The sequence below is a fragment of the Heteronotia binoei genome, chromosome 2 (genome assembly GCF_032191835.1).
Source record: "Heteronotia binoei isolate CCM8104 ecotype False Entrance Well chromosome 2, APGP_CSIRO_Hbin_v1, whole genome shotgun sequence".
Taxonomy (NCBI): Eukaryota; Metazoa; Chordata; class Lepidosauria; order Squamata; family Gekkonidae; genus Heteronotia; species Heteronotia binoei.
In genome coordinates, this window is record NC_083224.1 from 196,897,621 (window position 1) to 197,040,162 (window position 142,542).

The window sequence follows — 142,542 nt, forward strand, 5'->3', positions numbered from 1 at the left end:
GATTAAAAGAATCACAAATAGGGATCTGTGTTTCTTAGCGTTAGGACAAAGCAGGGCTGAAAAAACACTGGAGGGTGATAAAAAGCAGACTGCTGTTGTGGGTGCGAAGTGCCATAAATCTCGGTAACGTTCTGGCTTTGTTAGTTTAAAATAGAGGACATGGTTTCTCAAGAGGTTATAACATCCGTTATTTTTTGCCATTAGAAAAAAAGGAAGACATTAAAATACAGCGGAGGATGGATTGGTTTATGCAATAAGACAAACATCGGAGATATTGGCTGCTTGTCTTATTGCATATGCCAACTCATCCTTCACTGTGTTCTAATGTCTTCCTTTTTTCTAATGGCAAACCATAACGGATGTTATAATCTCTTGAGAAACCATGCCCTCTATTTAAACCTAAGATTGCCTGGCAGCCAGAAGTTCTAGCTCTTTTTTAGCCTTAGGCACCATTAGGTGGCGAGCTAGACTTGCTTGTTTTCCTTAGATCAGAGGTGTCAAACTTGCGGCCTGGGGGCCAAATCAGGCCCCTGGAGGGCTCCTATCAGCCCCCCGAGCAACTGCCTCTTGTCTGCTTCCTTCTCCCTCTCTCTTGCTTCCTTCTGCAACACAACTTGCTTTGCAAGGCTTTCTCAATTGCATAGGAGCTACAGAGCAAAACCTCTATTTTCTCCATTGGCTGAGGCTCATTCCCCTCCTGGTCCCCTGGGGAAGGAAGGAAAGAGCCAGAGCTTCCTTTGCCCAGTTCCCTGGATCCCATGGGAGAAATACAAAGAAAGCATCTTTACGACCAATGAGCGCTAATGTTTTAAGCATGTTTTATTTTAAGTTTTTAAAAAATCTGTGTAGACTCCACCCCCCCCCCTCTCTCCAAAAAGGTTCACTTTCAACTCACTTCCCCCTGTATTGGAGCTTGTCCCAGAATGTAATATTGATAAGACGTCATGTCCGTTTTGAAGATTCTGTACAAAGAATGTTAAATGTTGAAGGAGGAAGAGTGTGAGGTTACCTTCCAGTGGAATGTTGTAAATCTTATGGGAGTTGTATAACCCCATTGTGGAATGAATGTAGAGCGCACCTTTGCTGGAAGAAAACTTCGAAGCAGGATAATTAGTCGGCCTCCTGTACATTGGAACCCTACTGATTATGTATTATGAATTATGTATTTTTGTAATATGGCAGCAGACAACTTCAACAGGAGCCAATTTTTAGGAACCGTCAGTGGCTCCTCTTCAGCTTTTACAATCGGTTAATTTATCCCTGCCGGGCCCCGAGAATTGCACTGTGTAGGCGCCATGCGCTTTCACGTTTCCTGGGTTTGTAACAGACCCGGGGAATGCAAAACTGGCTGGGCAGCGTCTGCGCTCCATGAAGCCCGCTTTCCATTGGGGGAGGCAGGCTCCGAGGAGCACACATGCTGTGCATGGGGTGGGGCGCCCCCCCCCCAGGCCTTGTGGCGCTCTAGGAAGCCACCTACTTGACCCATTCCCACACACCAGCCACGACCGTGGGACGGATCGAGCGAGGGACCTCTCAAGGAGGTCTGGCGGAGCAAAGAGGACTGTAGGATTTATGGATGAAGTGGGTGGCAGAGAAAACCCTTTTGGCCCCCTTTGCCGTCTTCTCTGATTGCTTCTTTCCCTGCCTTCCGGGCTGCCCTTGCCCGCTTGTCATCTGCGATGCTTTTTGATCTCCCGGCTTCTCATTAGCGCGGCAGCAAACAGGGGAGCTGAGCGGAATACCAATCGCTGCCACCCCCGGTGCCGGCTGTGTCGCCTGCCAATTTTGATACTAGAAAGGGGAGAGCTTGGCGACGCACGGGGAGAGAATGACAAGTCGGAGAATCCCATAGTCTGCCCACACAGGCCCAGCTGCAGATGGCAGCGGGGGTGGGGGGGAGATTTAGGAGGGTAAATGTTGAAAGAGCACCTGGGATTTCTTACCTATTTAACAGTTTGCATTAAATTTTTAGAAAGGTGAGCACAAGAACATCGCCTGCTGGATCAAATCAAAGCTTACAGTGGCAACGCAATGCAGGGGTGGGATTCTAACAGGAGCTGCTTTGCATATTAGGCCACACCCCTTGATGTAGCCAGTCCTCCTAGAGCTTTCAGAAAAGAGCCACTTTGGTGTAGTAGTGAAGTGTGTGGACTCTTATCTGGGAGAACCGGGTTTGATTCCCCACTTCTCCACTTGCACCTACTGGAATGGCCTTGGGTCAGCCATAGCTCTCATAGGAGTTGTCCTTGCAAGGGCAGCTGGTGTGAGAGCCCTCTCAGTCCCACTCACCTCACAGGCTGTCTGTTGTGGGGGAGGAAGGTAAAGGAGATTGTGAGCCGCTCTGAGGCTCTGAAATTCGGAGTGGAGGGCGGGATATAATCCAATATCATCATCTTCTTCTCTTGGAGCAGGTGTGTCAAACATGCAGCCCGGGGGGCCCCTGGAGGGCTCCTATCAGGCCCCCGAGCAGTTGGCTGTCATCTGCTTCCTTCTCCCTCTCTGCTTCCTTCTCCCTCTCTCCTGCTTCCTTCTCCCTCTCTCTTGCTTCCTTCTGCATCTCAGCTTGCTTTGCAAGGCTTGCTCAATCACACAGGAGCTACAGAGCAAAGCCTCTGTTTTCTCCATTGGCTGAGGCTCCTCCCCCTCCTGGTCTCCTGGGGAGGGAGGGAAAGAGCCAGAGCTTCCTTTGCCCAGTTCCCTGGATCCCCTGGGAGAAATACAAAGAATGCACCTTTAAGACCAACGAGTGCGAATGTTTTAAGCATGTTTTGTTTTACATTTTTTTTTTAAAAAAAAATCTTGAGTCGTGTTTGTCTGTGTCCTTTAAAAAGTTTCTATCTCTGCTACCTAATCTTAAATAGGTACACACATGTCCCAGCTCGACAAGGTCTCATTTATGTCAGATCCGGCCCCCATAACAGCCCTGTCTTAGAGGATCGGCTGCATCGGGGGTGTGGCCTAATAGGCAAAGGAGCTCCTGCTAGAATCCCACCCCTGACGAAATGCGTATTTTTCGGACCATAAGACGCACTTTTCCCCCCAAAAAAAGTTGGGGGGAAAGTGTGTGCGTCTTATGTAGCGGAGGTACATACCTTCCGGGGGGGGGGGCGATCCGCTCCCTCCGCCCTCCGATCCCGGCGCTTGCTTTAAGCATCACAGCTGGAGCCAGGCACACAGGCAAGCAGGAAGCACGCTGCCCCCTCCGCAGCCGGCGCTCGCAAAGCGCTGGGTTTGCGGTGGGGCCACGTGGAGCGATCCCAGCGCTTGCTGGAAGAAGATGGAGCCGGGCAGGGAGGCGCGGGGGAAGCGCCGGATCGGAGGCAGAGGCAGCGGATCGCCCCCCAGGAGGAAGGTGCGTCCTATCGTCCGGAGCGCCTTATGGTGCGAAAAATACGGTAACTTCCAGGTATAGGGGCAGAATGTTGGAGCGGCAGTTATTGAGCGGGTAGTTGGGGGCGTCTCTTGCCCTTATACATCTAGTTTGGGCAGCTGCCTGAAAGCCTCTTGCTGGCTGTTATTGGAAGCAGAACACTGGGTTACTCTGCCACTAGGCAAACTAGGCGATCGTCTATGGCGCCGGCCTTCTGGGGGTGCCAAATTGGATGTTCCCCATGTGACTCTGTGACATTATCAGTGGGGGGGGGGTGCCAGAAGTTACCCTTGCCTAGGGGGCCAGACAGTCTAGGGCAGCCCCGGATACAGCAAAGGTCTCAGGAGAGCCAGTTTGGTGTCGTGGTGAAGTTTGCGGACTCTTATCTGGGAGATCCGGGTTTGATTCCCCACTCCTCCACTTGCAGCTGCTGATGTGACCTTGGGTCAGCCACAAGTTCTCTCAAGGCTGTTCTGCTCAAGAGCAGTTCTGGGAGAGCTCTCTCAGCCCCACTCACCTTACAGGGTGTCTGTTGTGGGGAGGGGAAGGGAAAGGAGATTGTAGGCTGCTCTGAGACTCTGTCCTTGAAAGGGCAGCTTCTGGGAGAGCTCTCTCAGCCCCACCTACCTCACAGGGTGTCTGTTGTGGGGGAGGAAGGGAAAGGAGAATGTAGGCCACTCTGAGACTCTGTCCTTGAAAGGGCAGCTTCTGGGAGAACTCTCTCAGCCCCACCTACCTCACAGGATGTCTGTTGTGGGGAGGGGAAGGGAAAGGAGATTGTAGGACGCTCTGAGACTCTGTTCTTGAAAGGGCAGCTTCTGGGATAACTCTCTCAGCCCCACCCACCTCACAGGGTGTCTGTTGTGGGGGAGGAAGGGAAAGGAGATTGTAGGCCGCTCTGAGCCTCTGTCCTTGAAAGGGCAGCTTCTGGGAGAGCTCTCTCAGCCCCACACGCCTCACAGGGTGTCTGTTGTGGGGGAGGAAGGGAAAGGAGATTGTAGGCCGCTCTGAGCCTCTGTCCTTGAAAGGGCAGCTTCTGGGAGAGCTCTCTCAGCCCCACACGCCTCACAGGGTGTCTGTTGTGGGGGAGGAAGGGAAAGGAGATTGTAGGCCGCTCTTAAACTCTGTCCTTGAAAGGGCAGCTTCTGGGAGAGCTCTCTCAGCCCCACCTGCCTCACAGGGTGTCTGTCGTGGGGAGGGGAAGGGAGAGGAGATTTGTAAGCCGCTCTGAGACTCCTTTGGCTATCGAAGTGTGGGGTATAAATCCAATCTCTTCTTCTTCCTAGAATGGCAACTGGTCTTCAGCAATGGCCAGGTAGTTCAAACGGGACTTGAAGGCCTTCCCTTGTTGCTCCCACCCCCTTGTCACTCTACTCTTCTGCCATGGCTAATAGCTGGCATTAAGCCTCCTTTTCCTCAATGGGTTTTTATATTGTGGAGATAAAATGGAGGAGAGGAGAATGATTTAAGCTGTTTTGGGCCCTGCTATGATCCTAGGCCTAGTGCAGCCTACAGACTCCAGGGAAGCCTGTATTAGAGTAGTAACCAGGCCTACATTTCCCAGGATCCCTTCTGTCCCTCTGATTGGGTGGGGAGAAGTTTAGGAGGGAAAACTTGCCCCGTGAAGAACAGAGGGGTGGGACCTGGGAGGAAACAAATAAAAGGACTAGCTAGAGAGGGGGGGTTGTTCTCTCTGGAAAGCCTGCAGTCAGGAAAGTTCTCTCTGGAAAGGCCAGGCTGCAGAGAGGGCTGCAGTCATGAGAGCTCCCTCATCCAAAGAGTGGTGAGTCTGTCGGAATTAGAGGTAGGGAACACATAGTCTCATCAGGGCTTTTCTTTTCTTTGCACCATATTTACTGCCCCCCCCCCCACTGTTGCACTAATAATTAAAAACCACTTGTTGTTTTGAGCACTCACAAGAAACTTATTATTGTTATACTGCTTGGGTCCTCATGTCTCTTCAGTCACAGCTAGAAGGCGTTAGCTGAGAAGGAAGAGAGGGATTGGGTGGAGGCAGACATTATACAAACCTAAGGGAACCTGGATCGTCTCCAATGCAAGAAGGATGGGTTTAGGGGAAGTAAGTTCTATGCAGGGTCTAGCACACTGAACTACCTGCTGGACTGTAACAGCGGCAGCCTGGACGACGACTCTCCAGAACCTGCTTTTGGCTCTAGTGTTGGCACTCTGCTCATGCTCAGAAACACTGGTTCTAGTGAGTCTCCTGAACCCACACTAACGATTTCTTTACTGCTCACCGTATGATTACTATTCGCCTGAGGTTTCTAGACCCGATTCTACTCAATGTGACAAGTTGCTCAGATGCTGCCAAGGTCTGCCGTCTTCTGAATGACTTGTCATCTGAAATAACTGAAAAAGGTTGCTTTATTCTTGAGTCTAGTAATCAAGGATCGATTGTCCAATGCATAGCTGTATATGACTGGTTCATTTTGTGATTTCTGGATCTCTTTTTTGCTTTATTTACAATTTGATATATGCCAATAAAGGCATGTGCTTGTTTGTGTTTGGGATTTAACATAACCTCTACTGATGTAGTTCTCTCTCTCTCTCTCTCTGTCTCTCTCTGTCTGTTTTTGTCTCTCTCTGTTTTTGTCTCTCTCTGTTTCTGTCTCTCTCTGTCTCTGCCTCTCTCTGTCTCTCTGTTTCTGTCTCTCTATCTCTGTCTCTCTGTTTCTGTCTCTCTGTTTGTCTCTCTGTTTGTGTCTCTCTCTCTGTTTCTATCACTCCCTCTCTCTCTGTTTCTGTCTCTCTCTGTCCCTGTCTCTCTGTCTCTGTCTCTCTCTGTTTCTTTCTCTCTGTTTCTGTCACTCTCTGTCTCTGTCTCTCTCCATCTCTGTTTCTGTTTCTGTCTTTCTCTGTTTCTGTCACTCTGTTTCTGTCTCTCTCTGTTTCTGTCACTCTCTGTTTCTGTCTCTGTTTCTGTCTCTCTCTGTCTCTGTCTCTCTGTTTGTCACTCTGTCACTCTCTGTCTCTATCTTTCCCCCCTCCACCCACCTGGCATATCTGTGCGTTCTCCTCCAGGCTATGGCATCGGCCTGCCCCAGAACTCGCCTCTGACTTCCAATATCTCTGAGTTCATCAGCCGATACAAGTCGGCCGGCTTCATGGACCTGCTGCATGACAAGTGGTACAAGATGGTGCCCTGCGGGAAGCGGGTCTTTGCCGTCACAGAGGTACTGTGGCCTTCCTGGCTGTACTACACACAATGCCAGGCAATAATTGTTATTATTAGGCGGTCGACCTCCGCTGAAGTGAAGCCACCAGCTTCTTGACCCCCTCACAGGGGGGCATCGTGAGGGAGCCGCCCGGACAAGCCGTCACTGGATGGGGGAGAAGTCGTGCCCCGGATCAAAGTGTCAGGATGGGGAGTCAGAAGAAGTTATGGGGCAAAGGGGAACACAAGCAAAGCATCTGAAGTTGTTTTTAACGTTGCAAGCCGCCCAGAGCCTGCTTGCAGGATAGGACAGGGTATAAATTGAAAAATTAAATTAAATGAAATTAAAGCTGGAGTGTTGAACTAATTTGTTATGAGGGCTGCATCTGACATAAATACGACCTTGTCGGTGCCAAGCATCGATATTGCTCAATAATCAGTCTTTTGTTATTGAATCAAAAGTTGCTTTATTGTAGAAACTCCATAGCTTTGCCAAGGACGGAATCCTTGGAAGTAATGACATGTACAGACTCACATAGTTACTTTATAGGATAGCTTCAAAGGATAACATACAGATGCAATTTGAGTCACGGGTTCAAAGGCTACTACATAGTATCTCTTTTATTACTAAGGAATGTAAGTTAATAAAAACATCTCCCCTTCTCACACTTTCTCTGAGAGCAGATAAGACCTGGCTGTGTGAATCTGGGGGAGAGGCACATCGCGCTGTTACCAGCCAGGCTAACATAAACATCCTTGGGCCAGATGGATTTATTACTTGCCCAAAGGTTGTAAATGAGGGGGGAGCAGGAGAGGTTAGTGTTCTGCTCTTTGTCTTATGGACCATCATGGCACACAGAAATATGCATGCTTGACAGTTGGGCCAGGCCATGTGTATCATAAAATGTCATGCCAGGTAGCAGAGATATAAACTTTATAAAGGACCCAGACAAACAAATATTTTTAAAAAATGCTTAAAACTGTGGCATTCGGTGGTGTTAAAAGTGCTTTCTTTGCATTTTCTCCCATGGGATCCAGGGAACTGGGCAAAGGAAGCTCTGGCTCTTTCCTTCCTTCCCCAGGGGACCAGGAGGGGGAGGAGCCTCCACTAATAGAAGGAAGAGAGGCTTGGCTCAGTTGCTCTGCTGTGCAATTGAGAGAGCCTGGCAAAGCAAGCTATTCCTCCTCCCTTCCTCCCCAAGGGAGGAGCCTCAGCCAGCAGAGAAAATAAGAGGTTTTGCTCTGTTGCTCCTGTGCGATTGAGCAAGCCTGGCAAAGTAAGCTGTGATGCAGAACGAAGCAAGAGAGAGAGAAAAGGAAAAGATAACAGCCAATTGCTCAGGAGCCTGATAGGAGCTGTCCGAGGGCCTGATTTGGCCCCTGTGCCATATGTTTGACACCCCTGATCTAAAGGGCCAGAAGCCAATCCTTGGCAGTGGTTGGTTTCAGAAGATGGTGGGTTTGAGGGGAGGGCAGGAGGTGGGTCTCAGCAGACCCCATGAGAGAGAACTTCGGGCATAAACGACAGCAGCCACTTTCCCCAATCCCTACAGCCAGGGGTCATTTTGGAGAAAAATAGGTAGCGGAGCTCGTTAGCGTATCCCCCCCAGCCAAAAGCAACCCGATGCAAGAAAGGAGAGCCCCGGACAACGAGGCCTGCTTGGGCTGGCTAGAGATCCAGGCAGCCCAAGCAGGCCTCGCTCGCCTGGGGCTCTCCTGGGCCAGCAAGCCTTCCAAAATCACATAAGACGTGGAGAAAGGGTGGTGTGGGCTTCTCCAGGGGTCCATGAGGGTTTCTGGGGGCGCGGCAAAGCCCCTGGTGGCTGGCTGGCTGCCCGCTCTCCTCACCCAGGGATTGTTATGCAGCTGCACCTCCGATTCAACGGACAAGGTAGATGGGGAGGAGGGGGGACGTCAGAAAGGTTCAGGAGCTGTGCCTCCTATGAGCTCCGGCTGAATCTGACGCCTGCCTACAGGCCATAGTAATTTGGTACTTTCCCCTCTTCCTGCCTAGACCCTACAGATGGGAATCTACCACTTCTCCGGCCTCTTCGTTCTGCTTTGTATCGGGCTCTGCGGCTCACTGCTCACCTCCTTGGGGGAGCACATCTTTTTCCGCCTCATCTTACCCCGCATCCGGCGCAAGAAGAAGTTCAACTACTGGCTCCATACCAGCCAGGTAAGATCTGCTGGTGGGGCTCCCGTCACTCACATAACTCTACACTAGAGATGTTCAAATCAATCCTGGGGGTTTTACTTTCTTTCTTTTTTTAAACAAAATGCAAAATTCAGCTAACATGTTTTCTAAGCCTCATCTTTAAAACGGAATGCAATTCCCAGTTTGGTGTAGCGGTTAAGTGTTTGGACGCTTATCTGGGAAAACCCGCTTTGATTCCCCACTCCTCCACTTGCAGCTGCTGGAATGGCCTTGGGTCAGCCATAGCTCTGGCAGAGCTGTCCTTGAAAGGGCAGCTGCTGTGAGAGCCCTCTCAGCCCCACCCACCTCACAGGGTGTCTGTTGTGGGGGAGGAAGGGAAAAAAGATTGTAGGCCTCTCCGAGACTCTGTCCTTGAAAGGGCAGCTGCTGTGAGAGCCCTCTCAGCCCCACCCACCTCACAGGGTGTCTGTTGTGGGGGGGGAAGGGAAAGGAGATTGTAGGCCACTCTGAAACTGTTCTTGAAAGGGCAGCTTCTGGGAGAGCCCTCTCAGCCCCACCCACTTCACAGAGTGTCTGTTGTGAGGGAGGAAGGGAAAGGAGATTGTAGGCCACTCTGAGACTCTGTCCTTGAAAGGGCAGCTTCTGGGAGAGCTCTCTCAGCCCCATCCACCTCACAGGGTGTCTGTTGTGGGGGAGGAAGGGAAAAAAGATTGTAGGCCTCTCTGAGACTCTGTCCTTGAAAGGGCAGCTTCTGGGAGAGCTCTCTCAGCCCCACCCACCTCCCAGGGTGTCTGTTGTGGGGGAGGAAGGGAAAGGAGATTGTAGGCCGCTCTGAGACTCTGTCCTTGAAAGGGCAGCTTCTGGGAGAGCTCTCTCAGCCCCACCCACCTCCCAGGGTGTCTGTTGTGGGGGAGGAAGGGAAAGGAGATTGTAGGCCACTCTGAGACTCTGTCCTTGAAAGGGCAGCTTCTGGGAGTTCTCAGCCCCACCCACCTCACAGGGTGTCTGTTGTGGGGGAGGAAGGGAAAGGAGATTGTGAACAGCTCTGAGACTCTGTCCTTGAAAGGGCAGCTGCTGTGAGAGCCCTCTCAGCCCCACCCACCTCACAGGGTGTCTGTTGTGGGGGAGGAAGGGAAAGGAGATTGTAGGCCGCTCTGAGTCTCTTGAGTGGAGGGCGGAATATAAATCCAATGTCGTCTTCTTCTTAGAGGGTGTATTGGTAACACATGCAATTTGCATGCGCTCAGAGACTTTTCTTTGCAATACCTGATTCCAAACCCTGCCTTCTTCTTTTTTTTAAATATATGCATATACCAGAAAATACACCGGGCTCTAAATATGAGTTTGGAAGAGCAGAGGATCAAGAGACTAAATCTGGAGAAAAAGTAAGTTATACTTATGTTGCATTTGGCGGGCTACAGCCAGCTTGCTGAGTTGGCCTTTTTGCTGCTCTTCTTGCAATAAGATCTTGAAGCGCACATGCATTTATTTATGTCGCCAAAATTAACCTGCTGGCAATGACGATGTGACGGAGAGGATTGCTTTTCAGGAAGGGGGAGAATATAAATATTCATCATCATCATTATCAGCAGCAGCAGTCTTTATTGGCATAAAAGAAATCAGTTATCCAGAGTAAAAGACTTACCAAGTTATACAGAATAAAAATGACCCATGAAATGTAAAAGGTACAGTTAAAATTGAGAAACATCGTTACCGATTAAAACTATGGTTACAAAATCCTTTGGCATATCATAATGGCCACTTGGCTACTGTTTCAGTGTCTTTCGGGAGAAACTGCTCAGGAGTCTACAGACATTCATTGCATCCTAACAGTCTCCTGATTTCTCTAAAATGGGACGCAGGAGTGAGTTACGAAGCTGTGAATACAGCAAGGAAAGGGAAGGTCCCCTGCGCAAGCACCAGTCGTTTCCGACTCTGGGGTGATGCTGCTTTCACAACGTTTTCACGGCAGACTTTTTACAGGGTGGTTTGCCAGTGCCTTCCCCAGTCTTTTACACTTTCCCCCCAGCAAGCTGGGGACTCCTTTGACCAACCTCGAAAGGATGGAAGGCTGAGTCAACCTGAGTCAACCTTATGCTTCTCTGATGTTCTTCTGTGACACAGAGTGTTGGACTGGATGGGCCACTGGCCTGATCCAACAGGGCTTCTCTTATGTTCTTATGTGACACAGAGTGTTGGACTGGATGGGCCACTGGCCTGATCCAACAGGGCTTCTCTTATGTTCTTACGTGACACAGAGTGTTGGACTGGATGGGCCACTGGCCTGATCCAACAGGGCTTCTCTTATGTTCTTATGTGACACAGAGTGTTGGACTGGATGGGCCACTGGCCTGATCCAACATGGCTTCTCTTATGTTCCTATGTTCTCATTGGCCCACAAGGGAAATATAATAATAATAAAATTTTATTTGTATCCCGCCCTGCCCGCCGAGGCGGGCTCAGGGCGGCTAACAACATTTCATAAATATGATACAGAGTTTAAAATCACATTAGCTTTAAAACATTCCAATTAATTGAGTATTATACAAGTTTCCAGGTGCTAATTCCATTTATAAATGATAATAGCGAAAGTCACCCAACAGCGGTCTCTCAGCCAGCAAAGGCCATCCTGAAAAGGGTGGTTTTGCAGGCCCTGGTCAAGGCACCGCAGGGCTCGCACTTCTGGGAGCTGGTTCCATAATTGTGGAGCTGCGATGGAGAAGGCCCGTGTACGGGTGTTTTGGAGTTTGGCCTCCTTTGGTCCAGGGATAGTCAGCTGGTTCTTCCCTGCTGACCTCTGGAAAGCAAAGTTAAAATGTTTTAATAAATATAAATACATTCCAATCTGCTGCATTTTACTTTAGAGTACGGGGCTGGTTTTCTTTCCTTTGCTAGCTGCTTTCTTTTAGTACTAACCTGCTCCAACATGGCTTCTCTTATGTTCTTATGTCTGGGGTAGTGATGCTCTGTATCCTTGGTGCTTTGAGGGGGCACAGTGGGAGGGCTTCTAGTGTCCTGGCCCCACTGGTTGACCTCCTGATGGCACCTGGGTGTTTTGGCCACTGTGGGTCACAGAGTGTTGGACTAGATAAGCCATTGGCCTGATCCAACATGGCTTTTCTTATGTCTTGGGCAGTGACACTCTGTATTCTTGGTGCTTTGGGGGGGCACAGTGGGAGGGCTTCTAGTGTCCTGGCCCCACTAATGAACCTCCCGATGGCACCTGGGGTTTTTTGGCCACTGTGTGACACAGAGTGTTGGACTGGATGGGCCATTGGCCTGATCCAACAGGGCTTCTCTTATGTTCTTCTGTGACACAGAGTGTTGGACTGGAGGGGCCATTGGCCTGATCCAACAGCGCTTCTCTTATGTTCTTATGTGACACAGAGTGCTGGACTGGAGGGGCCATTGGCCTGATCCAACAGGGCTTCTCTTATGTTCTTATGTGACACAGAGTGTTGGACTGGATGGGCCATTGGCCTGATCCAACAGGGCTTCTCTTATGTTCTTCTGTGACACAGTGTTGGACTGGATGGGCCACTGGCCTGATCCAACAGGGCTTCTCTCTTATGTTCTTATGTGACACAGAGTGCTGGACTGGAGGGGCCATTGGCCTGATCCAACAGCGCTTCTCTTATGTTCTTATGTGACACAGAGTGCTGGACTGGAGGGGCCATTGGCCTGATCCAACAGGGCTTCTCTTATGTTCTTATGTGACACAGAGTGTTGGACTGGATGGGCCATTGGCCTGATCCAACAGGGCTTCTCTTATGTTCTTATGTGACACAGAGTGTTGGACTGGATGGGCCATTGGCCTGATCCAACAGGGCTTCTCTTATGTTCTTATGTGACACAGAGTGTTGGACTGGATGGGCCATTGGCCTGATCCAACAGGGCTTCTCTTATGTTCTTCTGTGACACAGAGTGTTGGACTGGATGGGCCATTGGCCTGATCCAACAGGGCTTCTCTTATGTGACACAGAGTGTTGGACTGGATGGGCCATTGGCCTGATCCAACAGGGCTTCTCTTATGTTCTTATGTGACACACAGTGTTGGACTGGATGGGCCATTGGCCTGATCCAACAGGGCTTCTCTTATGTTCTTCTGTGACACAGAGTGTTGGACTGGAGGGGCCATTGGCCTGATCCAACAGCGCTTCTCTTATGTTCTTATGTGACACAGAGTGCTGGACTGGAGGGGCCATTGGCCTGATCCAACAGGGCTTCTCTTATGTTCTTATGTGACACAGAGTGTTGGACTGGATGGGCCATTGGCCTGATCCAACAGGGCTTCTCTTATGTTCTTATGTGACACAGAGTGTTGGACTGGATGGGCCATTGGCCTGATCCAACAGGGCTTCTCTTATGTTCTTCTGTGACACAGAGTGTTGGACTGTATGGGCCATTGGCCTGATCCAGCAGGGCTTCTCTTATGTTCTTATGTGACACAGAGTGTTGGACTGGATGGGCCATTGGCCTGATCCAACAGGGCTTCTCTTATGTTCTTATGTGACACAGAGTGTTGGACTGGATGGGCCATTGGCCTGATCCAACAGGGCTTCTCTTATGTTCTTATGTGACACAGAGTGTTGGACTGGATGGGCCATTGGCCTGATCCAACAGGGCTTCTCTTATGTTCTTCTGTGACACAGAGTGTTGGACTGTATGGGCCATTGGCCTGATCCAGCAGGGCTTCTCTTATGTTCTTATGTGACACAGAGTGTTGGACTGGATGGGCCATTGGCCTGATCCAACAGGGCTTCTCTTATGTTCTTCTGTGACACAGAGTGTTGGACTGGATGGGCCATTGGCCTGATCCAACAGGGCTTCTCTTATGTTCTTATGTGACACAGAGTGTTGGACTGGATGGGCCATTGGCCTGATCCAACAGGGCTTCTCTTATGTTCTTCTGTGACACAGAGTGTTGGACTGGATGGGCCATTGGCCTGATCCAACAGGGCTTCTCTTATGTTCTTCTGTGACACAGAGTGTTGGACTGGATGGGCCATTGGCCTGATCCAACAGGGCTTCTCTTATGTTCTTCTGTGACACAGAGTGTTGGACTGGATGGGCCATTGGCCTGATCCAGCAGGGCTTCTCTTATGTTCTTCTGTGACACAGAGTGTTGGACTGGATGGGCCATTGGCCTGATCCAACAGGGCTTCTCTTATGTTCTTCTGTGACACACAGTGTTGGACTGGATGGGCCATTGGCCTGATCCAACAGGGCTTCTCTTATGTTCTTATGTGACACACAGTGTTGGACTGGATGGGCCATTGGCCTGATCCAACAGGGCTTCTCTTATGTTCTTATGTGACACAGAGTGTTGGACTGGATGGGCCACCGGCCTGATCCAACAGGGCTTCTCTTATGTTCTTCTGTGACACAGAGTGTTGGACTGTATGGGCCATTGGCCTGATCCAACAGGGCTTCTCTTATGTTCTTATGTGACACAGAGTGTTGGACTGGATGGGCCATTGGCCTGATCCAACAGGGCTTCTCTTATGTTCTTATGTGACACACAGTGTTGGACTGGATGGGCCATTGGCCTAATCCAACAGGGCTTCTCTTATGTTCTTCTGTGACACAGAGTGTTGGACTGGATGGGCCATTGGCCTGATCCAGCAGGGCTTCTCTTATGTTCTTATGTGACACAGAGTGTTGGACTGGATGGGCCATTGGCCTGATCCAACAGGGCTTCTCTTATGTTCTTCTGTGACACAGAGTGTTGGACTGGATGGGCCACTGGCCTGATCCAACAGGGCTTCTCTTATGTTCTTCTGTGACACAGAGTGTTGGACTGGAGGGGCCACTGGCCTGATCCAGCAGGGCTTCTCTTATGTTCTTATGTGACACAGAGTGTTGGACTGGAGGGGCCACTGGCCTAATCCAACAGGGCTTCTCTTATGTTCTTCTGTGACACAGAGTGTTGGACTGTATGGGCCATTGGCCTGATCCAACAGCGCTTCTCTTATGTTCTTATGTGACACAGAGTGCTGGACTGGAGGGGCCATTGGCCTGATCCAACAGGGCTTCTCTTATGTTCTTATGTGACACAGAGTGTTGGACTGGATGGGCCATTGGCCTGATCCAACAGGGCTTCTCTTATGTTCTTATGTGACACAGAGTGTTGGACTGGATGGGCCATTGGCCTGATCCAACAGGGCTTCTCTTATGTTCTTCTGTGACACAGAGTGTTGGACTGTATGGGCCATTGGCCTGATCCAGCAGGGCTTCTCTTATGTTCTTATGTGACACAGAGTGTTGGACTGGATGGGCCATTGGCCTGATCCAACAGGGCTTCTCTTATGTTCTTATGTGACACAGAGTGTTGGACTGGATGGGCCATTGGCCTGATCCAACAGGGCTTCTCTTATGTTCTTATGTGACACAGAGTGTTGGACTGGATGGGCCATTGGCCTGATCCAACAGGGCTTCTCTTATGTTCTTCTGTGACACAGAGTGTTGGACTGTATGGGCCATTGGCCTGATCCAGCAGGGCTTCTCTTATGTTCTTATGTGACACAGAGTGTTGGACTGGATGGGCCATTGGCCTGATCCAACAGGGCTTCTCTTATGTTCTTCTGTGACACAGAGTGTTGGACTGGATGGGCCATTGGCCTGATCCAACAGGGCTTCTCTTATGTTCTTATGTGACACAGAGTGTTGGACTGGATGGGCCATTGGCCTGATCCAACAGGGCTTCTCTTATGTTCTTCTGTGACACAGAGTGTTGGACTGGATGGGCCATTGGCCTGATCCAACAGGGCTTCTCTTATGTTCTTCTGTGACACAGAGTGTTGGACTGGATGGGCCATTGGCCTGATCCAACAGGGCTTCTCTTATGTTCTTCTGTGACACAGAGTGTTGGACTGGATGGGCCATTGGCCTGATCCAGCAGGGCTTCTCTTATGTTCTTCTGTGACACAGAGTGTTGGACTGGATGGGCCATTGGCCTGATCCAACAGGGCTTCTCTTATGTTCTTCTGTGACACACAGTGTTGGACTGGATGGGCCATTGGCCTGATCCAACAGGGCTTCTCTTATGTTCTTATGTGACACACAGTGTTGGACTGGATGGGCCATTGGCCTGATCCAACAGGGCTTCTCTTATGTTCTTATGTGACACAGAGTGTTGGACTGGATGGGCCACCGGCCTGATCCAACAGGGCTTCTCTTATGTTCTTCTGTGACACAGAGTGTTGGACTGTATGGGCCATTGGCCTGATCCAACAGGGCTTCTCTTATGTTCTTATGTGACACAGAGTGTTGGACTGGATGGGCCATTGGCCTGATCCAACAGGGCTTCTCTTATGTTCTTATGTGACACACAGTGTTGGACTGGATGGGCCATTGGCCTAATCCAACAGGGCTTCTCTTATGTTCTTCTGTGACACAGAGTGTTGGACTGGATGGGCCATTGGCCTGATCCAGCAGGGCTTCTCTTATGTTCTTATGTGACACAGAGTGTTGGACTGGATGGGCCATTGGCCTGATCCAACAGGGCTTCTCTTATGTTCTTCTGTGACACAGAGTGTTGGACTGGATGGGCCACTGGCCTGATCCAACAGGGCTTCTCTTATGTTCTTCTGTGACACAGAGTGTTGGACTGGAGGGGCCACTGGCCTGATCCAGCAGGGCTTCTCTTATGTTCTTATGTGACACAGAGTGTTGGACTGGAGGGGCCACTGGCCTGATCCAACAGGGCTTCTCTTATGTTCTTCTGTGACACAGAGTGTTGGATTGGATGGGCCATTGGCCTGATCCAACAGGGCTTCTCTTATGTTCTTATGTGACACACAGTGTTGGACTGGATGGGCCACTGGCCTGATCTAACATGGCTTCTCTTATGTTCTTCTGTGACACAGAGTGTTGGACTGGATGGGCCATTGGCCTGATCCAACATGGCTTCTCTTATGTGACACAGAGTGTTGGACAGGATGGTCCACTGGCCTGATCCAACATGGCTTCTCTTACATTCTTCTCTTCCCCACTTCCTTCCTCCCCCAAGGTGCAACATCGAGAAGAGCCAGGAAGAAGCGGAGGAGCCGCCAGCCAGCCAGCCCAGCTGGAACAACCTCCGCCGCGCCACGGTGAAGAAGGAGGACAAGCGGGTGCACTTCAACATCGAGAACGTGCCGGACGAGGCGTCCGAGGACGAGCGGGAGGCGCCGGTCTGGCACTGCATGAATGGACAGGACCCCCAGCAGGTCTGCAAGGAGGCCCAGGAGAAGGAGTTGGAGGAACTGGAGAGCCGAATCGCCGACATGCGGGAGCAGCTCCGGGCCGCGCTGGTGCGGAAGAGCGAGCTGATGGTGGCCCTGGGACCGCCGCCCCCCAAAGCCCCCCGGCTGCCCCCTGCCTTGAAAGCCCTGATCCAGCAAAGCAAGGAAGAGAGGTGATGGGGCCCAGGGGCCTCTCCTCCTCCAGGGGCGAGCAGAGCCCGGTCTCAATGCAAGAGACGGGATAGCTGCCAGTTTGCACATTTGATGGTGAACGAGGCAGATGCCGAACCGGGAAAGTGGGCTAGGTGATGTTACGGGCCTTGCCTGCACTTGCTTCCTCAACCAGATTCTGCCCAAGCAGGCGAGCGTTCGGGGACGGAGGTAGATGGGGTCTGGGATCTAGGAGGATGTGCTGGGAACATCCTTCAGCCTCCTCACCCCTCCTGAAAGGCTAACCTGGTCGAGGGCTCTCTTTGTAAGTTTTGGGATAAGCCTGTATCTTTTGGGGAGGGTGATGGGCAGGACCCTGCAAGCCAGATCTCCATTTCTGGTTTCAGCATCTCAAGCGCTGAGGGTGGGTGGGGGGTGGAGAAAGGCCCTTTCCCTCCCTGAGCCACTGAAAGGGGCAAGGCTGAGTCAGGTTGGGGCCAAGGGTGTGCAGCCAGAAGTTCTTTTAGAAGAGCAGCTGCAGAGAGAGCCAGTTTGGCACAGTGGTTAGGAGTGTGGGCTCTTAATCTGGGAGAACCAGGTTTGATTCCCCACTCCTTCACGTGCACCTGCTGAGTGACCTTAAGCCAGGTTCTTTCAGGGCTGTTCTGCTCAAGAACGGTTCTCTCTGAGCTCTCTCAGCCCCGCATGCCTCACAGGGGTGTCTGTTGTGGGGAGAGGAAGGGAAAGGAGATTGTAAGCTGCGCTAAGACTCCTTTGGGTAGTGAAGGGCGGGGTATGAATCCAACCTCCTCCTCCTCCGGTGCATGAGGGATATCTCCGGTTTGATCCCCACCAGCTCTGGTTCAAGGGATCTCCGACGTGGGGAAGGAGCAGGGGTGGAATCCTAGCAGGAGTTCCGTTACATATTAGGCCACACCCTCCCGATGTAGGCAATCCTCCAAGAGCTTACAAAAAAGGAGCCTTGTAAGCTCTTGGAGGATTGGCTACATCATTGGGTGTGGCCTAATATGCAAAGGCGCTCCTGCTAGAATCCCACCCCTGGGAAGGAGCATGGACGATTTTGGCCAGCTGGCGGAAGCAACGGGAAGTAGCTTGGCCAAACCTTGAGTGGCGAAGCCTGGTTCACGAGAGGGCAGCACTGGAGGGAAACCAGTAGTCCAGAGCTCAGCATGTAGGGGCTTAATCCTGGTCCTTAGGTAGTGACTGCTGGGGCCTGGACTAACCAGAGGGTGCCAGCACGGCACCACTATCCCAGGCAGGATTCAGCTCAAGGAAGCTGCAGTCAGGTGCCAGATTAAACCCTGTGGAGGCCCCTAGGCAGTAGAAAACTCCGGGAGCCCCTCGCAAATTATCTCAGAGTCGGAGCACCCGCCCTGCCACCCGCTTTTAGCCTGCAGGCCCCTTCTCGAAAGCCCCTGTGACGAAGCTGCAGGGAAGAGGCAGAGAGAGGCATACTTGGCGATGACGCCAGCAGCAGCCTCACCAGGCAAGTCGGGCAAAGAGCGGCTCAATTGCTGGCTGCACATGCCGGCTGGGAGGGCTGCAAGCAGGGGGGAAATCGGGGAGGTGGGGGAAGCTGGCCTGGGGCCCTTAAAGGCGTGGGGGTCCATAGGCCAGTGCCTACTTGGCTTGATTGTTAATCCGGCCCTGGCTGCAGTTACATATCCCTCTCTTTCCTGGTCGATTCTCAAACCCATCTGCAGTTTTATATTTAAAAAAAAAAACCAGTTCTTTTATTTGGTGCTAGGCTAAGTTGCTGGCTTCACCGGCTGGTTTTCATCGATTTGTTTCGAAGCTGGAAGCAACCGCTGCTGCCTTCCCTGCGGTACTTTGAGCATGCCAGTTAAGATGGCCGCTGCTGGTGAGCAGCCCCACCCTGATGGACAGTCCTGAGGGCCAATCGGAAGGCTCTCTAGCCTGCCCACCTACTCCCCCCGCTCCAGAACCATCGCACCTGCCATGAGGCCCCGCCCACTTAGCTCACAAAAAGAGCCCTCCAACCTGGTCCTTAACCGCCAGGAGGGTGGGAAATTCAAGGACAGCCCTCCCCTAAGAGGGAGGGGAACAGTCATCATGGCAACCGATTCCCCACTAGCCTTATGCCGCTCTCACTCCTCTTCTCCGCGGAGCTTCCGTCGGATTTCACACTATCTGTCCCGGGGTTGCAACTCGCTCCGCCTCTTTTGCGCAGCAAGCAAGATCCTCCAAAAACCGGTTTCTGTTTGCCGTGCGAAAAAGGCAAAGTGAGTTGCAGCTCCGGGGCAGATAGTGTGAAATCCGACGGAACCCCCACGGAGAAGAGGAACATGAGAGCGGCATCAGGCTAGTGGGGAATCTGTCTCAGTCAAAGCCTGGTTGTGGCCCGCCGGTTCTTGGAAGTCCCGGTTGGTTTGCCAACCTTCAGCTGCGAACGCTCAGGGCCAGCTCGCCCACTAGGCAAACTAGGCGGTTGCCTAGGCTGCCGGGAGGCAGGGGACGGCAACTTGGGCTCCTCCCCCCTCCAGTGCCCCAGGCAAGCACCTAGTTTGCCTCCCTCCCCCCGCTGCTGCCGCCGCTAGCCCCCTCTGGCCCGCCATGGCCGCCCCCTGCTGCCGTTCTCGCACCCTCCCCCTCCGAAGCTCACTGCGAGTAAAAGTAAGAGACGTTGCTTAACAAAACACACAGGCACGGGCTGCGAGTAGCCAGCAGGGCTTACTTTTACTCGCAGTGAGCTTCGAGGGTGGGGGCGGTGGTGGCAGGCTGGAACGGGCTAGCGGCAGTGAGGAGGAGGTGCTGGGGGGCGGGGTGCCAGGCAGTGAGTCTGCCTAGGGCTCCATGGGGCATTGGGACACCCCTGCGAACGCTGTTCTTGGCGACTCCTCGCAGAATTCAGCAAAATTTAGCTTAAAAGTTGACGGGATAAGGGCCAGAGAGACTTGTTTGGACCGTTGTTTTGATCAGGTTCTAGAAAGTCTTTCTCCCCGAAAGAGCAATTAGGATGCAGAAGAACTCGGTAAGATCAGTTTCTGACATAAATGGTCTCTGTTTTCCACCCCCTCTCCCTAAAATAGCTCCCCCGGCATAAAACGCTACAGGGTGGCCACAAGTCGATTGTGACTTGATGGCAAAAAAGCAAAATAATAATAATAATTCAGTGTTCCGCCCCATTGTGTTCCGCTCTGCTGCTCCTAATCAAGAAATGCCCACATTTTTTAAAACCTGCGCCCTAGCAAGAGCTCCTTTGCATATTAGGCCACACCCCTCCGATGTAGCCAATCCTCCAAGAGCTTACAAAAAAGAGCCTTGTAAGCTCTTGGAGAATTGGTTACATCAGAGGGGTGCGGCCTAATATGCAAAGGAGCTCCTGCTAGAATTGCACCCCTGCTTCTAGTCGTGAAACGTGACGGGGGTAAGCTGCCCCTCGCAGGCTTCACAAGGGGGGAAATTCAGGGATTTAACTATTCAGGGGCTTGCGTGGCGGGGGTAGGGGAAGGTATTTGGCAAGTTGGCAGAAGGAATTTCAGCCAAGGACTATTCTGGGAAATCCTGGAGCAGTGCTCAGCAGAGACGAGGCAAAAAGCGATTCCTTGCAGAATCCAAACGGTCTCGGGGACACGCGTCCCCATCAATTAGTTTTTTCTTAAAAATTTAAAGGGCCATCCCCTGTGCAAGCACCAGTCGTCTCCAACTCTGGGGTGACATTGCTTTCATAACATTTTCACGGCAGACTTTTTACGGGGTGGTTTGCCATTGCCTTCCCCAGTCTTTTAGGTTTTCCCCCGCAGCAATCTGGGGACTCATTTTACCAACCTCGGAAGGATGGAAGGCAGAGTCAACCTGGAGCCGGCTGCCTGAACCTAGCTTCCGTCGGGATCGAACTCAGGTCGGGAGCAGAGGGCTCCGACTGCAGTACTGCAGCTTTACCACTCTGCGCCACGGGGCTCTTTTCTTCAAAAGAGCACCACAAAGACTGAACTTGTCTTGTGCTTGCCTTCGCAGGGAAGAAGGGAGGGCTCGGTAATTGATTTTTAACTGTGTTCTCAATTGGGAGCCTTTATCTTCACAGACAGTCCGGGGTGGGATTCTAGCAGGAGCTCCTTTGCATATTAGGCCACACACCCCTGATGTAGCCAGTCTTCCTGAAACTTACAGGGCTCTTCTTACAGGGTCTATGTTAAGTTCCAGGAGGATTGGCTAAACTAGGGGGTGTGGCCAAATATGTAAAGGAGCTCCTGCTAGAATTCCACCCCTGATCAACCTATAGGGGTGTGACTGTTAAGAATAAAGAAGAGCCCGGGAAGGCGGGAAAGAAACAGGGTGAATGGAGATCTGTTACGGCTGGTCTCCATGGGAGAGAGATCAGTTCCCCTGCAAGAAATGGTTGTTTCGGAGGGTGGATTCTACGGTGATGTAGCCAATGTTCCCTCTAAGCTGAGTGAGCGTGAGCTAGCTCACAGATTTGTAGCCTCCAGCTCACACGTTTTTGTCTTCGCTCAGGAAACAAACGGCCCCAGAGCACAATAATTCCTGCAGCAGCTCTCCACTTTCATGCCAGTAGCTCACAAAGTAGAATTTTTGCTCACAAGACTCTGCAGCTTAGAGGAAACATTGCTTGTAGCCTGTTGAAATCCCTCCTTTCCCCAAACCCCCCTCCCTGAAATCTTGAGGTATTCTCGAACCCAGAGCTGGGAACCTTAACCAACAAAGAATACCTCCCCCTCCTGTTTAATTTTTTTTTTTTTAAAATTTAACTAGGGTTATCCGATATCCTGTTTTGGGGTTGGAAGGTTAAGAATATTCCCAGCCAGTAGCAATGATCGCCGCTTAAATCGGAGGGGTATTTAACACAAGATCTGTCATAGCGATCGCTTGTTCGAAGCAGTTGGGAAATTCGTTCTCTGGTTCGCTTTTCAAGGTATGGGAACCCTAACTTAACTACCGTGAAAAATTCATGTCAACAGAGCAGGGAATCAAGATTCTGCACAACTCAAAGAGGAGATGCTTCTGGCCAGAGGTGGGTTTCTAGCAGGCGCTCCTTTGCATATTAGGCCCCACCCCCTGAGGTAGCCAATCCTCCAAGAGCTTACCAAAAAAAGAGCCTTGTAAGCTCTTGGAGGATTGGCTACATCAGGGAGGGTGTGGCCTAATATGCAAAGGAGCGCCTGCTAGAATTCTACCCCTGCTCCCGGCCATGTAAAGTGCTTCTTAGCTGCGTTTGGACCGAGAGGGACCCACTCCGGAGTAATAAAGCGCATCTGGAAGCAGTCTCCCCCCCCCCCCCCCACGTGACACGAGGCTTGTCTCCTCCTTTTTAAAAGCACTTTGGCCGGAAGGGAGGGAGGTGGGGGGGTTGCTGCTACTGCAGGACCCCCCCCCACTCAAAAGTCCACTAGGACATCCCCCCCGCCCGAACCCAGTTATTTTTTGTACGATTAAAAGGTTTTCTGGCTACGACAGAGGCTGTTACATACGAGTTAGCATTTTGGAACCACGGACGTTGGGACAGAATGTGCACCTGGTCTTGTTTCAAAAGACTGTTTTTTCCCCCCCTTCTGTTTATTTCAAAACAGAACTTAGATGGCCTTGAGTGTCGTCGACGATGTTCAGGCGGAAACTCACACGCATCAGTGTTCCGTTTCCGGAGCACTTGATTCGCTCTGCACAATCTTGATGGAACGTTTTCCTAACGAATCAGAAACGAGGTTGGAAGACAGCTGCCAAAAGTGAGCTCTGCAGGGACATAACTATGGCAGGCAGCAGACACTGGGCACAATCCAGCCAAAACGAAGCGCTTCCAGTTGACCCTCGGTGTGACACATTTTCTTTCCCCATTTATATATGCAGCGGCAGCTTTTGGGCGTCTGCTTTGCAAAAAAAATCTTCTTTCCTCTCACATCTGTCAGCTGCTAGGCTGAATGAGCAGACCAGGGGAGGTCCCAAGTTCTAATCTTCTTGCTGCCACGTTCTCGCTAAAGAGGCTTTCGGAAGCCCCTTGCCAGAGATAATATTGCAGCCTGCCTTACACACCTATAGACAGGACCACAACAAAAGAGTGTTCAGGATGGGACGTTTTGAAAAATATATTTTCCCCTCGGTGAGTAAAACATGCTCAGAGGGCGACAGCCCTGTTTCTCTCCACACTCGACCTTTGAATATGCACATCCATTTCTCCCCCACCCCCCGCCCCAGCCTTAACCATGCCCAAAGAAAACTGCTTTTTGCAGGACCAAAGAACTTACCAAAATGGGTAGTTGCTAAACTAGGTTTAGAGCCAGTTTGGTGTAGTGGTTAAGTGCACGGACTCTTATCTGGGAGAACCGGGTTTGATTCCCCACTCCTCCACCTGCAGCTACTGGGATGGCCTTAAGTCAGCCATGGCTCTGGCAGAGGTTTCCTTGAAAGTGCAGCTTCTGGGAGAGCCCTCTCGGCCCCACCCACCTCACAGGGTGTCTGTTGTGGGGGAGGAAGGGAAAGGAGATTGTAGGCCGCTCTGAGACTGTCCTTGAAAGGGCAGCTTCTGGGAGAACTCTCTCAGCCCCACCCGCCTCACAGGGTGTCTGTTGTGGGGGAGGAAGGGAAAGGAGATTGTAGGCCGACCTGAGACTCTGTCCTTGAAAGGGCAGCTTCTGGGAGAGCTCTCTCAGCCCCACCCGCCTCGCAAGGTGTCTGTTGTGGGGGAGAAAGGGAAAGGAGATTGTAGGCTGCTCTGAGACTCTGTCCTTGAAAGGGCAGCTTCTGGGAGAACTATCTCAGCCCCACCCACCTCACAGGGTGTCTGTTGTGGGGGAGGAAGGGAAAGGAGATTGTAGGCTGCTCTGAGACTCTGTCCTTGAAAGGGCAGCTTCTGGGAGCGCTCTCTCAGCCCCACTCGCCTCACAGGGTGTCTGTTGTGGGGAAGGAAGGGAAAGGAGATTGTAAACCGCTCTGAGACTCTGAGATTCAGAGTACAGGGTGGGATATAAATCCAATATCATCATCTTCTAGGTGTCTGTGAGAGCCAGGTTCACAAATCCCCCAGCTCCCTCAGCCTAGCCCACTTCAAAAGGTTGTTGCTGTAAGAAAGGAAGATGCTGTATGTCACAAAGCTCCTTTGAGGAGGGCAGAAGGAAAATGTACCGGACGGAACAGTGGAACCTTTTCCATCTTCCAAAGCACTTTTGTTTTGTTTTTTTAGCTTCAGCAAAGCGGAGAAACTGGACATAGGGAGTCGCTAGGAAAAAATAAGCTGTTTCCCTCCCCAAGTGATTTCTACACTCTCTGCTTCCATCGTTTTGGCTTCTTCTTCTGGGCCAGAACTCTGACACAACAATTTTCTCCAAAAACTACAAGTGGAGAGATTTAAAGGTTTCATTAAGGGAAAAAAGTGTCCAGATCTACTGCAACCCAAGCGACAGAGGGTGCCAAACATAGGCTCCAAGGGACCTTAACATTTTGGGACACAATCAGGCCTTTTTTTGGAGCAGGAATTCCTTTGCATATTAGGACCCGCCCTCTGATGTGTCCAATCCTGGAGCTTACACTAGGCCCTGTATGAAGAGTCCTGTAAGCTCTTGGAGGATTGGCTACATCAGGGAGGGTGTGGCCTAATATGCAAACCAGTTCTTGCTACAAAAGAAAGCCCTGGACACAATCCCTCCAACTGTGTCATGGGATTCCGCAGGGGTGGATTGGGAAGCGCCAGTGTCCTCCTTGGGCCCTTTTGCCAGCAGCCCGATGTTAAGGGAGGCAAATGCGGAGTTCTGAAAAGTGGGAGAAAGCAAAGGAGGAAGAATGCACATTTCAAGACAAACAAACAAACCCCAAGTTAGCAATGGAGTAGAACCAAGATGTAGGGAGATGTCAGAGAATATCCGGATTCTTTGGAGAGTTGATAGCTTGCTGCAAAAGATTTCTCCCTGCAAACGTTTACTCCCTTAACCCCCCCATCCCCGAATTGCTGGATTTCTTTCACTGACTTTCTTGGATCTCATCCGACTGTCTCTAATAAGGAAAAAAAAAAAGCAATACAGTGACTCTGTTAAGATATAGTATTTATTATATATATAATACACATTTTGTACAATTAAATAGAATGAACGCTACTCTTCATTCGTTGTATGGTTTTGGTTCGGCTCCCGCCTCTCGTTCCCGCACCCTACCCCGCCAAACTAAAAACCCTAATCCCGGACAGATGAGGTGGCCAGCTCTGGACGCGGCGGCTTACTCTCGAGGTGGGGCCGCACGAGCCTTTGTCCTCGCCTGGTTAGATGACGCAGGTGAGGGGTTTGGCCAGCTGAAGTCTTTAGGAAGCTTTGAGTCCTGCAACCTAAAGCTGCACGCCCCCCCCCCCCCATCCCCTTGAGCAAAGGTCGAGGCCGTCCCAGCCCCTGCCCGAATCTAATCCAGGATGCCATCCTGAGGCATTTACACGGGTCCAAAGTGAACCTCCTCTCGGTGTGAACTTCCCATGCACCCAGCAGTGCCTCCGTCCTTACCCAAATGCCCAACTTGGACCCTCGGGTGGGGGAAGGGGCGAGAGACAAGACAATTCCATAAGGAGCTGGATCCCCGACCGAAGAGTTCAACCCGGGCACCCCCCGGCTCCCATATATGCCCAACTGCCCCTCTGCTATTGCCGGAAATCAGTGGGGTCTCGAAAAGGCACCCGAGCGTCGGTTCTGCGAACGCAGTTGCTGTGATGCCCCAGTGCTCTCTCGAAGTGATGGGGACCAGTCCCCTCCCCACTTTAAGAAGGGGGGAGCTGTCTGAAAATCTACCTGCCCGACTTCCAAGAAAGGGTAACTCTGGACATGTGAGAGGACAACCTCAAAAAATACAGAGAAGGCATCTCACGAGAGAAGGCACTGGGGGGGAGGGGAAACAATGACAACTCAATCATGCAGCATCAGCAAAGGTTGGGGGGGGGGGCTCTGTGTGTGCGTGTGTGTGTGTTTTGGGGGGAGGGGACTGCACTGGAACACAAACCGCAAGCGTCAGATGCCTCAACGACCAAACCCAAATTTCAGCAGACATTCGACGATTATTTCTAAGCGCTGGGAAGATTCACTCTTATCCCACCTGCCGCCTTCTTTTTCCTGTCTCTATGGATTGGTTTGGGGACCTATCTTAAGGAAACGGTCCTCGGGGGTCTCTCCTGCTCCCCCCCTCCCAGCTTCCTTAACCTCCGGACCAACTGCCCGCCAGAAAGGGCGCTGAACCACAAAACCCAGTTGGGCGGCCCACCCTGGTGGATTCATCCGTAAGTAGCGGGATGGGCGCCCGACTGGAGAAGCCGAACTCTTCCCGAACCCTTCCAACAGCGTCGTGTCGATTAACACACCCGCACACCCCTTCCCTGCGAATCCGCAGTTCTCTCTAAACTGACTGCTTTCCACGGTGCTGTGAGATTTCATTCACATCCACGGCTGACGACGTTCGAAGGCCGGGCCTATCAAAGCCGCAGGGTGCCGGCTCGGAACTTCTCCGGCTGAAGTTACAGTCGCCGCCCTGGATTTAGCACGCAGAAGGGAAAAAAACCTTATGCCCTCCTGTTGGTAGGCCTGCTCTCTCTTCGACCTCTCGCTCTCCTCTCTGCCCCTTTCCCCGCACTTCCCGGCCCTGATACGAACCACAGGGGGGGGGTCTAAGTGCAATACCTGTCCTCCCTCTCCCTGAAGCCCAACCCAGCTCCAGTGCAAATCTAAGTGCTCAGCCAGGGGAAGAGTTGGGTCTAGATCTCCAGCTGATATATTTTTCGGGGGGGGTGGGGGTTGTCCTGAGGGCAGGGAGAAGAAGGGGCAGGAGCTCCCAAGGCAAGAAGGAGATGTGGGGGACTTCACCCTGCCTCCTCTCCCCCATTTTTATTCATATTTTTCTCCAGGGGCAGCTTATACCCCCCCCCAGCGGTCTCTTGCACGCAGGCCTCTCCCCGTCCAGAAGGATCGTGGGTGCAAGCAGACGCGGGCCAAGGGGGTGAGCGACAAGGACAGGGGAAACGTCCGGTGGCCGGAAGCGGCAGCGGCTCAAGAGCAGTGGCTGGATTCTAGTCCCGAGGACGGCAAATTGTCCGGGAGCACTGGCCACGAGTCCGCCTCCCCGGGGCCTTCCTTCGGCCTCGGGAAAGCAGAGCTGGCCAAGCCGTGGCTGGCCGCGCAGTCCGTGCCCCACGGCTTGGCGTGGTCACCCCAGCCCTCGGGGGCAGCCTCGTGAACCGAAGGAAGAGGAGTCCCGGCGGGCGCCAGCTCTGCGGAAGGAGTCTCAGCTATCGAGGGCGCCACAACTGGCGAAGCGGCCTCTGGGGCGGCAGCCCCGGCTGGACCCTCCGCGTGATTCCCGCCAGCCGGGATCTGGGCCGCCAGGTTCGAGGGGGCTGCCGCCGCGTCCTGTGAAGTTCCGCCAGCCCTGGCGCTCGGCACGGTGCTCCCGTCCAAGAGGGAGGCGCTCAGGTTGGAGAGGAAGGCGGCTTCGGTGATGACGGCAGCCGTCTCGGCCACCCAGTTCGCGTTGGCACCCAGAGAGGCGACAGCCGCGGTGTGGCCCTCCCCGGGAGCCAGGGGGTCGCCCCCCTCTCCGGCGGGCGGCAGGGGCGGCCTGCTCCCGAGCTCAGAGGGGGCGACAGTGGTGTTGTTGTTGAGGTTGTCCTGGAGGGTGGTCTGGGCGCCCACTTGTTGGTTCTGGAGCAGCATCTCTTGGATCCGGATCTGCTGCAAGATGGCCGGCAGTTCGTAGTGGTGGAAAAAGTAGATCATGGAATGCTGGGAGGGGAAGGGAGGAGGGGGAGGTTACTGGGCCGGCTATCGACCATCAGGGCTCACCTCCAGTGACGTCAGCTAGAGCTGCTTTATTCTGCACTGTCTCCCGATCCGGATTTCCCAGCCAGCTCGACCATTCGGAGCCCTGCACGTGAACCTCACCACAAGCACTTCTGCCCGCCCTTCCCACTCTCCATGTCATTTCTCTAGCCCAGGGGTGTTAAACATGTGGGCCGGGGCCAAATCAGGTCCCCGAGCAACTGGCTTTCATCTGCTTCCTTCTCCCTCTCTCTCGCTTCCTTCTGCATCACAGCCTGCTTTGCAAGGCTTGCTCAATCGCACAGGAGCTACAGAGCAAAGCCTCTGTTCTCCCCATTGGCTGAGGCTCCTCTCCTTTGGGGAGGAAGAGGAGAGGAAAAGCTTGCTGTGCCAGGCTCTCTCAATTGCACAGCAGAGCTACTGAGCCAAGCCTCTCTTCTATTGGCCGAGGCTCCTCGGATAAAAGGAAGTCCTTCTTCACCCAAAGGGTGATTAACACATGGAATTCACTGCCACAGGAGGTGGTGGCGGTTGCAAGCATAGACAGCTTCAAGAGAGGATTGGAGAAGCATATGGAGCAGAGATCCATCAGTGGCTATTAGCCACAGCGTATTGTTGGAACTCTGTCTGGGGCCGTGATACTCTGTATTCTTGGTGCTTGTGGGGGGCACAGTGGGAGGGCTTCTAGCATCACTGGTGGACCTCCTGATGGCACCTGGGTTTTTTGGCCCCTGTGTGACACAGAGTGTTGGACTGGAGGGGCCACTGGCCTGATCCAGCATGGCTTCTCTTCTGTTCTTAGGTGACACAGAGTGTTGGACTGGAGGGGCCACTGGCCTGATCCAACAGGGCTTCTGTTATGTTCTTATGTGACACAGAGTGTTGGACTGGATGGGCCATTGGCCTGGTCCAACAAGGCTTCTCTTATGTGACACAGAGTGTTGGACTAGATGGGCCATTGGCCTGATCCAACAGGGCTTCTCTTATGTTCTTATGTGACACAGAGTGTTGGACTGGATGGGCCATTGGCCTGATCCAACATGGCTTCTCTTATGTTCTTATGTGACACAGAGTGTTGGACTGGAGGGGCCACTGGCCTGATCCAACAGGGCTTCTCTTATGTTCTTATGTGACACAGAGTGTTGGACTGGAGGGGCCATTGGCCTGATCCAACATGGCTTCTCTTATGTTCTTAAAGCACCTTTTAGACCAACAAGTGCTAAATCTTTGTGTTCGACTGTGTCCTTTATAAAGCTTATATCTCTGCTACTTGACATTACATTTATGTTTGATTCGGCCCTCATAACGGATGAGTTTGACGCCTCTGCTTTAGTCCTCTCTCTGTGGGAAACCTCTTACTCCCTCCTTCAGCCCAGCTCCCTCCGCTTGCCAGGTTCTTCTTCCCACATCTGAGCAGCTCAGCAAAAAGAAACAAGGGGGGGTCTGACGGCCCAGCCCTCCGTGAGACACAGGATGCGAGTCGAATCCTCATCTGCCCCCCCCCCCTCCAAATGTTTCCTCATGGCACTGACAAACAGATTGTGGACCATGATAAATATTTGCTTCTGCTGGTCGTGGGAGCACAGTGAGCACTGAATGTCCATCTCCGGAAATCTCTGTTCAGCCCAACCCACCCTTCCTTGGCACCCATCAAGTGTTTTTAGCTTGGCTTCTGATCTGGTGCTTGGGGGGGGGGCAATAATGGGTGTGTTTCTAGTGTCGTGACCCCACTGATGGACCTCCTGACGGCACCTGGTTTCTTGGCCAATGGGTGGCACGGAGTGTTGGACTGGATAAGAGAACATAAGAACCCAAGAGAAGGCATGTTGGATCAGGCCAATGGCCCATCCAGTCCAACACTTTGTGGCATACAGTGGCCAAAAAACCCAAGTGCCATCAGGAGGTCCACCAGTGGAGGCCGGGATGCTAGAAGCCCTCCCGCTGTTCCCCCCCCACCCCAAGCACCAAAAGTACAGAGCATCGCTGCCCTAGACATAAGAACCAAAGAGAAGCCATGTTGGATCAGGCCAATGGCCCATCCAGTCCAACACTTTGTGTCACACAGTGGCCAAAAAACCCAAGTTCCATCAGGAGGTCCACCAGTGGAGGCCAGGACGCTAGAAGCCCTCCCGCTGTTCCCCCCACCCCACCCCAAGAACCAAAAGTACAGAGCATCGCTGCCCTAGACATAAGAACCAAAGAGAAGCCATGTTGGATCAGGCCAATGGCCCATCCAGTCCAACACTTTGTGTCATGCAGTGGCCAAAAAAACCCCAGGTGCCATCAGGAGGTCCGTCAGTGGGGCCAGGACACTAGAAGCCCCCCCAAGCACCCAGAATACAGAGCATCATTGCTCCAGACAGAGAGTTCCAACAATATGCTGTGGCTAACAGCCACTGATGGACCTTTGCTCCAGATGTTTATCCAACCCCCTGTTGAAGCCGGCTATAAGGTGGGCCACTGGCCTGATCCAACATGCCTTTTCTTATGTTCTTAGGGCCACTGGAGATCCAATTGGGTACAATAAAATAACACTGTTCCAGTTGCCACCAGAGTGTCGGTTTATCCTCCCTCCTCTTTCCCACTGGATTTAAGTTACACCTCCCCCACCCCCCCAAATGCCCAACATTATCGGAGACGTTTTGCACGTTCTCTACATTCGGAGACAGCTCTGGCTATTCCCCTTTCTTGGAGGGGGGGGGTCCTTCTCTGGGCAACCGAAGAGAACCCGGCGTCCTTACCTGGATGAACAGCCACGAGGTCACCAGAGCCAGGCTGCTGTACTGTCCGTTGAATCGGTAATGATAGGCGTAGAAAGCGAAATGGTACAGGTAGAAAAACCTGGATGGCGAAGAATTGCAACAAAAGGTCACGCTGACACAAAACAAATGGCATGCCACGGATTTTCCACCCGCCTCTTCTGATTTCGGAAAAGCGTCGCTCACTCGCGGGCAAGAGGCCGGCTGTTCTGCCGAAGCACCGCTGGAATTCTGCCACGGGGCAGGCGCGGTTACAAAACGGTGGTTTCCGAGAACGGCAGCCACCCACACGACGTCAGGGAGGGGGGTTAGGTCGAATGGGGACTCTTCCAGTGTTTCAGGCCAAAGCTCTGCTAACGTGATGGGTTTTGATGTGACCACAGGCCTGTAGCCAGGAAATGTGGGGTGGAGGGGCCCGGGAGCTGAAAAATTTGGTGAAGGGGGGCCGCGGGGGTCGCTCTCGCACTCTGTCTCTCTGCCGCGGTCTCAATGTCCCCCTCTTTTTTACACTTCCATTCTCTCCCTCCCTTCCATTCTCTCCTAGAGCGTCGGGACCTAGCAACAGTGATCCATGCAACGGTCACCTCAAGACTGGATTACTGTAATGCCCTCTACATGGGGCTGCCTCTGTGCCGAACCCAGAAGCTGCAGCTGGTGTAGAACGCGGCGGCTAGGGGGAGAGCGGCAGAGAGAGAGAGACCGGCAACGCGAAAGACGGGGACAGAGTAAGAAAGCACAGAGAGAGAGCGAGTGGTAGTGCAAAAGACTAAGACCAATTTTGCACTCACCTTACGCCGCTCTCACGTTCGTCTACTCAGCGCGGCTTCCTTCCCATTTCCCACTATCTTCGCCGGGGCTGCAGCAAGCGTCGGCGTTTTCGCGCAGCAAACAGAAACTGGTTTTTAGCGGTTTCCGTTTGCTGCATGAAAACGCCGATCCTTGCTGCGGCCCCGGCGCAGATAGTGGGAGATCGGAAGGAAGCCACACTGAGAAGACGAACGTGAGAGCGGCGTAAGGTGAGTGCAAAATAGGTCTTTGTCTTTTGCACTACCACTCGCTCTCTCTCTCTGTGCTTTCTTACTCTGTCCCCGTCTTTCGCGTTGCCGGTCTCTCTCTCTCTGCCGCTCTCCCCCTCGCCGGTCCTGGAGGCCCTCCAATGGAAGGGCCCTACATAGGGAAGGGGGGGGTGTTAATAGAGTGCCCCCCCCCGTAGCTACGGGCCAGTGTGAGCAGCCAATCAGAAGACCTGCTGGGCCAAACCCCTACCCAATTTCTAAAAGCGCTTGGTGGGCACCTGGAGAAATGTTGAACTAAGTCAGAAACTGCCTCGAGATCGGGAGAGCGCCTGGCCTAGATTAGCCCAGGCAAGCCCAATCTTGTCAGATCTCAGAAAGCAAAGCAGGGTCAACTCTGGCCGGTACTTGGAAGGGACACCTCCTTGGAATACCAGAGCTGGAGGCAGGGGTGGGCTTTATTGAGCCGCCTCCCTGAATCTCCTCCAGGGCCGCAGTAGGGGTCGGTCACTAGAGGTCACTGTGACTTCCAGGTATGCACACACACACACACACTCACATGCACGCACACAAACATAAAAATACTGCCCTGACCCAGATAGGCCAGGCAAGCCCTTTCTCATCAGATCTCGGAAGCTAAGCGGGGCCCACTGTGGTCAGGACTTGGATGGGAGACCACCTTGGAATACCAGCAGTCGGGAGGTGGGGGCAGGCTTTATTCAGCCACCTCCCTGAATAACCTCCGGGACCCCAGTAGGGGTCAGTCACCAGAGGCTGCCATGGCTTCCAGGTGCACACATACATACAGAAACTCTAAAAATAGCTCTTCCCCTCCCCCAAGGATGTAGCTTGGCACGGATAGTTAAAGGCAACTCCCCAGACTGTTCTCACAAGAGGGTCTGGAGGAAGGGCATTCAGCTGCTGTGCTGAGCAGGTCTTCTGTTCTGGGCCTGAAGCTGGTAGACCCGCAGTCCATGGAGCTGCCCCCCACCCCAGTGTGTTAATAAAAACCCGCTAAGAGATGCCATAAATGGTCATGCTGGCTGGGGCTGATGGGAGTTGTAGGCAAAAAAAAACACCTGGAGAGCTACCGTTGGCCACCCCTGATGTAGAGGCCAGTGGTGTTCTGACCAAGCTTACACACAGAACTTCAAATAGACAAGAGCATGTAGCAAAAAGCTATTCACAGAAGACAGTTGAAAAACAGCCTTTCCAATCACAAAGGAGTAACGGTATTGCAGTATTTATCAAAGATTGCAGGTTTTCACAGCTGGTGACATCATTAGGGTTTGCAGAATCTTTCGGGCTCAAGTGCCGTGTTCTACTGGAGAAAGTTTTCCTTCCAGACGTTTCGATCTCAGCTGCGGAGAACATCCTCAGTGGCGTTGCAGCCGGAGCAGGCGCTCTGACTTTCTTGGCTGCTGTGCATTGAGAGCAGCTTTCTCCAGTAGAACACGACACTTGAGCCCGAAAGATTCTACAAACCCTAATAAAAATTGCAGTATTTAGATCATAGAACTAAAGGAAGCCCTTCCAAACATGTCTGTTCTAGACGTCTGTTAGATTTCCAGCTTCTGAACCTTGCTGGTCTCCTGAACGTATTGTAAAGATTGGCTTCCAGCGAGAAATAAGCCTCCAAACTGAAGAAAGGCGGATGGAACGTCTTGATATCTAGAACAGGCGTCTGACAAAAACGTGTGAGCTGGAGGCTAAAAAACTGTGAGCTAGCTCACGCTAACTCAGCTGAGAGGAAACACTGGCTACTGCACAAATTGGTGCGCTCTGGGGCCCTCTTTCCTGAGCTGACAAATATGTGTGCGCTGGAGGCTAAAAATCTGTGAGCTAGCTCACATTAACCCAGCTTAACAGGGAACACTGGCTACTGCATAAATTGGTGTGCTCTGGGGCCACCCTTCCTGAGCTGACAAATATGTGTGAGCTGAAGGCTATCTGCTAATGGATGGCCGGCCTGACTGCGTCCCAGGGAATCTGGACCTGGCACTGCAGGCTGTGGCAACCTGGCTTAGGCTGAGTGGGTTGAAGCTGAACCCGACGAAGACAGAGGTCCTTTGCATGGGTCGTGGCGCTCTGGGAGGAGAAATTCCTCTCCCCGTTTTTGATGCTGAAAGCGGCGCACCGAGTCAGGAGCTTGAGAGTTCTACTGGAGCCTTCGTTATCAATGGAGGCCCAGATAGCAGCCACTGCCAAGTCGGCATTTTTTCATCTGAAGCGGGCAAGGCAGTTGGCTCCCTTCCTAGAGCGTCGGGACCTAGCAACAGTGATCCATGCAACGGTCACCTCAAGACTGGATTACTGTAATGCCCTCTACATGGGGCTGCCTCTGTGCCGAACCCAGAAGCTGCAGCTGGTGCAGAACGCGGCGGCTAGGCTGTTACTAGGATTCCCGAAGTGGGAGAGCATACAGCCAGGCCTGCGCAGACTGCACTGGCTGCCAGTTGAGTACCGGGTTTGGTACAAAGTGTTGGTTATCACCTTTAAAGCCCTATATGGTCAAGGACCTGCCTACCTGAGGGACCGTCTCTCCCCATATGAACCCCAAAGAGCACTGAGGTCAGCGGGAAAGAACCAACTGACTATCCCCGGGCCGAAGAAGGCAAAATTAAAGAATAGCTCCACACCTATGGAACCAGCTCCCGGAAGAAGTGCGGGCCCTGCGGAGCCTTGAACAGTTCCGCAGGGCCTGCAAGACCATCCTCTTTAGGATGGCCTTTACCTGATTAAATACTGATGGATTCGCCTTAAGTGATTTCCGCCATCATACCTACATTTAACAGAACAGCACCAGAAATGTTAATTTTAAATAATTTTAAATTGGAATGTTTTACGTGATTGTTGATTTTAAATCTATGTATAACCTATTGTATGGATTGATATGTTGTCAGCCGCCCTGAGCCTGCTTCGGCGGGGAGGGCGGGATATAAATAAAATGTTATTATTATTAAAAAAACTGTGAGCTAGCTCACGCTAACTCAGCTTAAGACAGAACACTGGCTACTGCACAAATTAGCGTGCTCTGGGGCCACCCTTCCTGAGCTGAGACAAAAATGTGTGAGCTGGAGGCTAAAATTCTGTGAGCTAGCTCACGCTAACTCAGCTTAACAGGGAACACTGGTTCAGCCCCATCCTGCAGCCCCCAAAGAGGCCCGACAGCCCCAATGCGGCCGCCCGCGCCAGATCAGTACCTCAGCCAGTGCCTCTTGCTGGTGTTGGTGTGGCAGCAGATGGCGTCGTACTGGTCGGCCAGCCACACAATCAGGATGATGTAGAAGGCCGTGCTGGTGTCGTTGAAGAACTCCGACATGATGGCTTCCATGCCTGCCGGGAGACAAGAGGCGGGAAGGATCCCAACCTAAACCTCAGGGCACAGGGGTGGGGAAGCAGTCGGTCACTTTGGCCCAGTGGGCTGCTACACCCCATGAGCCCCGTGGCGTAGAGTGTTATGAGCCCCGTGGTGCAGAGTGTTAAAGCTGCAGCACTGCAGTCCTAAGTGGAAGCTGGATTCAGGTAGCCGGCTCGAGGTTGACTCAGCCTTTCATCCTTCTGAGGTCGGTCAAATGAGTCCCCAGCTTGCTGGGGGGAAAGTTTAGAAGACTGGGGAAGGCAAAGGCAAACCACCCGGGAAAAAGTCTGCCGTGAAAACGTTGTGAAAGCAACGTCACCCCAGAGTCGAAAACGACTGGTGCTTGCACAGGGGACCTTTCCTTTGGGGAGGGACACTGGCTCAGTGGTAGAGCATCTGCTTGGGAAGCAGAAGGTCCCAGGTTCAATCCCCGGCATCTCCAACTAAAAAGGGTCCAGGCAAAATAGGTGTGAAAAACCTCAGCTTGAGACCCTGGAGAGCCGCTGCCAGTCTGAGTAGACAATACTGATTTCGACGGCCCCAGGGTCTGATTCAGTATAAGGCAGCTTCATGTGTGCATATATGTACGCACGTACTCACAACGCCCCATGACCGGAAGTAGCTGTGCAATGGGTACATTACAGACCTCAGAGGGATGGAAGGCTGAGTCAACCTTGAGCTGGCAACCTGAACCCAGCTTCCGCCGGGATCAAACTCAGGTCACGAGCAGAGCTTGGGCTGCAATACTGCAGCTTTAACACCCTGCGCCACGGAGCTCCTGATTTGTAAGCCAGAGGGGAAACTAAATAACATTTCCAAAGGCTGGGTGGGCTTCAACTCATCTTGAGTGAACAGGGATTTTACAAAATTAGTTTTAAAAAAAAATAACCCAAAGTAAGTAATGGGCAGAACTGTGCATTTGTTATGTCTGGGTTTACAGAGTTTAAGGCAGGGGTGGCCAAACTGTGGCACGAGAGCCACACGTGGTTCTTTCACACGTATTGTGCGGCTCCCGTCCCCACCAGCTTGGAGAAGGCATTTGTCTCTTTAAATCACTTTCCCAAACCAAGCCATGGAGAACACATTTAAAGTTAAAGTTGCTTTCTTTCCACCTCGCCCTCCCTCCTTCCTCCCCTCCCTCCCACATCTGATGCTCATCTCTTCCGGCTTTCAAACATCTGACTTTTTTTTAATGTGGCTCTTACATTAAGCAAGTTTGGCCACCCCTGGTTTAAGGGATTCCCCCCCTGTGCCAAAGTGCTGAACATGAAGTGCCGGCCAAGGGAGCTCTTGCATGACAGGAGCATTCACTGCCGCAGGAGGGGACTGGATAAACATCTGGAGCGGAGGTCCATCAACTGCTATGAGCCACAAGGTTTAGAGGGAACTCTCTGTCTGGGGCAGTGATGCTCTGTATTCTTGGTGCTTGCGGGGAACAGTGGGGGGGCTTCTAGTGTCCTGGCCCCACTGGTGGACCTTCTGATGGCACCTGGGGCTCTTTTGGCCACTGCGTGACACAGAGCGTTGGACTGGATGGGCCATTGGCCTGATCCAACACGGCTTCTCTTATGTTCTTATGTCTGGGGCAGTGATGCTCTGTATTCTTGGTGCTTGTGGGGGGGGGGGCACAGTGGGAGGACTTCTAGTGTCCTGGCCCCTCTGATGGACCTCCTGATGGCACCTGGTTCTTTGACCACTGTGTGACACAGAGTGTTGGACTGGATGGGCCACTGGCTTGATCCAACATGGCTTCTCTTATGTTATGCCTGGGGCAGTGATGCTCTGTATGCTTGGTGCTTGGGGGAGGCACAGTGGGAGGGCTTCTAGTGTCCTGGCCCCTCTGATGGACCTCCTGATGGCACCTGGGTTATTTGGCCACTGTGTGACAGAGTGTTGGACTGGATGGGCCATTGGTCTGATCCAACATGGTATATGTTCTTCTATCTGGGGCAGTGATGCTCTGTATTATTGGTGCTTGAGAGGGGGCACAGTGGAAGAGCTTCTAGTATCCTGACCCCACTGGTGGACCTTCTGATGCCACTTGGTTTTTTGGCCACTGTGTGACACATAGTGTTTGACTGGATGGGCCATTGGCTTGATCCAACATGGCTTCTCTTATGTTCTTATGTCTGGGGCAGTGATGTTCTGCTTGGTGCTTGGGGGGGCACAGTGGGAGGGCTTCTAGTGTCCTGGCCCCTCTGATGGTCCTCCTGATGGCACCTGGGGTTTTTGGCCACTGTGTGACACAGAGTGTTGGACTGGATGGGCCACTGGCCTGAATCAACATGGATTCTCTTATGTTCTACAAAAAAAAAAGCCCTGATAATCTCAATTGTAAGTTGACAGCACTTGTCTAGTTTGGGCTTCAAAATCTGTTGACATTTATTTTATGATTGTATTGGATTACTCAGTATATGGAGAATATTTTATATGTATGGTTAATCATGTCAAGTGTCTTGACATGGTTTTTACTTTGTCTGTAAGGGCAAATTAGTATTTTAATAAACATTTTTAATTAAAAAAAAGGATGGGGAAAGAAACCAGCTTCGAGTGTGAGAACAGCTTTGGGGGGGACCTAAAGAGGTGCTCTTGGGTTGTATGGCCGACACGCTGCTAAGGTGCTCATGTCTCCTTGGGAGGTTTACAGGCCCTGCGGCTGCCTCCTTACCTACGAGGGCCAAGATGACAGTGAGCAGAGGAGCTGCGGGGAAGGCGATGGTCATGTTCATCTCCAGCATCTGCAGGAGGTCCACTGGAAAACAGGAGAGAAGCAGCAGGGAGTAAGGGGGGGGCAGGGCTGGCCACAGCCTCCCCTACCTCTAACTGTGGCTCCCTTCCCCTATCCCCAACGCATGGCTGCCCTCCTCTCTTGCTCCCCCCCTCCCCCCAAAAATGATAGCTCTTTCTCTCCCTGCCACAGAGGGAGCTAGAGACCCACTTCCTCCAGCTGTCGTCCAACCAGAAGTGGGAAAAGAGGCCCCAAAATATGAGGAGATGGAGGACGAGAAGGAGGAGAAGAGGAAAGAGAAGGAGGATAAGGAGAAAGGAGGAGAACAAGAAAGAGGAGAAGTGGAAGGAAAAGGAGGAGGAGAAAGAAGAAAAAGGAGGAGAACGAGGAGGAGAAGAGGAAGGAGGAGAAGAAAGAAGAAGGAGGAGAAGGTGAACGAGAAAGAGGAGAAAAAGAGAAGGAGGAGAAAAAGAAAGGAGAACGAGAACGAGGAGAAGAGGAAGGAGAAGAAAAAGGAGAAGAAGAAGAGGAAAGAGAAGGAGGAGAAGAAGAAAGAAGAAAAAGGAGGCGAAGGAGGAGGAGGAGAATGAGAAGGAGGAGAAGAGGAAGGAGAAGGAGGAGGAGAAGAAGAAAGGAGGAGAACGAGAACAAGAAGGCAGAGAAGAGGAAGGAGGAGGAGGGGAAGAAAGAAGAAAAAGGAGGAGAAGGAGGAGGGGAAGAAAGAAGAAAAAGGAGAAGAGGAAGGAGAAGGAGGAGGGGAAGGAGAAGGAGAAGAAGAAAGAAGAAAAAGGAGGAGGAGAAGAGGAAGGAGAAGGAGGAGAAGAAGAAGAAAAAGGAGGAGAAGGAGAACGAGATGGAGGAGAAGAGGAAGGAGAAGGAGGAGAAGAAAAAAGAAGAAAAAGGAGGAGGAGAATGAGGAGGAGAAGAGAAAGGAGAAGGAGGAGGAGGAGGAGAAGAGGAAGGAGGAGGAGAACAAGAAGGAGAAGAGGAAGGAGAAGGAGGAGAAGGAGAACGAGGAGGAGAAGAGGAAGGAGAAGGAGGAGGAGAAGAAGAAAGGAGAACGAGGAGAAGAGGAAGGAGGAGAAGAAGAAAGAAGAAAAAGGAGAATGAGGAGAAGAGGAAGGAGAAGGAGGAGGAGGAGAATGAGGAGAATGAGGAGAACAAGAAGAAGTGGAAGGAGAAGGAGGAGAAGGAGAACGAGGAGGAGAAGAGGAAGGAGGAGGAGGAGAAAGAGGAGAAAGAGGAGAAGAGAAAGGAGAAGAAAGAAGGAGGAAAATGAGAAGGAGGAGAAGAGGAAGGAGAAGGAAGAGGAGGAGAAGGAAGAAGAAAGAAGATGAAAGAAGGAGAAGCAGAAGAAGAAGAAAGAAGAAGCAGGAGAAAGAAGATATTAGATTTATATCCCACCCTATACTCTGAATCTCAGAGCGGTCACAATCTCCTTTACCTCCCCCACCCCCACAACAGACATCCAGTGAGGCAAGTGGGGCTGAGAGAGCTCTTACAACAGCTGCCCTTTCAAGGACAACTCCTACAAAAGTTATGGCTGACCCGAGGCAAGTGGAGGAGTGGGGGAATCAAACCCGGTTCTCCCAGATAAGAGTCTGCACACTTCACCACGACACCAAGCTGCGCCCCTTGGCCCTGTCAGTGCCGGGCTGCAGATCAGAGCTGTGTTCCTCCCCCAGGGATGGGAAGAGGGATTTTCTATTTTTTTAAGCCTCTGTAGGCAACTGGTCCAAGAAGCTGGTGAACGAGCTCTCTGACCGCAACCGGCTCTGTCTGACCGCAACCTCCTTCCCACTCCTCTGAAGGATGCCGACTTTCTCCGGGCATGACCTGCAATGCTTACCGATGAAGACGAAGATCTGGTGATGTGAGTATCGCAAGAGCATGGAGACGGACAGGGTCTGGAAAGGAAGGGAGTGGGCCAGCGTGAGAAAGTTGGACCCCCTCTGCACGAAGGCAGAAAGCTTCCCAACCCTTGTAGAGATATATTCTTTTTTTTAAGAAAAATACAGGCACTTTTTTTGTTTTGTTCAAGAGCAGAGGTGTCAAAATAGCGGCCTGAGGGCCGGATCAGGCCCCCTGAAGGCTCCTATCAGGCCCACAAGCATCTCTCTGTCATCTGCTTCCTTCTCTCTCTCTTGCTTCCTTCTGCTTCATCGCTCGCTTTGCCAGGCTTGCTCAATCGCACAGGAGCTACAGAGCAAAACCTCTATTTCCTCCATTGACTGAGGCTCCTCCCTTGGGGAGGAAGGGGGGGGGAAGGCAGAGCTTGTTTTTCCAGGCTCTCTCAATCACACAGCAGAGCTACAGAGCAAAGCCTCTGTTTTCTCCATTGGCTGACCAGCACAGGAAGCAACTTATGCACAAAAGCTCGCAGTGCCCAGCCGTTTCATGTTTTCCTCTGGGTCTTAGGCTCAAAGCACTGACTGTGAGATTTCTGCAATGAATGCCAATAAATCAAAAGCAGGTCTGCAACTTACAGACAACGCATCTGAATAACACCTGAGCAGCCTACTCAAGATTGCTACAGCACAGACTTTGTCTCCAGATTTTGATGCAATGATTCAGAGCAAGACGTGTCAGTTATCAGAAACTGTTAAATAAACAAAATATTGCAAGAGTCCTAATCTATTATTAATTATTATTATTATTATTATTATTAAATTTATGAATCGCCTCATCCCAGGCAATGCCAGGCTCTGGGCAATGTACAACATAGGGAAGGAAAGGTCCCCTGTGCAAGCACCAGTCGTTTCCAACTCTGGGGTGACGTTTTCACGGCAGACTTTTTACGGGGTGGTGTGCCATTGCCTTCCCCAGTCCTCTACACTTCCCCCCCAGCAAGCTGGGGACTCCTTTGACTGACCTCGGAAGGATGGAAGGCTGAGTCAACCTGGAGCCGGCGACCTGAAAACCCAGCTTCCGCCAGGGATCGAACTCAGTTCGTGAGCAGAGCTTAGACTGCAGCACTGCAGCTTTAACACTCTGCGCCACGGGGGTTTTTTGTACAACAAAAGGTACACATAAAATCAATAAAACCAATAATTTAAAACAGTTGCAACCCAATAAACCTACCGTACTTTTTGCACCATAAGACGCACTTCCACCCCCAAAAAAGTGGGGGGGAAAGTGTGTGCGTCTCATGGAGCGAAGGTACCGGTACCTACCTTCTTGGGGGGGGGGGCGATCTGCTGCCTCCGCCTCTGATCCCGGCGCTTCTCCCGTGCCTGCCTGCCTGGCTCCAGCTCTGACGCTTACAGCAAGCGCCAGGATCGCTCCCTCTGCCCTCCGATCCCGGCGCTTGCTGTAAGCATCAGAGCTGGAGCCAGGCAGACAGGCACGGAGGAAGCACGCTGCCCCCCTCCACAGCCGGCGCTCACGAAGCGCTGGGTTTGTGGAGGGGGCGGGTGCTTCCTCCGTGCCTGCCTGCCGGGCTCCAGCTCTGACACTTACAGAAAGCGCCAGGATCGGAGGGCAGAGGGAGCGATCCTGGCGCTTGCTGTAAGCGTCAGAGCTGGAGCCAGGCAGGCAGGCACGGAGGAAGCGCCGGGATCGGAGGCGGAGGCAGCGGATCACCCTCCAGGAGGAAGGTGCGTCCTATCGTCCGGAGCGCCTTATGGTGCGAAAAATACGCACTTTATAGTGTGCTGTAATTCTGCTTTCCAGGCATCGGGAGCAGTTCCCCCCTTAAGTAGAGGCGGGGAGGGGGGTGCCAGCCCAGCAGCCATCACCGTCCTCAAACAAAAGCCTGGCAGAACATCTCTGCTTTGCAGGCCCTGCGGAATTGTGAAAGATCCCGCAGGGCCCTGGTGTCTTCCGGCGGAGCGCTCCACCAGGTCGGGGCCAGGACAGAAAAGCCTGTTGAGGACTTTAGGGCCAGGGCTCACCAGTACATTTCGACCAGCAGAGCGCAATTCATATCTTAAGCGTATTTTAAGTTTTTAATTGTGTTTTGTCTGTGTCCTTTAGAAAGTTTATATTTCTGCTACCTGACCTTGCGCATTATGACCCACTTGGCCCAGCCCGGCCAGGTCTCATTTACATCAGATCCTGTAGAGCAGGGGTCCTCAAACTTTTTAAATAGGGGGCCAGTTCACTGTCCCTCAGACTGTTGGAGGGCCGGACTGCTGTTACTGTACAAGGCCGCGGGCCGTCAGTTCTCCGTCTTCTACATCTCTCTCCCTTCCCCACACCACACACCCCGGCCTGGGAACTCACCTCACCTCGGTATCACCTCACACTCTGTCTCCGCCGCCTCAGCCCAGTGCCGGAAGTGTGCGTTGCTAACGCGAGTTTAGGTCGAACGTCACTTCCGGTCTGATTTTGCCATAACCCGGCGGGCCGCATAAACGTCCTCAGCGGGCCGCATCTGACCCGCGGGCCGTAGTTTGAGGACCCCTGCTGTAGATATCATGTCAGGATAATGGCTACTGGTATCCCAAAAACTAGGCAGATCAGGTCCTGACCTACTGACCAGCTATCAAGAGATTTGCCAAACTTGCAAATCTCTGGGGGGAAAACAACCACCTTTTATCGTCATGGCATGCCTTCTGTTTCCTTTTCCTCGGACAAGGTAACTCTGGGAAGCAACAACCGTACTATTGTCAATACTTGCAAACGAAGCCAGATGTTATCCCCCAGGCCAGACTTCTCTGTGACGTCCTTGTATTTTAAGACTAGAATGGTTTTGAATGACTGGCGAACCTATATAAAATAAAGAGTGCTTCCCGAGCAAGCGGAACGCATTCCCTCCTCAAGAACTCATGTCCGAGTAAGGACTTTAATCTGGTACTTGCTCTCAGCTGCTAGGACATTGTATGCGCAGCTGTGGAAGCAAGGAAAAATACCAGAAAAATGGGATTGGATTGTGAAAGTTTTATCGTGGAGCGAGATGGATAAATTAACTAGAACTTTAAAAGACTATGATTTAGAAATATTCAAAAAGGAGTGTAAGAAATTTAAAGGCTATATGGAGGAAGAGTGGAATGTAAAAAGACATTGGACAATTTTTTAGTACCATTGAGAAAAAGAAGAATATTGAACTTTGATTGGTTAGCGGTACCTTTAGTATTGAACTTAAATCTATAACTTCGGGGAAGTCAAACATTGGAGGGAGGGGGGGGTTGAAATATCATATGGGTTAGCATAGAAAATGTATAATTAAGTTTTGTAACCATATGTTATCAATAAATTGTTAAAACAAGAACTCATGTCTGAGTCTTCATTGCAACAAGATCCGGCCCTGCTAACATAGGAGTTTAACACCCCTGGTCTAGAGCGTGGAGAAAACAGCTGCCGCTAACGGATCCCTCCTTTTGTGCTGTTCCACAAGTCACTGCTGTGAGCAGCCCCCCCACCATGGAACATATGGGGGGGGAGGCGACGCCCTCTGAGCTGGGGAAGGTCCCAAGCCTGTTGTCCATATTTATCAATTCACTTTATTTAGACGCCGCCTTTCTCCCTAAGGGGGACCCAGAGTAGCCGACAGCCTTCTCCTCTCCTCCATCTTACCCTCACAACAACCCTGCGAGGTCGGCGAGGCAGAGTGTGTGCGACCGGCCCAAGGTCACTCAGCGAGCTTCCGCACCAGGAGCGGAGAGTCGAACCTGGGCTGCCCAAATACTAATCTGACACTCTTATTCCAATTCCAGTAGCCTTTAATGGCATAACAATCTCGTGGGCATTCGATGAAATTGCTGAGCAGGCAGGTTAAAACGGATAAAAGGAAGTCCTTCTTCACCCAAAGGGTGATTGACATGTGGAATTCACTGCCACAGGAGGGGGTGGCGGCCACAAGCATAGCCAGCTTCAAGAGGGGGTTAGATAAAAATATGGAGCAGAGGTCCATCAGTGGCTATTAGCCATTGGCCATGCTGGCTGGGGCTGATGGGAGTTGTAGGCAAAAAAAGCCTCTGGAGAGCTGCCGTTGGCCACCCCTGTGAGTCTATATCGAGTGGCCAGCGGTAGCTCTCCAGATGTTTTTTGCCTACAACTCCCATCAGCCCCAGCCATTGGCCATGCTGGCTGGGGCTGATGGGAGTTGTAGGCAAGAAACATCTGGAGAGCTACCGCTGGCCACCCCGGCATACCATTTGCCCATATGCCAAGATAAAACAATCTAGAGACATCTAATTGTAACATCAATTGATAATTACTAATAATAAAGAGGGATGAAAAGGACAGTAATCTCAATCTTGAGTATCTCGAACAACAAAAAAGAATGAAATTTTACAGTAAAAGGGCTTAACGGGGGACATGATTAAACATGATTCGAACCTGGGTTGCCCAAATACGAGTCTGACACTTAACCGCTATACCACACCGGCTCTTTTCAGTGCTGGATTAAACCCGGTGGAGGCCCCTAGGCAGTCGGAATCTCGGGGAACCCCTCGGAAATCATCTCAGAGTCGGAGCGCCCACCCCACAGCCGCCACTGCAGTTTGCAGGCACCTTCTTAAAAGCCCTTTTGACAAGCTGCGGGGGAAAGGCAGAGAGAGGCAAACTTGGCGAGGACGCCAGCAGCAGCCGCACCAGGCAAGTGGGGCAAAGAACGGCTCAGTTGCTGGCTGCATGTGCAGCCCAGGAGGGCTGCAAGCAGAGGGGGAAAAAAGGAGGAAAAGCCAGCCCTGGGCCCCTAAAGGCGTGGGGGCACATAGGCCAGTGCCTACCAGCTATAAGTAGCTCTGCTCATTGCACCTGATTCCTCGTCTGATGAAGTGCTCTTGGAGCACACGAAAGCTCACGTTCTGAATAAAACTTTGTTGGTCTTTAAGGCGCCGCTTGACTCCTACTTTGTTTTACTGCTTCAGACCAAGACGGCTGCCCACTTGGGTCTACCGCCAAGATGGATTCAGGCAGGCAGCCGTGGTGATCAGGGCCGAATTAAGCCCTGTGGAGGGCCCTAGGCGGTCACAATCTCAGGGGGGCCCCCTTGCAAGTTACCTCTTGAGCCGGAGCACCCGCCCCTACCGCCCGTGGCCGCCCCCCCCTGCAGCCTGCAGGCCCCTTCTCCAAAGCCCCTTCTCCAAAGCTGCGGGGGAGAGGCAGAGAGAGGCAAACTTGGCGACGACGCCGGCAGCAGCCGCGCCAGGCAAAAAGCAGCTCAGTGGCTGGCTGGGAGAGCTGCAAGCAGGGGCGGGGGGGAAACAGGAGGAAAAGCCAGCCCTGGGCCCCTAAAAGTGTGGGGGCCAATAGGCCAGTGCCTGCTTGACCTAATTGTTAATCCGGCTCTCGCTCTTTCACATATGTAAGAAACCTGAGAGGTTAATATGCAATTAAAGGGCCAAACATTAAAGTGTAAAACAAATCATAAGCCAACGTACACGTATTTATTGCAGAAAGCTAAAAGCATTTAAGGGCCCATCATAAGCCTCTATGCCAGGGGTGGCCAACGGTAGCTCTCCAGATGTTTTTTTTTTGGCCTACAACTCCCATCAGCCCCAGGCAGCATGGCCGATGGCTGGGGCTGATGGGAGTTGTAGGCAAAAAAAACATCTGGAGAGCTACCGTCGGCCACCCCTCCTCTATCCTATGTACAATTATAAAACCTCAATGGGAACCCACTCAGCTTGACCTGACACGTTTCGACCTAGACAGGTCCTCTTCAGAGGTCAGAAAGATACGTGCGCATATTGGCTCATAACACAGAATAGAATAAAACAATAGAGCAATGCTGGACCACAAGGAAATTAAATGAAGTGACAAAGGTTTAGAGATAATCTTGAGGCCTCTTATTCTACAGGCTTATGTCTTAATAAGGGGCATAAACAGAAGAAGAATTGCAGATTTATACCCCGCCCTTCTCTCTGAATCAGAGACTCAAAGGGGCTTACAATCTCCTCTATCTTCTCCCCCCACAACAGACACCCTGTGAGGTGGGTGGGACTGAGAGGGCTCCCACAGCAGCTGCCGTTTCAAGGACAACTCCTGTGATAGCTATGGCTGACCCAAGGCCATTCCAGCAGTTGCAAGTGAAGCAGTGGGGAATCAAACCTGGTTCTCCCAGATAAGAAGACGACGACTGCAGATTTATACCACCCTTCTCTCTGAATCAGAGACTCAGAGTGGCCTACAATCTCCTTTCCCTTTCTCCCCCAAAACAGACACCCTGTGAGGTGAGTGGGGCTGAGAGAGCTCTCCAGAAGCTGCCCTTTCAAGGACAGAGTCTCAGAGCAGCCTACAATCTCCTTTCTCTTCCTCCCCCACAACAGACATCCCATGAGGTGGGTGGGGCTGAGAGGGCTCTCCCAGAAGCTGCTCTTTCAAGGACAACTCTTATGAGAACTATGGCTGACCCAAGGCCATTCCAGCAGCTGCAAGTGGAGGAGTGGGGAATCAAACCCGGTTCTCCCAGATAATAATAATGACTGCAGCTTTATACCCCATCCTTCTCTCTGAATCAGAGACTCAGAGCAGCCTACAATCTCCTTTCCCTTCCTCCCCCACAACAGACACCCTGTGAGGTGGGTGGGGCTGAGAGAGCTCTCCCAGAAGCTGCCCTTTCAAGGACAGAGACTCAGAGCGGCCTACAATCTCCTTTCCCTTCCTCCCCCACAACAGACACCCTGTGAGGTGGGTGGGGCTGAGAGAGCTCTCCCAGAAGCTGCCCTTTCAAGGACAGAGACTCAGAGCGGCCTACAATCTCCTTTCCCTTCCTCCCCCACAACAGACACCCTGTGAGGTGGGTGGGGCTGAGAGGGCTCTCACAGCAGCTGCCCTTTCAAGGACAACCTCTGCCAGAGTGATGGCTGACCCAAGACCATGCTAGGAGTGGGGAATCAAACCCAGTTTTCCAGATAAGAGTTCGCACACTTAACCACTACACAAAACTGGCTCTTGCATCCAGTGTCTTATTGTATGCCGCTGTGACGGAAAGCTAGGGGTTAACCAGACACTGAAGACGCACAGGGCCTGCGTTGGGTGACCTGAGGGTGGGGGCAAAGTGCTCGGAGCTCTCAGGGAGGGAAAGTGGTTGAGTGACAGAATCTGCTGAGGCAGTCATTCAGTCAGTTGGTGTCTGACAGAGTTGGTGCCTGTCAGAAGTCTGTCAGTGTTGGGGCCTGACAGAGACTGAGTGGGTCAGTTTGTGCCTGACCGAGGCTGGGAGGGCAGCTGATCCTGTGAAGGAGCTTGAGACAGTGGCGGGAAAGACTTCCAGAGACTGCAAGCTCGACAAAACCAGCCAAGAGGGCTGTGTGTGAGGAACAAGTGTGAGTCAGTCAAGACCTGAACGGTCACAGACACCTATAGACAACTCTGAAGATCTAGTGAGGTGGTTGAGGGAGTGGATGTGGGTCTGAGACACCAGAAGGGCTGAGAGGAGAGACTCCAGTCGAGGGGTGAGACTTGGCACATCATTCCCAAGAGGCCAGACCTTGGCTAGAGGTGGAGAGTGAGTTATAGGGAAACTGTGAACTGAAACTGAGAGACTCAAGAAGGAAGAAGTTATTGTAAAGCCTGAAACAACTGAGCAACGTATTAGCCTGGGTAAATATCTCCCTTATCCCCAAGTTAAAGACTTTGTGTTATAATAAATCTGTGGTTTGAGTTAAAGTTCTTGAGAGCCTATATTTTTGGGAAAAAATACAAAGCTGCTGTGGTCCCCTACGAAGAGAATTCTATTTCCATCCAATAACAAAGTAAAATACCCGAAGAGACTGAAATATAGAGATCCAGTGAGGCCGTGAGGTTGGCGCTGCTATAGCCGCATGGCCAGAATTGATTAAGACAGGTGTAAGGTCAGAGCCTGTGTGCCAAGATTTATGAGTAATGGCGTTCCGGGGGGCGGGGATGTCACTGAAACACCGGGTCAACTGAGGGAGCCAATGGACAGATTAACGACTTGGCTCAGAAGAGCCCAATGCTGTACTCACAAAGATCACCATGATGACGAAGGCGGCCAGGTAGGAGGTGCGAGCCATCCACATGCTGATGAAACGGTAGTGCTCCCCGGAGACCACGTTGCGGAGGAAGCCTGCAGCGGGAGAGGAAGAGAGAAAGGGCATGAGGGAGGAAGCCCGCCTGTGAGCTTGCCTGGGCATTGAATCCCAACAACCGCTTCAATTTATTCACCTTAAATTTTATTTATCTTAAATTTATATGCTGCCCACGCCACGTGCGGACTCTGGGCGGCTCACAGTCATAATACATAAGAACATCAGAGAAGCCATGTTGGATCAGGCCAATGGCCCATCCAGTCCAACACTCTGTGTCACATAAGAGAAGTCATGTTGGATCAGGCCAATGGCCCATCCAGTCCAACACTCTGTGTCACATAAGGACATAAGAGAAGCCATGTTGGATCAGGCCAATGTCTCATTCAGTCCACCCTGCGTCAGATAAGAACATAAGAGAAGCCATGTTGGATCAGGCCAATGGCCCACCCAGTCCAACACTCTGTGTCACATAAGAATGTAACAGAAGGCATATTGGATCAGGCCAATGGCCCATCCAGTCCAACACTCTGTGTCACATAAGAACATAAGAGAAGCCATGTTGGATCAGGCCAATGTCTCATCCAGTCCACCCTGCGTCAGATAAGAACATAAGAGAAGCCATGTTGGATCAGGCCAATGGCCCACCCAGTCCAACACTCTGTGTCACATAAGAGAAGCCATGTTGGATCAGACCAATGGCCCATCCAGTCCAACACTCTGTGTCACACAGTGGCCAAAATATACACACACACACAAACACGCTGTGGCTAATAGCCACTGATGGACCTCTGCTCCATATTTTTATCCAAACGCCTCTTGAAGCTGTCTATGTTTGTATCTGCCACCACCTCCTGTAGCAGTGAATTCCACATGTTAATCACCCTTTTGGTGAAGAAGCACTTCCTTTTATCTGTTTTAACCTGACTGCTCAGCAATTTCATTGAATGGCTGAACAGAGTTCTTGTATTGTGGGAAAGGGAGAAAAGTACTTCTTTCTCTACTTTCTTCCATGCATAATCTTGTAAACCTCTATTATGTTACCCCGAAGTCGACGTTTCTCCAAGCTAAAGAGCCCCAAGCGTTTTAACCTTTCTTCATAGGGAAAGTGTTCCAAACCTTTAGTCATTCTAGTTGCCCTTTTCTGGACTTTTTCCAATGCTATAATACAACAGTAACAATACCTTACGATCATAAAATCAAACACATATAAACAATTTATAATTTAAAACTTAAAAACGGTGCTATAAAATTTCTTACATAGGCAGTCCCAGCTTCGTTTTGGTTCTTAATTTCAAGGGAGGAAAAGCCAGGTTAGGGGTAACAGGGCAGGTTTACCAGATTATGCATGGGATAGAGAAGGTAGAGAAAGAAGCAGTTTTCTCCCTTTCTCACAATATGAGAAATTGCGCAACGAAACTGCTGAGCAGTCGGGTTAGAACAGATAAAAGGAAGTACTTCTTCACCCAAAGGGTGATTAAAACGTGTGGAATTCACTGCAAGCATAGCTAGCTTCAAGAGGGGATTGGATAAACATCTGGAGCAGTAGCTATCAGCCACAGAGTACTGTTGGAACTCTCTATCTGGGGCAAGTAACGCTCTGTATTCTTGGTGCTTGGGAGGGGCAACAGTGGGAGGGCTTCTAGTGTCCTGGCCCCACTGGTGGACCTCCTGATGGCACTTGGGTTTTTTGGCCACTGTGTGACAGTGTTGGACTGGCCTGATCCAACATGGCTCTCCACAGCAAGACTGTGTCACATGCTGGCCAAAGAACCAGGAGCCATTAAGAGGTCCACCAGGGGGTTCAGGATACTAGAAGCCCTCCCACTGTTGCCCCCCCCCCCCAAAGCACCAAGAATACAGAGCATCACTTGCCCCAGACAGTGTGTTCCATCTAGACCTTGTGGCTAAGAGCCACTGATGGATCTCCGCCCTATGTAAGAACATAAGAGAAGCCACGTTGGATCAGGCCAAAGGCCCATCCAGCCCAACCCTCTGTGTCATACAGTGGCCAAAACCGAGGTGCCATCAAGAGGTCCACCAGTGAGGTCAGAACCCCAGAATCCCTCCCATTCTTGACCTCCAAGCACCAAGAATACAGAGCATCATTGCCGCAGACAGCATTCCATCAGTGTTCCATCTATTTTGTTGTTCATTCGCACAGTCGAGTCTGACTCTTTGCAACCCCACGGACCAAGTCACGCCAGGCCCTCCTGTCTTCCACCATCCTCCGACGTCTGTTCAAATTCGTGTTAGTGACATCAGTAACACTGTCCAGCCATCTCCTCTTTTGCCATCCCCTTCTTCTGTTGCCTTCTGTCTTTCCCAGCATCAGGGTCTTCTCCAGGAAGTGCTCCCTTCTCATTGGGTGGCCAAAGTATTTGAGCTTCAGCTTCAGCATCTGACCTTCCAGGGAACAGTCAGGGTTGATTTCCCTTAGGACAGACTGATTGGATCTTCTTGCAGTCCGAGGGACTCTCAAGAGTCTTCTCCACCACCGCAGCTCGAAAGCATCTATTCTTCTTCGCTCGGCCTTCCTTATGGTCCAGCTCTCACAGCCATACATTACTACTGGGAATACCATCGCTTTGACTATATGGACTTTTGTTGGCAGGGTGATGTCTCTACTTTTTATTATACTGCCTAGGTTCGCCGTTGCTGTCCTGCCAAGGAGCAAACGTCTTTTAATTTCATGGCTACAGTCACCATCTGCAGTGATCTTGGATCCCAGAAATGTGAAGTCTGTCACTGCTTCCATGTCTTCCCCTTCTCTTTGCCAAGGAGTGATGGGGCCGGATGCCGTGATCTTAGTTTTTTTGATGTTCCATCAATACCCCGTGGCTAATAGCCACCGATGGACCTCTGCTGCAGATGTTGATCCAAAATCAGGCTTAATATTCCATCCCTGGCTATAACACGGAGCAGCCAGCAGCTGATCTACTCCTTCCACTCCTCTCTCCGATCCCCCCCCCCACTCACCTTTATTCTCTTCGTTTTCGGCTAAGGCCTTCACGCTGGACATGAGGATGTCGTCATAACCAAGGAACTCGTCCAGGAGAAGGCGGCTGAAGCGGTCCCCAAAGCACTGGTCCCGGGTGGGATCTGAAGAGGGAAGAGAGCAAGGGAAGCATGGCAGTTGCGGCCAATGGAAACCGGCTTCCTGCCCAGGTGCGGGAAAGTTGGAAGGGAAGCAGGGAAAGAAGACCACCCAACACGAGATGGATTGACTCAACCAGGGAAGCTGCGGCCACCTGAGCAACCGCGCTAACAACAGTACATTTGGGCAGGGCTTTTGGGGCAGAAAAAAGCCCAGCAAAAACTCATTTGTGTATTAGGCCACGCCCCCTGATGTCACCATTGTTTCACAGTGGACTTTTTTTTAGTAGAAAAAGCCTGGCAGGGATACATTTGCATATTAGGCCACACCCTCTGATATCACCATTGTTTCATACGGGGCTTTTTTGGTAGAAAAAGCCCAGCAAGAACTCATTTACAAATTAGGCCACACACCCCAACATCATCATTGTCCCACACAGGGCTTTTTGTAGAAGCAGCCCAGGAGGAACTCATTTGCATACTAGGCCACGCCCCTCCTGGTGTCACCATTGTTTTGTGCACGGTTTTGGCAGAAAAAGCCCCGCAGGGACACATTTGCATATCAGGCCACGCCTCCTGACATCATCCTTTCACACAGGGCTTTTCTGTAGAAGAATCCCAGCAAGAACTCATTTGTACATTAGCCGACACCCCCTGATACCAAGCCAGCCGGAACTGCAGTCCCGGTCAAAAAAAGGCCTGTATTTTAGAGGGCATTTCCTTTTTTAAAAAAAATGCTGTCAGGTCACAGGTAACATGGTGAGTCCACAAGGCTTTCAAGGCAATAGATCAGGGGTGGCCAACGGTAGCTCTCCAGATGTTTTTTTTGCCTACAACTCTCATCAGCCCCAGCCAGCATAGCCAATGGCTGGGGCTGATGGGAGTTGTAGGCAAAAAAACATCTGGAGAGCTACCGTTGGCCACCCCTGCAAGAGATGTTCAGAACCCCTTGTCACTGACCCTGGATTCCTTAGAAGTAAGTGAGATCAGACTTATACCTTACCGTTCGCTCAGAATGCCTTACAATCTCAAGTTTGGTGTAGTGGTTAAGTGCGCGTATTCTTACCTGGGAAAGCTGGGTTTGATTCCCCACTCCTCCACTTGCACCTGCTGGAAGGGCCTTGGGTCATTAGGCAGAGGCTCAGAGCGGCCTACGATCTCCTTTCCCTTCCTCCCCCACAACAGACACCCTGTGAGGCGGGTCGGGCTGAGAGGGCTCTCCCAGAAACTGCCCTTTCAAGGACAGAGTCTCAGAGTGGCCTACAATCTACTTCCCTTCCTCCCCCACAGCAGACACCCTGTGAGGTGGGTGGGGCTGAGAGAGCTCTCCAAGAAGCTGCCCTTTCAAGGGCAGAGTCTCAGAGCGGCCTACAATCTACTTCCCTTCCTCCCCCCACAACAGACACCCTGTGAGGTGGGTGGGGCTGAGAGAGCTCTCCCAGAAGCTGCCCTTTCAAGGACAGAGTCTCAGAGCGGCCTACAATCTACTTCCCTTCCTCCCCCAACAACAGACATCCTGTGAGGTGTGTGCGGCTGAGAGAGCTCTTCCAGAAGCTGCCCTTTCAAGGGCAGAGTCTCAGAGCGGCCTACGATCTCCTTTCCCTTCCTCCCCCACAAGAGACACCCTGTGATGTAGGTGGGGCTGAGAGAGCTCTCCCAGAAGCTGTCCTTTCAAGGACAGAGTCTCAGAGCAGCCTACAATCTCCTTTCCCTTCCTCCCCCACAACAGACACCCTATAAAGTGGGTGGGGCATAGAGAGCTCTCCCAGAAGCTGTCCTTTCAAGGACAGAGTCTCAGAGCGGCCTACAATCTCCTTTCCCTTCTTCCCCCACAACAGACAACCTGTGGGGCTGAGAGAGCTCTCCCAGAAGCTGCCCTTTCAAGGACAGAAGCTCAGAGCGGCCTACAATCTCCTTTCCCTTCCTCCCCCACAACAGACACTCTGTGAGGTGGGTGGGGCTGAGAGAGCTCTCCCAGAAGCTGCCCTTTCAAGGACAGAGTCTCAGAGCGGCCTACAATCTCCTTTCCCTTCCTCCCCCACAGCAGACACCCTGTGAGGTGGGTGGGACTGAGAGGGCTCTCATAGCAGCTGCCCTTTCAAGAACAACCTCTGCCAGAGCTATGGCTGACCCAAGGCCATTCCAGCAGCTGCAAGTGAAGGAGCGGGGAATCAAACCTGGCTCTTCCAGAGAGGAATCTGCACACTTCACCACTTCACCGAACTGACTCTGCTTGGTCGCACTGTGGAGACACTGCCAACAAGGGGGGGGGGAGGCTTTGCCCTGGAGCCCCAGCATCTCCCGCGTCCCCTTTCCAAAACTCACCCAAGGTCACCACCATGACAGGGATGTCGAGGCGCTGGCGGGTGCTCTGAGACAGGCGCAGGAAGCCGTACTCCAACGAATACTCCACGATATACTCTTCTTGGGGCCACACTGTGAGTGACAGAGAGGGACAGGAGGTCAAGAGGACGGACAAAAGAAGAGGCAGGCACAGTAGATGCACGGCAGAGGATGGCCACCCGCTCCAAGGAGATCGGGTGAAGTGACAGCATCGGGGCTCTTTTTGTAGCAGGAACTCCTTTGCATATTAGGCCATGCCCCCCTGATGGAGTCAATCCTCCTGGAGCTTCCAATAAGCCCGATGCTAAGAGCCCTGGAAGCTCTTGGAGGATTGGCTGCATCGGGGACGTGTGGCCTAACAGGCAAAGGGGCCCCGACTTATCAAAATAACGCGACACATTTAAAGCAGTGCGACTCTTTCGCCAGTGTAGAAAAGCCCTCTTGAACGATGCTCTTTTGCACAGTTTCCAGAGAGCCAGGTTAACATATTTTGCCTGTGAAATGCCAATAAAGGTTGTCTTGACTCGTCTTGCCAGAAAGCTGGGAAAGTGGGAGCCCGCCTGGCTTCTTCAGGCAGGCTATCCTATAACTCATAAGTTGAAGGAGGTATGGGTAGGTGTTGATTCTGCCCAGGGCTTTTTTTTTTGTAGCAGGAACTCCTTTGCATATTAGGCCACGCCCCCTGATGTAGCCAATCCTCCAAGAGCTCTCAGTAGGCCCTGTGCGAAGAGCCCTGTAAGCTCTTGCGGGATTGGCTATATCGGGGGGTGTGGCCAAATAGGCAAATGAGGTCCTGCTGCAAAAAAAAATAAGTCCTGTGATTGGGCAGTATCAGGCGCATGTCTGGGCAGCTGCTGAGGCGGATTGGCTTCCGAGGTCTGGCGATAGGTGACATGAAGGACCTCAGGCTGAGAGACCCTGGAGAGCTGCCAACAGTAGACAGTACCGACCCTGATGGGCCAATGGCCTGATTCAGTATAAGCAGGGCTTTTTTACGTAGCAGGGACTCCTTTGCCTATTAGGCCACACACCCTGATGTAGCCAATCCTCCAAGAGCTTACAGTAGGCCCTGTAAGAAGAGCCCGGTAAGCTCTTGGAGGATTGGTTACATCAGGGGGGCATGGCCTAATAGGCAAAGGAGTCCCTGCTACAAAAAACAAAGCCCTGGAAACATAAGCCATCTGATTTAAAAGCGCATACATTGGAGGCAGTGTTGCCTCTAGGCTGAGTTAGCGTGAGCAGGCTCACAGATTGTTAGCCTCCAGCTCGCAAAGTTTTGCCTTGGCTCAGGAAGGACGACCCCAGAGGACCCTAATTGATGCAGCAGCTCACCACTTTAAGGCCAGGAGCTCACAAAGTAGAATTTTTGCTCACAAGACTCTGCAGCTTAAGAGGGAACATTGTTGGTGGACCCGTTTATTTATGAGAATTTATATCATCTTGTTACTTAACAATCCTGTAGCTAATACTAGATTTCAAAGCAAATGGAGTAATGGGGAGGGGCGGTGGCTCAGTGGTAGAGCATCTGCTTGGGAAGCAGAAGGTCCCAGGTTCAATCCCTGGCATCTCCAAAAAAGGGTCCAGGCAAATAGGTGTGAAAAACCTCCGCTTGAGACCCTGGAGAGCCGCTGCCGGTCTGAGAAGACAATACTGACTTTGATGGACCGAGGGTCTGATTCAGTAGAAGGCAGCTTCATATGGTCAATGATGTTGGCTGTGGAATCGACGAAGAGAGATGGGCATCTGTCTTATCTTACGGCCCATCGTTTACTGTAGCGCTTATGGAAAATACAATTAAAGTGGCTCACGGGATTTCCCCCCCACTCCACAAAAAACTTGGGCATGATGTTAGCTGCACTGGGCAATGTTGCTTCTGTAATTTAAGAACATAAGAACAATAAGAGAAGCCAAGTTAGAACAGGCCAATGGCCCATCCAGTCCAACACTCTGTGCCACACAGTGGTCAAAAAACCCCAGGTGCCATCAGGAGGTCCACCAGCGGGGCCAGGACACTAGAAGTCCTCCCACGGTTGCCCCCCCCCCCCGCCCAAGAACCAAGAATACAGAGCATCACTTGCCCCAGACAGAAGAACATAAGAGAAGCCATGTTGGATCAGGCCAATGGTCTATCCAGTCCAACACTCTGTGTCACACAGTGGCCAAAAAACCTCAGGTGCCATCAAGAGGTCCACCAGTGGGGCAAGGACACTAGAAGCCCTCCCACTGTTGTCCCTCCCAAGTACCAAGAATACAGAGCATCACTGCCCCAAATATAAGAACGTAAGAAAAGTCATGTTGGAACAGGCCAATGGCCCATCCATTGCTCTGAGACTGTCCTTGAAAGGGCAGCTTCTGGGAGAGCCCTCTCAGCCCCACACACCACACAGGGTGTCTGTTGTGGGGGAGGAAGGGAAAGGAGATTGTGAGCCACTCTGAGACTCTGTCCCTGAAAGGGCAGCTTCTGGGAGAGCTCTCTCAGCCCCACCCGCCGCACAGGGTGTCTGTTGTGGGGGAAGAAGGGAAAGGAGATTGTAGGCCACTCTGAGACTCTGTCCTTGAAAGGGCAGCTTCTGGGAGAGCTCTCTCAGCCCCACCCGCCTCACAGACTGTCTGTTGTGGGGGAAGAAGGGAAAGAAGACTGTAGGCCACTCTGAGTCTCTGATTCAGAGAGAAGGGTGGGGTATAAATCTGCAGCCTTCTTCTTCTACAGAGTTTCACTGTAGAGCCGTCATTCCAGAGGTGTTTGGGCTGGGGCTGCTGGAAGGATATGAAACTAACACGACGGGGGTGGGGGCTGCAGCAGGACCCTTCTGTCTGCCAGCTCCTAACCCGACAGCCAAGCAGGGACCCTGAATGACGGTCCGGGCAAGAGCTTAAAATGGCGGAGGTCCAAAGCAGCCGAAAGGTCACCGTTCAAAGACCCGCACTTATCTGCCGAAGCACAGAGATCCTGGCTTTGACTCCAAAGGCCCGAAGGGACTCGCTGACCCGGGCTTTGAATGGCTTCGTTTCAAAGAAGAAAGGAAACCCTCAGAGAGTTCACATTTAACAGCCGCGGCTGCCGGCGGAGCCATTCGCTACGGATCAGAGGCGAGGCTTTTGATCAGATTTAATGGAAAAGTTATTTGAGAAAAGGCCTTCGAAAGCGCAGCTGAACTGGCGGGAGTTGCTGGGGAGGGGGAAGCAGACTGATTTCTTTGACAGAGAACAATCCCCGCCTGTGGTGACAGGTTGTTGTCGGGGACTGAAAACAAACCAGCCAGTATCATAATAATGGTAAAGGTAATCTCCCCTGCGCAAGCACCAGTCGTTTCTGACTCCGGGGTGACGTCGCATCACGACGTTTTCATGGCAGACTTTTTACGGGGTGGTTTGCCATTTGCCTTCCCCAGTCCTCGACGCTTGCACCCCAGCAAGCTGGGGACTCGTTTGACCAACCTCGGAAGGATGGAAGGCGGAGTCAACCTCGAGCCGGCTACCTGAACCCAGCTTCCACCGGGTTCGACCTCAGGTCATGAGCAAAGAGCTCCGACTGCGGTACTGCAGCTTTACTGAGCCAGTTTGGTGTGATGGTTAAGTGGGCGGACTCTTATCTGGGAGAATCGGGTTTGATTCCCCACTCCTCCGCTTGCAGCTGCTGGAATGGCCTCAGGTCAGCCCCAGCTTTTGCAGGAGTTGTCCTTGAAAGGGTAGCTTCTGGGAGAGCTCTCTTAGCCACAGCCACCTCACAGGGTGTCTGTTGTGGGGAGAGAAGATACAGGAGATTGTCAGAGAGAAGGGCGGGGTATAAATCTGCAGTCGTCTTCTTCTACCACTCTGTGCCACGGGGCCCCTGTATAAATTGCCCCTGTATAAATTGAAGGTGCAGCCTCATTTGAAATACCGTTACAGTTCTGGTCACTGCACCTCAAAAAAAGATATTCTATCAAAGATTTCAGGTTTTCACGGCTGGTAACATCATTAGGGTTTGTAGAATCTTTCGGGATCAAGTGCCGTGTTCTACTGGAGAAAGTTTTCCTTCCAGACGTTTCGTTCTCAGCTGCGGAGAACATCCTCAGTGGCGCTGCAGCCGGAGCAGGCGCTCAGACCTTCTTGGCTGCTGTGCATTGAGACCTTCGGTCAGACCATCTCAATGCACAGCAGCCAAGAAGGTCAGAGTGCCTGCTCCGGCTGCAACGCCACTGAGGATGTTCTCCGCAGCTGAGAACGAAACGTCTGGAAGGAAAACTTTCTCCAGTAGAACACGGCACTTGATCCCGAAAGATTCTACAAACCCTAAAGATATTCTAGCATTGGAAAAGGCACAGAAAAGGGGTACTAAAAAGATTAAGGGGATGGAACACCTTAATATAATAATAATAAAATGTTATTTATATCCCGCCCTCTCCGCCGAAGCGGGCTCAGGGCGGCTAACAACATAGTCATATAATTATACAAAGGTTTAAAGAAAGGTTAAAGAGATTAGGGCTCTTTAGTTTGGAGAAACAATGACTGTGGGGTGACACGACAGAGATACAAAATTATGGACAGGAGAGAGAAGGTACAGAAAGAAGCACTTTCCTCCTTTTCCCACAATACAAGAACTCGTGGACACTCAAATTAAGGAGCGGCGGACTTAGCACAGATCAAAGGAAGTACTCCTTCACCCAAAGAGTCGTTAACATGTGGAATTCACTGCCAGAGGAAGTGATGGCAGCTACAAGCCTCAAGAGGGATTAGATAAACATATAGAGCAAAATGTTTATTTTTGGATGATTATTGATTAATGTTGCTGAATAATAAAAATTGTTTTACAAGCAACGTATAGAGCAGAGATCCATCAATGGCGATGAGTCACAAGGTATAGATCAGGGGTGGCCAAACTTTCTTCATGTAAGAGCCACATAGAATAAAGGTCAGATGTTTGAGAGCCACAAGACATGAACATCTGATGTTTGAGGGAAGGGGAGGGGAGGGGACGGGAGGGGAGGGGAGGGGAGGGGAGGGGAGGGAAGGGAAGGGAAGGGAAGGAGAGGGAGGGAGGGAGGGAGGGAGGGAGGGAGGGAAGGAAGGAAGGAAGGAAGGAAGGAAGGAAGGAAGGAAGGAAGGAAGGAAGGAAGGAAGGAAGGAAGGAAGGAAGGAAGGAAGGAAGGAAGGAAGGAAGGAAGGAAGGAAGGAAGGAAGGAAGGAAGGAAGGAAGGAAGGAAAATAGATGGGGACTTTAAATGCATTTTCCAAGCCGCCAACTGACTTGGCTTGGAGAAGTGATTTAAAGAGAGAAATGCCTTCTCCAAGCTGGCTGACAGGGCGGTGGAGGCTTCAAGAGCTACACAATGTGTGTGAAAGAGCCACATGTGACTCCCCAGCCACAGTTTGGCCACCACTGGTAATAGATGGAAATTATGCTCTCTATTCTGGATGCTTGGGAGCAACAGTGAGAGGGTTTCTGGAGTTCTGGCCCTACTGGTGGACCTCCTGATAACACCTGGGTTTTGGCCACTGTGTGACACAGAGTGTTGGACTGGATGGGCCATTGGCCTGATGCAACATGGCTTCTCTTATGTTCTTATTTCACACAGAGTGTTGGACTGGATGGGCCATTGGCCTGATCCAACATGGCTTCTCTTATGTTCTTATGTGACACAGAGTGTTGGACTGGATGGGCCACTGGCCTGATCCAACATGGCTTCTCTTATGTGACACAGCGTGTTGGACTGGATGGGCCACTGGCCTGATCCAACATGGCTTCTCTTATGTTCTTATGTGACACAGAGTGTTGGACTGGATGGGCCACTGGCCTGATCCAACATGGCTTCTCTTATGTTCTTATGTGACACAGAGTGTTGGACTGGATGGGCCATTGGCCTGATCCAACATGACTTCTCTTATGTTCTTATGTGACACAGAGTGTTGGACTGGATGGGCCATTGGCCTGATCCAACATGGCTTCTCTTATGTTCTTATGTGACACAGAGTGTTGGACAGGATAGGCCACTGGCCTGATCCAACATGGCTTCTCTTATGTTCTTATGTGACTCAGAGTGTTGGACTGGATGGGCCATTGGCCTGATCCAACATGGCTTTTCTTATGTTCTTATGTGACACAGAGTGTTGGACTGGATGGGCCATTGGCTTGATCCAACATGGCTTCTCTTATGTTCTTATGTGACACAGAGTGTTGGACTGGATGGGCCATTGGCCTGATCCAACATGGCTTCTCTTATGTTGTTATGTGACACAGAGTGTGGGACTGGATGGGCCATTGGCCTGGTCCAACATGGCTTCTCTTATGTTGCTATGCCTCCCAGGCAGACGTTACAACATTTTCCTAAGCCCCCCCCGCCCCGTTGCAAAAGGGGCAAATGCCTTCCTTCCCTCATGGGTGCCGAGGTCACCATTGGGAGGTGCCAATTTTGAGCCCTCCAAAAGAGCCTGGCCTTCTTTCCCTCCCATAGGAGACCCGCAGGACTCCCTCCTTGGCCATCGCTGAATGCTGATTTAAGATCCTGTAATTCAGAGATGCCTATTGCTTAATTCAGCTGTGCAGAGCAGTTCACAAAAAATGTTAAATCGCCTAAAAATGACTAGAGGCATTAGATAAATGGAAGAAATTCTATGATTATTTTAGCCAATCTAAAATAGAGTATTTAATGAATATTATGTGAATCGAGGGGGATAATAAGGATAATAAAAACTGAAAGGTGAAATTTATAATTATTAGTTAATATTGTTATAGGAATCTTAAAACTTGCAAGAGCATCTGCATTATCAAATTAAAAAAGGTTTTAGTATTGGAGAACGGAGATTTACCCCTCAAACAAAAGATATGGAGTAGCAGCTCATTTTCTACCTCTGCATGTAAGCATAATTTGGTTTATACAAAATGACCGACTTGAGGAAACTGATGAGAAGTGCGATATTACGGTTGTTTTTGGCTCTATGTTGGTCATTTCAACGTTGTAATATATAAGGAAAAACTAATAAAAATCTATATGCAAAAAACCCCCAAAATGACTACTAGCTTGCTACCCAAACACTCCTTTAAAGATCACAACAAGTGTGCCTCAAACGAGTCGTTTTGTAGAAAAATAGGTGGTGGAGCTCATTAGTATAACTCATTAGCATATGCTGCCCCCCCCCCACCATCCGAAAGCAACGCGACTCAAGAAAGGAGAGCCCCAGGTGAGCGAGGCCTGCTTGGGCTGGCTAGAGATCCAGCCAGCCCAAGCAGGCCTCGATCACATGGGGCTCTCCTGGTCCCACCCCAGTCAAAAGGCCAGCAAGCCATCGCTGCCCAAAATCACATAAGAAGTGGAGAAAGGGTGGGGCGGGCTTCTCCAGGGGTTGATGAGGGCTGCTGGGGGCGTGGCAAAGCCCCTGGTGGCTGGCTGGCTGCCCACTCTCCTAATCCAGGGATTGTTATGCAGCTGCACCTACTACTCAATGGACAAGGTAGGTAGGTAAGGAGGAATAGGTGGAACCCTCAGAAAGGTTCAGGAGCTGTGCTCCTGTGAGCTCCTGCTGAATCTGAGGCCTGGCGCCAACTCTTCCAAATTAAAAACTTCCCCCCTCAACTGGCTGCCTAGAACCAGATTTCAACTCGCCAGCCGCGAGCGCCTCTTTGTAAGCCACGGTCTGCAGCTTTGTTGGGCTAATTTCTCTGGTGGTTGAGTTTTATTTGGGCCAGCTGCTGTTCTGCCAGTCATGACTGCCTTAAATAATCCTATTTTTCCCTTTTTCCAATTTTAAACTGCACTTTAAGCTCCCTCGAGAGCCCTTGGTGGGGAAGAAGACAGGGAGCACTCTTCAAAAATACTATGTAACCAGTGAGAATCTCTACCAAGGCTTTGATTATTCCCTGGAAAGGCGGGGATCTCCAAGGGTCACAGGGTGAATCAGAGCAGCCCATCAAAACTTGTTCTAGTTGCAAACCTGGGGAGGGGAAAATGCATTTGGGCCTCCCTGCTGCAGAGAGATTTAATTTCTGAACAGCCCTGTCAATAATTAAGCAGAAGCGGTCTCCTTCTGCTTGCTTTCTCCGTGGAGTTCTTATTCAGCTTTGAATTGTCCCCACAACGCTGCGGATGAGGGATTTTTAACTTCTCCAGGACCTGCGGTTTCCAAAAGGCCACTGCCTTTGTTTCCGGGATTCAAACGCAAAAGCCATTCAACTATTTTGCTTTGGGGGTGTCCAACTTCAATGGAGCCTTCACTTTCTATCCTGTTAAACCATTTCTCAATGAACATAGGAAGCTGCCTCATATTGAATCAGAATCCCCTCGGTCCATCAAAGTCAGTATTGTCTACTCAGACTGGCAGCAGCTCTCCAGGGTCTCAAGCTGAGGTTTTTCACACCTATTTGCCTGAACCCTTTTTAATTGGAGATGCCGGGGATTGAACCTGGGACCTCCTGCTTACCAAGCAGATGCTCTACCTCTGAGCCACCGTCCCTCCCTTAAAACCAGGTTCCAATGAACAAATATGAACATATGAAGCTGCCTTCTACTGAATCAGACTCCCCCTTGGTCCATCAAAGTCAGTATTGTCTACTCACACTGGCAGCGGCTCTCCAGGGTCTCAAGTTGAAATTTTCCATGCCTACTTGCCTGGACCCTTTTTAATTAGAGATGCCGGGGATTGAACCTCGGACTTTCTGCTTACCAAGCAGATGCTCTACCACTGAGCCACCGTCACTTCCTTAAAACCAGGTTCCAGTGAACATATATGAAGCTGCCCCATATTGAATCAGACTCCCCTCGGTCCATCAAAGTCAGTATTGTCTACTGAGACTGGCAGCAGCTCTCCAGGGTCTCAAGTTGAGGGTTTTCACGCCTCTTTGCCTGGATCTTTTTTAGTTGGAGATGCCAAGGGTTGAACCTGGGACCTCCTGCTTACCAAGCAGATGCTCTGCCACTGTCCCACTTTAGAATGGGTTTCAATTCTCATTTATATGAACATATGAAGCTGCCTTCTACTGAATCAGACCCCCCTTGGTCCATCCAAGTCAGTATCGTCTACTCAGACTGGCAGCAGTTCTCCAGGGTCTCAAGTTGAGGGTTTTCACATCTATTTGCCTGGACCCTTTTGAGTTGGAGATGCCGGGGATTGAACCTGGGACCTTCTGCTTCCCAAGCAGATGCTCTACCACTGAGCCACCGTCCCTCCATCTCCATCACCTACTGCCTGGACCCTTTTGAGTTGGAGATGCCGGGGACTGCACCTGGGACCTTCTGCTTCCCAAGCAGATGCTCTACCACTGAGCCACCGTCCCTCCATCTCCATCACCTACTGCCTGGACCCTTTTGAGTTGGAGATGCCGGGGATTGAACCTGGGACCTGCTGCTTCTCAAGCAGATGCTCTACCACTGAGCCACCGTCCCTCCATCTCCATCACCTACTGCCTGGACCCATTTGAGTTGGAGATGCCGGGGATTGAACCTGGGACCTCCTGCTTCCCAAGCAGATGCTCTACCACTGAGCCACCGTCCCTCCATCTCCATCACCTACTGCCTGGACCCTTTTGAGTTGGAGATGCCGGGGATTGAACCTGGGACCTCCTGCTTCCCAAGCAGATGCTCTACCACTGAGCCACCGTCCCTCCATCTCCATCACCTACTGCCTGGACCCTTTTGAGTTGGAGATGCCGGGGATTGAACCTGGGACCTTCTGCTTCCCAAGCAGATGCTCTACCACTGAGCCACCGTCACTTCCTTAAAACCAGGTTCCAGTGAACATATATGAAGCTGCCCCATATTGAATCAGACTCCCCTCGGTCCATCAAAGTCAGTATTGTCTACTGAGACTGGCAGCAGCTCTCCAGGGTCTCAAGTTGAGGGTTTTCACGCCTCTTTGCCTGGATCTTTTTTAGTTGGAGATGCCAAGGGTTGAACCTGGGACCTCCTGCTTACCAAGCAGATGCTCTGCCACTGTCCCACTTTAGAATGGGTTTCAATTCTCATTTATATGAACATATGAAGCTGCCTTCTACTGAATCAGACCCCCCTTGGTCCATCCAAGTCAGTATCGTCTACTCAGACTGGCAGCAGTTCTCCAGGGTCTCAAGTTGAGGGTTTTCACATCTATTTGCCTGGACCCTTTTGAGTTGGAGATGCCGGGGATTGAACCTGGGACCTTCTGCTTCCCAAGCAGATGCTCTAGCACTGAGCCACCGTCCCTCCATCTCCATCACCTACTGCCTGGACCCTTTTGAGTTGGAGATGCCGGGGACTGCACCTGGGACCTTCTGCTTCCCAAGCAGATGCTCTACCACTGAGCCACCGTCCCTCCATCTCCATCACCTACTGCCTGGACCCTTTTGAGTTGGAGATGCCAGGGATTGAACCTGGGACCTGCTGCTTCCCAAGCAGATGCTCTACCACTGAGCCACCGTCACTTCCTTAAAACCAGGTTCCAGTGAACATATATGAAGCTGCCCCATATTGAATCAGACTCCCCTCGGTCCATCAAAGTCAGTATTGTCTACTGAGACTGGCAGCAGCTCTCCAGGGTCTCAAGTTGAGGGTTTTCACGCCTCTTTGCCTGGATCTTTTTTAGTTGGAGATGCCAAGGGTTGAACCTGGGACCTCCTGCTTACCAAGCAGATGCTCTGCCACTGTCCCACTTTAGAATGGGTTTCAATTCTCATTTATATGAACATATGAAGCTGCCTTCTACTGAATCAGACCCCCCTTGGTCCATCCAAGTCAGTATCGTCTACTCAGACTGGCAGCAGTTCTCCAGGGTCTCAAGTTGAGGGTTTTCACATCTATTTGCCTGGACCCTTTTGAGTTGGAGATGCCGGGGATTGAACCTGGGACCTTCTGCTTCCCAAGCAGATGCTCTACCACTGAGCCACCGTCCCTCCATCTCCATCACCTACTGCCTGGACCCTTTTGAGTTGGAGATGCCGGGGACTGCACCTGGGACCTTCTGCTTCCCAAGCAGATGCTCTACCACTGAGCCACCGTCCCTCCATCTCCATCACCTACTGCCTGGACCCTTTTGAGTTAGAGATGCCGGGGATTGAACCTGGGACCTCCTGCTTCTCAAGCAGATGCTCTACCACTGAGCCACCGTCCCTCCATCTCCATCACCTACTGCCTGGACCCTTTTGAGTTGGAGATGCCGGGGATTGAACCTGGGACCTCCTGCTTCCCAAGCAGATGCTCTACCACTGAGCCACCGTCCCTCCATCTCCATCACCTACTGCCTGGACCCTTTTGAGTTGGAGATGCCGGGGATTGAACCTGGGACCTCCTGCTTCCCAAGCAGATGCTCTACCACTGAGCCACCGTCCCTCCATCTCCATCACCTACTGCCTGGACCCTTTTGAGTTGGAGATGCCGGGGATTGAACCTGGGACCTTCTGCTTCCCAAGCAGATGCTCTACCACTGAGCCACCGTCCCTCCATCTCCATCACCTACTGCCTGGACCCTTTTTAGTGGGAGATGCCGGGGATTGAACCTGGGACCTTCTGCTTCCCAAGCAGATGCTCTACCACTGAGCCACCGTCCCTCCCAATCACCCACTCCTCTCTCTGGGAATTGTAGTTCTGCGATCGGGGGAGCTATGGACCTTCAGAAGGGAAATCTCATTCCCTGAAGAGTACAACAAAGTAGGAGTCAAATAGCACCTTTAAGACACCCGGAAAAGCAATTTGTACAGAAGGGGAGTGTTTATGAGCAATTACCTGCATGAGTCATTGCTCCAGGCAATCTCTGGAGATGGAAGGTGGCTGGCTGTGAGCAGCAACTCACACAGGTATACAACAGGCAACCCTCTGCAGGGGGCATACCTAATTTTGCCCTGACCCAACTGAGTGTCTCTCAATGTAGAGATCCAGCTTGAACTACCCACCCTCCCAGATACCTGCTCACTCCATCTCTTCAAGAAGAAGAAGAAGATGATATTGGATTTATATCCCGCCCTCCACTCCGAAGAGTATCAGAGCGGCTCACAATCTCCTTTACCTTCCTCCCCCACAACAGACACCCTGTGAGGTGGGTGGGGCTGGCGAGAGCTCTCACAGCAGCTGCCCTTTCAAGGACAGAGTCTCAGAGCGGCCTACAATCTCCTTTCCCTTCCTCCCCCACAACAGACACCCTGTGAGGTGAGTGGGGCTGAGAGAGCTCTCCCAGCAGCTGCCCTTTCAAGGACAGAGGCTCAGAGCAGCCTACAATCTCCTTTCCCTTGCTCCCCCACAACAGACACCCTGTGAGGTGGGTGGGGCTGGAGAGGGCTCTCCCAGCAGCTGCCCTTTCAAGGACAACCTCTGCCAGAGCTATGGCTGATCCAAGGCCATGCTAGCAGGTGCAAGTGGAGGAGTGGGGAATCAAACCCGGTTCTCCCAGATAAGAGTCCGCACGCTTAACTACTACACCAAACTGGCTCTCACACTGCCACAGCTAGTGTTCCCTCTAAGCTGAGTTAGCGTGAGCTAGCTCACAGTCTTTTAGCCTCAAACATTTTTGTCTTAGCTCAGGAAAAATGGCCCCAGGGCACAATAATTGATGCAGGAGCTCACCACTTCCATGCCAGTAGCTCACAAGGTAGGATTTTTGCTCACAAGACTCCACAACTTAGAGGGAACATCGGTCACTGCAGTAAGTGAGCTGCCTTCCCATTGGGACACATATCCAGGGCACATCATCCTTTATCACAGACATTCTCAAAACCAACCTGTGCAGGCAAAACAGTGATGGACGCCTGCAATTTTAATTCGGGAAGGGGGGAAGAGAAGGATTGTTTTTCAGGTGTCAGAAGCGCAAGATGCCAATTTAATCCCAACTCTTTCAGAGAGAACTTCCGTTACGTCAAAGGTAGCACGCTTTTCGCAAACGCACACTAGATGCAATTTGCTCCCAAACTTAAGAACACCACATTTTCAGCTCCCGTTAAAGCCCCAGATGTGGTTTCAAGCACCGCCAGGCAGCGGAATTGAAGGGATTTAACCAGGGCTGTTTTTGTAGCAGGAACTCCTTTGCATATTAGGTTACACCTCCCAGATGTAGCCAATCCTCCAAGAGCTTACAGGGCTCTTCTTACAGGGCCCACAGTAAGCTCTCACGGGATTGGCTACATCAGGAGGTGTGGCCTAATATGCAAAGGAGTTCCTGCTACCAAAAAAACCCCCAACCCTGGTTTGAAAAATCTACAGAAGGGTCACCGCAAAGGGCAGATGAAAACAATGAGCGTCAAGGAGGCGATGGAAGATGAAAAAGGAAGGATTTGAAAAGGTGAGAAGAAAGCAGGAGGGAAGGGGAGGAGGCAGCAAAGGCCCAGGCGTGTCTCTTTACCTGCTTTGGCCAGCATCTCAAACTCGGACATGGTCTCGCTGAGGGGCTGCATACCTTTAGGGGCCGTCTCGCTGCCGAACGAAAACTCCTGGCTTTTGTTCTGGGCCGGCACCTTGGCGCCGCCGGCCCGGGGCGGCTTGAAGAATACCTTTGGCTCAATATCTAACTGAAACTATTAGCGGGGGGAGGGGGAAAAAAAAAAGAATTAGGATCAGGAAAAATTCAAACAGATCTCATTTCGGGCAAAGTATCTTAAGTCAAGGACCCCACCCCCCACAACTTTTTCCAGGCTGCAGGCGCCTTTGGAATTATGACACCGGATGGAGGGCAAACCACAAAACGGCTGCCACAACGGGCGGAGCCGGACAACATTTCAGGGAGCGGGGTCATGCATAACTCTAAATGCAGTTCTTCCAATGTGTCAGACAGAGGCTTTGTTTCACAGGATGCCTTTTAAAATGAACATATTTAAATTTAACATTAAAAAGGTAAAGGTGCAAGCACCAGTCGTTTCCAACTCTGGGGTGACGTCGCATCACGACGTTTTCACAGCAGACTTTTTAATGGGGTGGTTTGCCACTGCCTTCCCCAGTCATCTACACTTTCCCCCCCAGCCATCTGGGGACTCATTTGACCAACCTCACAAGGATGGAAGGCTGAGTCAACCTTGAGACAGCTACCTGAACCCAGCTTCCACCAGGATCCAACTCAGGCCATAAGCACAGAGCTTGGACTGCGGTACTGCAGCTTTACCACCCTGCGCCACGGGGCTCTTAGCCAAAATGAACATATACAACTTTTACCTTCAGGTCGTACAAGGAAGTTCAAATCTGCAGTGGCCAGTCAAAAGCTCCGCTGGGAAAAAGCCTCACCCACTTTCAAAAAATACTTGACAGACACCATAACATGTATCTGTGGCTACCCACTTGGCCCTGTGTTGGGGATCCCCAGCTTATGGCAATTCAGGAACTACGATGGCTTCAGAACGTTGCTGCTCAGCCGGTTTATTTATTTCGTAGGCTTATATTCCGCCCTCCCCCATAATGGGCTGAGGGCGGATCACGACATAAATGGAACAACAATAAACACCTGCCGCTTAAATTTAAAACAACGCAACAAAATTGGCAAATCAAACAATAAAACGAATAGGTGCAACGCCAGGCTGGACGGACACATTTCACGGGATACAGCAGTTTTCGGCCCAAAAGAAACGATGGTAATGAATAGGAGAGCACCACAGTCTGCAAAGCACGATATCCCAACAGGGGAGGGCCAACAGTTGCTGGTTTAGACACTGAAGGCCTGAGTTCAGGTCTTCCGTTCCTAAAAAGGCCCCAACCTTCATTCAGGCCCGCCCACGCAAGAAGGTGACCCAGATTCGTGGGAAGCCAAATACCATGAAAGACCCAAGTGGATCCGGCATCTCGCTTTCCGCAGCGCCTACTGAGAAGCTTGTAAATGTGATGCAAAGCACAACACCTCCCCTCCCCATTTTTTGCTTTGCGACAACTGATGTTCACTGCCTCTAACTGTGGAGGTTCCATTTAAGCAATCCCAGACACTTCTGATTGGTGGGAGGACCGATCCTCTATGACAGCAGTCCCCAATCTTTTTGGCACCAGGGACCAGTTTTGTGGAAGACAATTTTCTCCAGTGATGGAGGGAATCGGGGAGGAGGGGGGGCGCACGCGATGGTTTCGGTATGATATAATTGTGCATTTTATTTCTATTAGTTTGGTGTAGACTCTTATCTGGGAGAACCGGCTTTGATTCCCCACTCCTCCGCTTGCTGCTGCTGGAATGGCCTTGGGTCAGCGATAGCTCTGGCAGAAGTTGTCCTTGAAAGGGCAGCTGCTGTGAGAGCCCTCTCCAGCCCCACCCACCTCACAGGGTGTCTGTTGTGGGGGAGGAAGGTAAAGGAGATTGTAGGCTGTTCTGAGACTGTCCTTGAAAGGGTAGCTGCTGTGAGAGCCCTCTAAGCCCCACCCGCCTCACAGTGTGTCTATGCTGGGGGAGGAAGGGAAAAGAGATCGTAGGCCACTCTGAGACTCTGTACCTGAAAGGGCAGCTTCTGGGAGAGTTCTCTCAGCCCCACCTGCCTCACAGGGTGTCTGTTATGAGGGAGGAAGGGAAAGGAGATTGTAGGCTCCTCTGAGACTCTGTCCTTGAAAGGGCAGCTTCTGGGAGAGCCCTCTAAGCCCCACCCGCCTCACAGTGTGTCTATTCTGGGGGAGGAAGGGAAAAGAGATCGTAGGCCACTCTGAGACTCTGTACCTGAAAGGGCAGCTTCTGGGAGAGCTCTCTCAGCCCCACCTGCCTCACAGGGTGTCTGTTATGGGGGAGGAAGGGAAAAGAGATCGTAGGCCACTCTGAGACTCTTTACCTGAAAGGGCAGCTTCTGGGAGAGCTCTCTCAGCCCCACCCGCCTCACAGTGTGTCTATTCTGGGGGAGGAAGGGAAAAGAGATCATAGGCCACTCTGAGATTTTGTACCTGAAAGGGCAGCTTCTGGGAGAGCTCTCTCAGCCCCACCCGCCTCACAGTGTGTCTATTCTGGGGGAGGAAGGGAAAAGAGATCGTAGGCCACTCTGAGATTTTGTACCTGAAAGGACAGCTTCTGGGAGAGTTCTCTCTTCCCCACCCGCCTCACAGGGTGTCTGTTGTGGGGGAGGAAGGGAAAGGAGATTGTAGGCCGCTCTGAGACTCTGTCCTTGAAAGGGCAGCTTCTGGGAGAGCTCTCTCAGCCCCACCCGCCTCACAGGGTGTCTGTTGTGGGGGAGGAAGGGGAAGGAGGTTGTAGGCCGCTCTGAGCCTCTGTCCTTGAAAGGGCAGCTTCTGGGAGAGCTCTCTCAGCCCCACCCACCACACAGGGTGTCTGTTGTGGGGGAGGAAGGGAAAGGAGATTGTAGGCCACTCTGAGACTCTGTCCTTGAAAGGGCAGCTTCTGGGAGAGCTCTCTCAGCCCCACCCGCCTCACAGGGTGTCTATTGTGGGGGAGGAAGGGAAAGGAGATTGTAGGCCGCTCTGAGACTCTGTCCTTGAAAGAGCAGCTTCTGGGAGAGCTCTCTCAGCCCCACCCGCCTCACAGGGTGTCTATTGTGGGGGAGGAAGGGAAAGGAGATTGTAGGCCGCTCTGAGACTCTGTCCTTGAAAGGGCAGCTTCTGGGAGAGCTCTCTCAGCCCCACCCGCCTCACAGGGTGTCTATTGTGGGGGAGGAAGGGAAAGGAGATTGTAGGCCGCTCTGAGACTCTGTCCTTGAAAGGGCAGCTTCTGGGAGAGCTCTCTCAGCCCCACCCGCCTCACAGGGTGTCTATTGTGGGGGAGGAAGGGAAAGGAGATTGTAGGCCGCTCTGAGACTCTGTCCTTGAAAGGGCAGCTTCTGGGAGAGCTCTCTCAGCCCCACCCGCCTCACAGGGTGTCTATTGTGGGGGAGGAAGGGAAAGGAGATTGTAGGCCGCTCTGAGACTCTGTCCTTGAAAGGGCAGCTTCTGGGAGAGCTCTCTCAGCCCCACCCGCCTCACAGGGTGTCTATTGTGGGGGAGGAAGGGAAAGGAGATTGTAGGCCGCTCTGAGACTCTGTCCTTGAAAGAGCAGCTTCTGGGAGAGCTCTCTCAGCCCCACCCGCCTCACAGGGTGTCTATTGTGGGGGAGGAAGGGAAAGGAGATTGTAGGCCGCTCTGAGACTCTGTCCTTGAAAGGGCAGCTTCTGGGAGAGCTCTCTCAGCCCCACCCGCCTCACAGGGTGTCTATTGTGGGGGAGGAAGGGAAAGGAGATTGTAGGCTCCTCTGAGACTCTGTCCTTGAAAGGGCAGCTGCTGTAAGAGGGGTGGGGGTGATGATGATAATGATGATGAAGCAGCAAGCCTCAATTCTTGAAAAGCCTGAGACATCTCTGAAAATCTAGCTGGTCTCTATGGAGCTACTGGAGTAAAATTTTGCTGAATTGCAGAAGAAATTCCTTCAAAGAGTTGTGATCCTGTCCTGCTGCAATGCCCACACCCCAATTCTGGCCTTTACGTGAAGCGATTTTCTTCAGTGGGGCTGCCCAACTTATGGAACCGCTGCAGAACAGAACCGAGCCTGAGCATTCCCTGCATGCTGTTGGTGGCGACTATTCCGAACTGCAAAGCAATATTGACTCAAAGCACGTGTGAGGGGAGGGAGGGGGAATGCAAAGCCAACGGCAGCCTGCCCTTAGGAAGGATGACTGAAAGGAGAGCAACAGTGCCACCTGCAGGTAAGATGGAAAGAAGATATTGGATTTCTATCCCGCCCTCCACTCCGAAGAGTCTCAGAGCGGCTCACAATCTCCTTTCCCTTCCTCCCCCACAACAGACACCCTGTGAGGTGGGTGGGGCTGGAGAGGGCTCTCACAGCAGCTGCTCTTCCAAGGACAACCTCTGCCAGAGCTATGGCTGACCCAAAGCCATTCCAGCAGGTGCAAGTGGAGGAGTGGGGAATCAAACCCGGTTCTCCCAGATAAGAGTCCGCACACTTAACCATTACACCAAACTGGAAAGATGATATTGGATTTGTATCCCGCCTTTCACTCCGAATCCCAGAGCGGCCTACAATCGCCTTTCCCTTTCTCCCCCACAACAGACACCCTGTGAGGCGGGTGGGGCTGAGAGGGCTCTCCCAGAAGCTGCCCTTTCAAGGACAGAGTCTCAGACCGGCCTACCATTTCCTTTCCCTTCCTCCCCCACAAGAGACACCCTGTGAGGTGGGTGGGGCTGAGAGAGCTCTCCCAGAAGCTGCACTTTCAAGGTCATTCAGAGCAGCCTAAAATCTCCTTTCCCTTCTTCCTCTAAAACACACCCTGTGAGGCAGGTGGGGCTAAGAGAGCTCTCTCAGAAACTGCCCTTTCAAGGACAGTCTCAGAGCGGCCTACAATCTCCTTTCCCTTCCTCCCCCACAACAGACACACTGTGAGGTGAGTGGGGCTGAGAGAGCTCTCCCAGAAGCTGCCCATTCAAGGACAGAGGCTCAGAGCGGCCTACAATCTCCTTTCCCTTCCTCCCCCAAAAGAGACATTCTGTGAGGTGAGTGGGGCACAGAGAGCTCTCCGAGAAGATGCCCTTTCAAGGACAGAGTCTCAGAGCGGCCTACAATCTCCTTTCCCTTCCTGCCCCCTGCCAGAACGCTGCTCATTCTACTACACAAGGGGAAATCCCAACATCAAAAATTTGGCAGGTTATGGCGCCTCAGAAAGATGGTCTCCACCGCCTGCACATCAAAAATTAGCGAAGTGGCAGCACAGTGCACAAACAGAACATAAAGACAACTGCGCAATACCAATCCACTGCTACAGCAAAGTAAACCAAAAGTTCTTCTATTGTCCTTCCGTTATTTGGACACTTATACTAATCATCAGTGGCGCAGAGTGGTAAAGCTGCAGTACTGCAGTCCGAGCTCTCTGCTCACGACCTGAGTTCGATCCCAGCAGAAGCTGGTTTCAGGTAGCCGGCTCCAGGTTGACTCAGCCTTCCAGCCTTCCGAGGTCGGTCAAATGAGTCCCCAGCTTGCTGGGGGGAAAGTGTAGATGCCTGGGGAAGGCAATGGCAAACCACCCCTAAAAAGTCTGCTGTGAAAACGTCATGATGCGATGTCACCCCAGAGTCAAAAATTACTGGTGCTTCTACCTTTTTTAAAATACTAATTATTAGGTATCGCTGGACCTTTTGCTAAGTTGTTCACGATATATGTTTACTGAGACAATAGAAGAGTTTGGAGGATATACTGCTAAATCAGTGGATTAATAGCACACAGCTGTTTTTCTGTTCTGTTCATCCAAATTAACCAGCACAAGCCGGAAAGCGAGGTTGCAGCGTTAGGAGTCAAAGAAAGCTCCCTTTCTCAGCTGCGAAGCGTTCGTCTTCTGCTCTATTTATGAAGCAACCCGCAAGAGAACTAAAAAACAAATATTAATAAATACAGGCTTCGGAATCGGCAGTGATCCGGGCTCGTTTCGTTCCCTCTCTGAGTGGCTATTAATGTAAAGAGAAAGCAGGGAACCATAACTGAGGAAAACAAATTATGTACAACTGAAAAGTAAAATTCAATAAATTGCCACTGGGGGATGCCAGGCGTTTAGATTGCAGAAGACGGAGACGGCTCTTGTTCCGACAAGCAATTAATTTGGGTTAACAAAAAGGTTTAACCGCTTTGGCCCACCTGGGATGAGGCAGGAAATGAAGTAAAAATAAACCCGCTCATTCTGGCTACCTAGGGTATGTAAGAAAGCTTAAATACAGATACTGCAGCAAAAAAATATTTTAAAAATAAAATGGAAACCTGGACCTGGGCAACTCCACACAACCCCCTTTACTGCCCACCCTCCATTAAAACATAGCAGAGGGTCTCTTCCAGGTGGCTCAAGCAAGCGAGTGAAGCTGCAAATTGTGCTGACGAGAATCTAAATCCTGTGACTGACGTAACTTGAACAGGTTTGATTCCCCACTCTTCCACTTGCAGCTGCTAAAATGACGTTGGGTCAGCCATAGCTCTGGCAGAGATTGTCCTTGAAAGGGCAGCTTCTGAGAGAGCTCTCTCAGCCCCACCCATCTCACAGGGTGTCTGTTGTGGGGGAGGAAGGAAAGGGAGAGTGTAGGCCGCTCACTGTCCTTGAAAGGGCAATTCTGGGAGAGCTCTCTCAGCCCCACCCACCTCACAGGGTGCCTGTTATGAGGGAGGAAGGGAAAGGAGATTGTAGGCTGCTCTGAGACTCTGTCCTTGAAAGGGCAGCTTCTGAGAGAGCTCTCTCAGCCCCACCCATCTCACAGGGTGTCTGTTGTGGGGGAGGAAGGAAAAGGAGAGTGTAGGCCACTCTCTGTCCTTGAAAGGGCAATTCTGGGAGAGCTCTCTCAGGCCCACCCACCTCACAGGGTGCCTGTTGTGAGGGAGGAAGGGAAAGGAGATTGTAGGCTGCTCTGAGACTGTCCTTGACAGGGCAGCTTCTGGGAGAGCTCTCTCAGCCCCATTCACCTCAGAGGGTGTCTGTTGTGGGGGAGGAAGGGAAAGGAGATTGTAGGCTGCTCTGAGACTCTGTCCTTGAAAGGGCAGCTTCTGGGAGAGCTCTCTCAGCTCCACCCGCCTCACAGGGTGTCTGTTGTAGGGGAGGAAGGGAAAGGAGATTGTAGGCTGCTCTAAGACTCTGTCCTTGAAAGGGCGGCTTCTGGGAGAGCTCTCTCAGCTCCACCTTGAAAGGGCAGCTTCTGGGAGAGCTCTCTCAGCTCCACCCGCCTCACAGGGTGTCTGTTGTGGAGGAGGAAGGGAAAGGAGATTGTGAGCCACTCTGAAATTCAGAGTGGAGGGCAGGACATAAATCCAATGTCATATTATTATTATTACATTGTAATATATAACGAAATAATTATACAACTCATGGCCCGGTTGCTAAACAGGCCATGGACCGATACCGTTCCATGGCCCTCTAAGCCTCCAATCCCTGCCTTCGCTCTATGAATCTGTCTGCCTCCTAGCCTCTGGGCTTCATTACTTGCCACGCAGGAGGAGGAGTTCGGGCTACAGCCCGCCACCATGGACTTCTCCTTCTCCAACAGGCCTCTTATAAAACTCACACATCTTCTGCCCTTAGCATGAGTTGAAAGCAGGAAAAAAACGTGATGTAATAATGAAAATAATTTAACCAAATTCAAAATCAGTAGGCGACAAAAGTTTGCTTTAAACAACGTGAATTCCACACAGTGCATTCATTCGAAACTCAACTGGGTGATCAGTTCAATAACATTCCATGGCAAATTGCATTTAAGCACGCATCCAATGTGTTACAGAAATTAATTCCACAAACAAAGTGCTAAGTGCAGAAGAAAATGCTTGTATAATAAAGTGCCAAAATGTATACGTTAGTCCATTTCATGAAGACTCCATAGTATCCACTTCTGGCTTCCGACACCCCTCTTTGATAAAGAGATTGGAAATGGCGCGGCAAGCTAATAGCTGGCTCCCGGTTCCATCAGAGCTGGATACGATGGAGTCTTCATGAAATGGACCCATTGGCCACAACCACTCAATGGAACCTGCACGTTTAGAGGCAGTCTATCTCTAAATCCTAGGCGCAGGGCTTTTTTTTTTGCAGCAGGAGCTCCTTTGTGTATTAGGCCACGCCCCCCCGATGTAGCCAACCCTCCAAGAGCTTACAGGGCAGGGGTGGAATTCTAGCAGGACCTCGTTTGCATCTTAGGCCGCACCCCCCTGATGTAGCCAATCCTCAAGAGCTTACAGGGCAGGGGTGAAATTCTAGCAGGACCTTGTTTACATCTTAGGCCGCGCCCCCCTGATGTAGCCAATCCTCAAGAGCTTACAGGGCAGGGGTGGAATTCTAGCAGGACCTCGTTTACATCTTAGGCCACGCCCCCCTGATGTAGCCAATCCTCAAGAGCTTACAGGGCAGGGGTGGAATTCTAGGAGGACCTCGTTTACATCTTAGGCCGCACCCCCCTGATGTAGCCAATCCTCAAGAGCTTACAGGGCAGGGGTGAAATTCTAGCAGGACCACGTTTGCATCTTAGACCACACATCCCTGATGTAGCCAATCCTCCTACAGCTTACAGTAGGCCCTGTAAGAAGAGCCCTATCAGCTCTTGGAGGATTGGCTACATCAGGGGTGTGTGGCCTAATATGCAAAGGAGCTCCTGCTACAAAAAAGCCCTACCTAGATGTCAGAGAGATGGAAGGTGCGAAAGCCCTGGGGCGTATCCCCTTCTCCAGTGGGCTTCCCAGAGGCACTCTGGCTGAGACAGGAAGCTGGACGAGACGGATCTAAAACGATCCAGCCGTTCCAGACTTGTGAACCCACAGAGGCGTCTTTTGTAACGAGCCGCAGCTCTCAAGCCACAACACAGCTGCCGCCACCACCACCAAAGCAGTGCAGAAAAGAGCAGACCGCGACGCCTCGCCTACCCTGACAGAGCTGTTTTCAAACATCTCCACAGTCATCTCCTCCTCCTCCTCTTCCTCCTCCTCTTCCACCGCCATGGCCGGGAACTTCTCGTTCTCGCAGAACTGGAGGAAGATAGGGGCGCGGGTCGAGTTGCGCTGGATCTCCACCCTCAAGATGCCGTCTCGCGGCCACTTGTCCCGGACGTGCTCCAAGCAGTTGATCGGGGAGCGGGAGAAGGCGATGTGGATGTAAGCCAGGATGAAGAGCACAAACAGCGCCTGGCAAAGAAAAGACACGGGGGTGGGGGTTAGGACAGCCGGCTGTGTGGCCTCTCCTCCTTCTCCCCAGAAACTCTGATCGTGGGAATTAAGCCAGGCGCCTTTCTGGTTGCCTGTGGCAAACAAGAAGACGACCACAGATACATACCCCGCCCTTCTCTCTGAATCAGAAACTCAGAGCGGCTTACAATCTCCTTCCCTCACAACAGACACCCTGTGGGGCTGAGAGAGCTCTCCCAGAAGCTGCCCTATCACAGACAGAGGCTCAGAGCAGCCTACAATCGCCTTTCCCTTCCTCCCCAACAACAGACACCCTGTGAGGCAGGTGGGGCTGAGAGAGCTCTCCCAGAAGCTGCCCTTTCAAGGACAGAGTCTCAGAGCAGCCTTCAATCTCCTTTCCCTTCCTCCCCCACAACAGACACCCTGTGAGGCAGGTGGGGCTGAGAGAGCTCTCCCAGAAGCTGCCCTTTCAAGGATAGAGCTCAGAGCGGCCTGCAATCTCCTTTCCCTGCCTCCCCCACAACAGACACCCTGTGAGGCAGGTGGGGCAGAGAGAGCTCTCCAGAAGCTGCTCTTTCAAGGACAGAGTCTCAGAGTGGCCTACAATCTCCTTTCCCTGCCTCCCCCACAACAGACACCCTGTGAGGCAGGTGGGGCAGAGAGAGCTCTCCCAGAAGCTGCCCTTTCAGACAGAGGCTCAGAGCAGCCTACAAACGCCTTTCCCTTCCTCCCCCCCAACAGACACCCTGTGAGGCAGGTGGGGCTGAGAGAGCTCTCCCAGAAGCTGCCCTTTCAAGGATAGAGCTCAGAGCGGCCTACAATCTCCTTTCCCTTCCTCCCCCACAACAGACACCCTGTGAGGCAGGTGGGGCAGAGAGAGCTCTCCAGAAGCTGCCCTTTCAAGGACAGAGTCTCAGAGCGGCCTACAATCTCCTTTCCCTGCCTCCCCCACAACAGACACCCTGTGAGGCAGGTGGGGCAGAGAGAGCTCTCCAGAAGCTGCTCTTTCAAGGACAGAGTCTCAGAGTGGCCTACAATCTCCTTTCCCTTCCTCCCCCACAACAGACACCCTGTGAGGCAGGTGGGGCAGAGAGAGCTCTCCCAGAAGCTGCCCTTTCAGACAGAGGCTCAGAGCAGCCTACAAACGCCTTTCCCTTCCTCCCCCCCAACAGACACCCTGTGAGGCAGGTGGGGCTGAGAGAGCTCTCCCAGAAGCTGCCCTTTCAAGGATAGAGCTCAGAGCGGCCTACAATCTCCTTTCCCTTCCTCCCCCACAACAGACACCCTGTGAGGCAGGTGGGGCAGAGAGAGCTCTCCAGAAGCTGCCCTTTCAAGGACAGAGTCTCAGAGAGGCCTACAATCTCCTTTCCCTTCCTCCCCCACAACAGACACCCTGTGAGGTGGGTGGGGCTGAGAGGGCTCTCCCAGAAGCAGCCCTTTCAAGGACAGTGTCTCAGAGAGGCCTACAATCTCCTTTCCCTTCCTCCCCCACAACAGACACCCTGTGAGGCAGTTGGGGCAGAGAGAGCTCTCCCAGAAGCTGCCCTTTCACAGACAGAGGCTCAGAGCAGCCTACAAACGCCTTTCCCTTCCTCCCCCACAACAGACACCCTGTGAGGCAAGTGGTGCTGAAAGAGCTCCCCCAGGAGCTGCCCTTTCAAGGACAGAGTCTCAGAGCGGCTCACAATCTCCTTTCCCTTCCTCCTGCACAACAGACACCCTGTGACGTGGGTGGGGCTGAGAGGACTCTCACAGCAGCTGCCCTTTCAAGGACAACTCTGTGAGAGTTATGGCTGACCCAAGGCCATTCCAGCAGCTGCAAGTGGAGGAGTGGGGGATCAAACCCGGTTCTCCCAGATAAGAGTCCGCACACTTCACCACTACACCAAACTGGGATGATACAATGCTGCATTTATTTCTATTATTACATTTTAATATGTAATGACATAACGATCGAATTCATCCCAATGCAGAATCAGTGGAGCCCTGAGCTTGTTTTCCTGCAACTAGGTGCTCTGGTCACCTCCTGTGCGGCCTGGTTGCTAAGAGGCCACGGACCAGGACCAGTCCATGGACCGGGGGTTGGGGAACCCTGCTTTAAATCACTTCTCCAAGCCAAGCCAGCCGGCGGGTTGGAGAATGCATTTGAAGTTAAAGTTCCTTTCTTTTCCCTTCCTCCCCCCCAAGTATTTGCCTTCCTTCCATCCTTCCTTGCGGCTCTCAAACGTCTGATGTATGTTCTCTGTGGCTCTGATGTTAAGCAAGTTTGGGGGAGGGACAGTGGCTCAGTGGTAGAGCATCTGCTTGGGAAGCAGAAGGTCCCAGGTTCAATCCCTGGCATCTCCAAAAAAGGGTCCAGGCAAATAGGTGTGAAAAACCTCAGCTTGAGACCCTGGAGAGCAACTGCCAGTCTGAGAAGACAATACTGACTTTGATGGACCGAGGGTCTGATTCAGTAGAAGGCAGCTTCATATGTTCACCTGTGCAATAAATTAATTAGCCAGGTAAACGTGGGCAGGTAAGCTAGCAAAAGAATGCTGGGGATGGCACAAGACATGCTTCTGGGCTTGGACTTAAGCATTTCTTGCCCCAACATTCTGAATCAGTTACTTCTAGAAAAGCGGTCCCCAATTTTTTTGGCACCAGGGATGATACAATTTTGCACGTTATTTTGGTGTGGTGTGCAGGCTCTTATCTGGGAGAACCAGGTTTGATTCCCCACTCCTCCCCTTGCAGCTGCTGGAATGGCCTTGGGTCAGCCAGAGCTCTGGCAGAGGTTGTCCTTGAAAGGGCAGCTGCTGTGAGAGCCCTCTCAGCCCCACCCACCTCACAGGGTGTCTGTTGTGGGGGAGGAAGATAAAGGAGATTGTAGGCCGCTCTGAGACTCTGTCCTTGAAAGGGCAGCTTCTGGGAGAGCCCACTCTGAGACTCTGTCCTTGAAGGGAAAGCTTCTGGGAGAGCTCTCTCAGCCCCATCTGCCTCACAGGGTGTCTGTTGTGGGGGAGGAAGGGAAAGGAGATTGTAGGCTGCTCTGAGATTTGGAGCGAAGGGCAGGAAATAAATCCAATGTTGTCTTATTATTATTAAAGGTAAAAAGGTAGTCCCCTGTGCAAGCACCAGTCGTTTCTGACTCTGGGGTGACGTTGCTTTCACAATGTTTTCACGGCAGACTTTTTATGAGATGGTTTGCCATTGCGTTCCCCAGTCATCTACACTTCCCACCCCCCCAAGCAAGCTGGGGACTCATTTGATCGACCTCGGAAGGATGGAAGGCTGAGTCAACCTCGAGCCGGCTTCCTGAACCAGCTTCCACCAGGATCGAACTCAGGTCGTGAGAAGAGCTTAGGACTGCCGTACTGCAGCTTTACCACTCTACGCCACAGGGTTCTTCTCATAATTATTACTACATTGTAATATATAATGAAATAATTATATAACTCCTGGCCTGGTTGCTAACAGGCCGCAGACTGGTACCGGTCCATGGCCCGGGTGTTGAGAACCCCTGTTCTAGAAGAGTCCTCGTCTGGAGACCATGATAACCACAAAGTAGCTCGAACCTCAGGCAAACGTTGAAGGGGAGGGGGCTGGCATGAGCCTCATGCCAAACCAAGTTGGTGGCCCTGCACGGCTGGCCGCTTTCCCTTGTTAAAAATTTCAGTCTGGGGTCCTAAGAGCCAGTTTCGTGTTGTGGTTAAGGGCACGGAGTCTTATCTGGGAGAACCGGGTTTGATTCCCCACTCCTCCACTTGCACCTGCTGGAATGGCCTTGGGTCAGCCACAGCTCTGGCAGCAGTTGTCCTTGAAAGGGCAGCTTCTGGGACAGCCCTCTCAGCCCCACCCATCTCACAGGGTGTCTGTTGTGGGGGAGGAAGGGAAAAGAGATTGTAGGCCATAGCTCTCACAGAGTTGTCCTTGAAAGGGCAGCTCCTGACGAAACTCTCTCAGCCCTACCCACCTCACAGGGTGTCTGTTGTGGGGGAGGAAGATAAAGGAGATTGTAGGCCACTCTGAGACTCTGTCCTTGAAAGGGCAGTTTCTGGGAGAGCTCTCTCAGCCCCACCTGCCTCACAGGGTGTCTGTTGTGGGGAAGGTAGAGGAGATTGTAGGCTGCTCTGAGACTCTGTCCTTGAAAGGGCAGCTTCAGGGAGAGCTCTCTCAGCCCCACCCGCCTCACAGGGTGTCTGTTCTGGGGGAGGAAAAGAAAGGAGATTGTAGGCCACTCTGAGCCTCTGTCCTTGAAAGGGCAGCTTCTGGGAGAGCTCTCTCAGCCCCACCTGCCTCGCAGGGTGTCTGTTGTGGGGGAGGAAGGGAAAAGAGATTATAGGCCGCTCTGAGCCTCTGTCCTTGAAAGGGCAGCTGCTGTAAAAGCACTCTCAGCCCCACCCTCCTCACAGGGTGTCTGTTGTGTGTGGGGGGGGGAGAAGGTAGAGGAGATTGTGACTGCTCTGAGATTCAGAGTATAGGGCGGGATATAAATCCAAAATCATCATCATCATCATCTTCTCTGTTAGCAAGGACCCAGCTGTTGGCATCTCAGCCCTGGGGTGGGCTTCCTTCTGCAACTGTAGCCCCCCCTCCCCCCATGGAGGAAAGCGAGCTCTCCCAGGGACAAAGGAGGCCGCCCGGCTCGCTGCAGGTACCAGGGAGTATCCCTCTGTATTTGGGAAGAGCAGGAACTCCTTTGCACATTAGACTACACACACCCCTGATGTAGCCAATCCTCCTGGAGCTTACAGCAGGGGTGTCAAACTCATTGTAGTTTTATCATTTTTATTGGTTTTAACTACAAAAGGAAGAAGCATAAGTACAAAAAGGGGGGGGGGGGGAAGGCCATATACAGAATGGGAAAAACAGAAAAAAAGAAAAATACAAATCTATCAGTTTTGATTCTACCTCCAAACAAAATATCCAATTCGTTCTACCTGCAAGTATAGAGTTCTCCATATATTTTGCCATCTTTAGTCTTTCATTATAAAACGTTGTCACTAAACTACTATCTGCAATACAAGTCTAAGCAATTCTTCTTCAACACATATAAGTATAAACAAGTCCGAGTAATCTCAACACAGAACTTGCTGCTTTGGTTTAACTGTGTTGAAAACACAGACTAGTTTGCTAGTTTAACACTATCCTCATTAACGGAGACACAAAAAATTCATATCTTTATCCTTAAGAGGTTAAAAGGAAAATACGACATAGCGTTTTGTCGATCTCAATATAAACACAAGCTCCTTTGTTATGAGGGCCGGATCTGACAAAAATGAGACCTTCTTGGGCTGGGCCATGTCGGGTTGGGCTATTTTGGGCTGGGCCATGCGTGTACCTATTGAAGATTAGGTTGCAGAGATATAATGAGCCCCGTGGCGCAGAGCCCTCTGCTCACGACCTGAGTTTGATCCCATCGGAAGCTGGTTCAGGTAGCCGGATCCAGGTTGAATCAGCCTTCCATCCTTCCGAGGTCAGTAAAATGAGGACCCAGCTTGCTGTGGGGAAAGTGTAGAGGACTGGGGAAAGCAATGGCAAACCACCCCGTAAAAAGTCTGCCGTGAAAATGTCGTGATGCGCCGTCACCCCAGAGTCGAAAACAACTGGTGCTTGCACAGGGGACTACCTTTACCTTTTTCAGCAGAGATATAAACTTTATAAAGGAGACAAGCACAATTAAATAATTTTTAAAAAATAAACTTAAAGCATGCTTGTTGGTCTTAAAGGTGCTTTCTTTGTATCTCTCCCATGGAATCCAGGGAACTGGGCAAAGGAAGCTCTGGCTCCTTCCTTCCTTCCTTCCTTCCTTCCTTCCTTCCTTCCTTCCTTCCTTCCTTCCCCAGGGGACTTGTGGAGGAAGAGCCTCAGCCAGTAGAAGGAAGAGAGGCTTGGCTCAGTAGCTCTGCTGTGCGATCAAGAAAGCCTGGCAAAGCAAGCTTTTCCTCTCCCCTTCCTCCCCAAGGGAGAAGCCTCAGCCTGTGGAGAAAACAGAGGTTTTGCTCTGTAGCTCCTGAGCAAGCCTTGCAAAGCAAGCTGTGATGCAGAAGGGAGCAAGAGAGAGGGAGAAGCAGATGACAGCCAGTTGCTCAGGGTCTGACAGGAGCCCTCCGGGGGCCTGATTCAGCCCTCGGATTGCATGTTTGACACCCCTGGCTTCCAGGGCTCTTTGTACAGGGCCTACTGGAAGCTCCAGGAGGATTGGCTACATCAGGGGGGAATGGCCTAATATGCAAAGGAGGTCCTGCTAGAATTCCTTACAGGGCTCTTCTCAGAGAGCCTACTGGAAGCTCCAGGAGGATTGGCTACATCAGGGGGGAGTGGCCTAATATGCAAAGAAGGTCCTGCTAGAATTCCTTACAGGGCTCTTCTCAGAGAGCCTACTGGAAGCTCCAGGAGGATTGGCTACATCAGGGGGGAGTGGCCTAATATGCAAAGGAGGTCCTGCTAGAATTCCTTACAGGGCTCTTCTCAGAGAGCCTACTGGAAGCTCCAGGAGGATTGGCTACATCAGGGGGGAGTGGCCTAATATGCAAAGAAGGTCCTGCTAGAATTCCTTACAGGGCTCTTCTCACAGGGCCTACTGTAAGCTCCAGGAGGATTGGCTACAGGGGGGTGTGGCCTAATAGGCAAAGGAGGTCCTGCTAGAATCCCTTACAGGGCTCTTTGTACAGGGCCTACTGGAAGCTCCAGGAGGATTGGCTACATCAGGGGTGTGTGGCCTAATAGGCAAAGGAGGTCCTGCTAGAATCCCTTTCAGGGGTCTTCTCACACGGCCTACTGGAAGCTCCAAGAGGATTGGCTACATCAGGGGGTGTGGCCTAATAGGCAAAGGAGGTCCTGCTAGAATTCCTTACAGGGCTCTTCGTACAGGGCCTACTGGAAGCTCCAGGAGGATTGGCTACGTCAGGGGGGCATGGCCTAATAGGCAAAGGAGGTCCTCCTAGAATTCCTTACAGGGCTCTTCTCACAGGGCCTACTGGAAGCTCCAGGAGGACTGGCTACATCAGGGGGGAGTGGCCTAATATGCAAAGGAAGTCCTGCTACAAAAGAAAGCCTTGGGTAAGAGCACACTGGGGGCTGGCATTCCAGGAGAAAGACCAAAGAGCAAAACGGACAGCGCGGTGAGCAGTTCGCCTTGCCTAACGTCGTTTCACAACCACGCAACTCGGCTGCGTGTTTTCAAAATCGCCGCTGCCGCTGTGTAAGTGAAATCAGTGTGTTTGCAAGAAATCAGCACGCTACCTTTTGTTTTCCTTTCTAATGAAATCCGTGCTTTCAAAGTATATTTCGCCAAGGTCGTCTAACCGGGCAGCTGACTGAATCCTTCTTTCAGGACTGGCCAGGTGGACCCCCCCAACCACGGACTGCTGCCGGCCCAGACCCCTTGCTGCCCCATCTCCAAAATACAGCACACCCTGTACCTCTCCAAACAGGGGAGAAACAGGCCCATAAGAGAAAGCTGTCAAGGCTAATGTGCTGGCCTAGACAGCCACCTAGTGGCTGACGGTGGAACTTCGGCTCCGTCAAAAGCCACCCGTGTTTGGATCGCTGGTACAGATTGCTCTGAATTAAAATCATAAGAGTAACAGAGTTGGAAGGGACCTCCAGGGTCATCTAGTCCAGGGGTGGCCAACGGTAGCTCTCCAGATGTTTTCTGCCTACAACTCCCATAGCCCCAGCCAGCATGGCCAATGGCTGGGGCTGATGGGAGTTGTAGGCAAAAAACATCTGGTGAGCTACCGTTGGCCACCCCTGATCTAGTCGAACCCCCCTGCACAATGCAGGACACTCACAAAGACATCCCCCTAAATTCACAGGATCCTCCTTGCTGTCAGATGGCCATCTAGCCTCTGTTTCAAAACCTCCAAGGAAGGAGAGCCCACCACCTCCCAAGGAGGAAGCCTGTTCCACTGAGGAACCGCTCTAACGGTCAGGAAGTTCTTCCTCATGTTGAGCCGGAAACTCTTCTAATTTAATTTCAACCCCTTGGTTCTGGTCCTACCTTCTGGGGCCACAGAAAACAATTCCACACCATCCTCTCTATGACAGCCCTTCAAGGACTTGAAGATGGTGCTCCTATCACCTCTCAGCCACCTCCTCTCCAGGCTAAACATCCCCAGCTCCATCAACCTTTCTTCATAGGACTCGGTCTCCAGACCCCTCACCATCTTTGTCGCCCTCCTCTGGATCCGTTCCAGCTTGTCTAGATCCTTCTTAAAATGTGGTGCTCAAAACTGAACACAATACTCCAGGTGAGGTCTTATCCTAAACTGAGTTAGTGTGAGCTAGCTCACAGTTTGTTAGCCCCTGGCTCACGTATCTGTGTCTTAGCTCAGGAAAAATGGCCCCAGGGCAAAGTAATTTATGCACAACTTGAATGCCAGTAGCTCGCGGAGTAGAATTTCTGGTCACAAGATTCCAAGGCTTAGAGTAATGCCCAGGAAGCTGTTTCCTTTTTTAAAACACTTCAACGGCTGGCTTGCTCTCTTAGGGGCACCAAACAACCCTCTTCTTGTACGTGGACAAAAAAGCAAGGAGTCAGCCATAAGAGCATAAGAGAAGCCATGCTGGATCAGGCCAATGGCCTATCCAGTCCAACATTCTATGTCACACAGAGGGCAAAACCCCAGGTCCCATCAGAAGGTCCATCAGTGGGGCCAGGACACTAGAAGCCCTCCCACTGTTGCCCCATCCCCAGGCACCCAGAGCATCACTGCCCCAGACATAAGAGAAGCCACATTGGATCAGGCCCATCCAGTCCAACACTCTGTGTCACACAGTGGCTGAGAGAGCTCTCCCAGAAGCTGTCCTTTCAAGGACAGATTCTCAGAGTGGTCTACAATCTCCTTTATCTTCCCCTTACACACACACACACACACAACAGACTCCCTGTGAGCAGGTGGGACTGAGAGAGCTCTCCCAGAAGCTGCGCTTTCAAGGACACTCAGATCGGCCTAAAATCTCCTTTCCCTTCTTCCCCCAATACACACCCCGTGAGGCAGGTGGGGCTCAGAGAGCTCTCCCAGAAGCTGCCCTTTCAAGGACAGTCTCAGAGCGGCCTACAATCACCTTACAATGACTGCCCCAAACAGAAGAACATAAGAGAAGCCATGTTGTATCAGGCCAGTGGCCCATCCAGTCCAACACTGTGTGTCACACAGTGGCCAAAAAACCCAGGTGCCATCAGGAGGTCCATCAGTGGGGCCAGGACACTAGAAGCCCTCCCACTGTGCCCCCCCCAAGCACCAAGAATACAGAGCTTCACTGCCCCAGACATAAGAACATAAGAGAAGCCATGTTGGATCAGGCCAATGGCCCATCCAATCCAACACTCGGTGTCTCATAAGAACATAAGAGAAGCCATGTTGGATCAGGCCAATGGCCCATCCAGTCCAACATTCTGTGTCACATAAGAACATAAGAGAAGCCACGTTGGATCAGGCCAGTGGCCCCTCCAGTCCAACATTCTGCGTCACATAAGAACATAAGAGAAGCCATGTTGGATCAGGCCAGTGGCCCATCCAGTCCAACATTCTGTGTCACATAAGAACATAAGAGAAGCCATGTTGGATCAGGCCAATGGCCCATCCAGTCCAACATTCTGCGTCACACAGTGGCCAAACAACCCAGGCGCCATCAGGAGGTCCACCAGTGGGGCCAGGACACCAGAAGCCCTCCCGCTGTGCCCCTGGGCTACAGACAATACATTACCCTGGGTCATAAAGAGTGTCACTGGTTTGGTATACTACACTTATCTCCTTCCAACAAATAATAACTTCCCCCACCACATGCTAAAGACATCTGTGAGACACTGGTGGTCTGGAAACTACAATGCTTCTATGCCCTGCGGCTTTATCTACTGTCTATTATTGGGGGGGGGGGGGGGGGGGAAATCACACACGCAAAATGAAACCAGAAAAATAAATATTGATAATTCCTTGTGTATCTGTGCGACTGCTTCTCCTCTTATGACCCCCCGGGACAGCTTCGATCAGCATGGCCATTTGCAGGTGGCGCTCCCCAACTGGGCAAAATCAACAACTGCCTTCTTGGTTGTAGCCCCCACCTTGTAGAACAGCGTGCCTGGAGTGGTCAGGAAGGCTCTGGTTCTCCTGGCTCTGTGACCAATGCAAAACTGGATCACTCGGGATGGCTTTCTTTTTTGATTTTAAAGGAGGCAATAGGACCCTGCTCCAATGAAATGGTTGACAGGGCTTTTTTTGTAGCAGGAACCGCTTTGCATATCGGGCCACACCGGCCTGATGTAGCCAATCCTCCTGGAGCTTACAGTAGGCCCTGTACGAAGAGCCCTGTGAGGAATTCTAGCAGGACCTCCTTTGCATATTAGGCCACTCCCCCCTGATGTAGCCAATCCTCCTGGAGCTTCCAATAGGCCCTGTGAGAAGAGCCCTGTAAGGAATTCTAGCAGGAGCTCCTTTGCCTATTAGGCCACACACCCCTGATGTAGCCAGTCCTCGTGGAGCTTCCAGTAGGCTCTGTGAGAAGAGCCCTGTAAGGAATTCTAGCAGGACCTCCTTTGCATATTAGGCCACTCCCCCCTGATGTAGCCAATCCTCCTGGAGCTTCCAGTAGGCTCTCTGAGAAGAGCCCTGTAAGGAATTCTAGCAGGACCTCCTTTGCATATTAGGCCACTCCCCCCTGATGTAGCCAATCCCCCTGGAGCTTACAGCAGGCCCTGTACGAAGAGCCCTGTAAGGAATTCTAGCAGGACCTCCTTTGCCTATTAGGCCACACACCCCTGATGCAGCCAATCCTCCTGGAGCTGACAGTAGGCCCTGTACGAAGAGCCCTGTAAGGAATTCTAGCAGGACCTCCTTTGCCTATTAGGCCACACACCCCTGATGTAGCCAGTCCTCCTGGAGCTGACAGTAGGCCCTGTACGAAGAGCCCTGTAAGGAATTCTAGCAGGACCTCCTGTGCCTATTAGGCCACACACCCCTGATGCAGCCAATCCTCCTGGAGCTTCCAGTAGGCCCTGTACGAAGAGCCCTGTAAGGAATTCTAGCAGGACCTCCTGTGCCTATTAGGCCACACACCCCTGATGCAGCCAATCCTCCTGGAGCTGACAGTAGGCCCTGTACGAAGAGCCCTGTAAGGAATTCTAGCAGGACCTCCTTTGCCTATTAGGCCACTCCCCCCTGATGTAGCCAATCCTCCTGGAGCTGACAGTAGGCCCTGTACAAAGAGCCCTGGAAGCTCCTGAAGGATTGGCTACATCAGGGGTGCGTGGCCTAATAGGCAAAGGAGGTCCTGCTACAAAAAAAGCCCTGGTTGAGAAAGATACTTTGGTAAAGGAAGTGGGACCACGGACAATACCACTGTGAATAGTACATACTGCCTCCTGTGCCGCTGAAGGTGTTGTGTTAAATCCTTGTGTTTTGTTTCAGCTCTGTTACCAGAGCTCTGCAATTCAAGCCTCTATTGCTTTGTCTACTGGATTATCTCATTTTTGTTGACTTAAATCACCTAGCACTGCAAAACCCACATTAACTCACAATAAGAAAGGCAAACTGAGAGCCAGTTTGGTGTAGGGATTAAGCATGTGGACTCTTATCCGGGAGAACCAGGTTTGGTTCCCCACTCCTCCACTCGCAGCTGTGGAATGGCCTTACACAAGAACATAAGAGAAGCCATGCTGGATCAGGCCAATGGCCCATCCAGTCCGACACTCTGTGTCATACAGTGGCCAAAAAACCCAGGTGCCATCAGTGGGTCCATCAGTAGGGCCAGGAGACTAGAAGCCCTCCCACTGTGCCCCCCAAGCACTAGGATACAAAGCATCACTGCCCCATACAGAGAGTTCCAACAATACACTGTGGCTAATAGCCACTGAAGGACCTCTGCTCCATATGTTTATCCAGTCCCAACAACGTTTTATTTTCGATATAAACTTTCACGTGCTTGTACACTTCTTATACCATGAATAACACTTTGTTGGTCTTAAAGGTGCCACTGGACTCAAACTTTCTGTTGCTGCTTCACACCAACACAGCTGAATCTATCGTAAAGGTAGTCCCCTGTGCAAGCACCAGTCATTTTGACTCTGGGGTAACGTTGCTTTCCCAGCGTTTTCACGGCAGACTTTTTACGGGGTGGTTTGCCATTGCCTTCCCCAGTCCTCTACGCTTTCCCCCCAGCAAGCTGGGGACTCATTTGACCGACCTCAGAAGGATGGAAGGCTGAGTCAACCTCGAGCTGGCTACCTGAAAACCCAGCTCCCACCAGGGATCGAACTCAGGTCGTGAGCAGAGGGCTCAGACTGCAGTACTGCAACTTTACCACTCTGCGCCGCTACACCGAACTGGCTCTCAGTTTGCCTTTCTCACTGTGAGTTAGTTATCCAAAAGACAGGTCTGAATAACTATTCCTGTTGAACACCCAGTCCATACACAATTGCTGTCTATGGATACAGTTGATACAGTTCTAAGGTCCACGATCCATTAACCGGAGGTGGACTTTTATCATAATGAACGTCATAATGTCGTAACATGAGTCTTTTAGCTGCAGTGAAAGCACGAAGGGTCCGTTTCTCTTGGCCGCTGGTTAGCCTCCAAGAGAAAGGCAGATAGTTTGAAAGGTACATAAGAATCCTCAAAAACCAATGAACATTCTAATACAAAATTGATATGGATAATAACTTCTTGCAGAAAACAAGAAACGACTTGGCACGCCCAAAGCAGATGTTTAAGGGATGCGTCCTGTGAGTTACAATGCCAACAATTAGACACATCATTCAGTTCTTTACTAAAAGGTCACTGTGGTGCCCACTATATCCTAAACATATTTTGGCTGAATAAGCCTCAACTGAAGATTCATCGAGAGAGTAAGTATAGACTTCCAAGGCCATATCCCAGGGGTGGCCAATGGTAGCTCTCCAGATAGTTTTTTTTTTTGCCAAAACTCCCATCAGCCCCAGCCAGCATGGCCAATGGCTGGGGCTGATGGGAGTTGTAGGCAAAAAACATCTGGAGAGCTACCATTGGCCACTCCTGCCATATCCCATTGCTTTGCCAAAAAAAGGACTATCTAACTCAGAGGTGTCAAACATGTGGCCTGGGGGCCAAATCAGGTCCCTGGAGGGCTCCTATCAGGCCCCCGAGCGACTGGCTGTCATCCGCTTCCTTCTCCCTCTCTCTTGCTCCCTTCTGCATCTCAACTCGCTTTACAAGGCTTGCTCAATCACACAGGAGCTACAGAGCAAAATCTTGATTTTCTCCATTGGTTTAGGTTCCTTTCCCTCCTGGTTTCCTGGGGAGAGAAGGAACGAACCAGAGTTTCCTTTGCCCAGTGCACTGGATGCCATGGGAGAAAAACAAGTGCTAATGTTTTAAGCATGTTTTATTTTAAGGTTTTTTTGTTTAAAAAGTCATGTTTGTCTGTGTCCTTTAAGAAGTTTGTATCTCTGCTACCTAATTTTAAATAGGCACACACATGGCCCGACACGGCCCAGCCCGGTCCAGCAAGGTCTCATTTATGCCAGATCCGGCTCTCATAACAAATGAGTTCTGAATCTGTTCTGAAATGAATTTTTAACCAGAACTTAAAAGCCATAATCCAGGCTCTGGTTTCTAGAAGGTGTAAACCTAGCTCTGCACAAATGGATGAGTAGAGGACACATTTGGGAGCACCTGAAATCTGACGGCAGAATGAGGATTGCACATTCTCCACGCAGGCACTAAAAGGCTCCAATGTTCCTACATGTGTTGCAAAGTTCTTAGCAGAAGCCTATAAAATCAAATCTAGGCATACTACTGTATTTTAATTGCTGGGTGTCTACTTTTGATTAGTATAATTGGCTGCTATTTTAATTGATTGCTTTATGTATCTTTCTTACTATATTTCAGGCCTTTGTAGCTACTTTTGATTGTGAATCATTATTGCTCTTATGCCAATAAAGGTCTGAACTGAACAAATCAGTGCAACATCCCTGATCTTAAGTGCGCGGACTCTTATCTGGGAGAACCGGGTTCGATTCCCCACTCCTCCACTTGCACCTGCTGGAATGGCCTTGCGTCAGCCATAGCTCTCGCAGGAGTTGTCCTTGAAAGGGCAGCTTCTGTCAGAGCTCTCTCAGCCCCATCTACCTCACAGGGTGTCTGTTGTGGGAGGAAGAAGGGAAAGGAGATTGAAGGCCACTCTGAGACTCTGTCCTTGAAAGGGCAGCATCTAGAAGAGCTCTCTCAGCCCCATCTACCTCACAGGGTGTCTGTTGTGGGAGGAAGAAGGGAAAGGAGATTGAAGGCCACTCTGAGACTCTGTCCTTGAAAGGGCAGCATCTAGAAGAGCTCTCTCAGCCCCACCCAACTCACAGGGTGTCTGTTGTGGGAGGAGGAAGGGAAAGGAGATTGTAGGCCGCTCTGAGACCCTGTCCTTGAAAGGGCAGCATCTGGGAGAGCTCTCTCAGCCCCACCCACCTCACAGGGTGTCTGTTGTGGGGGAGGAAGGGGAAGGAGATTGTAGGCCGCTCTGAGAGACTGTCCTTGAAAGAGCAGCTTCTGGGAGAGCTCTCTCAGCCCCACCCACCTCACAGGGTGTCTGTTGTGGGGAAGGAAGGGAAAGGAGATTGTGAGCCAATCTGACACTCTTTGGAGTGGAGGGCGGGGTATAAATCCAGTATCATCATCTAACTCCTTATTCCATTCATTTCTAAGTCTCTGCACGTCATATCTGTTAATCGACATCAAATACAGATAAACACATATTATAGGTTTCGTTTTCTGCTATGATTCAATTAGCATTTCTAAGAAGAAAGGGGATTCTAAGACACTTAAAAGTTGTATTTAGATTTGGACATCCCTCCAAGTAGTAACTGGCATGCCAGTTGAAAGATCAGCATAACCGGACCTCGGATTCAGCAGGAGCTCCCAGGAGCACAGCTCCTGAACCTTTCTGACACCCCCCCTCCTCCCCACCTACCTTGTCCATTGAATAGGAGGTGCAGCTGCATAACAATCCTTGGATTAGGAGAGCGGGCAGCCAGCCAGTCACCAAGGGCTTTGCCATGTCCCCAGCAGCCTTCATTACCCCCTGGAGAAGCCTGTGGCACCTTTTCTCCACTTCTTATTTTGGGCGGCGGGGGGCTTGCTGCCCTTTTGACTGGGGTGGGGAGGCTGGCCCGGGAGAGCCCCAGGAGATCGAGGCCTGCTTGGGCTGGCTGGATCTCTAGCCAGCCCAAGCAGGCCTCGCTCACCCAGGGCTCTCCTTTCTTGCATCGGGTTGCTTTTGGCTGGGGGGGGGGGCAGCATATGCTAATGAGCTCCACCACCTATTTTTCTACAAAACGACCCCTGAGCATAACTAGACCGCCGCAGGCAATTCCACAGTGCAGAAATGGGCAGGTAGTATCTCCAACCCCACCCTTTCCCTTCCCTGCCTACCCTTTGCCTCCTTTCTCTTATACTCTGTTCAGGAGAGGGGGTAACTACAGGGTAGGTATGACGACTGGGCACTAGAATTGATAGACTGCGTGGTGTTTTACGCCGGAATGTACTGAAATACTACTCTGTCCGCAATTCTAATGCTTTTCAATAAAACTCGCTGGTTATTCCAATTGCTTACATCTGCTTTCTGTTCGAAGCCTCCTTTTAAGCTCCATCACTTTTCACTTGGATCTCAAACTCTAGGCCGCGTTGGCCAAACTTGGAGCCGCGTGTGGCTCTTTCACACATATTGGGCGGCTCTCTAAGCCCCCGCCGCCTCATCAGCCAGCCAGAAGAAGGCCTTTGTCTCTTTAAATCACTTCTCCAAGCCAGCCAACAGCTTGGAGAAGGCATTTAATGTTAAAGTTGCTTTCTTTCCACCTCCACCTCCCCCATCTATTTGCCTTCCTTCCTTCCGGGTTCCCTCCCTCCCTTCATTCCTTCCAGCTCTCAAGCATCTGACGTTCATGTCTCGTGGCTCTCAAACATCTGAGGCTTATTCAACATGGCTCTTACGTTAAGCAACTTTAGCCGCTCCTACTCTAGAGCAAACATGATCGGTTCCCTCTGCGATCAGACCCAAGTCCTGTTCACACAGACAAGGAAGTTTAGGCACGTTCCTCTGAGCACATTTGGCAACTGTTCAACATTTTATTACGTTTCAAACAAGGAGGGGGTATAGGGAGGGGGGAAAGGAAGGGAAAAGGTTGGGGAAAGATAATTTAAAAATACATTTCAGTTTTTCTTTGTTTCTCCAGCTAAGTATCAGTTCCTTAAACACGGGGTGGCCAAACTTGCTTAATGTAAGAGCCACATAGAATAAACGTCAGAAGTTTGAGAGCTGCAAGACATGAACATCAGATGTTTGAGAGCCACGAGGGAGGGAGGGAGGAAAATAGATGAGGGAGACAGGAAAGAGCCACAGGCGGCTCCCAAGCCACACTTTGGCCACCCCTGCTTAAACATATCTTTGCTCTCAAACGAATTAATACTCTCTAATTATACTATATACAAAGTAGACTCAATAACAATTGCCCAACTCATACGCTCATATAGTTTTCAACCCAAGTATAGAAAGACTGCCACAAGTCTGGCAACAGCAGGCTAACAGACTCTCATCCGCTGTGCTCAATGACCTACATGCCATCCCAGACATGCCCCAAACACTCCTCTTCGTTCTCACAGTTCCTAATCTGCTGCCCGTTGGAGACTTCTCTCGCCCTGCTTCTTTCCTGCCAATCATAAGAGAAGCCATGCTGGATCAGGCCAGTGGCCCATCCAGCCCAACACTCTGTGTCACATAAGAACCTAAGAGAAGCCATGTTGGATCAGGCCAATGGTCCATCCAGCCCAACACTCTGTGTCACACAGTGGCCAAAAATCAGGTGCCATCAGGAGGTCCATCAGTGGGGCCAGGAGACTAGAAGCCCTCCCACTGTACCCCCCAAGCACCAAGAATACAGAGCATCACTTGCCCCAGACATAAGAACAGAAGAGAAACCATCTTGGATCAGGCCAGTGGCCCATCTAGTCCAACACTCTGTGTCACACAGTGGTCAAAAAAACCCCAGGCACCATCAGGAGGTCCACCAGTGGGGCCAGGACTACTAGAAGTCCTCCCACTGTGCCCCCCTCAAGCACCAAGAACACAGAGCATCACTTGCCCCAGACATAAGAACATAAGAGAAGCCATCTTAGATCAGGCCAATGGCCCATCCAGTCCAACACTCTGTGTCACACAGTGGCCAAAAAATCCAGGTGCCATCAGGTCTATCAGTGGGGCCAGGACACCAGAAGCCCTCCCACTGTTGCCCTCCCCTCAAGGACCAAGAATACCGAGCAGCTTGTGCCCCACGAGTTCCATCTATACATTGTGGCTAACAGCCACTGGGGGACCTCTGCTCCAGATGTTTCTCCAAACCCTTCTTGGAGCCATCTATGCATATAGCTGTCGCTACGTCCTACGGCAATGGATTCCACTTCTTCCCCCTGCCCCAAGTTCCTTCTGAAAAATCTAATCCTCCAAAGCCACTCCAGAGTGCACATGGACACATAAGGCTGCCTTATACCGAAGCAGGCCATTGGTCCATCAAGGTCAGTATCAGCTACTCAGATTGGCAGCCGCTCTCCCCAGGACAGGAGGGTCTGGCGTGACATGGTCCATGAGGTCGCAAAGAGTCGGACTCGGCTGTGCGACTGAACAACAACAAAAAGTCTGAAGAAGTGAAGTTTCGGAAGAAGTGAACAGTGACTCACAAAAGCTCATACCCAGCCACAAATTTTAATTCCCAGTAGTAATGTATGGCTATGAGAGCTGGACCATAAGGAAGGCCGAGCGCAGAAGAATAAATGCTTTCGAGCTGTGGTGCTGGAGAAGACTCTTGAGAGTCCCTTGGACTGCAAGAAGATCCAATCAGTCAGCCCTAAGGGCAATCAACCCTGACTGTTCCCTGGAAGGTCAGATGCTGAAGCTGAAGCTCAAATACTTTGGCCACCCAATGAGAAGGGAGCACTCACTGGAGAAGACCCTGACGCTGGAAAAGACACCACCCTGCCAACAAAAGTCCATATAGTCAAAGCGATGGTATTCCCAGTAGTAATGTATGGCTGTGAGAGCTGGACCATAAGGAAGGCCGAGCGCAGAAGAATAGATGCTTTTGAGATATGGTGCTGGAGAAGACTCTTGAGAGTCCCTTGGACTGCAAGAAGATCCAATCAGTCAGCCTAAGGGAAATCAACCCAGACTGTTCCTTGGAAGGCCAGATGCTGAAGCTGAAGCTCAAATACTTTGGCCACCCAATGAGAAGGGAGCCCTCCCTGGAGAAGACCCTGATGCTGGGAAAGACAGAAGGCCAAAGAAGAAGGGGACGGAAAAAGAGGAGATGGCTGGACAGCGTTACTGATGTAACAAACACAAATTTGAGCAGACTTCAGAGGATGGTGGAAGACAGGAGGGCCTGGCATGACCTGGTCCATGGGGTCGCAGAGTCGGACTCGACTGTGCGACTGAACAACAACAACACAAAAGGCGCTACGAAAGCAAAAGGTCCATCTAGTCCAGCTTCAGGTTTCCAAGTGGGGTTGGCTGGCCTGATTGTGAAAGACTGCCTCTCTACATGGAGGCTCCACCGCATTCCAGGAAGTCCAGCATCCTGTTTACAAGCACCTGCCAGCAGGAGGACTGCACGCAAGCCTCGAGGTCACCAGGCCACCTCTCCTGCTTCCCTTCCTCAAGGCAACTGAGAATGAGGCTGCACCTGAACTTGGAAGCTCAGAAACAGCGTTTAATTACCGTGGGTAATAGCCTTTAACGCATGGGTGGCCAAAGCCGCTTAACGTTAAGAGCCATGTAGAATAAACGCCAGATGTTTGAGAGCCGCAGGACACGAACATCAGATGTTTGAGGGCAGGAAGACAGGCAAGTAAATAGATTGGGGGGGGGGAAGGGGGAGAGAGGGAGAGGGGGAGAGAAAGCAACTTTAACTTGAATTGCATTCTCCAAGCTGCCAGCTGGCTTGGCTTGGGGAGGTGATTTAGCCGCCCTGAGCCTGCTACGGCGGGGAGGGCAAGATATAAATTAAATATTATTATTATTATTATTATTAGAGAGAGAAATGCCTTTTCCAAGTCAGCTGATGGGGCAGTAGGGACTTCGAGAGCCACGTAAATATGTGGGAAAGAGTCACACTTTGGCCACGCCTACTTTAATGGATCTCGGCTCCTCAATCAACATATCTTTCCTTTCCTTTTAATAGCACCCTTCCAACATCCCTCACAACAGTCTGTGGGGGCAAATTCCGTAAGACAGTTACACTACGCACCTCTCCTAATTTCTTCAGTTCCTGACCACTCCCCTCTCCTCTTTCCATGTTCCTAAAGCAGCAGTTCACATAATCTAGATCAGCTGTTCCCAAACCCCTAGTTCATGAACCGGTACCGGTCCATACCCTGTTAGCAACCGGGCCGTGAGTTGTATGATTATTTCATTATACATTACAATATAACAATAACAACAACAATATTATGACAACACTGAATTTATATCCTGCCCTCCACTCCGAATCTCAGAGCAGCTCACAATCTCCTTTCCCTTCCTCCCCCACAACAGACACCCTGTGAGGTAGATGAAGATATTGGATTTATATCCTGCCCTCCACTCCGAAGAGTCTCAGAGCGGCTCACAATCTCCTTTCCCTTCCTCCCCCACAACAGACACCCTGTGAGGTAGATGAAGATATTGGATTTATATCCCACCCTCCACTCCGAATCTCAGAGCGGCCTACAATCTCCTTTCCCTTCCTCCCCCACAACAGACACCCTGTGAGGTAGATGAAGATATTGGATTTATATCCCACCCTCCACTCCGAATCTCAGAGCGGCCTTCAATCTCCTTTCCCTTCCTCCCCCACAACAGACACCCTGTGAGGCGGGTGGGGCTGAGAGAGCTCTCCCAGAAGCTGCCCTTTCAAGGACAGAGACTCAGAGCGGCTTACAATCTCCTTTATCTTCCTCCCCCACAACAGACACCCTGTGAGGCGGATGGGGCTGAGAGAGCTCTCCCAGAAGCTGCCCTTTCAAGGACAGAGACTCAGAGCAGCTTACAATCTCCTTTATCTTCCTCCCCCACAACAGACACCCTGTGAGGCGGATGGGGCTGAGAGAGCTCTCCCAGAAGCTGCCCTTTCAAGGACAGAGACTCAGAGCGGCTTACAATCTCTTTATCTTCCTCCCCCACAACAGACACCCTGTGAGGCGGGTGGGGCTGAGAGAGCTCTCCCAGAAGCTGCCCTTTCAAGGACAGAGACTCAGAGCGGCTTACAATCTCCTTTCCCTTCCTCCCCCACAACAGACACCCTGTGAGCCGGGTGGGGCTGAGAGAGCTCTCCCAGAAGCTGCCCTTTCAAGGACAGAGACTCAGAGCGGCTTACAATCTCCTTTATCTTCCTCCCCCACAACAGACACCCTGTGAGGCGGGTGGGGCTGAGAGAGCTCTCCCAGAAGCTGCCCTTTCAAGGACAGAGACTCAGAGCGGCTTACAATCTCCTTTATCTTCCTCCCCCACAACAGACACCCTGTGAGGCGGGTGGGGCTGAGAGAGCTCTCCCAGAAGCTGCCCTTTCTAGGACAACTCTGCGAGAGTTGTGCCTGGCCATTCCAGCAGCTGCAAGTGGAGAAGGGAATCAAACCCGGTTCTCCAACATAAGAGTCCACACACTTAACCACTACACCGAACTAATAAAAATAAAGCGCACAATTGTATCATCCCGAAACCATTGCTCCCCCTCCAGTCCGTGGAAAAACTGTCTTCCACAAAACCGGTCCCTGGTGTCAAAAAGGTTGGGGACCACTGATCTAGACCTTCGCAAAGCCAGGAAGGAGGAGAAACGGGGGGAGAGGAGGCTACGGAAGGCCAGCTGGCAAATCTGGACTCGTCTCTGCATGAGGCATGAAATGGCCATGAAAGGCAGCCTGTCGCTCAGTAAGACTATATATTTATAGACACTTATAACAAATGTTTTATTTTAATTATATATTGTGAAATGTTAATTTAAAGTGTAATTTTATACTTTTATGTTAGTTTTATATATGTTGTAAGCCGCCCTGAGCCACTCGATGGGAAGGGCAGGATATAAATCCCAGATAAATAAATAAATAAAATAAATATTTCTAAATAGTAAACGTGCACAACAAAATTATGAATCGATTAATGCAAGATTCTTGGGTTCTCTGCTGAAGAGGCGAAAAATAGCATGAAGTTAACTTTGTGCGAGGCTTTCAAAAAGTAGAGTAAAATTAGAAGAAGGTCCCAATATTGAAACTTTGAGACAACACTGCTCTAAAAACACAGCAGTCCCTTGGGACCTAACGCAACCTTTTTAGTTACTAAGAGCATTTTTATACCCCCACTTTTTCCTCTAGCAGGGGTGTCAAACTCATTTGTTATGAGGGCCGGATCAGACATAAACGAGACCTTGTCGGGACGAGCCATGTTGGGCTGGGCCGTGTACGTACCTATTTAAGATTAGGTAGCAGAGATATAAACTTTATAAAGGACACAAATACAAAGATTTTTTTTAAAACCCTTAAAATAAAACATGCTTAAAACATTAGCACTTGCTGGTCTTAAAGGTGCTTTCTTTGTATCTCTCCCATGAGATCCAGGGAACTGGGCAAAAGAAGCTCTGGGTATTCCCTTCCTTACCCAGGGGCCAGGAGGGAGAGAAGCCTCAGCCAATAGAAGGAGGAGAGGCTTGGCTCAGTAGCTCTGCTGTGCGCTTGAGAGAGTCTGGCAAAGAAAGCTCTCCCTCCCCCATTCCTCCCCAAGATAGGAGCCTTAGCCAAAGGAGAACATAAAGACATTGCTCTGTAACTCCTGTGCAATTGAGCAAGCCTTGCAAAGCAAACTGATGCAGAAGGAAGCAAGAGAGAGGGAGAAGGAAGCAGATGACAGCCAATTGCTTGGGGACCTGATAGGAGCTCTCCGAGGACCTGATTCGACCCCCGGGCCACATGTTTGACTCCCCTGATCTACGGTGTTCCGAATGGCAACTGTGGCTCTCCCGTCTCTTATTGTAGCCTCCAAAACAGAGGTCCCCAACATAGAGTCCATGGGCATCATGGAGCACAGATACCTTTCCTGGTGCCCACCAAGTGTTTTCAGGAAGTGGGTGGAGTCAGGTTTTGCCCCGCAGAGCTTCTGACTACTGTGCAATTTTTTTAAAAAAAAATTTTGCTTTGACAGCAGTTGCCCCCAAAGCAAAAGGATCTGCTCTGCGTGGCCAAAGTTCAGCTGTGACAATTACTCTGCAGCTGCCTTTGCCTTCTGCGGCAACCATTGTGTTGCCACACCTACTGTGACATGTCAGAATTCCAAATGTGCTCACAGACTTCAAAAGGCTGGTGACCATTGCTCTAAACCGCATTCCTTTTTCAACAAGACAGGCGCTAAATACAGTTTTAACATAAGCAGCAAAGCCCACCTGTTTCCCCCTCCCCCTTATTACCTTGAGGAGCACGAAGAATTCAAAGATGCGACGGAAGGAGGGTGGGAAGAGACGGGCATAGGTTACAGCCATTTTGAAGAATAGCGCATGGAAGAGGCGATCACGGACGTTGATCAGGGGGTTCTGGTTGAGGTTGCGGACCCCTCGGTTATTCCCGGGGGGGGCCCCAGCCCCCCCGTTATTGTTCATTGGATGGTGGTGGTTGTTGGGTTGATTCTCTGACATCTTGAGACTCCTGGTGATGTTCACAGCAAACTCTTCCGGGAACAAGGTTCTCTGTTTCACATGTGTGCGGGGAAAGTGATGGCAGCACGGATTTATTTTACTCTGGAAGGAGAAGGCACTTAAGATGGGGGATCCACCCACCCCCACAGACCACTTTCAATCCCCGCGGCGGGGAAAACAGACACTTACTCTGTAACAGAGTATTCTCTGTTCACAAAAATAAGAAAAACCATTCTTAAATAGTTCTGTTGTGAATGTTTCACTAACTATGGAAGCCAGCCAAAATGGGATAGGATACCTAATTGTCTCCTAAGACAGAGAGAAACAAAGCTCCAGCAGAGGTCGAGAGAGGAAGAGGGTGAACACCAGGGCTTATAGAGGTACCAAAAAGAGAGGTCATGCAAAATGAGGGATTAATCACTCTCCAAAGAGAGAAGGCTACTCTGTTTGGAAAAGAGATGAGGACAAGAGAAATCAAACACCTCTTTATGGAGGGGGGATACTATAAGAGCAGCTACTCATGAAAAATGACAGCCGTTTATGATATAAAGACTGGAAGAATAACTTCCCCAAACAGTAACTTCCCCAAAGAGAAGAAAACAAACTCTAACAGCATTAACAGGTGAAGGGAGACAAACTCTAAAAGGTCAGAATGTTCTTTTGAGGAAAGGGAAGAGAAAAATTAAGCCGTTTTCGGAAGGGCCGGTTCTGTGAAGTGGGTGCCTTAATGTGAAGGTGAGAGGGGCAGAATCTCAGGGAGGGGAGAAGAGGAGGAAGAGGCTTTTGTCAAGAGAGAAGCGATGAATAACTGTCTAGAGAAGGAGAGAAGAGGAGGAAGAGGCTTTTGTCAGGAAAGAAGCGAGGGAAAACTGTCTAGAGAAGGAGAGAAGAGGCTTTGGTCAGGAGAGAAGTGAGGAAAAACTGTCTAGAGAAGGAGAGGAGGAAGAGGCTTTTGTCAAGAGAAGCGAGGGGAAACTGTCTAGAGAAGGAGAGAAGAGAAGGAAGAGGCTTTGGTCAGGAGAGAAGTGAGGAAAAACTGTCTAGAGAAGGAGAGAAGAGGAGGAAGAGGCTTTTGTCAAGAGAGAAGCGAGGGAAAACTGTCTAGAGAAGGAGAGAAGAGGAGGAAAGAGGCTTTTGTCAGGAGAGAAGCAAGAGAAAACTCTAGAGAAGGAGAGAAGAGGAGGAAGAGGCTTTTGTCAAGAGAGAAGCGAGGGAAAACTATCTAGAGAAGGAGAAAAGAGGAGGAAGAGGCTTTGGTCAGGAGAGAAGTGAGGGAAAACTCTAGAGAAGAGGAGGAAGATGCTTTTGTCAGGAGAGAAGCAAGGGAAAACTATCTAGAGAAGGAGAAAAGAGGAGGAAGAGGCTTTGGTCAGGGGAGAAGTGAGGAAAAACTGTCTAGAGAAGGAGAGAAGAGGAGGAAGAGGCTTTTGTCAAGAGAGAAGCGAGGGAAAACTATCTAGAGAAGGAGAAAAGAGGAGGAAGAGGCTTTGGTCAGGAGAGAAGCGAGGGAAAATTGTCTAGAGGAGAGAAGAAGAGGAAGAGGCTTTTGTCAGGAGAGAAGTGAGGGGAAACTATCTAGAGAAGGAGAAAAGAGGAAGAGGCTTTTGTCAGGAGAGAAGCTAGGGAAAACTGTCTAGAGGAGGAGAGAAGAAGAGGAAGAGGCTTTTGTCAGGAGAGAAGCGAGGGAAAGCCCTCTACTGGGGTGGGGGGTGTCCTCAGCCCACTGCCAGGGTGGGTCAGGGGGAGCCAGGGACGAAATCCTGACCCGTCGAAGGGCAGCCAGGGGTGGACTGCCAGGCAGGGGAAAGGGCAAAAAAACGTTGCCAAGAAAATTGGGGAGAGGCTGGGGTTCTGAAAAAGCTTCCTTCAGGAGACCCCAGTTCTGGGGAGGGGGTTAGAAGAACTGAAATGGGAAAACGCCAAACCTCCAAAAGCCCCAGCGCGTCTCAATCTCCAGCCCTTGATGGGCAACGCAGAAGGGGCAGCCCCCAAAACAAAATGAACTTTTCCCTTTAAATGGGGGTATATTTTAGGCGGCGGGGGGGGGGGGCAAGTAAAGGGTTCGAGTTCTGCCCCCCGTTGAAACACCCAGGTTAAGAGAGGGAGGGCTTTGGCCACCTCCAAACCAGGCGGCAAAGGAACCCTTTCTCCCCGCCTACCCCACCTACAGGCATTCAGGACCCCCCTCCCCGAGTGGGAGCAGGAAGGAGGTCCGGGAGCGCCTCGCCCTGGTTGCCTGCCTCGGCTCAGTCCCCCTTCGCGTCCGTGGCGGCCGCCGCCATTTTCTTCTCCCTCTTCCGCCCTCCCTTCCTCCCGGCGCTTTGGTGACGTCGGCAAAGGGAGGGACCGGAGGCGCGCAGGTAAGCCGGCGAAAAGGATTCTGGGAGTCGGGCGAGCGGAGGAGAAAAGCCTTCTCCAAAGAGGGTGCGGTCAGCGGCTCAGCAGGCGAGCGTACACTTCCGTTTCTCGTTTAGCCTGCTTTGCGGGGAAGGGCGGGATGTCAATCGGGCAAAATGTAAATAAATAAATGTCATGTAATGTTTTTGGCGGGGATTTCCAAAATACCTCCGGGAACCACCGTCTCTAGAGGAAATGTAACAAAATAAGTTTAATAAATAAGCTTTTGGGGGGTCTCTTTAAAGGGAAGGAAAAGGAAAGGTCCCCTGTGCAAGCACCAGTCGTTTCCGACTCTGGAGTGACGCTGCTTTCACACCGTTTTCACGGCAGACTTTTTACGGGGTGGTTTGCTATTGCCTTCCCCAGTCATCTACGCTTTCCCCCCAGCAAGCTGGGGACTCATTTGACCGACCTCGGAAGGATGGAAGGCTGAGTCAACCTCGAGCCGGCGATCTGAAAACCCAGCTTCCGCCGGGGATCGAACTGAGGTCGTGAGCGGAGCTTGTGACTGCAGTACTGCAGCTTTACCACTCTGCGCCACGGGGCTCTTGTTTAAAGGGAACAGTAGGGAAAAATCCAGTCGGAGCATTAGTTTTTATTCAACTCCACTTCTGCCTCAGTCTACACCTGTTGGTTTTCTGCCTTAAAGTCTCGCAGTCTTTATTGACACACTCAAATAGGGATGCTGGCTGTTTATCTCATTACATATACTACTAACCCATCTTCCACTATATTTTAATGTATTCTTTTTCCTAATGGCAAACTAGAATGATGTTTATATATGTGTGTGTTGCATGTTCACACCAAATCTCTGAGAAACCTATGCCCTCCTTTTAACCCAGAGCTAACATTACAACAGACTCTCATTTAATGCACTTCACACCCAGGATACTTAATAGGTTTAGTACATGGACATCAATCTGCTATTCCAACTTAATAGCTGTTGTTTCAGCTCAGTTAACATAAACTAACAAACACCAGACCCCCAACTGGTAACTCTTTTAATGTGCTAAAAAACGTTACCATGACTCTGCATACTAACTTGCTGCCCATTTTCTCTTATCTTCAGGACTGTTTGCCATTCCATACTGTTGTCTGATGGAAGTGTGCCTCTAGCTCACAAAAACTTACATTCCGAATAAAACTTTGTCGGTCTTAAAGGTGTCCCTTGATTCCTGCTTTGTGCTACTGCTTCAGACCAACACGACTGCCCACCTGGATCTATCCACACTTTCTCTGTATTTAGGACTGCTTCCTATTCCATCCTGTTGTCTGATGGAAGTGTGCCTCTAGCATACGAAAGCTGACATTCTGCATAAAACTTTGTTGGTCTTAAAGGTGCCCCTTGACTCCTGCTTTGTTCTACTGCTTCAGGCCAGCGCGGCTGCCTACCTATATGAAGGAAGGGCAATGGGCCCGGCCAACCTTGTTCTGACTCCATCTTAAGACTCTGAAGGCAGCAATAAGCCTTCATGTACCTTGACCTGTGCAAGAATGCGGAGGGTCTCAGAATGTGCCGCCCTTTCGCCTCCTTCCTGGAATCCACATTTGGGGTTACAAGCTTATGTCAACATTGGCCGTTTCATTCTGCACCTTGTTAGTCAATGACTGTGTACAGAGGAATGTATAAAATAAAGCAACCCAACCCCTGTCAGAGAGAGACACAAGCAGAGTGGACAGACTGGTGCGATGAACCGCAACCCTGAGTTGTGTGACCATCACTACACCTATAGCTAGCTACACTTTCTCTATATTTAGGACTGCTTCCCATTCCATCCTGTTGTCTGATGGAAGTGTGCCTCTAGCACACGGAAGCTTACATTCTGCATAAAACTCTGTCGGTCTTAAAGGTGTCCCTTGACTCCTGCTTTGTTCTACTGCTTCAGACCAGCACGGTCGCCTACCTATATCTATCTACACCTTCTCTAAATTTAGGACTGCTTCCCATTCCATCCTCTTGTCTGATGGAAGTGTGCTTCTAGCATAGAAAAGCTTACATTCTGCATAAAACTGGTTTGGTCTTAAAGGTGCAACTTGACGCCTGCTTTGTTCTGATGCTTCAGACCAACCCGGCTGCCCGCTTGGATCTATCAGTCTGCACCTGCTGATCTTCTGCCTGAAAGCCTCGCGATCGTTATTGAAGCGTGAGTTTTTGGGAGAGCCATGAAAGCAAACGTTGGACAAGAAACGGCAAGGCTTGGTTGCTTTCTGGACTTCTGCTTTGCTAGCCTTTGGGCTCACCCCCCCCCCCGGATTAGGGTTGCCAATCCCCAGGTGGGGGCAGGGGATCCCCCGGTTTGGAGGCCCTCCCCCCGCTTCAGGGTCATCAGAAAGCGGGGGGAGAGGAGGGAAATGTCTGCTGGGAACTCTGTTATTCCCTATGGAGATTTATTCCCATAGAAAATCATGGAGAATTTGATCCGCGGGTATCTGGGGCTCTGGGAGGGGCTGTTTTTTGAGGTAGAGGCACCAAATTTTCAGTACAGCATCTAGTGCCTCTCCCCAAAATATCCCCCAAGTTTCAAAACGATTGGACAAGGGGGTCCAATTCTATGAGCCCCAAAAGAAGGTGCTCCTATCTTCATTATTTCCTATGGAAGGAAGGCATTGAAAAGGTGTGCTGTCCCTTGAAATGTGATGGCCAGAACTCCCTTTGGAGTTCAAATATGCTTGCCACAGCCTTGATCTCGGCTCCACCCCTAATGTCTCCTGGCCCCACCCCCAAAGCCCCCAGATATTTCTTAAATTGGACTTGGCAACCCTACCCCGGATCCATCAGGTCTGCTTTACAGGCCGATTTGCTGCCATCTTTTTCGACTCCTGCTCCATGCAGTCAATCACGGGAAACGAACACCGCGCCAATGCGTTGTAAACACAATTCGGAAGCCCCGCCTCTGAAGTCTGCATGCAGATCTGCAATCCCTTCCCACCAGGCACCGCGAAGCTAGTTCCCTTTTTGGGGAAGCTTCACACATTTGCCTTCGAAAATGACAATTCGTGGGGTGGGAAAATATATCAAGCGCAGACGTCTCGGATCTGAAGGATGCAAAATGCAGTTGGAACGGAAACGAACAAAAAAAAAAAACCTGAATGGTCACTCTAACTTGGTGAGCTCCGAGTTTGCCGAGGTTTATATACTTCTAGCGAAGGCTTGCAATTTGTGCTCGCTTCGGCAGCACATATACTAAAATTGGAACGATACAGAGAAGATTAGCATGGCCCCTGCGCAAGGATGACACGCAAATTCGTGAAGCGTTCCATATTTTGCAAATGTTTCCTGCGCCTTCAGCCTTCTTTTGAAAAATATTAAACATATTTGGATGTGCGCCTATTGCAATATATATATATATACACACACACACACACACACACAGGTGCAGGAGTCTTCCGGCAAATGCTTTGCACACCTTGAGAGACATATATACACGTATATACACGCAAAATGCTCTAAACACGTTGCTTGTATAATTTTAGGGGGAAGCAGAGGATCTCCTAGAAGCGAAGCCAACAGTGTTCGCTCTCAACTGCAGAGTCTTGTGAGCAAAAAGTCTACTTTGTGAGCTACTGGCATGGAAGTTGTTGCCAAGCATATTTCTGATATTCAGTTTCGAGTGTATGCTCCCTTCTCCCTTCTTCTCTTCCCTGCCTGAATAAAGATTCTTTCTCAAAGCTTCCCCACCTGCGGACTCCCAAGGATGCAGGCGTCAGTAATCTTCCTAATGCAAAGTAGAAGCACCTCCCCCGCATTCACATACATAGCCGCAAGCTAGGAATGTGTGGGAGCTGAGGGATGTTATGGTACCCAATAGTTAGTAGATAGCAAGCTTTGAACTTTGATGCAATTCACATCCGTATGTTATATTTTGAAACTATCTGAACTGTGCCTTGGATGTAGCCTTTAAGATGCCATGCTATGTTTCATTCTGTATTACTTCCAAGGTATCTTACCTTGGACAAGTATGGGATTATCAATAAAATGAGTCTTTGATGTAAACAATAGCTCGTTTGTTCGAAATACCAATGCTTGACAGTTGTGAGCTGCTGCATACATTATTGTGCTCTGGGGTCATCCTTCCTGAGCGAAGACAAAAATGGGTGAGCTGGAGGCTAAAAAAATCTGTGAGCTAGCTTAGTGTGAGGGCACACTGGTGGAGAAAGCGATGATGCAAAAAAAAAATCAGGGGTGGCCAAACTTACTTAATGTAAGAGCCGCATAGAATAAATGCCATATGTCCAAGAGCTGCAAGAGCTGAATGTCAGACGTTTGGGAGCCGGAAGGAAGGAAAATAGATGAGGGAGAGAGAGGTGGAAAGAAAGCAACTTGAAATGCATTCTTCAAGCTACCATCTGGCTTGGGGAAGTGATTTAAAGAGACAAATGCCATCTCCAAACAGGCCAATGGGGTGGTGGGAGCTTTGAGAGCCACCTCCAGGTAGGCACTGGAGTTCTCCAGAATTACAATTCATTTCCACATTACAGAGAGCCAGGGTGTGGTTTTTTTTTCCTTTCCTTTTTTTTAAAAGCAGGAACGCACAGGAACGCAGTTCCGGCCAGCTTGGTGCCAGGGGTGTGTGGCCTAATATGCCAATAAGGTCCTGCTGAAACAATGGGTGTGGCCTAATATGCCAGGGGGTGTGGCCTAATATGCCAATGAGTTCCTGCTGGACTTTTTCCTACAAAGAAAGCCCTGTAGAGAGCAGGTACTTCGACAACTTCAGAGAGGATTCTGTATACTCAGGCTGGGTATCCACATTGATCTGAAGCAGCAGAACAAAAGTTAAGAGTCTAGTGACACCTTTAAGACCACCAAAGTTTAATTCTGGGTATAAGCTTCAGTGTGCGTGCATACCTGAAGTCACCAGCCATTACATATAGGTTGAGGATGAAGAGGGTGTGGCCAGGAATGGCCAATTAGAGTCTAGATGCACGAGTAACTCTTTGAGCCCCCCAAAAGGAGCCCGAATCTTTCCTTATTTCCAATGGAGGGAAGGCATTTAAAAGGCGTCCCTTTGAATGTGATGGCCAGAACTCCCCTCAGAGTTCAGTCCTGCGTGTCGCACACCCTTGCACCTGGCTCCGCCCCCAGAGTCTCCTGGCCTCACCCCCAAAGTCCTCAAATATTTCCTGAGTCGGACCTAGGGTTGCCAGTTGCCAAGTCCAGTTCAAGAAATATCTGGGGACTTTGGGGGTGGAGCCAGGAGCAAGGTTGTGACAAGCATCATTGAACTCCAAAGGGAGTTCTGGCCGTCATATTTAAAGGGACCGCACACCTTTTAAATGCCTTCCCTCCATTGGAAATAATGAAGGACAGGGGCACCTTCTTTGGGGGCTCATAGAATTGGACCCCATCGTCCAATCCTTTTGGAACTTGGTGAGTGTTTTGAGGAAAGGCATTGGATGCTATGCTGCAAATTTAATTTGATTTAATTTGAGATTAAATTAAATTAAATTTAGTGCCTTTACCTCTAGGAGAGCCAGTTTGGTGTAGTGGTTAAGTGTGCGGACTCTTATCTGGGAGAACCAGGTTTGATTCCCCACTCCTCCACTTGCACCTGCTGAGATGGCCTTGGGTCAGCCATAGCTCTGGCAGAGGTTGCCCTTGAAAGGGCAGCTGCTGTGAGAGCCCTCTCCAGCCCCACCCACCTCACAGGGTGTCTGTTGTGGGGGAGGAAGGTAAAGGAGATTGTGAGCCACTCTGAGACTCTTCGGAGTGGAGGGCGGGATAGAAATCCAATATCTTCTTCTTCTTCTTCTTCTCTAAAAACAGAACCCCAGATAACCGCGGATCAATTCTCTATTATCCTCTATGGGGATCGGTCTCCATAGAGTATAATGGAGTGCCCAGCAGTCATTTCCCCTCCACACACACCAGCTTTCCGATGACCCTGAAGCGGGGGGGAGGGCCTCCAAACCGAGGGATCCCCTGCCCCCACCTGGGGATTAGAAACAAACAGACTGCTGTGTATAAAGCATTTCAAACAACCGTGCTGTGTCGATCATTACATTTATATCTTTCATCAACTTGTGTCGGTCCAATTCATGACATTTCAATCATACTTATAGTCCCAAAAAGTAGAATCCGGTCTCGGATGCTTGAAATCAAAAGAAGGAGGTACCAACTTCTGCCCTATGTGTATGTTTTCAGATGCAGTCTGTATCAGCGTGATTGTTTGAAGTGCTTTATACACAGTATTCTGTTTGTTTCCAGTGGTCTATATGCCGTGAGGTAGATCCAAGCGGGCAGCCGTGTTGGTCTGAAGCAGTTGAACAAAGCAGGAGTCAAGTTTCACCTTTGAGACCAACCCATTAAATAAAAATTGGTTGGTCTTAAAGGTGCCCCCTTGACTCCTGCTTTGTTCAACGATATGCTGTGGTTTCCTGTAGTTAGGGTTGCCAAGTCCAATTCAAGAAATATCTGGGGGCTTTGGGGGTGGAGCCAGGAGACTTTGGGGGTGGAGCCAGGAGACTTTGGGGTGGAGTCAAGATCAAGGCTGTGACAAGCATAATTGAACTCCAAAGGGAGTTCTGGCCATCACATTTCAAGGGACGGCACACCTTTTCAATTCCTTCCTTCCATAGGAAATAATGAAGGATAGGGGTACCTTCTTTTGGGGCACATAGAACTGGACTCCCTGTTCCAATCGTCTTGGGGGGTATTTGGGGAGAGGCACTAGATGCTATACTGAAAATTTGGTGCCTCTACTCCAAAAAACAGGGCCCCCCCCCCCGAGAGCCCCAGATACTCACAGATCAATTCTCCATGATTTTCTATGGGAATAAATCTCCATAGGGAATAATAGTGTTCCCAGCAGACATTTCCCTCCCCTCCCCCCCGCTTTCTGACGACCCTGAAGTGGGGGGAGGGCCTCCAAACCAGGGGATCCCCTGCCCCCACCTGGGGATTGGCAACCCTACCTGTAGTATTTACCCATCTGAAGACTGGCAACCTTAGCTGGACCCGGCCTGCACCCTCAGACTACTTTTATGTGTGTGCTGTTTAACTGTCAAACAGGTGCAGTGGAAGGGCAGAACCCAGGCTTGCCAACCTCCAGGTGTTGGCTGGAGATCTCCTATTATAACTGATCTCCAGGCAACAGAGAGCAGTTCACCTGGAGAACGTGGTGAATTTAGGGCATTATGCCCCTTGGAAGCCTCTGCCCTCCCCACACTCTGCCCTTCTCAGGCTCTACCACAACTTCCTTTAGCCCAGGGGTGGCCAACGGTAGCTCTCCAGATGATTTTTGCCTACAACTCCCATCAGCCCCAGCCTTTGGCCATGCTGGCTGGGGCTGATGGGAGTTGTAGGCAAAAAAACATCTGGAGAGCTACCGTTGGCCACCCCTGCTTTAGCCAGGTACAGGGATTCAGGCCGGACGGTTTCGGAAAGGCTTTACCCAAAAGAGGAGGTTCTGCAAAATTACCATCATGTTTCAGACAAGCTGTAGCCAGGGCAGAAGTTCAACAGGGGCATTCACCCCTCCAAGGGTTGCCAATCCCCCAGTTTGGAGGCCCGCCCCCTGCTTCAGGGCCACCAGAAAGCAATCATGGCGGGGGGGGGGGGGAGGGAAATGTCTGCTGGGCACTCCATTCTTCCCTATGGAGACCGATTCCCACAGGTGATAATGGAGAATTGATCTGTGGGGGTCTGGGGCTCTGAAGGGGGGCTGTATTTTGAGGTAGAGGCACTAAATTTGCAGCACAGCATTCGGTGCCTCTCCTCAAAATACCCCCCAAGTTTCAAAAAGATTGGACCAGGGGATCCACTTCTAGGAGCCTCCAAAGAAGGTGCCCCTATCCTTCATTATTTCCAAAAGATGGAAGGCATCTAAAAGGTGTGCGGTCCCTTTAAATGTCATGGCCAGAACTCTCTTTGGAGTTCAGTTATGCTTGTCACAACCAGGGCCGGATCTATGGGGGGAGGGCAAAGGGGGGTGCTTGCCCTGGGCGCCAACGGAGGAGGGGGGGCACCAAATTGGGTATGGAGTCCATCGTATTCTATGGGACCATAAGATAGAATGGCCCATAAGGGGGCGTCATTTTTTAATTTTACCCCCCCCCTCAAATAACATGTAGATCCGCTCCTGGTCACAACCATCATCCCAGCTCCACCCCCAGTGTCTCCTGGCTCCACCCCCAAACTCTCCTGGCTGCACCCCAAAGTCTCCCGGCTCCACTCCCAAAGTCTCCCGGCTCCACCCCCAAACTCTCCTGGCTCCACCCCAAAGTCTCCCGGCTCCACCCCCAAACTCTCCTGGCTCCACCCCAAAATCTCCCAGCTCCACCCCCAAAGTCTCCTGGCTCCACCCCCAAAGCCCCCAAATATTTCTTGAATTGGACTTGGTAACCCTAACCGCTCCACACAAAAAAAAGTGACCAGGGAAGATTCCCTTTCTCCTTGGTGGGGAGGGTGGCCAGCTGAAGTTGGGAAATACCTAAAGATCAGGGGAGGGTGGAGATAGTAAGGTTTGGGGGGGGGGGAGGAGCTTCAGCAGTCCACCTTCCAAAGCATATACAGGATGGAGAGCGGGCAGCCAGCCAGCCACCAGGGGCTTTGCCACACCCCCAGCAGCCTTCATTAACCCCTTGAGAAGCCCACGCCACCCTTTCTCCATTCCTTCTGTGATTTTGGGCTGACCTTTTGATTGTGGGGGGCGGTGACCAAGAAGAGCCCCGGGTGAGCGAGGCCTGCTTGGCTGGCTGGATCTCTAGCCAGCACAAGCAGGCCTCGCTTGCCCGGGGCTCTCCTTTCTTGCATCAGGTTGCTTTTGGCTGGGGGGGTTGGTGGCGTATGCTAATAAATTATGCTAATGAGCTCTGCCACCTCTCTCTCTCTCTCTCTTTTTTTTTTTTAACAAAACGACCCCTGCCATTAAGTCCACTAAAAGGGAAATTGCCACCCTAATCTTGTGGTTCTTGACAAATCCAAGCAGCCAGCCATGTTGGTCTGAAGCAGTTGAACAAAGCAGGAGTCAAGCTGTATCTTTAAGACCAGCCAATTTTTATTTAGAACATAGGCTTTCGTGTGCTCTTAAGCACACTTCATCAGACGAGGAATCTGGCACAGTGAGCAGAGCCATACGTAGCTGTAGGCAGTGGCCCAGAATGCAACATGGTACAGATTGAAGAACCAATGACAGTGAAGTAAAATTATCCGGTAGGCAGTGGTTTAGAATGTAAAACGGTACAAGGACAGAATACATTCTGTCCCATTTTACATTCTCAACCACTGCCTACCGGATAATTTTACTTCACTGTCATTGGTTCTTCAATCTGTACCATGTTGCATTCTGGGCCGCTGCCTACCAGCTCTGTACGGCTCTGCTCAGCTATGTATGGCTTTGCTCACTGTGCTGGATTCCTCGTCTGATGAAGCGTGCTCAAGAGCACGCGAAAGCTGACGTTCTAAATAAAAATTGTTTGGTCTTAAAGGTGCAACTTGACTCCTTCTGGACAAATATTGGTCCGCCTTAAGAACAGGTTGCCTTCTCTCCACCCATCTTGCGTTGACCTTTATTGGAAACTGGAAAAAAAGGAAATCCTTCTTGTGGTTTATAACTTGGGTTGTTTGGAACCTTGTGTAGACTCCATTGCTTAGTTACTGGTGTTATATGAATACCGCGAGGGCACTGCAAAGAGAGGGACAACATCTCACCAAACGTGCTGAAGAAACTTGCCGAGCGAGGCTGAGGGTTTCAGGAAACCCAGAGCATAAGTCAGGATCAAGTCAATCACACAAGCTGCCTTGAACTATAGCAGCCCAGTTTCTTACTGGTAAGTAGATCCCCACTTTACCGCCTTGCGTTTTTAAGATCTGAACCTAGAGGATAGCTTCTGCTTTACCTCCTTTCCAACAAATGTGTTTTTGTTTCTGTCATGAGCAGCGGTCACTGGCAGCTACTGGAATGTCCTTGGGTCAGCCATAGCTCTCATAGGAGTTGTCCTTGAAAGGGCAGCTGCTAGGAGAGCCCTCTCAGCCCCACCCGCCTCACATGGTGTCTGTTGTGAGGAAGGAGATAAAGGAGATTGTAGGCCACTCTGAGACTCTGATTCAGACAGAAGGAAAGGAAAGGTCCCCTGTGCAAGCACCAGTCATTTCTGACTCTGGGGTGACGTTGCTTTCACAATGTTTTCACGGCAGACTTTTTACGGGGTGGTTTGCCATTGCCTTCCCCAGTCATCTACACTTTCCCCCCAGCAAGCTAGGTATTCATTTTACCGACCTGGGAAGGATGGAAGGCTGAGTCAACCTCGAGCTGGCTACTTGAAAACCCAACTTCCACCAGGGATCGAACTCAGGTTGTGAGCAGAGCTTAGGACTGCAGTACTGCAGCTTTAACACTCTGCGCCACGGGGCTCTTAGCTCAGAGAAGGGTGGGGTATAAATCTGCAGTCTTCTTCTTCTACTGCTTCTTTTCGTAGAAAAAGAGGTGCAGGGGCTCATTAGCACAAATCATTTCCAGAACTCATTTTCCTTTGCCCCACCCCCCCTGACATCACCGGAAGGTGTACTAAATTATATCAGCTCAGCATTGACCTTCAAATGCTTCTTGATTTAGAATTGCCATCATAAAACCTTGCTCCCATCCTACTTTTTGGAATTACTTTCTCCTATGTGGTCGCAGTGGCATGAGGAAGAGGATGAAGATTTTTTTTATCTGTCTGCTTGATATGTTTTGGTTATTTTTCTGGGGGGTTTTGTGGGGGAAAACATTAGAAAGATTGTCATCATTCCACGTCAAGTGGATATCATTATTTTAAATAACTGGCAATCTGTTAAGGTTTCGGTTTCCAAATTATCGCTTATTATCTTGCTCATAACAGCAGCCAAAAATGTAATTGCCCAGAATTGAAGAAGATGAAGATGAAGAAGATATTGGATTTATATCCCGCCCTCCACTCCGAAGAGTCTCAGAGCGGCTCACAATCTCCTTTACCTTCCTCCCCCACAACAGACACCCTGTGAGGTAGCTGAAGATATTGGATTTATAACCCGCCCTCCACTCCGAAGAGTCTCAGAGCGGCTCACAATCTCCTTTACCTTCCTCCCCCACAACAGACACCCTGTGAGGTAGCTGAAGATATTGGATTTATATCCCACCCTCCACTCCGAAGAGTCGCAGAGTGGCTCACAATCTCCTTTACCTTCCTCCCCCACAACAGACACCCTGTGAGGTAGATGAAGATATTGGATTTATATCCCGCCCTCCACTCCGAAGAGTCTCAGAGCGGCTCACAATCTCCTTTACCTTCCTCCCCCACAACAGACACCCTGTGAGGTGGGTGGGGCTGGAGAGGGCTCTCACAGCAGCTGCCCTTTCAAGGACAACCTCTGCCAGAGCTATGGCTGACCCAAGGCCATGCTAGCAGGTGCAAGTGGAGGAGTGGGGAATCAAACCCGGTTCTCCCAGATAAGAGAGCTCTGGCTGACCCAAGGCCATTCCAGCAGGTGCAAGTGGAGGAGTGGGGAATCAAACCCGGTTCTCCCAGATAAGAGTCCACACACTTAACCACTACACCAAACCGGAATTGGACATCTTCACTTAATGTGTCTATAGATCCTTAACATTTGGGATTTCATCATGATGGAGAAAATCACCACTGATATTGACATTTTAGACCCGGTAAAGGCAGCCAAAATTTTTTATGCAAAGTGGTATCCAATTCTGGATAGGATAGATGTGGACATCACCTTTTCCTCTTCAATTAACCAACGGATGATTCACAAAAGAATGATCCTTTCATGATTGTTTCCTTCCCAAAACTTTTTTTAAATTTACTTAAAAAAATGTTTTTTTGAGTATGCGCGTGTGAAGTCATTACTCCAAGAGTGGTTGTTGAGAATGTACCTTAACTTTTCTCTACTGTATCTTTGTCATTTCCTGTACAAAAAGCGTTGAATATAAATGTCGAATATAAATAAATAAAAATGTTTGTGAAAAAAAAAAAGAAAGGTTGTCAAATCTTAAGAGTTCAGCAAAATTCTCATAGGGGGTTTGAACAATGGAGTCCAGAAGCAAGTATTTGAGGGGGGGGGGGGGGCGGTTAAGAAGGAGCACAATAAAACGTAGGTGTTCCAGCAAAACCGGATCTACATGTTTTTTGAGGGAGGGCAAAATTAAAAAATGGCGCCCCCTTATGGGCCATTCTATCTTATAGTCCCAAAGAATACAATGGACTCCATACCCAATTTGGCACCCCTCCTCCGTTGGCGCTTGGGGCAAGTACCCCCTTCTGCCCCCTCCCAGATCCGGCTCTGGGTTCCAGAGCTCGGCTCCTGTGAGCTCCTGCCCAAAATGAGTCTGGCTAGGGTGTCCCGGTTCAATTCAAGAAATATCTGGGGAATCATAGAGTTGGAAGGGACCTCTAGGGTCATCTAGCCCAACCCCTGCAGGAAACTCACAAACACCTCCCCCTCAATTCACAGGATCTTCATTGCTGTCAGATGGCCATCTAGCCTCTGTTTAAAAACCTCCAAGGAAGGAGAGCCCACCACCTCCTGAGGAAGCCTGTTCCACTGAGGAATTGCTCTAACAATCAGGAAGTTCTTCCTAATATTGAGCCAGAACCTCTTTTGATTTAATTTCAACCCATTGGTTGTGGTCCTACTTTCTGGGGCCACAGAAAACAATTCCACACCATCCTCTAGATGACAGCCCTTCAAGGACTTGAAGATGGTGATCCTATCACCTCTCAGCCGCCTCTTCTCCGGGCTAAACATGCCCAGCTCCTTCAACCTTTCCTCATAGGACTTGGTCTCCAGACCCCTTCCCTCCATTGGAAATAATGAATAAATCAGGCCCCTGGAGGACTCCTATCAGGACCACAAGCTACTCACTGATATACTTTTGATTTATTGAAACTCATTACAGAAATCTCATGGTCAATGCTTTGAGCCTAAGACCCAGGGAGAAACATGAAACGGCTGGGCATTGTGTGCTTTTGTACATGAATTGCATCATATGCTGGTCAGCCAATGGAGAAAACAGAGGCTTTGCTCTGTAGCTCCTGTGCAACGGAGCAATTGAGGCAGCCTGGCAAAGCAAGAAGGAGGCAAGAGAGAGAGAAGGAAGCAGATAACAGTGAGTTGCTTGTGGGCCTGATAGGAGTCCTCCGGGGGCCTGATTTGGCCCTTGGGCTGCATATTTGACACCCCTGACATATGTGTTCCCTCTAAGCTGAGTTAGTGCGAGCTAGCTCACAGATTTTTAACCTCCGGCTCACACATTTTTGTCTTAGCTCAGGAAGGACGACCCCAGAGCACACTACTTTATGCAGTAGCTCACAACTTTAATGTCATTAGGGTTTGTAGAATCTTTTGGGCTCAAGTGCTGTGTTCTACTGGAGAAAGTTTTCCTTCCAGATGTTTTGTTCTCAGCTGCGGAGAACATCCTCAGTGGCGTTGCAGCCGGAGCAGGTGCTCTGACCTTCAATGCACAGCAGCCAAGAAGGTCTGAGCGCCTGCTCCGGCTGCAATGCCACTGAGGATGTTCTCTGCAGCTGAGAACGAAACGTCTGGAAGGAAAACTTTCTCCAGTAGAACACGGCACTTGAGCCCGAAAGATTCTACAAACCCTAATGATGTTACCAGCTGTGAAAACCTGAAATCTTTGATAACTTTAATGTCAGTAGAGCACAAGGTAGGCTTTTTGCTCACAAGACTCTGCAGCTTAGGGGGAACATTTCTGACTTAGCATTTAACTGTTAAAAAAAATAGCACATGTGCCACAAGAAGGTGGTGGGAAGAGCCGTCCAGTTGCAGCTGTCAAGGCAAGGCAAGGTGTTTTCACACAAGTGGTTTCACACACACACACACAAACACACCCCCTTACCAAAGCACTGTGCAAAAAACATCTATGTGTCCTGACCTGGGTGGCCCAGGCTAGCTAGCTTGATCTCTTCAGATCTCAGAGGCTACACAAGGTTGGCCCTGGTTAGTATTTGAGTGCGAAACCTCCAAGGAAGTCAAGGAGGCTACGCAGAGGCAGGCAATGGCAAACCACCGCTGTCCGTCTCTTACCTTGAAAACCCTGCGGGGGTCACCTGAAGTCAGCTGCAACTTGACTTTACACACTCATCCTGCACTTTACTTGCACATCTTGCACTTTACAGATGCATCTTGAATTTAAACACGCATCCTGCACTTTACACACACATCCTGCACTTTACATGCTCGTCCTGCACTTTATATGCACACCCTGCCCTTCACATGCACATCTGCACTTTACACACTCATTCTGCCCTTTACACACACATCCTGCCCTCTACACGAACATCCTGCCCTCTACACGAACAACCTGCCCTCTACACGAACATCCTGCCCTTTACATGCACATCCTGAAGTTTACACACACATGCTGCACTTTACATGCACATCCTGAACTACACACTCATACTGCCCTTTACACGCACACCCTGCCCTTTACACACTCATCCTGCACTTTACACGCACATCCTGCACTCTACACGTTCATCCTGCACTTTACACACTCATCCTGCACATTACACACACATTCTGCCATTTACACACTCATCCTGCACTTTACACGCTCATCTTGCACTTTACTTTTTTTTTTTAATTTTTAAAATTTTATTGTTATATATTCCAACACCACTACACCTCTGTGAGAGTCCCAGGCCATAGATACATTATAATATTCCATATATTTATAATTATAAACATTTCATCCAAATACAACTCCTTCCCTCTATTTAACCTTCTTATCCATTCATTTCCTTATTAACCAACCAATCGTCTTAAATTGTTTAAACTTTTCCAGATACCTCACCATCTTTCTAAACCAGCCCTCCTCTTGTTCCCTAACCTTTAATCCATTCATTCTTCGTATCTTCATCGTTAAATACTCCAATATTATTATATTATTCATTTTATCCCTCCAGTGATTAATTGTCAGTTCCTCAGGTTCTGTCCAATTCCTTGCTATCACTTGTCTTGCTGCTACTAACATCAAATTAATCCATTTACTATCCTCTTTTGATCCTAATCCCACACCATCCAAATTAATAATTGCCATTGCTTTAGATATACTTATTTTCCTTCCCATAATCTTTGTCATCTCTATGCCAACCTGAACCCAGAATTTTTTCACTAAGGGACAATCCCACCACATGTGACTGAAAGTTCCAATTTCTCCACAATTCCTCCAACAATTTTTACTCCCTGATTTAGAAATATAATACATCTTAATGGGTGTATAATACCATTTCTGTATCATCTTCAATCCCTGCTCCTGCATTAACCTAGATGTTGTAACAAAGGGAGGTAATCTAAAAATCCTCTTCCAATCTTCATCTAAAATTTTATCTTCAATATTTTTTTCCCAATATTCCTTCAAAAATTCTCTCGGGGATTTCCCTGTACCTAATAAAATCTTATACAATTTTGAAACTATTTTTGATTTATCTTCTCCATACTCTTTCACCAATTTTTCAAAGGGAGTATTAATTCTTTTATCAATATTTTTAAATTCTTCCTCCTTCAACAATGAGGAGATTTGACTTTTTAACAACCAATTAATATTATTCAAAATATTATACTCCTCTTTCTTCACCCCATCAGTACCCCAAACCTCTTTCAATCCTGCACTTTACAAGCACATCCTGCCCTTCACACACTCATCCTGTACTTTACACGCACACCCTGCCCTTTACACTCTAATCCTGCACTTTACATGCACGTCTTGCACTTTACACGCACATCCTGCACTTTACACGCACATCCTGTCCTTTACACACTCATCCTGCACTTTACACGCTCATCCTGCACTTTACATGCACATCCTACAGTTTACACGCACACCCTGCCCTTTACATGCTCATCCTGCCCTTTACACGCACACCCTGCCCTTTACACGCACATGCTGCCCTTTAAATGCACACCCTGCCCTTTACACGCACACCCTGAACTTTACATGCACATCCTGCACTTTACACACTCATCCTGCACTTTACATGCATATCCTGCCGTCTACACGCATATCCTGCAGTTTACACGCACACCCTGCACTTTACATGCACACCCTACCCTTTAACACTCATCCTGAACTTTCCATGCACATCCTGCACTTTACACACTCATCCTGCACTTTCCATGCACATCCTGCACTTTCCACGCACACCCGGCACTTTACACACTCATCCTTTACACACTCATCCTGCCCTTTACACACACATCCTGCACTTTACATGCATATCCTGCCGTCTACACGCATATCCTGCAGTTTACACGCACACCCTGCACTTTACACGCACACCCTGCCCTTTACACTCTAATCCTGCACTTTACATGCACGTCTTGCACTTTACACGCACATCCTGCACTTTACACGCACATCCTGTCCTTTACACACTCATCCTGCACTTTAAACGCACACCCTGCACTTTACACGCTCATCCTGCACTTTACATGCACGTCTTGCACTTTACACGCACACCCTGCACTTTACATGCTCATTCTGCCCTTTACACGCACACCCTGCCCTTTACACGCACATGCTGCCCTTTAAATGCACACCCTGCCCTTTACACGCACACCCTGAACTTTACATGCACATCCTGCACTTTACACACTCATCCTGCCCTTTACACACACATCCTGCACTTTACATGCATATCCTGCCGTCTACACGCATATCCTGCAGATTACACGCACATCCTGCACTTTACATGCACACCCTACCCTTTAACACTCATCCTGAACTTTCCATGCACATCCTGCACTTTACACACTCATCCTGCACTTTCCATGCACATCCTGCACTTTACACACTCATCCTGCACTTTCCATGCACATCCTGCACTTTACACACTCATCCTGCACTTTCCATGCACATCCTGCACTTTACACACTCATCCTGCACTTTCCATGCACATCCTGCACTTTACACACTCATCCTGCACTTTCCATGCACATCCTGCACTTTACACACACTCATCCTGCACTTTCCATGCACATCCTGCACTTTACACACTCATCCTGCACTTTCCATGCACATCCTGCACTTTACACACTCATCCTGCACTTTCCATGCACATCCTGCACTTTACACACTCATCCTGCACTTTCCATGCACATCCTGCACTTTACACACTCATCCTGCACTTTCCATGCACATCCTGCACTTTACACACTCATCCTGCACTTTCCATGCACATCCTGCACTTTACACACTCATCCTGCACTTTCCATGCACATCCTGCACTTTACACACTCATCCTGCACTTTCCATGCACATCCTGCACTTTACATGCATATCCTGCCATCTACACGCATATCCTGCAGTTTACACGCACACCCTGCACTTTACACGCACACCCTGCCCTTTACACTCTAATCCTGCACTTTACACGCACATCCTGCACTTTCCATGCACATCCTGCACTTTCCATGCACATCCTGCACTTTCCACGCACACCCGGCACTTTACACACTGATCCTTTACACACTCATCCTGCCCTTTACACACACATCCTGCACTTTACATGCATATCCTGCCGTCTACACGCATATCCTGCAGTTTACACGCACACCCTGCACTTTACACGCACACCCTGCCCTTTAACACTCATCCTGAACTTTCCATGCACATCCTGCACTTTCCACGCACACCTGGCACTTTACACACTCATCCTTTACACACTCATCCTGCCCTTTACACACACATCCTGCACTTTACATGCATATCCTGCCGTCTACACGCATATCCTGCAGTTTACACGCATACCCTGCACTTTACATGCACACCCTACCCTTTAACACTCATCCTGAACTTTCCATGCACATCCTGCACTTTACACACTCATCCTGCATTTTCCATGCTCATCCTGCACTTTCCACGCACACCCGGCACTTTACACACTCATCCTTTACACACTCATCCTTCACTTTACACACCCACATTGCACTTTACACACTTTACACGCACAGCCTGCACTTTGCACGCTCATCCTGCACTTTACACCCTCATCCTGGATGCAGTTGTTCATAGGAGCACACAGATTCTGTCCATGGTGCTAAAGGAGCTCATGCCCATCACATAAGAAGAATCTGACTCCCTTGGGGCAGGGGAGAAAGGCAGAAATACAATATTGGGGTGGAAAGATGCATAAAAAGGAAAGAGGCAGCAAATTGTATGCATCACATTCTATATCAGGAGCAGCCGGACTGTGGCTTGGGAGCCACATGTGGCTCTTTCTCCCATATTGTGTGGCTCTCAAAGCTCCCACCACCCTATTGGCCTGTTTGGAGATGGCATTTTTCTCTTTAAATCACTTCTCCAAGCCAAGCCAGCTGGTGGTTTGGAGAATGCATTTAAAGTTAAAGTTGCTTCCCTCCCTCCCTCCCTTCCTTCCTATTATGTTTAGGGTGAGGATTGTCCTTGGCTCATCAGTCCCTTGTTGAAAACAAGAACAGGTCATTTGGGCTTCCAAAATCTAGGGAGCCTTTCAGAAGCACTCACGCCTGGTTGGAGTCCCTTTCATATCCTTCCTCGGTTGCAAAATTTGCAAATGTGATAGGCAGGGAGTTTGTTAGGTGGGCCTTTCTTTTTCTCTTTCCTTGGACTCCCATGTTCATGTGACCCTTGGATCTTTCTTCCAGAGAGCCAGTTTGGTGTAGTGGTTAAGTGAGCGCACTCTTATTTGGGAGATCCGGGTTTGATTCCCCACTCCTCCACTTGCAGCTGCTGGAATGGCCTTGGGTCAGCCATACCTTTTGTATGTGTTGTTGTTGTTGAAAGGGCAGCTTCTAGGAGAGCTCTCTCAGCCCCACCCGCCTCACAGGGGATGATGTGGAAGAAGAAGATAAAGGAGATTGTAGGTCGCTCTGAGACTCTGTCCTCAAAGGGGCAGCTTCTGGGAGAGCTCTCTCAGCCCCACCCACCTCACAGGGTGTCTGTTGTGGGGGAGGAAGGGAAAGAAGATTGTAGGCTCTGAGCCTCTGTCATAAGAACATAAGAGAAGCCATGTTAGATCAGGCCAATGGCTCATCCAGTCCAACACTCTGTGTCACACAGTGGCCAAAAAAATTATATATATATATATATACACACACACACTGTGGCTAATAGCCACTGATGTCCTTGAAAGGGCAGCTTCTGGGAGAGCTCTCTCAGCCCCACCTGCCTCACAGGGTGTCTGTTGTGGGAGGAGAAGATAAAGGAGATTGTAGGTCACTCTGAGACTGTTCTCAAAGGGGCAGCTTCTGGGAGAGCTCTCTCAGCCCCACCCGCCTCACAGGGTGTCAGTTGTGGGGGAAGAAGATAAAGGAGATTGTAGGTCACTCTGAGACTGTCCTTGAAAGGGCAGCTTCTGGGAAAGCTCTCTCAGCCCCACCTGCCTCACAGGGTGTCTGTTGTGGGGGAGGAAGGGAAAGAAGATTGTAGGCCACTCTGAGCCTCTGTCCTTGAAATGGCAGCTTCTGGGAGAGCTCTCTCCACCCCACCCACCTCACAGGGTGTCTGTTGTGGGGGAGGAAGGTAAAGAAGATTGTAGGCCGCTCTGAGACTCTGTCCTTGAAAGGGCAGCTTCCTCTAGAGCTCTCTCAGCCCCACCCACCTCACAGGGTGTCTGTTGTGGGGGAGGAAGGGAAAGGAGATTGTAGGCTGCTCTGAGACTCTGTCCTTGAAAAAGCAGCTTCTGGGAAAGCTCTCTCAACCCCACACCTCACAGGATGTCTGTTGTGGGGGAGGAAGGGAAAGGAGATTGTAGGCCGCTCTGAGACTCTGTCCTTGAAAGGGCAGCTTCCTGTAGAGCTCTCTCAGCCCCACCCACCTCACAGGGTGTCTGCTGGGGGGTGGGAAGGTAAAGGAGATTGTGACTCGTTTGAGGTTCAGAGTATAGGGCGGGATATAAATTCAATATCTTCTTCTTCTCTCTAGAGCGTTCTTTCCTGCTGTATTTCCAGCAAGGCGCAGGGGGCTTCCCTTCTGGAAAAAACAGGTCATGGAGCCCCTCGCTTTGAGTCACCAGAAAGACCGTATCGTCTGGACTGATCTTGTCTTCCGCGTGCCGCCACGCAGGCCCCAAACCAAAGGTAGAGTCTGATCTGTCTCTACGGTTATGTGAATGGCATCTTTGCTTATCAGTTCATTTATCTTGTCACTAGTGGTGAAAAGGAGGTGCATTCATCCATCTCCTTGTCAGTGAGTGTGGTAACAAAAGGTTGTGAAAGAAGCAGGACGAAGACAATAAAAAACTAACTTTTCAGGGCTCAGATGACCAGAAGTTTTCTACAACAGCCAATGGGGGGGGGGGCTAATTACAGTACACCTGTACAGTATTCAAAAACTACAAATCCCATAATCCCATGGCATTTAAAGGTACAGAACAATTTCCCCACTTCTGTGATCTCTCTCTGCTCCTTCCCAGGCAGAACTGACCATCTTCCCCCATATGTTCGTGCCTGGGGAAGGAAGATCACACCGTCGCACCAATCGAAGAAGCTCCTTTGGAGGGTACACAAGATAGGGCCTTTTCAGTGGCAGCCCCACGATTATGGCGAAGGATTGTTTGGGTAGCTCTGGCCTACGGGCCCCCACACTTTTAGGGGCCCTGGGCCAGCTTCCCCCGTTCCCCCGTCCGCCTTGCGGCCTTCCCAGCCTGTATGAACAGCCAGCAAGTGAGCTGCTATTTGCCGGACTTGCCTGATTCGGCAGCTGGCTTCGCCTCCAAGTTCTTTACTTCTCCCCCACAGCTTTGTCAAAGGGGCTTTTGAGAAGGTGCCTGCAGGCTATAGCGGGCCACAGGTGGAAGGTTGTCCCCTGTTCAACTGGGGATTCCCACTCATTTCATTTCCAACTGGGGTGACTGTCGCATCATTACATTTTCACGGCAGACTTTTTACAGGGTGGTTTGCCCTTGCCTTCCCCAGTCATCTACGCTTTCCCCTCCAGCAAGCTGGATACTCATTTTACCAAGCTCAGAAGGATGGAAGGCTGAGTCAACCTTGAGCTGGTGACCTGAACCCAGCTTCCGCCGGGATCGAAACTCAGGTCAAGAGCAGAGGGTTCCGACTGCAATACCACAGCTTTACCACTCTGCGCCATGGGGCTCTTCCACTTCTCCGTACCTTGTGCAAAATCGACTCCTATGTGGATTAAATAGCCACTGGCGAATTCTGGTGGTTTCCCTGGATAGATGGATGGGTGGATGGTGGATGGGTGGATGGATAGATGGATGGGTGGATGGATAGATGGATGGATGGATGGGTGGATGGATGGGTGGGTGGTTGGGTGGATGGATAAATATATGGATGGATAGATGGATGGGTGGGTGGGTGGGTGGATGGATGGGTAGATGGATGGGTGGATGATGGATGGATGGATGGGTGGGTGGATGGATGGATGGGTGGATGGATAGATGGATGGATAGTTGGATGGGTGGATGGATAGATGGATGGGTGGATGATGGATGGATGGGTGGGTGGGTGGATGGATGGGTGGATGGATGGGTGGGTGGGTGGATGGATGGATGGGTGGATGGATGGGTGGGTGGGTGGGTGGGTGGATGGATGGGTGGGTGGATGGATGGATGGATGGATGGATGGGTGGATGGATGGGTGGATCGGTGGGTGGATGTGTGGGTGGATGTGTGGGTGCATGGGTGGGTGGGTGGATGTATGGGTGGATGGGTGGGTGGATGGATGGATGGATGGATGGGTGGATGGATGGGTGGATGGATGGGTGGATGGGTGGGTGGGTGGATGGATGGATGGATGGATAGATGGATGGGTAGATGGATGGGTGGATGTGTGGGTGGATGGGTGGGTGGGTGGATGGATGGGTGGATGGGTGGGTGGGTGGATGGATGGGTGGGTGGGTGGATGGATAGATGGATGGATGGGTAGATGGATGGGTGGATCGGTGGGTGGATGTGTGGGTGGATGGATGGATGGGTGGGTGGGTGGATGGATGGGTGGGTGGATGGATAGATGGATGGATGGGTAGATGGATGGGTGGATGTGTGGGTGGATGGGTGGGTGGGTGGGTGGATGGATGGATGGATGGGTGGGTGGGTGGGTGGGTGGATGGGTGGGTGGGTGAGTGGGTGGATAGATGGGTGGGTGGATAGATGGAGAGAGAGAGAGAGAGGGTTCACTCAAGAATGCTGTTTTGTTCCAGTTCCAAAGAAGGAAGCAAGAAGTCACACATCTGCAGCAGTGACTTCTGGCCTCCAGTCCTGTGGAAATGGTTGCCAGTTCAGAAAGAAGGATCGGCAGATGAAAGCACTGCATCGCCACACAGATTCCGTTCAGGACAAGGAAGCCGAGGAGACCCAAGAACCTTCTTCACCACCATCCCATTCTACGAATGCCCTATCCCCTCCTGGAAACCTAGGCCTTCAAGAAAAACACAGGGTCAAAACGATCCTGGTTGACCTCAGTTCCATCCTGGAGAACGTCATGGAGCCTTCTGAAGAGGGATTGGAGGAGAGGGGCTTGGAAAATGATGCACGCTCTTCTTCAGGCCTCGATCCCAGCAACAAAGTTCCGGTTCCTTCCAAGGAAGCAGAAGAGAAGGATCCCACCAATGAGGAGCGCCTTTCCTCAAATGCCAGAGATCCCAGCAGCGAAGGACAGGGGACAGAAACAACCACCCTGGATTCTGAAGATGGACACGACAACCAGGACATTTCGCTGCCTCTCTCAGTGGACCAAGGCAGAGAATCTGGCCTCCCTGCCAAAACCAGCAGGGCCCTGAAAGGAATTTGGTCACCACTTGGTGAGATAAGGCCACCTTGGAGGAACAACTTGCCAACGGCCCAGTCATCTCAGCCAAACCTGACAACTCCCACATTGCCCTCCAGGATAACCCCACATCAGCAGGGCTTTCCAGAGACTGACAGTACAGCACACCTAGATGGGGTATGTGTTGACTATTTGTACGAGGGCTGCCAGGTCCAATTCAAGAAATATCTGGGATCCTGGTGGAGCCAGGATCAAGGTTGTGACGAGCACAATTGAACTCCAAAGGGAGTTCTGGCCATCACATTTAAGGTGACCGCATGCTCTGAGACTCTATTCTTGAAAGGACAGCTCCTGGGAGAGCTCTCTCAGGTCCACCCGCCTCACAGGGTGTCTGTTGTGGAGGAGGAAAGTAAAGGAGATTGTGAGCCACTCTGAGGCTCTGAGATTCAGAGTGGAGGGCGGGATATAAATCCAATAACTTCTTCTTCTTCTTGTACCCTATGGGAATTGGTCTCCACAGGGAATAATGGAGTGCCCAGCAGACATTTCCCTCCCCGCCCCCCCCCCCTTTCTGATGACCCTGAAGCAGGGGGAAGGTCTCCAAACCGAGGGATCCCCTGCCCCCACCTGGGGATTGGCAACCCAAGTTTTTACACTGTTGCTTCGGCAGCAGTGTCCACCACAGCACCAAGGAAGGATCCGCCCTATGTTTCTGAAGTTAAGCTGCAGCGATCATTATGTGGCTGGCTCCGCCTCCTGTGGCGGCCATTTTGTGGCAGCCGTTTTGGCTGCGCCAACTGTGCTGTCAGGATGTCAAATTTAGTTGCTGGCTCAAAAAGGGTGGGGATCGGAGTACCCTCTAAGCTGAGTTAGTGTGAGCTAGCTCACAGATATTTAGCCTCCAGCTCACACATTTTTATCTTAGCTCAGGAAAGATGGCCCCAGAGCACAATTATTGATGCAGCAGCTCACCGCTTTAAAAGCCAGTAGCTCACAAAGTAGGATTTTTACTCACAAGACTCTGCAGCTTAGAGGGAACGTTGGTGGAGACCCCTGTGCGACCCTCTTTTGTTCTCTGTCTCTTCCCCCCCCCACCACCCCCTCGCAGCCCACGCCTCCCTCCCCAGACTTCCAGCTTCCAACTCAGCTGCTCCTTCAGAGGCTTCAAGAAACCACAACCAGCAAGGATCATTTGCTCATCATGCAAGTGCTACGTTCACTGCGGGAGGAGCTGCTAGCGGAAAGCTCAGACTCAGACGACAGGTAAAGAGTCCTGGATAATAGCGGTGGCCAAAGTTGCCTAACGTAAGAGCCACATAGAACAAATGTCAGATGTTTGAGAGCTGGAAGACATGAACATCAGATAAGAACATAAGAGCAGCCATGTTGGATCAGGTCAATGGCCCATCCAGTCCAACATTCTGTGTCACACAGTGGCCAAAAAAACAAGGTGTCATCAGGAGGTCCATCAGTGAGGCCAGGACACTAGAGGCCCTTCCACTGTGCCCCTCCCCCCAAGCACCAAGAATACAGAGCATCACTGCCTCAGACATGAGAACATAAGAGAAGCCATGTTGGATCAGGCCAATGGCCCATCCAGTCCAACACTCTATGTCACACAGTGGCCAAAACCCAGTAGCCATTAGGAGGTTCATCAGTGGAGCCAGGACACTAGAAGCCCTCCCGCTGTGCCCCCCCCCCCAAGCACCAAAAATACAGAGCATCACTGCCTCAGACATGAGAACATAAGAGAAGCCATGCTGGATCAGGCCAATGGCCCATCCAGTCCAACACTCTGTGTCACACAGTGGCCAAAACCCAGGAGCCATTAGGAGGTCCATCAGTGGGGCCAGGACACTAGAAGCCCTCCCACTGTGCCCCTCCCCCAAGCTCCAAGAATACAGAGCATTACTTGCCCCAGAGAGTTCCATCTATACCCTGTGGCTAATAGCCACTGATGGACCTCTGCTCCAGATGTTTCTCTAATCCCCTATTGAAGCTGGCTTTGCTTGTAGCTGCCATCACCTGCCATGGCAGTGAATTCCATGTGTTAATGAGTTGCGCATGGTCAGCCACTGATGCGTTGATGCCTCTTCCAGATCAGGGGTGGTCAAACTTGCCTAACGTAAGAGCCACATAGAACAAATGTCAGATGCTTGAGAGCTGGAAGACATGAACATCAGATAAGAACATAAGAGAAGCCATGTTGGATCAGGCCAATGGCCCATCCAGTCCAACACTCTGTCACACAGTGGCCAAAAAACCCAGGTGCCATCAGGAGATCCATCAGTGGGACCAGGACACTAGAAGGCCACATACAGTCGCCCCCCTCCTCCCCACCCCACAAAGCACCAAGAATACAGAGCATCACTTGCCCCAGACAGAGAGTTCCAACAATTACTGTGGCTAATAGCCATTGATGGACCTCTGCTCCATATTTTTATCCAATCCCCTCTTGAAGCTGGCTATGCTTGTAGCCGCCTCCACCTCCTGTGGCAGTGAATTCCACATGTTAATCACCCTTTGGGTGAAGGACTTCCTTTTATCCGTTTTAACCTGACTGCTCAGCAATTTCATCGAATGCCCACAAGTTCTTGTATTGTGAGAAAGGGAGAAAAGTCCTGCTTTTTCCACCTTCTCTATCCCATGCATAATTTTGTAAACCTCTATCATGTCACCCCGCAGTCACTCCTTGTTTCAGAACAGGCAGGCAGGCTGGCAGAAAGGCGAATAGACGGGAGAGGGAGGGAGAGGTGAAAAGAAAGCAGCTTTAACTTTAAATGCCCGCTAGCTTGGCTTGAATAAATGATTTTAAGAGAGAAAGGCCTTCTCCAAACCTGCGGATGGGGCAGGGCGGTGGGGGCTTCAAGAGACTTGTGAAAGAGCCATATGTGGCTCCTGAGCCACAGTTTGGCCACCCCTGCCCTAAAGACAGGGATACATGCCCTGCCCCGTGAGGTAGGGATACAAGCCCCGCCCCCTGAGGTAGGGATACATACCCTGCCCCCTGAGGTAGGGATACAAGCTCCGCCCCCTGAGATAGGGATACAAGCCCCACCCCCTGAGGTAGGGATACATGCCCTGCCCCCTGAGGTAGGGATACATACCCTGCCCCCTGAGGTAGGGATACAAGCCCCGCCCCCTGAGGTAGGGATACAAGCCCCACACCCTGAGGTAGGGATACAAGCCCCGCCCCCTGAGGTAGGGATACATGCCCTGCCCCCTGAGGTAGGGATACAAGCCCCGCCCCCTGAGGTAGGGATACAAGCCCTGCCCCCTGAGGTAGGGATACAAGCCCCGCCCCCTGAGCAGACGGTTCAAGGAGAGGTCTGTGTTGGAGAATCCCTGGAGACTTTGGGGGTGGATTCAGGAGGGGGCGGGGTTTGGGGATGGGGTGGGCCTCATCTTAGTGCAATGCCCTAGAGTCCACCCTCCAAAGCAGCCATTTCCTCCAGGGGATCCGGTCCCTGCCAGCTGGAGATCAGTTATTGAAGTGAGAGATCTTCAGGCCCCACCTGGGGGCTAGTAACTCAAGGGGTGGAATTCTAGCATGAGCTCCTTTGCATATTAGGCCATACCCCCTGATGTAGCCAATCCTCGAGGAGGTTACAAGGCTCTTTCTTGTAAGCTCTTAAAGGATTGGCTGCATCACGGGCTGTGTGGCCTAATATGCCAAGGAGCTCCTGCTAGAATTCCACCCCTGGGTAACCCTCATTCAAGGACCCAATCTGAATCAGAAATCAGGGTTGTATCCTGGGGTGAGAAAGCTGATTCAGTGTCTTGGGCTTCTCCTACACATTCAAGAAGGCTCCTGGGGGTGTTTCAGCTACTTCCTTCTGAGGTGCAGTCAGGTGCCCAGCGGTCTATTTCTCTGAGACTGAGACCAGTTTGGTGTAGTGGTTAAGTGCACGGACTCTTACCTGGGAGCACAGGGTTTGGTTCCCCACTCCTCCACTTGCAGCTGCTGGAATGGCCTTGGGTCAGCCATAGCTCTCGTAGGAGTTGTCCTTGAAAGGGGCGATTCTGTGGGAGCTCTCTCAGCCCCACGCACCTCACAGGGTATCTGTTGTGGGGGAGGAAGGGAAAGGGGATTGCAGGCCACTCTGAGACTCTATCCTTGAAAGGGCAGCTGCTAGGAGAGCTCTCTCAGCCCGACCCACCTCACAGGGTGTCTGTTGTGCCGGATGAAGGGAAAGGAGATTGTAGGTCGCTCTGAGACTCTGTCTTTGAAAGGGCAGCTTCTGGGAGAGCTCTTTTAGCCCCACCCGCCTCACAGGGTGTCTCTTGTGGGGGAGGAAGGGAAAGGAGATTGTAGGCCGTTCTGAGACTCTGTCCTTGAAAGGGCAGCTTCTGGGAGAGCTCTTTCAGCCCCACCCGCCTCACAGGGTGTCTCTTGTGGGGGAGGAAGGGAAAGGAGATCGTAGGTCGCTCTGAGACTCTGTCCTTGAAAGGGCAGCTTCTGGGAGAGCTCTTTCAGCCCCGCCCGCCTCACAGGGTGTCTCTTGTGGGGGAGGAAGGGAAAGGAGATTGTAGGCCGTTCTGAGACTCTGTCCTTGAAAGGGCAGCTCCTGCGAGAGCTCTTTCAGCCCCACCTGCCTCACAGGATGTCTCTTGTGGGGGAGGAAGGGAAAGGAGATTGTAGGCCGCTCTGAGCCTCTGTCCTTGAAAGGGCAGCTTCTGGGAGAGCTCTTTTAGCCCCACCCACCTCACAGGGAGTCTCTTGTGGGGGAGGAAGGGAAAGGAGACTGTAGGCCACTCTGAGACTCTGTCCTTGAAAGGGCAGCTTCTTGGAGAGCTCCTTCAGCCCCACCTACCTCACAGGGTGCCTGTTGTGTGTGGGGATAAGGTAAAGGAGATTGTGACCGCTCTGAGACGCTGAGTATACGGTAGGATATAAATCCATCATCATCATTTTCTTCTTCATCATCGCCTGGCCAGAGAATTCTGAACTCTGTTACATAACGCCCACCTGAACAGCATGTTTTATGGAGTGGTGTAATTTCAGACTGAGCGTGGTGGTGGTGGTTCATGCTTTCAAGGCCTTATTCATGTTTAAAACCTACCCAGAGGTCTACCATCACCCCCTGCATATTGAGCAGAACACCTCTTGAAAGGCTTTTTGAATACCAGACCACACAGTGCCCGAGTGAAAGGTCTGACCTGCCTATGGGAGTCCAGATCAAGGATCATGAGGGCACAGGGCAACCCTGTGAATGCTCCCCTCAGATTTCTTTTTTTCTCTGCAGGGACAAACAAGACTGGCTCCCAGAGCTTCCAAACGGCAACCCAGAGAAACACCGGAAGCCACAAACCAGAACCAGGAAGACTGTAGCCCCAAATAGGAGATTAAGGAAATCGATGTGGTGGAGTAGAACTGCCCACGCTGCGGACTGGGGCCAGAAGGCCCCAAATCTTTGAGTACTCCAGGAGTCTCTCCCCACGCTCCTGAAGCTCGACGTTGATAACAGCAGCAACAGCACTTTGACCTACCCTCTGAATGGCTTTTTATCTCTGGATTTCAAATGGGTGCATTTTGTATCTAAAGTGCCTGTTCCTGCTGTAAAGTGCTGTTCCTGCTTTGAAGTGCCTGTTGCTGCTGTAAAGTGCTGTTCCTGCTTTAAAGTGCCTGTTTCTGTAAAGTGCTGTTCCTGCTTTAAAGTGCCCGTTGCTGCTGTAAAGTGCTGTTCCTGCTTTAAAGTGCCTGTTTCTGTAAAGTGCTGTTCCTGCTTTAAAGTGCCTGTTGCTGCTGTAAAGTGCTGTTCCTGCTTTAAAGTGCCTGTTTCTGTAAAGTGCTGTTCCTGCTTTAAAGTGCCTGTTGCTGCTGTAAAGTGCTGTTCCTGCCTTAAAGTGCCTGTTTCTGTAAAGTGCTGTTCCTGCTTCAAATTGCCTGTTGCTGCTGTAAAGTGCTGTTCCTGCTATAAAGTGCCTGTTGCTGCTGTAAAATGCTGTTCCTGCTGTAAAGTGCCTGTTGCTGCTGTAAAATGCTGTTCCTGTTCCTGCTTTAAAGTGCCTGTTGCTGCTGTAAAGTGCTGTTCCTGCTTCAAAGTGCCTGTTGCTGCTGTAAAGTACTATTTCTGCTTCAAAGTGCCTGTTGCTGCTGTAAAGTGCTGTTCCTGCTGTAAAGTGCCTGTTGCTGCTGTAAAGTGCTGTTCCTACTTTAAAGTGCCTGTTGCTGCTGTAAAGTGTTGTTCCTGCTTTAAAGTGCCTGTCGCTGTAAAGGTTGTTCCTGCTTTAAAGTGCCTGTTGCTGCTGTAAAGTGTTGTTCCTGCTTTAAAGTGCCTGTTGCTGCTGTAAAGTGCTGTTCCTGCTTTAAAGTGCCTGTTGCTGCTGTAAAGTGCTGTTCCTGCTTTAAAGTGCCTGTTTCTGTAAAGTGCTGTTCCTGCTTCAAATTGCCTGTTGCTGCCATAAAGTGCTGTTCCTGCTTCAAATTGCCTGTTGCTGCTGTAAAGTGCTGTTCCTGCTTTAAAGTGCCTGTTGCTGCTGTAAAGTGCTGTTCCTGCTTTAAAGTGCCTGTTGCTGCTGTAAAGTGCTGTTCCTGCTTCAAAGTGCCTGTTGCTGCTGTAAAGTGCTGTTCCTGCCTTAAAGTGCCTGTTTCTGTAAAGTGCTGTTCCTGCTTCAAATTGCCTGTTGCTGCTGTAAAGTGCTGTTCCTGCTATAAAGTGCCTGTTGCTGCTGTAAAATGCTGTTCCTGCTGTAAAGTGCCTGTTGCTGCTGTAAAATGCTGTTCCTGCTTTAAAGTGCCTGTTGCTGCTATAAAGTGCTGTTCCTGCTTTAAAGTGCCTGTTGCTGCTGTAAAGTGCTGTTCCTGCTTTAAAGTGCCTGTTGCTGATATAAAGTGCTGTTCCTGCTTTAAAGTGCCTGTTGCTGCTATAAAGTGCTGTTCCTGTTTTAAAGTGCCTGTTGCTGCTGTAAAGTGCTGTTCCTGCTTTAAAGTGCCTGTTGCTGCTGTAAAGTGCTGTTCCTGCTTTAAAGTGCCTGTTGCTGCTGTAAAGTGCTGTTCCTGCTTTAAAGTGCCTGTTTCTGTAAAGTGCTGTTCCTGCTTCAAATTGCCTGTTGCTGCTGTAAAATGCTGTTCCTGCTTCAAATTGCCTGTTGCTGCTGTAAAGTGCTGTTCCTGCTTTAAAGTGCCTGTTGCTGCTGTAAAGTGCTGTTCCTGCTTTAAAGTGCCTGTTGCTGCTGTAAAGTGCTGTTCCTGCTTCAAAGTGCCTGTTGCTGCTGTAAAGTGTTGTTCCTGCTTTAAAGTGTTGTTCCTCCTTTAAAGTGCCTGTTTAAAGTACTGCTTTAAAGTACTGTGTGCAGTTCTGGTCGCCGCACCTCAAAAAGGATATTATAGCATTGGAGAAAGTCCAGAAAAGTAAGTGAGAGCCACAGGAGGTGGACGTGGGGAGCCAGGTTTAAATCCAGCGGGTGGCTGGGGGTCCTCCATGGGATCAAACCCCTTTTCAAAGGGGATCCAAAAGCCTTCCAAGCCCTTCAACTCCTGCTGCCGCTTGGTGGTAGTGGTAGTTTATTGTATTGTATATGGCTATAGACCGTAACCCTCACCCCCAAACTCTGTTTTGGCCACTTTCCACATTCATATCTTCAATAAATGGGGTGGATTCTCCCTTCCCTCTATCCCGCACGAAGCCTCATATCTTGACACACACACAATCACACACACACAATCACACCCTCTTCCTACCTTCCTTCTTCCCCCCGGAGGAGAAAGGGTGGGGGCAGGGCCAGCTTGCCCACTAGGCAAAATAGGCCGTTGCCTAGGGTGCCAGAAAGAGGGGGGCGAATTGGGCTCCCCCCCTGCCCAAGACAATTGCCTGTTTGTCTCCGCCACCGCTGCCCACCCCCCCCTTCCCTTCCCCAGCACAGTGCAGCACTGGGGCAGGCACGGCGGCAGGCAGGTGGCTTTCCTGGGGCACCATGCACCCTACGGGTGGCGCTGTGTGTAGGGGTCCTATGGCGGGGGGGCTCTGGGCCCTCCTGTCCTCCCCTTCCCCCGCAAGGGGCCAGCCTTGGCGGCAGCAGCACATCATTTGCATACAGGGCTTCCCAGAATGCACTGCAGCACTCCAACAGACAGAGAAGGCCTCCGAAAGAGGCCAACTGGGAGTTTTCTAAATTGACCGAGAAGAGGGAGAGGAACGAGAGGAGACACTGACTCCAAGGAGAAGGGAAATGAGTCTCTAGAGAATCCTGTCCTCACCATAACTTGGAAATTCCTCGTGAAACAAGCTTTAAATATCAGCTCTTGACTCCTTTTTCTTCGGGGTTCAGCGTGGCTGTTAGCGAGAGCCACAGGAGGTGGACGTGGGGAGCCAGGTGCAAATCCTCCTGAGGGCTCTGGCGAATCCTGCGGCAGGCCTTGAACGTGGGGAGCCAGGTTCAAATCCAGCGGGCGGCCAGGGGTCCTTCATGGGATCCCAACCCCTTTTGTATTTGCCGTCCAAACACTTCAATTCCTGCTGCCACTGGGGGGAGGGGGAGAAGATTGAGGGGGGCTGACCGGAAGCTGAGAAAGGGCCTGCCAGGCCCCTGGAAAAGACCACACAGCGGTCAGGATCATGAAGCTGTTTTCTACCCAATCAAACTCTTGATCCATCCAGCTCAATATTGTGTACCCTGACTGGGGACGCAGCTCTCCAGGGGTCTCAGGCGGAGCTCTTTCCCATCACCTTCTACCTGATTTTTTAACTGGAGATGCCGGGGATTGAACCTGGGACCTTCTGAGAACCAAGCAGATGCTCTGCCACTGAGGCACAGCACAGTTAAGGCAGTGCTTTGGTGTGTGTGGGGGGGACGAAAGGACTCTTCACCCCTTTCACACCCTCTTCAGCACTGCCTACATCACTGTACGCTTGCTTCAGGAGCCAATGAGAACTAGAAACTTGGCTTTTTTTTGAAGAATACTTTCAATGGTTGTGGGAGGGGCTGGGATGTTAGAACCTTCCCCCCACCCCTGCCAATTTGGATCACTGCACCATAAAGGTGTGTGGAGAGAGCAGTTTGGTTTGCAGCTTCTGGGAGAGCTCTCTCAGCCCCACCCACCTCACAGGGTGTCTGTTGTGGGGGAGGAAGGAAAAGGAGATTGTGAGCTGCTCTGAGACTCTTCGGAGTGGAGGGCGGGATAGAAATCCAATATCTTCTTCTTCCCCCATTCAAGGAATGAGGAGAACAGTAGAGGCACAGTAAAACGCAGAACACAAAACAGCTGCGCCTGAAACATACACTTAACACTTCCTTAAAGTCGAAACACTCAAAACCTTTTAATGTAATTATTATTATTTATTAATTGTTCATTTATATTCTGCCCATTCCCCACAGGGGCTCAGGGCGGAGCACAACATAAATACGAAAACCACAATAAAATCAACATAGCAATAAGCAGCGTAACAATTTAAAAAACCACAACCTGATTACAATGTACAGAATAGTTCAGCAGGACCAAGATGGTATAACAATACAATGCAGCAAGACAGCGCGGTAGGATAGAGCAGTAGGGGAGGCCAGCCGATCTAATGAATAGATGCCCGCCCCCTCACCCAAAAACCTGGCGGAACAGCTCCGTTTTGCAGGCCCTACCAAAAGCTAACAAGCCAGGGAGGCCCGGATCTCTGTAGGGAGTTGGTTCCACCAGGTTGGGGCCGGGACCAAGAAAGACCTGGCCCTGGTAGAGGCAAGACGGCCGTCTCTTGGACCGGGGATGGTCAGCAGATCTTGGGAGGCTGAACAAAGTGACCTCCGGGGCATAGACAGTCCCGCAGGCATTTTGGTCCCAGGCCGCGTAAGGCTTTAAAAGTCAGAACTAACTCCTTGAAGCGAATCCGGTACTCTATAGGACCAGCGCAGGCCGCGGAGCACCGGCCGCGTGCTGACCCGCACAGGTGATGCAGTCAGCAGGCGAGCAGTTGCATTCTGCACTCGCTGCAGCTTCCGGATCAGCTTCAAGGGCAAGCCAGCGCAGAGCGAGTTCCTGTAATCTAGTCTGGAAGTGACCATTGCATGGGTCACCGTAGCCAGGTCTTGGGGAAGATATGGTGCTAGGTGCCTGATCTGCTGTAGATGGGAAAAGGCGGACCCATAGAGAGTGAGGCATCCAGGATCATTCCCAGACTCTTCACCTGTTGGGTCGGCACTAACACGGCTCCATCCAAGGTTAGGAGCCGGGTGCACAGAGCCCCCCCCTCTTGACTCAGATATAGGACCTCCTCCCTAGTTGGATTTAAGTTAAATTGTCTCTGCTGCAACCATTTAACTACTGCCTCTAATGCCTCAGACAGATATTCAGGGGCAGAAGACAGTCTGCCATTCATCAACAGATTGAGCTGGGTGTCATCAGCATATTGGTGACAAGTAGAATGATTACAGGTTTGGAACACTTTCCCTATGAAGAAAGGTTAAAAAGCTTGGGGCTCTTTAGCTTGGAGAAAGGTCGACTGTGGGGTGACATGATAGAGACAAGATTATGCATGGGATGGAGAAGGTAGACAAAGAAGTACTTTCTCCCTTTCTCACAATACAAGAACTCGTGGGCATTCAATGAAATTGCTGAGCAGTCGGGTTAGAACGGATAAAAGGAGGTACTTCTTCACACAAAGGGTGATTAACATGTGGAATTCACTGCCAATGGAGATGGTGGGGGCTACAAGCATAGCCAGCTTCAAGAGGGGGTTAGATAAAAATATGGAGCAGAGGTCCATCAGTGGCTATTAGCAACAGTGTGTGTGTGTGTATAATTTTTTGCCCACTGTGAGATACAGAGTGTTGGACTGGATGGGCCATTGGCCTGATCCAACATGGCTTCTCTTATGTTCTTATGTAACCCAGTCCAAGCATCAATATATCAACTGTAAATATACAAGCATCAGTATATCAACAATACAATTTCAAAACTGTAAATATACGGAGTCCCGCAATGAAATCCTCAAGACTTTTGCACCTGGTTAGAGAAGAGGCTGAGGTCTGCCTTGCTCCTAGTATAAATAGAAACAATTAAGTGAGATTGGGAGTAATATTTATTCGGCTTGTGAAGAAGCTGTATTCAGCGAAACGTGATACTTCAAGCCAGCAATCGCATGGAAACGAGTGACATATTTGCGGCGGTGATGTCCGGGGAGGATCCCCTGCCGGACCAATGTGCCTTCCCTCCAGTTGGAAATAAGGAAGGATTGGGGCACCTTCTTTGGGGGCTCATACAATTGGACCCCCTGGTCCAATCTTCTTGAAACTTGGAGGGTGTTCTGAGGAGAGGCGATGCTTGCGATGTTGAAAATTTGGTGCCTCTACCTCAAAAAACAGCCCCCCTCCCGAAGTCCCAGATACCCGCAGATCAATTCTCCATTATACTCTATGGGAATCTGTCTCCATAGGGAACAATGGAGTGCTCAGCGGACGTTTCCCTCCACCCCCCCCTTTCTGGTGACCCTGAAGGGGGGAAGGGTCTCCAAACCAGAGGAACTCCTGCCCCCACCTGGGGATTGGCAACCCAGAGAGGGACAGAAGGGTTCTGGGAGATGGAGGCCCTTGAGCAACTCTTAGGCAGGCTTCCCCCTGCCCTCTAGGCCGCACTAGGCCTCAGATCATGACACACACACACACCACACACACAATCACAATCACTCCCCCTTCCTCCTTCCCCCTAGAGGAGAAAGGGGGATGGGGGGGCCTGGGGGGGGGATCTTGGTCCTCCACTCCTCCCCCTCCCCCGCCTTGGCAGTCGCAGCAGCAGCTCATTTGCATGTAGGGCTTCCCAGAGTGCATTGCGACACTGCAAGAGACAGAGAAGGCCTCCGAAAGAGGCCAACTGGAAGTTTCTGTGACTGATCAAGAAGATGGAGATGAATGAGACAAGACACGAACTCCAAAGAGAAGGGAAATGTGTCTCTAGAGAATCCTACCCTCACCATGACTTGGAAATGCCTCATAAAACAAGCTTCAAATACCAGCTCTGACCTCTTGTTCTCCGGGGTTCAGCGTGGCTGTTAGCGAGAGCCACAGGAGGTGGACGTGGGGAGCCAGGTGCAAATCCTCCTGAGGGCTCTGGCGAATCCTGCGGCAGGCCTTGAACGTGGGGAGCCAGGTTCAAATCCAGCGGGCGGCCGGGGGTCCTTCATGGGATCCCAACCCCTTTTGTCTTTGCCTTCCAAGCCCTTCAACTCCTGCTACCATTTGGTGGTACTGGTAGTTTATTGTATTGTATATGGCCATTGGCTGTTACAATTAAAGAAGAAAGAAGATTAAAAGAAATTGCAGGCCTAAGGCCATGTGATCTGCCAGTTCAGGGTGTCTTGTCTTACCCTACCATAGACCCTAACCCTCACCCCCAAACTCTGTTTTAGCCACTTTCCACATTCATATCTTCTTCTTCATGGATCTATGCGCCTTTGCACATCTGGACAGGGAGTATTACCCGCTTCTGCAACCCCTAAAAATCCCTATCAATCATCTCTATTTTTCCTAGCCTCTTTTTGGGAGTGTTTGATTGCATAGGTGTGATTGTATCTTTACATATTTTTCTAAATAAACATTTTAAAGCTATTTTACTTTTTGGAGTTCTTATTCTGAAACGGGACCTCCGTAAATTGGTAAAAGATCCCTCCTAAACTCTACCTCTGGTCTACCACTTGCTATTTCCCCATCAAAAGAGTAAAAAGGTAAAGGTAGTCCCCTGTGCAAGCACCAGTCATATTCTAGACCCCAGCAATTTGGCTTACAATAGGAGACCTCCCTCCCCCCAGGAAACACGCCCTGGCAAGAAACTGGTGATATGTTTGAGGATGCAGATAGAAACATACAATACCCATGTCCTTTTTTGCTACCTGTGCTATAAAACAGGTGGTCTATCTCATCATGTGCCCCTGTGGGCTTTATTCCCTGTATAAACAATTTTATTAGTAACATATGGTAGTAGAACTATATCTACAACTTATAAAAAGCTTAAGATAAAAAAAAAACCATCATTCTACCCCACATCTTACTTTTCTCCCACCCCTCCCCCCAATAGTTGACCCCCGCCAGTGTTATTTTTTTTTGAAAAAAACAGATATTAAAGGTACCTTTAACTATCAAGAAAAAAGAAAAATTGATAAAGAAAAGGATCCCCCCTTCAAAAGTTATATTCTTGTCTTAAAAGTCTTAATCATCAAAAATTGTCCAATGTCCTTTTATTTTCCACTCTTTTTCTACATATCTTTTGAATTTCTTCCACTCCCGATTAAAAAGTTCTAAATCGCAGTCTCTTAGTTTTCTTGTTAATTTGTCCATTTCACTCCATGACATAACTTTTATAGTCCAATCCCATTTTTCTGGTATTTTTTCTTGCTTCCACAACTGCACATACAATGTCCTAGCAGCTGAGAGCAAGTACCATATTAAAGTTCTATCTTCTTTTGGAAATTTTTCCATTTGTAATCCCAGCAGAAAAGTCTCTGCTTCTTTGTTAAATTCATATCCCAGGATCTTAGATATCTCTTGTTGAATCATCTGCCAAAACGTTTTAGCTCTTTCACAAGTCCACCACATATGGTAGAAAGAACCTTCATGCTTTTTACATTTCCAGCACCTATCTGGCATCTTATTGTTCATCTTTGCTAATTTTTTTGGAGTCATATACCATCTATACATCATCTTAAAACAGTTCTCTTTAATGCTATGACATGTTGCGAGTTTCATAGAGTTTTTCCAGATATTCCCAAGATTCCATCTTTATTTCTTTATTTACATTAATTGCCCATTTTATCATTTGAGATTTCACTACTTCATCTTCTGTAGTCCATTGTAAAAGTAATTTGTACACTTTTGAAATTAATTTCTCATTATCTCCAAGCAGAACTCTTTCCATTTCTGTTTGCTCTTTCCTTATTCCTTCAGCTTTGATATCATTCTCCATCAAGCTTTTTATTTGTTGCATTTGAAACCAATCATATTTATAATTCAATTCTTCTGCAGTTTTCAGTTCTATTTTCCCACTTTGTATCTTTAGTAGTTGGTTGTATGATAGTTGTTTTTCCTTAACTGTTTTGGCCGTTAACTTTATCACTTCAGCCGGCACTATCCACAAAGTCTTCTCTCATTGCCATATTTCTTGTAGTTTATCCACACATTTAGTAAGCTGCTCCTTATATAATGGTGAGAGAAAAGACCATCCATCTTCTTTTTCCCATAATACAAGTAGGCATGCCAGCCGAATTTTTTTCCATGGCCTTCTAACACTAGAAGTTTTTTATTTAATAGCGTTATCCATTCTTTCAACCATACTAAACAAATTGCTTCATGATACAGTTTCAAATCTGGTAATTGAAACCCACCTCTCTCTTTTGCATCTATCAGGACTTTCATTTTAATTCTAGGTTTCCTCCCGGCCCACACAAATTCCGAAATTTTTCTTCTCCATTTATCAAATTGCTTAGCATCTTTCACAATGGGGATGGTTTGAAACAAATACATAATCCTTGGTAAGATGTTCATTTTTACTGCAGCTATTCTGCCCAACAATGACAAATTGAGCTTGTTCCACTTTAGCATATCTTCTTCTATTTTACGCCAGAGCTTTTCATAGTTGTTCCTAAACAGATCAATATTTTTCATTGTTATCTCTACCCCTAGGTATTTTACCTTAGAGGTAACTTCACAACCTGTTAGTCTTTGTAGTTCTTGTTGTCTATTTTTCTGCATATTCTTACATAAAATTTTTGATTTTTCTTTGTTTATGTAAAGTCCCGCCAACTCCCCAAACTCTTGTATTCTCGTTAACAACAACGGTGTAGCTTGTAAGGGATTTTCATTTATAAACATTATATCATCTGCAAATGCTCTATATTTATAGGTATACCCTTTTATTTGTAGTCCCTCTAAATCTTTTTCATCTTGGAATGAAAAAGATTTAGAGGGACTACAAATAAAAGGGTATACCTATAAATATAGAGCATTTGGATTGGAGCTTTATGCTGGAACTATTAGAGAAATCCAACTTCGGTGATAAATTTGTAAGTAGTGTTCGGATGATTTATGATAAGCAATACGCAAAGATAATAATTAACGGAGACTTAACAGAGAAAATATGTCTAAATAAAGGGACAAGACAAGGTTGTCCCTTGTCTCCTTTATTATTTATTTTTACTTTGGAATTATTAATCCAAACTATTAGGCAGGATAAGAGAGTTGAAGGTATAAAAATTAGAGGGGAAAATTATAAAATGTTAAGCTATGCAGATGATATGGTTTTTGTTTTACAAAATCCTCTGGAATCTATAGAGCGGGTCTTAAACCATTTAGTAGAATATGGGCGAGTAGCCGGCTTAAAGATCAATATAATTAAGTCAAAATTTTTATCTAAAAATATGTCGGCTCAGGAAATTTTAGAACTTGAAAGGAGATCAGGATTTCAAAGGGTTAGAAAAATAAGATACTTGGGATTAATAATATCGGAAAAATGTAGTACAATTTATGAAGATAATTATGAACCCCTATTGAAAGAGATAGCTATTCTGTTTAAAAAATGGGAAAACCTTAAACTATCATTTATGGGACGTGTGGCGTTATTGAAAATGATAATCCTCCCCAAAGTACTATTTTTGTTTCAAACGGCAAACTTTGCCGTAAAGGATGTTTTTTTTGCAAGGTTGAATCACGTGTCGAAAAATTTTGTATGGCAGGGGAAAAAATCAAGAATTAATTGGAAAAATTTAACGGACAGAAAAGAAAATGGAGGTCTTGGTCTCCCTGACTTTGAGATTTACCATATGGCTTGTACAATTTTATGGCTAAAAGACTGGGTTATGTTAGAAGATACTCGACTGTTAACAATTGAAGGTGTGGATTTACAAGCCGGTTGGCACGCCAATATGTGGTATACTCAAAAACCCCAAAGTTATTTTCAAAGACATTTAGTACGGAAAGCTTTATTGAAAATATGGATAAAAATAAAAAGGAAAATTTATGGTAAAACACCGAGATGGTTATCCCCTGTGGAGGCCATAACGCGTCCGCAACTGTGGTCCTCGGAGAAAATAATAAGATACACAGATATTTTAGATGAAAACGATAGAATCAGAAAGAAGGAGGACTTAGAAGCAAGAGGGATTTCACTGGATTGGTGGATGTTGATCCAAATATTAGCTAAGTTCAATGAGGATAAAAAGAAGGGATTTACAAAACCAAATTTTGACTTCGACATGATAATAACAGCTAGAACTGGAAGAATGATTAAGAAAGTCTACAATTATTTTCTTCATATCAAACTTGAGGAGGAAACCATTAAGCATGTGATGATTAAATGGGCTAAGAATTTAGGGTATAGTATTACGTTAGAACAATGGGAGATTTTATGGAGGAATAACTATAAGATAATAAAGCCGGTGAATCTGAGAGAAAATTTTATAAAGCTTTTTTATAGATGGCATATCACCCCGGTTTTACTTAATAAAATTAATAAAGCGATTCCACCCACTTGTTGGAAATGTGAGGTAACAGCAGGAACTTATTATCATTTGTGGTGGTCTTGTCATGTATCCAAAAATTATTGGAAGGAAATTCATAAAATTTTAGTGGATATACTCAAGGTTAACTTTCCCCTTAAGCCAGAATTTATGTTGTTGTCATTAGTCAGAGATACGGTACCGCGAGAGGATGAATTTGTAACAGTATATATTATAACGGTTGCCAGAATTTTATTTGCTCAGTACTGGAAATCTAAATCCTTACCGGAGAAGGCAGAAATAACCCAAAAATTTTTAAATGTGGTGGAAATGGACATATTAGCAAATAGGATTAAGGGTAATACGAAGGAAAAAGCAAAAGAAAGATGGAAAAAGGTTTATCTATGGTTGGAAAATAATTAAAATGAGAAATTGATAACAGTATTATTATTTTAGTAATTTACTAGTATTTGTAATTAAATGTTGGAACAGAGGATAATAGTTGATGCTTGGTTTATTTACTACAGTCTCACCTCATTTGGAATTTAAGTGGAGGTGGCACAATCTTAGAAATTTTGTTAGGATGTTTAGTTTAAAATTGTTATGGTGGATGCACTTGTATTGATTTATTTGTTTTTTATAGATTTGTATGAAATGATGGGCCAAATAAAATGGAAAAATTTTAAAAAAATAAAAAAAATAAATCTTTTTCATCTTGGATCTGCATCAGTAAAATTTCAAGAGTCATTATGAACAACAATGGCGAAAGCGGGCAGCCTTGTCTAGTACCTTTACTAATTTTCATTTCGTCTGTAAGATCTGCATTGATGCACAACCTTGCCCTTTGTTCAAAATATATTGCCTTTATCATTCTTATAAAACTTTCTCCAAGCTCCATTTTTTCCATCACTGCAAACATGAAGTCCCAATTTAAATTGTCAAATGCTTTTTCTGCATCCGCAAAGAATAGTGCTACTTCCTTTTCTGGATGTCTTTCATAGTATTCTACAATATTTACAACAGTTCTAATATTGTCTCTTATTTGTCTTTTGGGAAGAAAACCAGCTTGGTCCTCCTTTATAAAATTTATCAGATATTGCTTAAGTCGTTCCGCCAGAATTCTTGTAAATATTTTATAATCATTGTTCAAAAGTGAAATTGGTCTATAATTTTTCACATTTGTAACGTCTCTTCCTTCTTTAGGTATCAAAGAAATAACAGCTTCCTTCCATGTATTTGGTACCTTCCCTTTAGCTCTTATTACATTCATCAGCTTCTGTAATTTTGGTATTAATTCATCTTTAAAAATTTTAAAATATTTAGCTGTATAACCGTCTGGCCCGGGAGCTTTATCATTCTTCATCACATTAATTGCTGCTTCAATTTCTATTTTTTCAATTGGGTCATTCAAAATTTTTCTCATATTTTCAGTTAAAGGCTCAATTTTTATTTTCTGTAAATATTCATCTATCTTTTTTCTCTTTACTTCAGCACCTTTAAACAACTTGGCATAATACTTAAAAAATTCTCTTTTTATTCCCTCTTGAGTAACTACATCTCTTCCATCTATCACAATTCTACTAATTGTTTTATTTTCCCTCTTTTTTTTCAGCTGCCACGCCAAGTATTTCCCCGTCTTATTTGCTCCTTCAAACGATTTCTGCTGAAGCCTTTTCAAATTCCATTCCACTTCTTTGTTTAGTAAATGTCTTAATTGAGTTTGCAATATTGAAATTTCCCTTAGAATCTTCTTTTTCCCTGGTCTTTTCCTCAGCTCTCCTTCTTTTTTCTTTATTTCATTTTGAATGTCCAATAATTGTTTTTCTTTTTCCCTTTTATCTTTGTTGTTCAAAGTAATCAACAACCCTCTCATTACTGCTTTATAAGTATCCCAGACCGTCTGGAAGTCAATATCTTCTTTATCATTCACTTGGAAAAATTCCTTAGTTTCTTTTCCTAGGAAAGTCACTGTTCCTTTGTTCTGTAGCAAATCTTCATTCAGTCTCCATCTTCTCAGTCTTTTGGACAATTTTGTAATCCACATTATTGGGTTATAGTCAGCACCAATTTTAGGCAAAATATGTATCTTCCTTGTTGTAAGGCCTAAGTCTCTAGTTCCCCACAGCATGTCAATTCTAGAAAAAGTCTTATGTCTTGCAGAAAAAAAAGTATAATCCCGCACTTCAGGATTAAACTTTCTCCATATGTCTTCCAAATTTTCCTGTTTGACTAGTTCAAAAAAAGACTTTGGCAATTTCCCTTCTTTCCCACTATTTTTTTTCCCTCCGGATCTATCCAATGAGTTCTCAACTGTTCCATTAAAATCTCCCATTAAGAGTATTTGATCGTAGGTCAACTCATCTAGTTGTTGTATAATGTCTTTTAAAAAAGCATCTTTTGCACCATTAGGTGCATATAGTTCCAATAACAGCGTTTTTTTCCCATTTGATGTTATTTCCACTGCTACAAATCTTCCATCTTTATCTTTAAACACCAGTTTTGGCTCCAAGTCCTGTTTAATATAAAAAACTACTCCCCTTTTTTTCTGTTCAGCTAATGAAAAAAATTCCCTTCCCAATTGTTTGTTCCATAAAAATTTATAATCCTTTTGTTTGATGTGGACTTCTTGCAAACAAATTATATTACAATTTTGCTTCTTAATCCAATGAAAAGTTGCCCTTCTTTTTTGTGGTGAATTTAGTCCATTAACATTCCAAGACAATAATTTGTAATCCATCATGGTGCAAATTCTTTATTTTCTTCAAAAAATCTCCTCAACTCTCTGGCATTTGTAATTGTTACTCTCTTCCCCTGAAGTTCAAAGCTCAAACCCTCGGGGA

The 142,542-nt window shown here is 50.0% G+C and overlaps 2 protein-coding genes and 1 non-coding gene across 3 annotated transcripts in view; 2 read left to right on the forward strand and 1 right to left on the reverse strand.

The window, feature by feature from the left end:
• Positions 1-17,147, forward strand: part of GRIN3B (glutamate ionotropic receptor NMDA type subunit 3B) — a 102,442-nt gene extending 85,295 nt beyond the window's left edge. Inside the window, exons 7-10 of the mRNA XM_060233135.1 lie at positions 6,413-6,564; positions 8,560-8,724; positions 10,021-10,088; positions 16,715-17,147. Coding sequence (XP_060089118.1) covers positions 6,413-6,564; positions 8,560-8,724; positions 10,021-10,088; positions 16,715-17,105 — 776 coding nt within the window. The 3' untranslated portion in view covers positions 17,106-17,147. The remainder of the gene's footprint in view (positions 1-6,412; positions 6,565-8,559; positions 8,725-10,020; positions 10,089-16,714) is intronic.
• Positions 17,148-26,898: 9,751 nt separating this feature from the next.
• On the reverse strand, positions 26,899-98,317 carry TMEM259 (transmembrane protein 259). Its single transcript, XM_060232824.1, has 11 exons — positions 97,970-98,317; positions 75,283-75,540; positions 66,361-66,532; positions 53,068-53,178; positions 50,626-50,748; positions 47,587-47,687; positions 39,558-39,615; positions 37,649-37,732; positions 34,823-34,955; positions 30,589-30,688; positions 26,899-27,811 (listed from the first exon to the last, which is right to left on the reverse strand). Exons 1-11 carry the CDS (start codon positions 98,192-98,194, stop codon positions 27,080-27,082), a joined length of 2,097 nt encoding a protein of 698 aa, XP_060088807.1. The 5' UTR covers positions 98,195-98,317; the 3' UTR covers positions 26,899-27,079.
• Positions 98,318-103,751: 5,434 nt separating this feature from the next.
• Positions 103,752-103,858, forward strand: LOC132567857 (U6 spliceosomal RNA). Its single transcript, XR_009555130.1, has one exon. It is a non-coding gene; the product is annotated as a U6 spliceosomal RNA (small nuclear RNA).
• Positions 103,859-142,542: the final 38,684 nt, after the last annotated feature.

Coding starts and splice junctions, on each gene's coding strand:
- TMEM259 (XM_060232824.1), bottom strand. CDS start 98,194: ATGTCAGAGAATCAACCCAACAACCACCACCATCCAATGAACAATAAC. Junction 53,179..66,360: donor TGAGATGCTGGCCAAAGCAG/GTAAAGAGACAC, acceptor TGTCACTCACAG/TGTGGCCCCAAGAAGAGTAT. Junction 47,688..50,625: donor CGAAAACGAAGAGAATAAAG/GTGAGTGGGGGG, acceptor CTCCCGCTGCAG/GCTTCCTCCGCAACGTGGTC.